Below are 144,179 nucleotides of genomic sequence, written 5' to 3' on the forward strand. Positions count from 1 at the left end.
TAATCATACTTAAACTCACCTCAATATATTTTTCCATGTTCAGCATTTTCACAGGTAGAAGTAACCTGAAGAGTAAGCACCTCTATTGCAAAAGCCCCCAGAATAACTCTCTCTCAGAGGCATTCAGGCAGACTTTACTCATTCTCTAGAATGAGGAGATGATACGGGCCAATCCAAGAGTATTATTTCAGAAAAGTTTACTAATGGCATACTGTTTAAAGTCAGCACTATGTGTGGGGATGCATTACTGCTTAGAAATGGATAAAGAAAGAAACCTACCTACTTGATACAAGTTTGCATGTACTTCATCCCTTCAAGGGATTAAATTCTGGAACTGTATCACCAGCACACCTGGCAATATGAGGTCATTGCTGTTAAATGATGATGACTGTTGTCAGCTGAAGCTTACAAGGTAAGAAGTTAAAAACAAATCAGCATCTTTCATGCTTATTTTCTAACCTGAGTATATTTAATCAAAAACTTTGAAATTTAGTGTAGTAATTGTTTATAATTGCCATTTTCTACTATAACTTTCAAAGCATATCTGCATATTAGGAATCTGATAACAGTAGCCATATCATGAAAGCTACACGAAAGCAATTCCACGCAAAAAAAAAAAAAAAAAAAAAAGAGAGAGAAAAAAGTTTTTCCACTTGTTTATAGCTTCTTCAGAAATACTTTTTTTTGAGTGGAACTTTCCATGTTTGGTCCATTCTGAAAATGATTTTCTTCTAAGTTGTTAGCAGTCTGTGGAAATTATTTAACATAAATACAAAATGCCTTAAATTACGAAAACTATATGTCTAATTAGTGAACAGAAAGCTTCTGCATTCATTTGATACACAGATGATTATTCATGATGAAAATGTTCAGTAGATTTGCCATTTACTGTGTTAATGTTAAAACAGAGCGGTTTTTGAAATGTAATGACTACATTAAAAATCAACTAGTTTTTAAAGGGCTCAAACACACGATTCTGTTTATTTTCAAAGAAAGTACTTTTAAAGAAGACAGGCAGATACAATGTGTATTCCAGTGCAAAATATGCTGAGAAATGACAAATCTCATATGAAAGACAATAATGTACAATAACCTTATTAGCTTCTGAGTTTTGTACGCAAACAAATATTTCTATTAACAAATTTCACATCACACACAAAAGGCAAGAGCTTCACAAAAAATAATCATAAAAGCAAAGCATTGGTACTGGTCTTTTGCTCCAAGCTTGCATGATTTTTACAGTTTTTGGAAAGGATGAGAACAGTTGTGAAAATAACAGTACAGAAATTGCCCGTGTACAAGAAATTCAGATGACTATGTACTCTTAAAAGATATTGAACACACAAAGTTTGATTCAGTTTCATGTTAAAGTTCTTTTGTACCTCTAGGACAAAGTGTAGAAGATTGTCTGCTTTAGAGCTTATTTTGGAGAAAAACAGTATGAAACAGCTTTAATGAGAATTCGCTTGGTTCTTTCCAAAGGCATGAACGTCTCCACCTTTTTATTATGGTATTAATGAAAATGTTCTGTACAAATATCAGTGAAATACATATCTGAAAATAGAGACAGTGTGATTTATCTTTATTTTTTAAAATAAAGTTGTACAATATTTACAACATTTTGGACTGGTTCAGAAATGAACATGTCCTGATTATATACCTCTACCTAAAACAATTCCCCATTATTGTAGAAAATGCATTTGCTGTACAAATATAAATATATAGATAAAAAATGTTTGCAGTCAAACACCTGTGGATTCATTAAAACGAAAAGCACGAGATATTCTTATTATCAACTAAGATTTAGCTATCGAATGTCCACATCTTAAACAGCGTAGAGCGTCATACTTCGGAGGGAAGCAGATTTTTGGTGTTGAGACTATTTTGTGCTCTGTTTCTGTGTTGCCATACCAGCACATGAACTTATCTGATTGTCCTTTCTGAAAATCTGCAGAAAAGCACCGAAATGGGATCAGTTTGACTCAGTGATCACTACTGACTGTACCATGTCAGACAGGGTTTCTGGATCTACTTCTTCTTTACCATTATCTGAATTTTCTGATGAGATGTAACAGCCAGAATCTCTTGGACAGTCATTTAATTGTGATTTGTCAAAGCTGTGGTGAGGGCTTAAGCTCCGGGACTCTTGACCACCCTCACTTTCATGCTGTTGATCAGCTATAAAGAACAAAAAAAGAAAAAAGTGTAAAAATGAGCACTCCGGGAAAGAGTTCGAGATAGCAACATAGTTGATCTTGAAGAACTGTAGGAACAAAGTTGGTAACATACACGTGACTAGATCATTAACTTTCCTCTATCAGAAACAGAAACCTCAGCATCAAAGAACTAAAAATATCATTATATGAGTGTAGCGACATCTAAGTTCCCGTTCAGGCTGGCTTTGATCCTGTGGTATATTGCTGAGAGATGGATGCCTAAGACTTTGGCCTCATCCAGTGAAGTTCTTTAGACAGGTGCAACAGTTTGCACAGTCACAATGCCCTGAAACAATAGATATAGGTAGCAGTCTTCCCCCTCCTATGTGCCTACCTATATCCCAAAGACTTGTAAGACACCCCCAATGCTCAATCAACATCATAATTCATGATGTAGCCTTCTGTGCCTTCTTTATCTTATATTAGAGATATTGTGTCTTTTGAATGTATCCCCCACTATTTTACCTAATTCCTGCACTGCATAGCAACATATAGTTGGTTGATTCTCAAAAGCGCTCAGCTGCAAAATGAAGTAATTATATTTCCTAAAGCACTTGACTTTTCAGTGGGAGTTGCTGGCTGAACGAAACTTCCTAAACAGCTTGGTATCCAAAAAGGAGATTTTCCAAAATGCAAAGGCCTCAGAGATCTAGACGCCGAACTCCTCCTATGCCTTTGAAAATCCCTCCACAATTAAGTAGAAGCAAATTCTCCAGCAAATAATTCGTCCTTGTTTAGCTGTTAACTAATCTGTTCAAACTCAAAAATCTGCAGCTCAGAAAGAGTATCAACAGACCTCTCAAAAACATTCAATAACCTGATGTCTTGCAGATAGGGCATACCATTGTATCATGAATCTGATATATCTTGTAGATAAAGTTCATGAATCTATTTTTTGGCCATGAAACACATGATGTTTACTCACAATAACTTTCTTCAGAAAAGAAGCTATAAACTAGAAAATCTTTCTCACTCATTTGTTTTTTTTTTTTTCATACTACCTTCTTGTAACTGTATTTTTACTTCAGACTTTGCCTTGCTTTCCAAAAAAAGCATGAGGAACAACTCTCACAGAAAACAGATGCTTTTACCCCAGATTTTAATCCTTCAGAAAAATGGTATCTTTCTTTTACAGTGAATGTTCCATTAATCCTCTTATATTGTTACTGCATTGTAAAATAGTGAGATTCATATCTTCACTGTTGACTTTGATTTATATTGTCCCAATTCAGGTAAGGCAGAATGGAAGTCCTAGTTCATGAAGGATTTTATGTAGAAATATAGGTTTGTTCCAGGTGGAACCCCAAAATCATTAAATCTCCACAAGGAAAGTTCCTACCAAAGTTTGGTTCAGCTGTTGGAAACTTTTAGCTTTGGTAACACGGGAAAGATTTTCAATTTGGATTTATTTCTACTAGCGCTACGTTATACAACTAAAAAGAATTTAGAAATGAAAAACTGAAATGTTTCACTGAAAATATTGAAATGGAAAAGTGTGATACTCAGGACTTTTTCATGTTATAAATGGGATTTCAATACACTTATTTCACAGAGTATCTTGATACATTTAGAAACATTTTTAGGTTCTCCTGGAAGTCTTACAGATTCGCTTGGATTGGTTAGTACTGTTTAGTATTGTCAAACTTTTAATTAAGTAATTAAGTTAATAAACTAATCTGATATTTGAAGAAAATGATCCAAAGTCGCAATTCAATGATTTCTGTATTAAGCCTGATGTTATAAGCATAACCTTATGTATTTAGAAGATGATCTAGGATTACTTTAAACATTTTACAAGGAAGACAAGAAGTCCACTTTGGTCCTAGACAAATTAATGGTTAATTGCACTTGCATGAAAAAGTACACCTTTCAGCAGATTTAATTGATTCCTATACCTGTTTGATCTCCTTCTCACTTCACAGAACAAAGTTTGCCATGTCAAATGTTATCTCTCTTTGCAGGGAAAATATTTGATCATGAAGGGTCAAACTGATTTCTGATTTAAGTCAGAAAGGAATTACTGAAGGAATTACACCAGTGGAGGTATTACTGCTGCTATTAGAAGCAGCAGAAGCAGTTTAGCACAAATAATAGCAGATGCCTAAGTAAAGCCTTGTCTAAACTGTCTCATCAGCTCATAGCACCCATCCCGGCAGCGCCAGGACGCCCAGCGTCTGCCCAGTCACTGTGCGCTGACCAAGCTCAGCCTGCGCCTGTACAAACTCCTCCTTCGCTGCGGTATGCAGGTCTCCCACTTCCTCCTCACTAATCCTCCGATCAGCCATAATACTGCTTGCTAGTACTTTTATCAGCTTCGGTACAATCATCTGCTGTCCTGTCAAGCAATGACCTAAAAAGTGCTAATCCTGTTTACATTTTCAAGGTCAAAGAGGAACCTCCATCCACTTTGTTTATTTTACAGTGGGAAAGAAGACCAAGCAACTAGTAGATTTAAAAAAAAAAAAAAACCCGATTTTGGTCAATATATTAGTGCCCTATAACGAGTTGTGATAATCCAAAGTAGTTCCTATGGGAAAAACAGAGCTTATATTCTTTCGTAGCATTGCCTTCTCCCGTGTGTTTCAGTGTCAGAGATGCAAACAAGCCGGGAGCTGATTTTTTTTTTTTAAATCTGAATTTAGCTTTCAAATAGATCAGCTATTTTTGAATAGCTGTATACCCTGATTTCAGCAGCTATAGGCAAAACTATCTGTAACCTTCTGGAAAGAGGGCATCTTTGTGCAGATCTTTGTAACAAGGCTACCATATATCTCTGCTAATTTAACTTGTAAGTGAGATAAAGCAAAGCTTTGAGCTCATGCAGCATGTGACTTCATATAGTAACAGAAATAGTTCAGATCCATTAGAAAAATTACAAATTTCTATAAAGAAAACAGATATAGAAATGTAAAACTTCTACCTCCTCCCACAACATTAGGAGAATTTTTTAAATGAAAATCTGAAAACCAAAAATATTTGAAATTTTGAGAAAATGAAAAATAGAAAATATGTTTTCACTGTGAACAGAATAATTTGAGGAGAAAACATATTTAAGAAGAAAAGATGGAAAACCTTTTTTTTTAAGGCAGCCCTAAGTATTATGCAGTAATTACTAAACCACTTGAACAGGATACTGAGTATTAAAAATATGTGTAGCATACAGCTTTGGCTGTTGCTTCACAGAAAAAGAAACTATGCATTTTTTTTAGCTTTCGGCTTTTACATTCAGTTGTTGTTAAGTCCTTCATCTAAAAAATGCATGTTCAAGTTCCATGTTAGTAAAGGTAAGTTTGCTGGCGTAATCTTTTGATTTAAGCAGAAGAAAGATACAATTCACAGGAAACAGGAATTGATAAAATTAAACTGCCGTTAGATGTTGCAGAATCATCACAAATCACTATCTTATCAACAAATGGAAGCCCAGTTTCCTATAAGATAAATAGCATTCAGTCACTGTTGTCTGTGATATGGCCAGAAGAGTCCAAGATATGCATCATTTTGACATGTACATTCTCATACTACTTTACACTGTAGGATTATATTCAGAGTACTGAAAAAAATGTTAGGCTTTTAGCCTTGGCAATTGCTGTGTGATGCATATGCATTTTCCTCGTTATTTAGCTCTTGGAAATGAACTGTTTTTGATTCAGTGGAATAGATGTGTTCTGGCACATGAGGGAAGGGATCTCTTTTTTCTTCTCCAGTTTTCTTCTTTAATCAGCTTAAAGTCCTGATGAGGAGAGCACTTTAAGCTTAGGTTTAAAGCAATTCTACTTGAGAACATACTGAGGTCACAGTGACACTGGTGCAGTGATGTCAATTTAGACCAGATGTGTGGTAGAAGGCTTAGCTATTGTCTTTAAAATAATACAAAAAAAATAAAAATTCACCCAGCAATGAGCCATACTTTTGAATGTGCCCTCTGAATTTTGCCAGACCCCAGAAGGCAAACGGGGCTGTGAGGTTATCTGTGACCTATCCTTTAGCTGAGCCACTTCTGTGCCTTCCTGAGAGGTGCTGTGGCGTCATACTGATAGAAGGACCAAATAGAACTAAATGCATCTTCACGGCAGAGTTCTTAAGTACAAATGCAAGCCACGTATCAACCTGCAGTGCTGGTACCAGTCAGACCATCCAACCATTAAAATGAAACAAAATCTCATAAAGGTCACATTAAAGCACTAAATGGTGACACCTCTTGAAAAGAAGCAGAAGTGGGTCTGTAGATACATGCAATACTTTAAGGAATCAAAGGAATAAGTCTTTTGTGCATATTTACAGACGTACAGTATAAAATAAAATAAAAAAATAAAAAAATTGCGCTCGCTGAAGACAGTGGCACAGCTTCTTATGATTTTGGTAGCAGAGGCTGCATTGACTTCATCTCGTCCCAATGGCAAAGGCTCTCCAGCACTCAGAGCAGATCCCAAATGGTGGGATACTGAACTGTTATAAGAGGAGCTCTACGGTGAAAACAGAGACGTGAGAGGCTCCTTTCTCTCTAAAACCAGGAAGCAAACAGATATGCCTGAAAAATGTGAAAAATACTAATGCTCAGGCAAGGAAGATTTGCTCATTAATAGCACTCTTTTCCACCAGATGCAGATCCCTCAGAAAAGTACCTTTTGGTGTAGGTTCCTGGGGAAACTGGAAAATATTACTTATAGATCAATGAATTGCAAATACAGGACAGGAAGGGAGACTATTCTGAGTGCTATTTAACTTTGACATAATGTCTGTGTAACTCCACTTATTTAAAGGCACTGAACAGTGTAAAGTGGTATGTTAATTTACATTCATTTGGTGCTAGGTCCTTACCTAAGAAACGCAACTAACACTTAAAGCCATGGCTTCAGCTGTCTACTACCCTGCTGTCCAAGTACAGTAAATAACAAACAGCTTTGTGTTACCAGCAGTGGGGATTTAGGATCTGGCTCTTACTGAGACATGAACATTTTGCTAAGGAAGGAATGGATTTAAGGAATATGGGTAGAATGATTATCTGAAAGATTACACATATGCACCTTTTTTTCTGTATAATCATCTATATGCACATAACCAGTAAAGTCTAATTCTTCTTTCACTATTTTTTTCCAGAATCTTCAAACTAATGTAACCCACTGGAATTCAGGAGTTAACCTCTTGACTTGCAGCGTGCAAGTGAGAAGAGAATCAAGCCTATTTTACACACATACACACTCACATGCATGTCTATACCAGGAAGTGGTCAAGAAAGAACTGAAAAACTTCTTGTATTACTGTATTCATTAACCACCCAGGAACAGCTTCACTTTAAAAATAGCATCCTACAAAAGCACAGACATCCATCTCCTGTCTAGAAGCCATCTGGGAGAAGAATGGAAGGCTATTAAGAAACACTTTATGAAAAAGAGCTTTTTTTTTTTTTTTTTTTTAAACCTCCCTAGCCATGAATTCATGGAACATACTCATTCTGTGCCAAATACGTAGGTCCGATCAACTTCTAGCAACTCTAAAACAAAACAGATTTGTGGGGAAGGTTGTAAGAAGTTTACAAGACCTTTCCATTCTAGGATAGTCTTGCAGCCTCGAGTACTTGAAGGTGGTGAATTTGGGCCTTCTCATTTCCCAAAGGTAAAAGCATAGTGCAGTCTTAGGAAGCAAAATTTGTTTAAAAAACACTTTGTGATAGCATTTTCTAAGTAAAACTTAGTTTTCCGTTCCTGGCATGAGATGGGTAAGACTTTTTTTTGTTTTCAAACTCATTCAGGTCTAAACCGTATGTAAAATGAAAAAAAATTCTCATTCCCAGAAATGCTGTAGTTTGGCCAGCTTTAAGGAACATACCATTTGGAGACAACGGCCACCAGTGTTTTGGTGAGAAAACTCAATAACAGTTCATTCTGCAGTATGAATTATTTAGTCTCAAGTATACAGCATAGAAAAATCACTCAGCATAAGATATAATAAATGTCAATGAAAATCCCAAAAAAGAGAAGAAAAGCCCACTAAAAACATCTGGACATTTCACAGTGGCAGATTTCAGATTAAAGAAATACTAAATCATGTTTTATTACATTTATAGTAGAATTAACTAAATGGGGGCCATGCTCCAGGATACTTGGCTATTGTGAATAATATTATAGTCACAAAAATTCAGAAGCTCCTGCTTTTCAGCTCTGGACAGTATCTTAGACTCCATCCATGAATCAAACATACGTTTCATGGAAATATGAATATAATGCAAAAACGTGGAACAGTTCCAAGTTCTATGAAAAATGTGGGCTTAGAACAAGAAATATGACCTATAACATTAGTATTTTTTTCCACAAAGCTTATAAAAAGAATGAACTTTTACCTGGAAGAACATTGACTTATATCTGAAATACTTCAGTGTATTCTTGGCCAGTAAACAGATTACCTTGTAGCTGTGGGTAATTATGCTGCTCCTTTCTAAGCAATGCAGAAAATCAATTTTAATTAAGAAATCATTTATGCTGGACTGAGTCATGCCCACTTAGGGGAGAAAAAAATATTGACCTAGGAAAGTTCAGTTCAGATGCAGAATTCACTTATACAGTGGCACCCAGCTCCTTCAACCCAATTTTCCAATTGGATTGACAGAAGCACATGGAGGTCAAATGACTGGGACAAGGTCAGGCAAATGCTAAGCTTATCCCTAAGATCATCTTGACTCCCCACCTTTCACTATAACTGCTTAACAGATGGCTTCTATCAGTTTTAGTCTTTGATAACTTCCTTTTCAGAGCAGGTTGTTAAATGCTGTTCTTACACTACCAGTCATATGACAAATATGAACCTTTGGCAACAAGATAAGGCAAGGTCTTGCTTCAGCTCTGAATCAAGAGAACATTCCAAACCAAGAAATTACTTCTGTGGCTTGCCTTAAAATATACATGAGTATTTTGAAACTCAATTACACTTAAATGACTGCGTATAGCTAGGACTGTATCTAAAGAGTTGTCTTAAATATTAGTCCCTGTGAGTATTCATAATTTCTAGGAACATTATTTTATTGAATTAAAATACTAGAAAAGTTGGCTATACCTTTCTAAAGTGGATGTGAAGCAAATATTTGTTTCATTTCTTGATCTAAAAATGCAATATGGCTGGTTTTGATGCACAGGCCACTTTATAAGATTTAACATTATTTTTCCAGAACTGTTACAAGAATTTAAACTGGTAAATTACGGTATAGATATAATAAGGAATACCATTCTGCCTGGGGAAAAGTGGCTTAATCCCATGTTGTCAGTCAGGAAAATCCTTGTTTGGATAATTAAGATAAATTTGTTCATGTTCAGTATACAGGACATGTATCCTTCTCAGGTTTGCTCCTTGCACAGGAATATGTAGAATATTAAGTGATTAAGACATCTTGAAAAAAATTCCTTGTGGTGTCATCTTAAACGTTTAACAATCTAAGGCTGCTTGCTGTGCTTTTTATGACCCAAGGAACATAAATAGTAAACCATAGCTATACTAGCTCAGAATAGTTTGACGCTTGCATGGCCTGCTAAAAAACACTATGTTTTGGTCTTGTTCTTCACATTGATGCAAAACTCTACAAAAACTACAATGTAGCATTTTCCATTCAAGTTTTTTCATGTTAAATATTGATATAGAAAAACAAATGCCATAAAACGTCCAGGAAGTACTGCAAGGCGAGTTACCAAGATGCAGATACACAGATGTGTATACTCAAGTCAAGGGCAAAGTAAGGAAGCAAATATATTTTCATGTGACTCACAGCTAGATCTCTGCAGTGTAATTCTCAGCGCATCTAACTCTTTCTTACCCAGATTCGCTCCTTCAGTCACTATCTTTGTATAAAGTCACTCAAGAGTCCTCTCCTAGCCCTTCGCCTCACAAAGCTATAGACCAAAAAGAAATAGTGATACTTTTAGGCAAAGAAAACCATTTACGTGCTTCTCCAACATGTTTGCAAGGACCTTACCTTCTTTCTAGTATCTATTGAAGAGAATAGGAAAGACTGCATGGATAAATGGGGTCCAGAAAGACCCAAACGTAAAGTCAAAAACAAGATCAGCAGAGACCAAAGAGGAAGATTTGAGAACATCTGCAGTGAAAGTTGAATGGATGAGGCAGCCAAAGACATGCTTAGAAACTCAGAGAAATTTATCTAATGAAAGCATATGTACATACATACACACATGCCTGCATGTACACGTGTTGGAATGAGGAGTGGAAATTCATCTGCGTATGGAGGAAAATAAAACTGGACAGCTGAAGATCAACTAATATTAACATATCCTAGGAAGGCATTGCTTTTCTAAGTCTCTTTTTATATTTCAGATGCTTCTCAATGGAGAGCGTACTTTTGATCAAGTGACTGCTCAGGCTAGGGATGACTGTGCATGAATATTAATGAAGAGAAAAATCTCTCCTTTTGTGGCTGAATATCTAGTTATACAGATGCTTAACTGAAGTTTCTAGAAACTTGACACAAATTGTTTCAAACTAGAAGCTAAGCCGGAAATATAATGAAAATACCATGAGAATAGCATGTGCTGTTCCATATTCTGGCACTCCCATTCTCAATGAAAGGAACAAGTGAAGAAAACATAATGGCAACCAGTACACATACATGTACACACACACAGAGTAAAATCAGTTTTCTGAAGCTCACAGGAAGCTTGAGTATGTTTTTTCTCTTTGTCTGTTTTTTTTTCCAAACCCTTCCTACAAGTGACACTGATTTGCTTAGGGATTTAAGTGTGGGATGATGCAAGAGGAGGAAAACTATTCTTCTGCAGACATAATTTCACAAAAATAAAGAAAAATCTTCACTGTACTTATTGGAAATGGCTCTATTTTGGTTCAGATACTAGCCCAGAGTTTGCAATGTTTGGTTTTCTGCTCTGCTGCAGACCTCGTGACTTTTGACAAGTTGCTCAACGTTTTTGGGTGTTGGTTCCCCAACCATAAATAGGAGGTCACAATGCTTAGTTGCTATCTGCCTACAGTTTAGGATGTATAAATGAGAAATTTTAAAGCATTCGGGTGTAACTAGCATAGTAATCATGTACAGAGCTAGAAGAGATGCACAGTTAGTTCTTTAAACAAATAAGAAAACCACCTAACTCCTCATTTTATGTTTAAGAACAAAGTCATTTAATAGATCAGTGTAGGAATCACTATTTCTTTAAACATGTTTCTTCAATTAAAATGTACTCGTAAAGCTTAAACACTTACTGTCATAGTCCTGTAGACTTTCAATTGCTGATAATAATCTTGCTCTGTCTTCTGGGCTTGAAATATTTAATTCAATCAAATGGCTCTCTTGTAGATCCTTTAAGTCCTCTAGAGTTTCATAGCCATTTAGCAAGAGGGTTGAGGCATATTCCTACAAAAAGAAACAAGTAAATTCTCTTATAAACGAGCACTACGCTTAGTAGAGGAATAAGCAGAATTTCTTTTTTTTTTTGTCACGTTAAAAAAAAAAGGGGGGGGTCAATTCACCAGTCTGATTGATCTGCCTTTGGCATAAGACCAGAGAGAGAGAGCATGAAAGGACAGAGGCAGAGATGCCCTGGAATCCATTTGGCCATCCCAGAGTCTATAGCTGAGTTTTCAACTCAGAGTCTGGCAGCAAACTGGATCAGGACAGAGCTCTACTGTAAATGATATAATCTGCCCAGCTTCTGGACTTTCCTGTGGTCACCCCAGAGACTACTTTCCGTGCTGGGTCCAAGAGGGCCTCTGAAACAAGGTCTGCTCAGCTTTTGCAAAGAAGGAGACCTTGGATATATGAGAGAGTGAGAAGCTGAGAGAGCCCTCAGCCGTGCTGCATTGCACACGGTCCTCCTTCAGCTGTGTATCAAAGCAGTATGAAACTCTGCATACTCCAGCAAAACGAGTGCTCACCTCAGCACAAAAGCAATAACCATTATTAGAAATGTTGCTTGTAAACCATGATTTAAGAAAGCTTTGAAGCCTAGTCAAGAACTAGGGTTCCAGAGAGGGAGAAAGGCACAACACAACTATAGTGCAGAAAGACTATTTCTCCTAAAGATGATAAAATTAGAAAATAAAGGATTCCAAGTGCTGGCAATGGAAGTCAGACCACAGTTCTGCCCCTGAGATTTCTATGCATTCACACACCTCCTACCCTTAGGCAGTCACGTTCGGGTTACTGTGACTTGACAAGTCACCACTCCTCAAGTGAGTGCCTCTTTGCATGAACTCTTTTAGCTCAACCAAATCATGCGGTTAAATGCAGTTATACAAACCACTTACATTAGAGAAAAGATAGAAATAAAGCTTCTTTACTTTCCTGACTTCAAAACTGCTGAAAACTGCTGTTCTAGTTCTGTCTGCAAATTACAGCCAAGCCCAAGTGCACTGAAATCAGATATTTCAAATATGACTGGAAAACATGTTTGCTGACCTGCAGATGGACACAGTCCAAGAGTTCTTGCAAAGTTTTAGGCTTGGTCCTTTTGCTTCCTCTGTGCGGCTTTATTTTTCTAGGTGCGGTTTCCTCTTCCAAAATAATATCCACATAAATGAACTTAAAGTTTCCTACTTTGTTGTTCAGCATGCCTGTCCAGATGCCCATGGGGGTTTTACAGATGATATCTATAATATCTCCTTTCTAGAACAATAAAAAAAGAACACCACTGCTTATACATCTGGTTTGCGATATGTGACTTTTCCTCTGTGGAGCAAAAATAGCACAGACAGCACAGAATCATAACTAGCCAGCGCAGAGTATCTTCTTAGAATAACCTAGATCTAGCTCCTCTGCTTTTTAAAATCCCAGCAAACAGAATTACAGATAATGGTGTTAGTTCTTATCTCCAAACTTTGCAAAGGAGACGTGAGCATGAACAGCACTTTCCACTGCTTGCATGCTGTGCTTGGTCCTTGAAAGGGGGTAGGGTTGCATCCGGTAAGCAACTATTGCCATGGATAGTGGGAATAGCTTTGGCAAAAAAGCAAGATGGCTCTGTATTTTCCAAATACGTGCCTTATACAGGTTCTCAGCTGGCTCCTTCACCCAAAACCATTTACACAATAATCTTATGATCCAGCATCCCGAGGGTCTCCAAAGACTGATGCTGAGCTATGTGAAAGGTAGAGTTTACCCATTTTACAGGAAGAAACACTGTTCTACATTTCTGAAAGGCACTAAAGGACATTTAACCCTCTTAATATCTTTTTGATAACCCCTTCCCAAAGGGCTGACAAATAATAATTAATAATAGTTATTAACCCAAATGACTGGGAAAATAGTGTCAGGCACCTCTGCAGAGGGAACTGAAAGCTATAGTTCCACACCTGTGCATGCACTCAAAGATGAGTGCCAAAAAGATTGAGAGCACAGCAACTTCAAGAAGGCTTTTCGGTAAAAATGTTCACAGCCAAGCTGTGGGAATCAAGGTCTTAGATGAGCACACCAGTCATTCTGAGTAATTCTGGTAGCAAAAAGACTCTTATAATCACATCCCCTTCACAATTTTTCCCATGACAGTAGACTATTCAGTCCTTTTTTCTGGGCAAGAACTACACATATAACCTACACCTAAATGTTATGATGAGGTTATGATGAAGTTATGATATCTTTTTTCGTTCCTAAAAGTAAGAATTTATAAAAAAAAGATAAAAGTTTTCTTTGAGTTCTATGACAAATTCTCACGTACACATTTCATTTGGCATTCATTTACAAACTTAAAATTCAGACTTAGTTTTGTTAAAATATCTGTTACCAACGCCAAGACTTTCAAATGTTTTCTGGTTAAGAAACTGCAAGTAAGTTAAGCTTTTGGTCTAGTGTGGTGCAAATCCAGGCATGAAAATCAGTGTTCAAATTACTTGATTTCTTTAGAATATGAAGGAGCTATGAAAATGTTTGAAATGGAAACTAAAATATTTTTTAAAGTTCTGTAAGCACACATATTATACACACTTATGGAGGGCTCAGGATACTTAGATCTGGATCCAGATCAGGATTAGGCAATGCCTCCAAGCCAAGTTACAGATGCAGCTTGAATTGAGATTTGGGGTACTGAAATTTTGTGAGATATTCTTAGGAGATCCCAATTGTAAGTATGTTATCTTATAATGTTAAAAGACACCACCTGAGTGACTTAAAAATGAAACCTATATGAGCCAGCAGAAATTTGCCATTTCAGGACTAATTAAACTTTTTTGAAAGAAATAATCCAGGTGTGTGTAGAAGTGGAGGGCAAGTGATAAAGACTGCAGGTACTGACAGAGCAGTAGCTGTAAGCCAGGCCAGAGAGAGGAAAGAGAGATCGCAGTGAGATGTGGATGAGAATTTTGATGAGAAAAGGCTATGAAGAAGAAAAGATGATGAAGTAGGTAATAATCTGGACAGGAATGTGTTTAAAAAAAGAGGGAAGAGAATGAAGTCCAGCTTACAGATGTGAATGATCTGAAGGACAGTGATATCACCAGTACCTACATATGGAGGGAGAAGAAAAAGCCTGGGCCTTTTTGGCACTATTTAATTGGGTCCACCTCAGGTGTTCCTTTTTCTCACTGACATAGACCAGACACCCCCGCCAGGATGTTAGGGCCGGGGAATAATTCAAAAGTATGCTTACAGAGAGGCTTAAAGGAAAGGCAAGCTTTTCTATTAAAGACAATGAATGCCATCGAGTTTCTGATATTCTGCAGCTGAGACTGAAAAACTAGGGAGGCAACTTCATGCTTCATGAGACCCATGTTATTCTCACTCCAGACCTCTTAGTGTGTAAGAAGCGACATGTGTTTTACTTGGAAGAAAGCTGCATGATACACCATGAAGAGATACCGTTGGGTTGGCGGCACTGTCTGAACTAAAACAGATTTGTGTTGTTGCTTTTAAAGTGCTGCACATCCTTAACGGTTTAAAATGCTGGAGTAAACATATTCTTCACATGTAAAAATACCCCTCTGATAAGCTTACTGGAAAAGAAGAAATCCTGATGGTTGCCTTACCTTAATTTTCAGAGAGTCGGTGTCATAGGGACTTGGTGTGAAGTCAGTGTGTACTTTGGCTCGGCCACAGAACGGCCCACTGTAAGGGACTTCATCATCAAACCTCAGGCTATCCCTGTTGCTGGTTCCGTCAGAGCAGCTGGTGATCCCACCTGACAGAGTTTCAAGTGAAAATTTAGATCTCCTGCACTAAATGCCCAACTATCCAATTCTGCACAACAGCAAAGAGAACATGTACAAAAGCATAGAATTAAGAGAGAGCGTACTCTATCTGGTTTTGATACATCCCAGGAAAAATACATTCCACAAAACACATACTACAAGAGACTGAACAAAATAGGCTGGTGATTTCATTAACATCTTCCCTGCAATTATCTTTTTCTGGTGATGATACTAATAGACTACATATTTTACTTACAGACTTTTTGAAATGTTACCTCTGCAGATTAATAATATGTACTCTAAAAGTGCAATTAGGGAATTAATTCTGCTGAACTTCCCCTATTTATTCAGAGAAATGAAAACAAGTACTGTAGAAACTGTTTTATTTCATTATAGAGCTAGCTAAAACATCAAAGGAACCTGCATTGCAGAGGGAAGTTTTAATCTTATCAACATTTCTGCCTGTCATTTTATCCAAGTTGAGCAATAAAATATCATCAGAGTACTTCAAGCAAATTTGAGCAAGCTCTGCAATATCCCATCCAAATATGTTTTTAGATAACAACAGCAGTGTGTTGGAAGTAAGCTCCCATATACAATTTTCACAAATCACATCACAGAAAATGATCATAAAATGGTTTTGTTTGAGGTGATTGCTTAAGTGCACAGCTCCGTCTGAGGGCCAGATTAACAGCTACCTGCAAATGGCCTGCACTGCAACTTGAGTCCCCGCTTATGGCTCACATGACACCTGCAGTGACAGCACAGCAATGTCATCATGGACAGCTGTGACCTGCTGCCACCTGCAACTGATAAATATGTGGTTACAAACTTCACTTCTCAGAAATTTGTCCGCCCTCCAATGGAGACCACCTTGTTGAGTGAGTTTTTTGGTGGGTTTACAGAGCTCCCCTGCTATCTAGCATTTCAGACAGGCCTCTCACATTGTCTATCTGCAGAGCAAAGAACAAGCTCACAGCCACCACTCTCAACTTGTGCAGCTGGACCCAGTAACCACAACTGCACAGGTGCCAGTGTCACAGCAGTGCTAACCACAAAAAACATATATGGCATATATACCAGCTACATTCCCCAAAGTCCTTGGTTTGGTTTTTTTTTTTGTTTTTTTTTGTTTTTTTTTAAAACTGCTCTTAATATCTCCACTCTTAAAAACACGCAGCTTATTTCTGGAAAGAGAGAAATCTAGTCTACCCATTTGATCAAATTATGCTTTTGTCTGCAAGACTGCAGATCTCTCTGCTATCTATCACATTTTGAGTCATCACCTCTGACATCTCAGACTCAAACAAAAATAATATTGAACCAGTGACTGAATAGAAGTATGGATATGTTATACTTACTAGATGTGCTTTGGCCACTGTTCAGACTGTAGAGACTGTCCATAGAGTCACTGTTTTTTAGGGAGACCTTCTCTGTGTGCATTCCACCACCAGGATCACCATCATCTTTTCCTTCTTCATTCTTTAAGGCAAAATTCAGATGTTAACCCGCATGAGATATATATTATGCAAAATGTGAGTTTTTTAAAATTGTCTTTGCCCTTGGAGTTTAAGTTGGGTTCCTTTATTAAGAACCACTTCAAGACAGAAAGCATTTTAGAAGTTGATGTATGGGATTAAGGATGCCCAACACCACCGTTAACACATTGTGATCTTGGAGAAATCACTTGTCTCCTCTCTGCCCCATTCATTTCATTCTAGTTCTGTTCAAGTAGCTAAATGGATTCAGCATTTTAAAAGACTGTAATGGTGAATATACCACAGCAGCAACAAAAGCTTATAATGAGACATTTAGAGGTAAGCAGATAAGATGTTTTTTCTGGTTATCTCTGAGGAGGAAAGTTTAATAAAGTTTAACTCTCAAAGCACGTGGTAAAGCACTAGCTGACACAGGTATGTTTTACATTGAACTTCTGAAATCGTGGGCACTTAGAGGCACACTGGATCCCACGTGAGGGCATTCCAGACACAGTGTGCACACGTGAACAGCAGCAATGCATTTCAGCACCATGCTCACTAAGTTGCCCAACCTACAGAACATTAGCTTCAAAACCCAGTGCATTTCAGAATTAACAGAAGCCTATCTCTCTCACAAAATCTAATGGTGTATCAAATTGATCCATTGAGGTTTTAACATTAAATCACACCTCAGAAATCAAAGGTTATAGACATAATGAATTCATAACAATAAGATCCATACTTCAGTCACAGCTAAGCTAGGGAGGATGTTACAGCTAAATGAATTACAATGAGCTTTCAAAGGAAGCAATTTCTTCAGCAGATTGCATCACTTTGTCAACGTGCGTGATATCCTGATGCAACTGAGACGTCATCTAGTGCTTAGGATGTTACATCATATTTGGAAAAACGTTGATCATTCATCAGTCGACTGATGAAGTCAAGCAAAGGTGACAGTGCATACATGAAGTCAAGACCCATACAGGTATATTTAAGGCATACCACCAGAATAAAAGATTACATTGGCTTTCAACAAGGGGAGTGCTAGTTACACCTATCAGGAGCATGACCCATTGATTGAGTGGACCAGTACTGATTGTCATCAGCTACTGCAGGAATGAAGATTGCACCATACGTGTGCCCAGCTAGATATTTCAATCAATTCCTGTCACGTGAACAGTTGCTGTAAGTGTGCAGAATGTAAATGCTGAACTTTTGATTTTTCTTTCTAAAAATCATGGATTGCTTCCTCCTAAATTTTAGCACAAAGTACAAACTAAGCTAATAACAGGGAAATAGGATATCCTGCAAAACACTGCATTATAGCTGCAAATTCTTATTCCTTTTTCCTAATTATTGATATTGACCCATGCATGAGATAGGATACAGGCCTAGACAGAGTTTTAGGCTAAGTCAGGATGACCAGTCCTTTTTCCTTATGTGTTTTAAAATTTGGAACTCATTGACCCAAGCTATTGGGAAAACAGGGTTTGCAGTGTGTAAAAAAGATTAGATGTTTTTATGTTTAATAAAGATATTATCTTGAAGATTACTTTGATTAGATAAGGTAAAAGCACTGGGTTCATCCAGGACTCCCCAGTGTTCACAAAAGGACATTTTTTCGGTAATGTTTATACAAACAACCTTTCGCTTATTAATGACAAAGCAAAATCTTCAATGATATAAAACTCTTATGTCTATCTTGGGCCTTTATGGTGTGATGCTGTAAGCGTATATGGGCATGTGCACGTACATTAATGCACGCAGGAAAGAAAGGGTACATGTTAAAAGATATTCTAAATCAGTATATGTAACCACGTTTTTACGGATTCTCATAACTCATAGCTGCTTGAAACAAGGAAAAAGCACATAACATTTTCACTTCACACGCATCATCATCAAATACAAGATTCCTCAGTTGTATTTACCATCTCTTCAGAGAGTGCCTTGATGTACTTTTTACCCATCTTTTTCTTCATGGTAAGGGAAATGGCTCTCATCTTCTTTCCCAAGCTCCCTCCATTACTTGCTGCTTTACTTTGTACTGCATCTCCAACATCACTTATAGTCTCCAACTCAGATATCTGGTTTGAAATAGAAAAGTAAGCAATAACTCACCAAGACAATAAAATCTGGTGTCCTGGAGTAAGAATTACAGAAAAATATTTAGGACATCAATGCAGTTAGGATGACTGAAGTCATAGCCATTTTCCTAGGGAATCATGTACCTAAACAGTTTTGCAACAAACCACCGTATGTGTGAAAGACAGAAAGAAAATATGTATTATACTAGAAAAAAATGTTTTCCTTTGTTTACGGTCCTTAACTCAAACAAGAGTTGAGGCAATTTATCTAGGGTACTTGAAAAGAAAAAAGAAACATCTCTGATTTGCGTAAATGTATAAGTCACTTTGGGAACACACCAGCTTGAAGTGTACTTTTGTCTTTTTGAGAAATTGTTTCTAATCTTCGCATCAAAGTAACAAAATTTACATGCAGTTCTCACGTTCATTTTCACAAGAACACAATTACTCAAATAAGAGCCAGGTACATCAGCGAAGTTCTCACCAGTGTAAAATTTACATACAGGTTCTCTGATGTTTTTGTGTAACTGTCATGGGAAAGAACTGAAGAAAGTAAAGTAGTGGTGGTAGGTACAGACCTCAGCTGAATCATCTGCCTTTGATATTGAGTGATGTCTGAAACGGTCAAAGCTTCCAAAACTGCTTGTGCGCTGTAAAGAAACAAAAGACAAAACTTAACTTAGTCACAGTGTTTTGTTATATTATTTAGACTTGAATACAACTGAAAGTCACCTGTTTCTGTTAAAAATTCCTTGCAGATTAGCGCACCATGAACTGCTACAGTTAACTAGAAACAAACTAGGAGGTGACTGGAGGGACAGATGATGCCTGTGCAGCTGGAAGCACAAAAATGAGTGAGAGAAATAACACTGCTTCATATACCAACTAGATAATGGCTGTAATGTGAGTTTTGCATCAGTTCCACATCAGTCATACAGTGACACCAGTGAGTTACTTCTAGGTTACATTGCTGTCTGCAAGATCAGGATAAAACTATCTGCATAAGCATCAAGTGAGCTAGAGAGTTGGCTATGGTGCTGCAAACTGTTGCAATTTAGTTTTACATGACAGGGGACAGCTGCTGGAGAGTGTTAAAGGTCTCTGTTGGCAGGAATTGGCTAGCACCTTTGAGAATTCTGAATATATTTTGCCTGAAATACATACTTTAGGGAAGGGAACTTTGGGTTATTATGTAAAACAAGCTATGTAACCGAATAATCCAGCAGGCCCTATGTTTTTTATCCAGTCCTCCAATTTGAAAATCTGACTCTTAAACATAAAGGGTACAATTTTTCCCCTGTGCCACAGCTGTGTATAACATAAGGAAGGCTGTACTACCTGAGCTGTGCATTATGACCACGAATGGATTGCTCTTATGTCCTTTTGATCTGGGCTCTTTCTGATGTGGATAATTGACACGGTAAGGATGGCACAGCACGTTCTTGCAATGGGGAGTGTTGTTCCTCATGCAGAACTACCTACTGGGCATCCCTGGGCAAAACCCCCTGGTACTGCTCTGCTGGATTGGCAAACTGCACAAAATTGGCATCAATGACAAGTCAGAAGTCCCTTTTGGGAGTGTGGAACTAATCACTGCCAAAATTCCGACGTTTATCAACAATACGGTATCTTTTAAGGGCTTGTTTTACCTTTTTCACTACTGTTCAATAATAAGTCAAGACCAAATCCTTCCTTTAATTTTCAGTCTTCCATAGTAAATGGAAGTCTTTTAATACAGTATCAGACTCCTCAGACAGGGTTTATTATCTTATTCTATGCAATATCATCTCAGTGTATATCTCAGCATCCAAAATCCTCTCTGGAGGAAACTAAACTAAATGGCAAACCACAAACTGAATACATTTTGAATGATTTAATAAGAAATGATTTGAAACTACCTAGTTACAGATTTCCCTGTATTGATTCTTTCGTTTACCTCACCCATGAGATTTCAGCCAAAGTGCTTCCTTGCTCCATTGCTCTCTTACCACTCAGCTGTATGAGCACTCTCCTCATCTGCCCCAGGTTTCTGCAGTGCCCAGCATGCCCCCTTCCCCTGGAAGCCCCAGCTAACTCCTTCAGCTTTCCACCTGGGAACTAACTGCGCAAGACTCCAAAGGGCCTGCTAGCTCTTTGGTCTGGTCAACCGTTTCAAGAAGCTTTCAAGTCTTCTCTAGTAGGTCAGAGCTTGAGCATCTGACAGTTTTCATGAGTTATTCTCAGAAGTAACCCAGGTAGATAATCCACTGGGTGACAGGTGAGGAGGAGGAAAAGACTGGTTTCATAGCTGGCGCATTGCCCACGTTCATGTCGTCAGACGCGTTTAATGCTGGCATGAACCTGCTTTCAGTGACACTAATGAGAATCGCTCTGTGATGCTAATTACATGAACACGGAGCGCTTCTGAAGACATCCCTTGCTACGTCCATCCTCAGTTCCCCATCCAGCAATGGGGCTGGTAACACTGTGAAGCTTCCACGCTCTGAAAAGCTGTAAAACCAAAGCCTATCTTGAGCGAAGACCTAACTAACAATTTCATCTTCTGGCAAGTTTCTAATCGCTGACAGAGTACCATATCTGCTCTGCCCACGGTTACCAAGCTGCTCTTTCTTTAGGCTCTCCTTTTCTGGCAACAATTAGTCCTCTGAGAGATTCATTAGTAAAACCGTGGTACTCCCAATGGCGCATACGGTGAGAAGTTGGCATCTGGGCTTAGCACTTGCAGTGTTAAGGAAGGAGCTCATCAGAGTGATCCCAACTATGCAGAGTACACTCACGCTTCCCTTGGGTATTTCCATCCCTGAAGGACCCCATCTTATTCTCTCTGCTCATAAATCACAGAGTTACTATCCATATTAACTCCTTTATCTCTTGCATACAGTCATCTTTAAATGAAAAAGAGTGGGCAGAGGGGGCAAAAAATAAGACAAAGAAAAGCTGTAGGAAACAATATGAAGATACTTAGTCTTAAAGTCTCCATATAAAAAGAAAAAAAATCAGCATGCCCTGGAACACAACTAAAAATAAAAGCTCCCTGCTGTTTCTTTTCTGTTTTCCCCACAACTGTTTACTAACTAGTCCTCCCTCCCCCCAAAATTAATGTGGATTCAGCAGTGGGAGAGGCCTGAGCCAGAAAGAGGAGGAAGGTGTACCCACATTTTGGGTCCTTGTTCTAACCATTGTAACTGAAGAGAAGATGAGATTACACTTTTTCCACTAACATTTCTGTGCATATCTAACCTGAAAAAACGCTTCCAGCCAAAGGTTATTTGGAGAAGCTGACCCAGATTTGTGAACATTTTTGGACAAGTAAAATGACATATACTATTCACTGGGGAGAAAAATAAAGAAAAAAAACAACATAGCTCTCCTCTTAATTGATTGTAATCTCTCAGAAAATCTCTGCTGGCTAAACACTGTGGTTTATTTGTTTGCTGTTTCGCTATGAAATTGAAAAAGGACAATTTAGCCTGTACACTTCAATTTTTATCTAAAATTCCCAGAAAGACCTTTGCTGTTATCTAGATGAACAATATCCTGTGATAGGGGGTTAGTTCCATAGTAAGATATAAAAACATAGCCCCAAGGATTATGGTTCTATTAGACAGGATTAACACCTTTCCCTGGCTTGTCAACCCAGCCAAATGTGCCCTGAAGCACGGAGTGGGAGGGACAGACAGAGGGAGGCTGAGCTGGGATTCAAATCAACATTGGGAAAGTATAAAATAGTTTCACGCGGTGATCTCTGAACATACACTGACCTTTCTGTTGCATTCAATCATTTCAAGATGTCTAGTAGGAATAACTGTATATTAAAGTGCAGATATGCTGCAAATACTTTAAACGGAATAAGAGAAAACACATTGCTTATTGTTGGTCTTGCTCATAAACAGTTTGAGCATGGGGAAATCAGCTATTCTTTTTTGACCCTTGAAACAACCTTATATTCTGCATGAGCAGAAGCCTTGGGCTATTTTGTAGTGTACCTCAATGTTGCTTCATACCTATTAAATATTAATAAGGGTTACAGGATGATTTCCGCTATTCTAGATAATGGTCTTGTTGCACTAGAGAGCACTAAATAGGGCTGCTTCAGCAATTCCTTATACTAACTTTTTCCATTAAGTAATCAATAGCTACCACCTTTTAAAAATGTATTCAACCTCATTATACTGATAACAAAAAGTAGATTTAGAAGCCATGGGCTACAAGGGAAACAGGACTATTACTTTCAGCAGTGTCAGTCACCGCATTAGTGTCAGGGAACACCTATTTTGTGAAGATAAGGCAGGCCTTATTTCCAGGTGAAGGGAAGCTTTCAAACTAAAAGCAAAACTACTAGGAGAAAATACAATATTGATTTTTGATATCAGTATTCTACAAAATTAAGTGATTTTGCTGGCTAAATTCATGCAAGACCTACTGACGAACACATTGAGCAAATACGAATTTGTTCAGTAAAATCTAATGCAAGCACGGGAAAAAAAAACAGTTATTTTTCCACAAAACAACTGATCAAATGATGCCTACAAATCAATGCAGTAACATTCATCCCTTCCCTTCTGGTATTCCAAATTAGCATAATGGAAAATATCAAAAGCATTTCAGTATTTTAAATCCTTCTTCCATCTTTTCCTGCATCTACAATTCTCTGAAATCCAGGAGCTCTAAATAATCATTTTAAGGAGGTAAATGGCATATAATTGTTGTTTATTTTAATTTACACATTCCAGAGTTTGTGATCTGGCTTGTCTGCAAATAGCCTACCATTTTCCCCAGAAAAAATGGCATAGTATATAAATAGAAAAGCAGCAGCAACAACAGGCTCTGCAATTCATGCCTTTTTGCTACAAAATATGCTTCCCTCCTAGAGCATATAATAGGCTAGTTCTTATGATAAACTACTCAGAGCTTCTCCACATCTAAAGACAACCTTTTAGCCAAAACTGACAGCAGTCATCCTGATAAACAATCATATTTGAATAATTTACACTACTCACAAATCTGTTTCCCTGCTGTAAGAAATTTAGGCCCTTTACGTTTTGCTTCAGTTCTATTCAAAATAGCACTTAAGTTGCATATGACACAATGGCTTCATACTGACCCTCTCTCACAAGTAAATCTCTTGAAATTCCTCCATACATTTTTCGTTTCAGCTTCCCTTCATCCCAGACCATGTAAGCTGCATAGGGGCAAATGCAGTCACTGACAGTAATAATAAGGGAGCTCAGCAGGTTGCCCAATTTCCTCACCTGCCGCAGATACTTCTATTCTTCCCTGCATAAAAGAAGCCACAGCAGGTCCCAAGAGGACACACTGTGCCCACTACTCTGATCTAGGGAGATAAGAGGAGGTAGAAAAGGCTCAGTATCTGATTCATTTAATCTATTCTCTGACGGTTCTAGCCCCTTCAAAATGAGGGGACCATTCTGAGAATTGAATTAAGGGTTACCAAAGTATGCATGAATATTACCACTGTGCTAGCTTATTTGACCTCGCATCAAGAAAATTATCTCCTACTTTCCCAGAAGGAAAGAGGGCAAATTTTAAGTTTTGGGATATTCTGTGGGGAGAAGTAAAAACCCCTCACTTCTGCATAGAGAATTGCTATTTGCATCCATGATTCAGTAACTCTCAAAAGTGTAATGAAGAAGTGGAAAAGAAAAAAAAAAAGACATCCTGACCTCCCTACCTTAGGGATTTTTCCTATTTACACATTTAGCTACACGTATAGAACATCTGACCACTAACCAAGTTATTAATATTACTTTATAGCCCACACGAAACGTGGCCTAAACCTTATACTTCGCCAGTCAAAAGCAATAAAAAAGATACAGCTTGTTCTTGCTAACTCAAATAGGGCAATCTACTGAAATGGCATTTTTAACTGGCTTAAAAATGACTCTATAAAAGACTCTGGTTGTTAACGTGGTCTGGTATTCAGTAACTGTATCGAGGTGGGAAGACAGAAGCAGGGAGGTCTTGGAACAAAACTGCAACCATGAGGCATCAGAGCAAACACCTTGATTTTAATGACGGAAAATGACTGGAAAATAAAAAGCTGTATAAAATAATGAGTTAATCATGGTTAACACTCCTCCAGGTCAACCAACACCATGTTTCGAAATAAACATTGAGCAGCTGTTTTATCAGACTCGCTAACTGTTACCAGCTGCAGCCTCCTCTCAAGTTGTAACCGAAGCTTGCATAAAACTCAGGGCTCCTGATAACTCACTCTGCATGTCAGCGTTTCCCCTAGAAACTCACTTTCTCCAGGGCTTTCAAAGCTATGGCCCTGGTCCTGAAGACGCTTTGTACAGGGACTGGTTCAGCTGAGAGCAAGAGAGAAGCTGGAGTATGTAAAGGCACACAAGGACATGAGGGCTTGCAGGAGCAGAGCCCATTTCCCCACGTCTCCCTTTGGAAGGCGCAAAGCCCATAGCAAGTCTGAGCAAAACCCGCAATTTCAGCTGGCAAAAAAAAATGTTTGTATTGGTTTAAGGAGGTGGTGAGGAACTAAATAAGGAGACAATTTAAGAAACACTGATCTTATAACCAAGAAGGGTTTTTACAACTGAGTTTTACAAAGTGTGGGAGGGGAGAGGGATCTGACTCCTCATTCGTTAAATGCAGGTTGACCCCAAATTTTAAACACCTGCCTGGCTACTGCAGAGCACTCACAGCTCCCTGTGAGAAAAGGCACTGCAAGTGCTCTTCTGGCAATCTGTCCAATTCTGGGAGTGTGCACACAGATATTTGCAATAATTATGTAATTAAGACTTTATTATTTATATGACATTTAATTAAACATGACTTTCAGTGGCACACAAAACCATGAAAAGAAAATGACTTTAAAAGAAGGTTAAGGATGTGTGACAAACTCCGAGGAGCTATGAAAGTGACAGTTAAGGACTTGGCATGATGTGCACTTCTACTGCACTGTTATCCTTTTTTACCCTTCATTTACACGTGGGCAGAAACAGCTAGGGACAAACCTTGAAATCCACCCTCTGCAAAACCATGACTGCAGTAAAGGGGAGTGTTCTCTGAGTAAAGACTCGTTAAACACTACATAAGAATTGCGGGGTTTTATCTTTAATCCCTTAAATACCAACATCTTTTCTCTCCTGAAATAGCCCCCTCCCTGAACCAGAGTAATTCACACACAAATTCCCATATTTTAAATGAATCACCTTGTTTTAATTAAAGTCCTTCCGCTACTTACTTATACAGCATGATTTTATTAACGCTGTGTGTTATCTAGGGCCTGATCTTGCAGAGTGCAATTGGATTTCTCATGTGAGAGAAATCGCTCACGTGCACATTTGCGGGATAGGCTTCATGAAAAGAAGAAAATGTGTATACCAAAAGATGACCAAGAAGATTGCACTCCCAAAGTACTGCAATTCAAAGGGAACCTAGTGCCTGTCCAGCACACAGGCAGTGGGACAGGGCTTATGGCCAAGGTACTCTCCTAACCAAGGTAGGAATTGCCTATACGTATTCCTACTCCCACAGTGGAATAGAAGCAGCAATAAGGAACCTACTACCTCATTATGATACAGACAGACCAAACATAGACTAGTTCAGGGAAACACAGCATGTCTGAGGGCTACACAGCATGTCTGAGGGCTTTGCTGTTCCCTTCTGCAAGGCTGAAAAGCAGCTGCAGCTGCCGATTGCGGCGTACTTGCCTGCCAATCCCAGCCAGGGATAGGCAGAAAATACTCTTGCCTGGTAGGACAGTATTTTGATGAGCGGCTCTGCGACTGTTGTACCATAGCCATACAAGACCCTTTACAGAGGTTATTTCGATGGCAGGGCAAGCCTCCTTGCATAGCTTACGCTTCATTCATGCACAACGTGGAAGCTGGTCCTGCTCCCAGGGAGGTCCCTGAGAGTGAAATGCAGCTTCTACGTTCCTTGGTAGGGAGAGGCACAGACACTCCTTTGAATGACCTTGCAAAGGGAACCAAGATTAAAAGGTAACCTCTATGTCACGGTTAAATCTGACCATCCTGAAAGCTCGTTTGGTTTTTGAAGAGTAAGCAAACTTTGGAAAACCCTTATACAAGTTTTACTGCAGTCCTACAGACTTATCCTTGACAACAGGTAATGACCAACAATAAGCTAATTCTAAGAAAGTTGAGGCGGGGGGGAGACAGAGAGTTAGTTTTTATTACTTTTAAATGAGTGTTTGATACATCATGTTGGTTCCCCTGATTAATGTTCACAGCAAACTCAGCCATTGGAGTTGAAATGTTTCTGCAAGCTTCCCTACAGCAAAGCTTAGCCATTAATTCAGTGGCATATGTCAGCTCAGCAGAGCAAGGTCACTCTTCTCTTTCAAGGGGAACCTTTTTAGAAATAATAAAACTGACAGAAAGTTCTTTTTTGCATGCTTTATGTCACCTGAGGTTGAGTGCTGCAGTTAATATCGCAGAGCTTATAAACATTCCCATCTTCAGCAGTCTCCAACCTCACTGAGCTTCTGGAACCTAAACTCCTTTTTTTTTTTTTTTTTTTGGGTAGAGGGTAGGGGGAATGTAATAACAGTTTTAGCTGGGACAGATATACAGTATGTAAACCTAAATGAGTGAAAATGAATAGAAAACAAATGAACAAATCTTTTCTTAGGTTCTTTAGAGGAGAAATTTTGGAAGCCATTAAGATACTGCTGATATTGCAGTTTGCATTTAGGACGACAGTGCATGTAGGATTAAGGACTTTGTCCCCATGGGTGCTTCCACCTTTGGCTAAAAGGTGGGAAAATTTACTTAAAAATATTACTGATTTTCATTTTATTGCCAATTGATACTGCAGGCTGGAAAGCTGTATAGGCACGTAATGTAAACAAGAACACAAAGTTAATTGATGTATTTATAGAATCATTTTAAAATGTAAATAAATAAAGATATGTTAGTCATCTATTATGACAGCTAATTGCAACTGGAACTTATTTATCGGGATACAAATATTGCAGAGCATGATAAACAAGAACTAACTGAAGAATAAGATCCAAACAATAGGCCAATTTTTCCCCCTCATTATCTTCCTTCAGACATCCTGACTACATTTGATTAATGAATCTGTAGCGAGATTAGCTGAAATTGCCTTAATGGAGATGCACTATACTGGAGAAGCAAAATTCAGAACGGTATCTACCATCAGTCACTGTGAATTTTAGTGTTTCATCAAATTTATATCGCCATTTATTTACGTTATTTTTATCTTGGAGAACAATAAAATCAAACAGAAGACTATTTCTATTACAGTGGGTTAATCCTTGACTCCTTTACAATGATGACCAATGTCACTGCCTTTTTTCCTTCACCTATGCTCCCTCATCAGAACTCTGACTTCCTGTGTTTGCTTATCGTTATCAATGGGCCAAAGCTGTCCTTACCATCCAGCTGAAGGTACTGGCACACTTGTCACTTCATTGCAGCCAACTGCATATGCATGCACCAAATATGCCTGGGAGTCTAAAATATGCCCACTGGGAATTTGAATTCATAAAATAAATTTGATAAGCTTCTGGTTTTGGGACCCTTAAGCTGAAAGAAGGCTTCCAGCTCAGACTTTCTTAGTGATTTAGCAATGCCTAAAATTACTTCTTAGCACAGGAGACATGACAAGTTAAATTCCATGTTTATTGCTTTCGTAACATAAGTTCCCTAGCTGCAATTCCAGGAAAAAAAAATCTACTCTTCCGAAGACAAGATAGCATCCTAATTCTGTTCAGGATATTTTTATACTAGAAGTGAATGAATACAAGCAACAGCTCCCTGAGGGTGCTGGATACAGCAAATGGTGTAAGTTTAGTACTGGCGCATCAGTTTCCCTCTCTCCATTCAATTATCTCTGTGGCAGTGGGGTTATTGTGATTGTAGCTCAATAGAAAACTACAATTTCATTTCATGGAAGACAAATGATCCAGACACTTGAACTGCATTTTCATCGTGATGCAGAACTAAACTGAAACTAAGCTTTTCTTCCCCTCCTGCTCCTCCAGCCTCCGTGAAAAACATCCATAATCGAGAGGTCCACACAAACGAGATGATTCTACCAAGGCACAGACACCAGTGAGGACTTTTAGCTGATATGTGAAGTCCAATTTCCAGGCCATATTCCAAATCCTACAGGGACTCATATCAGGTCTGTGACTGTGAAGGCAATTATGTCAGCTACGAGGTTTTAGGTTTTCATGAGCAGGTAGGAACCTTTCCGGTGTTCCCATACCCTCAGATGCTAACCAATATCCTAAACACATGGTTTTCATGTTTTACCCATGCAGACAGAAATATTCTCCTACACTACAGAAAAGACATTCATCAAGCAAATACAAAAGCCACTACAGAGAAGGGAAGAAAACCATGGAAATATCCCACCAGGCAGTATCAAAACAGCCTTGCTTCATGCTTATGGTTACAACTGACTGCCTGCTCCACTATCAACAGTCATTTTACACACCTACTTCACAGGCTCTGAGCTGTTCATCCATCACTGAACCATGTGCCCTCTCTGGCTCTGTAATGCCCTTTCTGGTCTCACATCAGACCTTAAAAAAGAGACAGACAGACAGAGTAATGAGAGAAAAACAGCTCAGCTGTGGAAAGTGAAAGCAATTCATGAGCGGTAAAGCTCAACATCTGCTTTGCACAGGTGCAGACAGCAGAGAATTGAGCTTTGTGAGTTCTTTTAGCTGCCTCGGCCACTTTGTCATCTTAGCTTCACACATCTGCTTTTGGCTGTGCTGTTGCTAAGCAAAGCCAATTCCTTTATCTCACTGCTGCAGGCTGTCTGTGACAAAGCTCCATCTCAGTCTCAAACATAATGAAGGAGGGAAAACAAGAAACTGCACCATCATTTTTCCTTGCTTTCTGGTTGAACAGCACTCCTGTGGTAATTCCTCTGCCTGAAGATGCCATAAGAAACCCTGCAGAAAAACCCTGAACCAAGTACTCAAGTATTTCATTAGCTCCAGATCTCACCTTTCAACATACTAGAAGAGCAATCCTACAACACCCTTTGAATGAAGTGTAGTAACCAAGTAGAGGAACTTACTACTTCCAACAGTTCTCAAGCAAGTAACCATTCAGCATCCAATGGAAATTAAGGACAGGAGAGTGAGATTATATCTTTTTTTCTTGTGAAGAGATGATAAAAGAGATGAAGGCATAAAAGGGTAGGAAAGGGACTAAGAATGCATAAAGAAGACATAATGGTGCAAAACATCAGTTGCATCTCTAGTTTTTTTTTTTTTTTTCCCAGAGAAGTTCTGTCCTGTCAGCCTCTGAATGCTGGATGATGGTGAAAGATGAAAAACTCTTTGCTATTGGCATTCACCTTACCAAAAGGATGCTGGTGCTTGTTAGGACTGGCAACGAAGCACCCTAAAGACTGTGTACAGCTGAAGGCGTTATCCATCTTTCTGTATATCCATAGAATAAACCAGGTAGAAAAATGGCTGTGAGGTGTGTATATGTATAGCCAAAGAAGCAGCTTGCTGAAGCAGTTCAAAATCTTCAGATTTTTTCCTCGGCTGGAATTTCAGCCTCAGATTTGGGAAGAAGGAAAAAAGTAAGAATACGCTCTTGGCCATACTGAAGGTTCAGGAAGATATAAAAACCTAGAAAGGTAAAAGTAGGTGGATATACATGAGAGATTTGACTTGGAAAAAGGTTGCTGATGATTCATCTTTCTTTAGAACACAAACACATATGGACACCGACTTCTTCATCTGATGTCTGAAACACAATTTTCCATTATGATTATTTAAAGGGCACATGACTTGCTAAATATTCAGAGTGTATCTAATCTGTAGCCTCGTGCCAAGCAGTAAAATGTCCAGAGCAAAAACACTGACGTTGCTAATTTGTGGAAAACAGTGCAGCTGTTCCTAATATCGAAAGTAACCCTGCTGCAAGCTTTCAGAAATAAAGGTCAAGGGATATTGTGAGAACAGACGCCCAGAATACTTTTCTTTTCTTTTCCTGGAATAGTTAATGCCTGTGATTCCAGCCCGTACATCAGGTGATGATTCTTCTGGCTAAAGTGTTTGTAGTCATCCACAAATTACTTATACCTGCTGGGCAATGATTGCTATATAATGACTTAAAGCTGGATTTACACCCTGATGTAGACTGCTAGAAGAATGTTTAAAACCTATGAAGAACTGTAGGACACATCCTCTACCTTTCCTGCCCCTACACAGCTACTGCTGTTTTTCAAGCAATGATGGGTCTCCTAGCTGATGTTTGATTTGGGGTCTTTTGGATTTCCTAGAAACATGGTATTGAAGCAAGTCCCATGCTCTACAAAGCTACTTAAAGAATTAGGACGTAAATAGGTTTCAGTGGATGTATGCTAATTTATTTCACCTTAGTATTTGTGTTGCAGTATTTGTCTGAGGGTGCAGTTATACACTGGTGTGGTTGACAGTTCAGTTTTCAAAAACGGCCCTAGAAGGGAGTTGAGGCATGCTCCTTGAAATACCAGAGAAACAAACAATAACCTTCATTGGGATTGTTACTGTAAGATTGTATTTCTATGACAACATTTCCTTCAGGAAATTTGCTTTCACTTGTTTTAAAATATTCAAATATCTAAGGACTTAAGCTTGGCTTGTGATGCAGAATCAAGGCAAGGAGTTTATTTTTCCACAAAGTTGGCCAACATTTAAAAGGTGCTGTAATCAAGGGAATTACCTGCCACAAAAGAGGCCAGGACTGGACCAGGCCACAGATGTTCCTTGCTTTTTCCTCCGACAGGTGAGGCAATCAATGGTTGTGTGGGTCCTCAATGTACCTACGTATCAATCTGAACACCAAAAAGGGAACTCTGGACATCCTCATCTGCCTACTGGCAAGGGGGGTTCTTTCCCCCCAAGACCACAAAAAATCTGGAATTTTGGAACCTGTTATAAGATATATGTTAACATATATGTTAAGATAAAAACAGTCTGAAAAAAACTTCCTGAGCCTCCTGTTGACAAAAAATCAAAAATGAATATATTTTGGCTGACAATCAGTAGTAAAGAACAAGATCCTAATACAACGGAAAAAGACATATAAGAGGAGCAGTAGTATGATTGTGAAGCCTTCTACTCACATGAGAAAAATAATCCAAGGTTAACTCTCACCTTGTTCTAGCTTTTTTATGAAGCCTGAGGGAGACAGGAAAGACTTTTTGAAAAGTCACCTGCAATCCCTTTTTTCCCCATCTACACATACATCGTTATTTCTAGTATCATTTTTTTCTTTCTCCAGACCTTTCTTGATAAAGGCCCACAGGTATTTCTACTGTAAACCAGATTCTTAAAACTACTTCCCAGATGTTGTCATCCATGTCTGGTTATTTAACAGAGTTCAAATGTATTTTGACAAACTATCTTTCTTCAAGAGGCAATGCAGTAAAGACCTTTAACGACACAACTATGTGTCATCTTTGCCTATGAGCATAAATTTGCACAGCGGGCAGTCCAGTGAAAACAGCTTATCATCAACTCATCACCTCTCATCATTGTTAGAATGAAATGCAAATGGAAACGAACATCACTTCAGTTATGGCTGTGAAAATTAGCATCTGCGACATTAACAGTGGCTCAATTATTATGCACTTAGAATTTCAGGGAGAAAGAAAAGAATGTAAAACTTGCTATTTTCAGTACTGTATCAGCCTATTCCTTTGAAATAAAATTAAAATCTCAGCTTTCCTCATGCAAGGATAAATCCTATTTAATATTCATTAACATTGAACAATCTCTTCAGTGCAGATCTTGTCCTGCAGAAGATCTAATTACGTCGTGAATTATTTTTGGTGTTTAGGTTTCCTGTACCTATTTTCTATTTTCTTGTCTTTAACACATATTCCCCATTAGAGAATGCTGCACAAGCCTCAGTCTGAGAAAAAAGCAGCACCAGAAAACTTACCTATAGCATCTGTCTGCACTACAGGCTCCAAACACTTAGGCAAGTGATAAACTTTACTCAGATGACAAATCCCATTGAAATCAGTGGGATCACAGCTAATTTATTCATTTAGGTGTCTTCAGGTTTAGGCCTTCTATGAAGAATATATACAAAGGGGAAATCTTTTCCTTATTAAATCTATGGCAAAAACATGCAATGATTTCTATGGGGGCAGGTTTATTTTAAAGCTTATAAAAAGTAAAATTATTGGTATAAAATAGTACTAGGGAACAAAGTTGCACAGTAAAATATTTTCTTGCATCAGATTTCCCCCTTTATTCTCATAGCCCTGAAAATAATTAATAGTCTATCACCTAAATAAACTAACATGGATATAATTAGAAGCTTGAACACATTTTTGCCTAAACAAAATGCACCGACCCTGACCTTGAATTGTTGTACACCAAAACTAAGCTGAATGTTAAGCACCAAGCATATTTGGAAGCAGAGTAAGAGAACTAAAATGTCTCAAACCTTTAGCATAAACATATATCACCTGTCATGTAAAATAATGACATAGGACTTTCTTCAATCAAACCAGAAAAAAAACAACGGCATAAAGTTGTATTTGCTTCAGCTTGAAGTAAAGCCAAGAATCATCATGCAGTTTTCAAGTTTACTCTACCTGTAGGAATTTCAGAGAGAGAAAGAAAGGAATAGGTCCTGCTCAGCATATTACATTGTGAGAAGTGGGCAAGACCAACGCAGTGAGGTTTTACAGATTACTTGCACCTTCCACTGTCATTTACACCTGGTCAAAGGCATAAAACAGTGTAAAGTGGAATGCAGAGTAGCTGCAAAATATTTTAACAAGAGGACTAATGTTTTTTGTTCCTGTGGTGCTAGGATAGGGTGCTGCCCAAAGGATACAAAAGAGGACCATATCCTGTATTATTTCTTAAAATGGTTTTCTTACCGCGTTTCTAAACCTGCTTCACACCACTCTTCAGGTACACTGAAATCTGTAATGTCACAGAGGTCAAAGGCTAAAATCCGTATGATTTCAGAGGACTCTGTTTCCTTCTCTAAATCAACTGCTCTTCTTCCCCACTCTCTAACAGGTGGTGGGACAGGCTGCACAAACTCGTAGTCGGAATACATCTAGTAAAAGCATCCATCCTCCCCACCTGCTATAATAATCTCCTACTTTGCAACTCTAACTCCACATTTACGCGAGCCACAGGCTATCTCTGCAGTGAGCTGCCAGGTCCAAGGCTGACTCAGGGAGCTCGGTGTGGCCATGAACCTGAGGGCTAGGTACAAGACCTAGTTTGTTTGATCTCTCTGGCCCACAAATAATACCACAGCTCAGAACTGCTACACCAAATAAACCAAGGCCTGTCCCAGCTGACTGCAAAGAAAGGAGGGGAGCAGGAGAGGACGGAAAGGAAGTGCTGAAAGAGAGCTGCCTCTTGCTGGATGCATTGATGGGAGGTGCTCAGCCTCCATCAGGATAGAAAAGTCATTTAAGGACCTGGAAGGAGACAGAGGTTAGATTAGAAAGAGGACAGGCTTGAAAGAGACAGCTGAAACCTACAGTTAAATTGAATTTCTTCAATAACCTGCACGGTATTTTTAAGCCTTAGGATTTTTCCTTTACATTTCAACTACCTGGGTCTCAGCTGATGTATAAGGTATAAATGTGTAATTCCTCAGCAGGAAATGCAGCTACAAAGTCAAACATTAGCAAAAGATCAGAATCCCTCCAGTACCTCTTTTGAAAACACATCTCTCACAACCTGGTAGTGAGTTTGACCAGATGGATTAAAAAATACAAAATTGTCACAACCCTCTCTCCCCAAAACCTACAGTTTTTATTTATATTTTATGAAACACAATATACTTTTGGGTTGACACCATGCGCAGAAAATTTTTCCTAAAAAAATTAATGTTTATTTATTTAGTTTATATATAGTTTTATAATATAGATCCCTGCAAATACATAAGCTGCCAGAAATGTAAAGCAGTTATAACTGCAGTACTATAGAAATCCTCTATAAGGAATAATTACTCTATAAGTAACAGCTACGAACACTGATATTTCATAGCAATGGACAAGTAGCAACCTTTTAACAGCAGAAGCTGAGAGTTGTAAGATGCTACTTTTTATCTGTCCAGCCTCTAACACATCTGCAGAAGTCCCTTAAGCATTACAGAAATAAACAAGGTAAGGTAAATGCATTTCACACTGAGAACTGGCACCTAGATACTGAAAATCTGTACTACTCCTGTGCTGCCCATTGCCTTGCCCACCACTACTAAAAGCTTTATACAGACAAGGATAGCAGATTGCCTAGACAGGAGTTTTAGCACTGGCCTTCCATGGTTTTCCTTCACCCCTATCAAAGGGCCTAACTGGCCACCAGATACTCTTCGTGGACATCAGGTACATACATGGGACATCTAAATTTCACATTAGAAAGTACTACAAAAATAAAGGCTTAAAAACACTTAAATTAATTCATTCACAGAAGTTCATACAATTATGGTAAAGACAACTGGTCACTCTGGGAAAGATTCAGCTGCCTAAAAAGATAGTTTTGGGGTCATCTTACAGGGCCTAAAGTAACAAATCTGACCTTCTTCCAACGCGCCAGACCATGGCTCTCCCACAGGTCTTGTGTCCTAGCTGCCAGCCTGACATGGATGTCTTGGATACAGTAGGGCGCCTAGGTTGGCCACCTAAAGGCAAGGTGAGATAGCCCAAAGTCCCTACTGTGGCAACAATGTCCTACCCTGGGAGTATAAGGAGAGACCTGATTTTGCCTACGTAAAGGCAGGGTAGCCAGGAAATTATCTAAGGAAGTCACTTGTGCAACTTTGTAACTTCTGCCATGAAGTAAAGACCTGCACCCCATGTTACCCAATTCTAGATTGAGCAAGCTAGTTATCTGCCTTGCTTAAATGGTGCACCTTTCGAAACATGCTACAATGAACCAAGAATTATATTTTGTGCAATGTGGGGGCTCTTTCCTCTCACATCCTTTTTGTGAATAGCACATTCAGCAAAACATTCTCGTTGTGGCAAGTTTACACAATCCTGTGCCAAAGTAGGCCAAGAGGAGATGAAGCGTTTCAATCCTGAGCCACTTCACCGAGACCTTTCATTTTTTGTAAACAATTGCAATAAGACAAAGTCAGCACAGCAAAGTCAGCAGGTCTGATAATCCAGCATTCTATTTAGACACGTTTTATCTCTGCTTTACACATATGGTGAATCACATCTGTGAACCTGATATATATATATTTTTTGAGAAGTCACAATGCCGGTATTTTAATAGCATGGCATGCATTCACAAATGACTAAGCAGTCACGGACAAAAAATCAGGCTGTTTTTTAAGGAAGGTATTATTCTGGAAGAGGAGAATGACCATATCTGGATTTTGCAAATATATAACAGAAAAGAAAATAAAGCCCATCCACAGAGTCTCTTGTGCTCCTTTCTTGCTTAACCTATAGTTTCACTGGCTAGTACTTATACTGCTTCCTTACCTATAAAACATAGTATGATAATTGAATAGAAGAAAATACATACGATATAAACAATTTAATTGTTAAAAAAACATACAACAGAATAATCTAGAGCTTTTTCAAGGCTATGGAAAAAACATTAATTTTAATCATTAATGAATCATAGTCTAAAACTGCAAGTGTGATACATAAAAGCCAATGCTAGGTAAAACCAGTAAACATTCCTGATGTCCAGTGTAGCACATTATCAATTTATTCAGAATATTTATTTCAGGATGAAAGTATAATCATTTCCAGAAAAGTGAAGATGACGAACACTGATTGCCAAGTGCCTTCTCCTCTTTTTGTTGTGATGATAAAAAAGTAAATTTATTAAAATAAAGTACAAACTTAATATTGTCTCTTATCCTTCACTAATTCTCACATGCTTTCTTGGGGCATCCTCAGTTTATCACAGGTGAAAAGAGAGATAGGGGTTTTCTATGAGCCTCGCTGTTAAAATACTGATGCAGAATATATCACAATGGGCAAAGACCACTACCAGGACTCATTAACACAACAGCAACAGCTTTATAAAAATGATTCCTTGTATTGGATCATTACATTTCTAAACTGAGTACATACAAATAGGTTCTTAAGATTATACCAGTGAAGCACTGTCTAGCACATCAGGAAATCCTAAAGTACTCATGGTCATACTTTCCAGCTCCACATTTCTGTAGAGGCTGTAAAATCTTCAGAGCTACTCCACTGCATGATGACCAGTCTTGGACCCTTTCAAACATCTTTTAAATACTCCTTCTAAAAATTGTTCCCTTTATTGCTCATTGTTAATATAACTCAGATGTTCCTACCTTTGGCTTTTGACTCCTCTCCTTATCAGAGACGTTGGATGGTTTTCTCTTCAACATGTTTAATGCAGCTTTATCCAACTGATGTGCAACTGCCTCTAGACTGTAACCCAACTGAGTACGACAACACGTAGTGCACAAGTGTACCTCAATTGCAGCAGTTCCTTATTCTGTCAGGATGTGGCTTCACCCAGCGTCTTTGCAGGAGTAAGCAAGTTGAAATACTTGTTCGGGGAGGGAGTTAGGAAGGAGGGGAGGAAGTGGCAAGGGAAAGAGAAAAGTGCACTAAGGAGATTCTTTGACAATGGCGACAGGCTTCAGAGTGAGAAATGCTTTAAAGGTATTCCTTTCTGTGTTACCAGCAGGCCTCACTAAGATTTTGCACAGTCTCAAGAAAACCCACTTCTCCTCTCTCATTTTTCTCCCTCAGCCTCGTGGCACTAACTGCACCCTTCATTTCAACTTGTGCTGGGACCCATATGTGAAGAAACTGTATTGCTCTTTGCTGAGCCTCAAGTAATCTTATTCCCCAGAAGATCTGCACTGCACTGTGCTACCTGGTCGAGCTGTTCACTGACTTCTCCCTTTCTCTCTCAGCTGTATAGCAATGCAGTTACTGCAAAGAGATTAAAGGACACTACTCGGGAAAGAAAGGATGCTTTCTAAACCCATGTCTTTTTTTTTTCCCCCCATGGTGACATAATTTTTGGCCTTTCATCACAAAATTTGGACACCGTGAAATAGCACTTTTCAGTCTTCCACTGTCATTGATTTGATGGCAAAGTAAGAAGGAGAAGCAGCAAGTCTTTCAGAACACTTACAACGAAGAGTCAGAGGAGAACAACAAACTTAAGTCCTTTATACTAATTTTAAACATACAGCCAAGAGGCTAAACGAAAAGCAGAGATATTAAGACTTAGCTTCGAATTCTTGCTTCATTTTGTTTGATATTGTTTGCCAAAGTCAAACAAATAAAAAAGTCTTGAATATCCTAAATATAACTTAATTGATTGTGAATCATAGCCCATGAAACCTGAAACCATCCAAAATTCCCTGCTTTTTGCTGAAAGAGGGAGGCAAATTCTCTATTTCAAACCCAAAACTTTTGAGTCACATACAGCTTCAATTAAATCTTAGTTTAACATTACTACAAATGGATGAAGAAAGCTATTTCAAAATAAGCTGTATAGAGAGCTACCGAAAAAAAAGGAAAATCTTCAGTGAAATTCCATTTTTTTCCAAAATTGTGGTAACTTTTTCCAAAATGAAAATGCATATTTTTTTCAATCAAATCTACTTTAAGCAACTTCTACTTTAAAATTTCACATAGGTAAAAACTCTTTAAAAAAAGTCACTGTGGAGGTCTCTTGCACCGAGCAAAAACTCATGAGCTCTTCTGAGTCCGAACACTCAGTGCACTTATCTTAGTAAAACTCATCTGCATGTCATCCTTTTAATATTGTATCTGGGTGAAATCAAACAACTTCAAGGGATGCTAAAACAAGAAACCATCTGAACTGAAAACCAGTAGTTGAAAGATGGTAAGAGATGCACAGCTCTTATTTCTTAAAGTTGCCTTTCTCAGTCCCATAAACACTTTTAACTTTTTGAAACATGAACGAAGGTGACAATACTACATAGACAGACAGTCCCTCTGCTGAAAAGCTCTCTTCCTCTGTCACATGAATACTCCAGGGAAAAGACAGTACTTAACAGATTCATTCTTATATCATTTGCTATTTGGACTACTATTTATATGACTAAGCAAAGTTTTGGAGGCCTTCTTGGATTCTGATGGATGGGCAACTGAACGGACTGAGGCTGACTGATGAAAAAATAATTACTATATGGTAATGGCAAAATGGGATTTTCCTTCCAGACCGTCTGAGAACTGGGTTCTTGGTAAGGTGAGGAGGAACTGGGGTTAAGGAACAGGATTGCCAAATATAATGCAAGATTATTCTTTGGGTTAGCTGTATTGTAATGGCGTGCACGTTGAACCTTAACCCTTTAACTGAGATGTTTCATTTTCCATTTTAATCAGAGCTACAGTTATTTACAATAAAGCTGATTTTATTTGATTATTATTAGCAGTAATAATGAACTCCGAGGGATGCATTTCTTTCATATATCTGATAACAACATTTGAAAAGTCCATTTAAATTTTTTACCATAAGGAGGTTATACTGTGGATATTTAATCAACCTCGGTAATTCAGTAGGGCCATATGTTGTTATAAAAGCTATCTGTATGTTTATAGTAATTAAATCTGATTATTTATCTATATAGATGTACAATGCAGTATATTGCTTTTCTTTATAATCTGATCCAAACATCAGGATTAAATCAGACTGTGCTGATCATTAGACTGTGATTTCCTGTCTCAGGCCGCTGTTAAAATCTTCATGATTAATAAAATGGGAACTCATCTGAAGAGTAATATATGAGCTTCCTTTCTGTAGAATATTTATTGTTAAACAGGAGGAAAGAGGCCATTTCAAGAGATATAGTACCCACCTATATCTATTTCCTTTCCTCATCCACATATTAGAAAAATTATAGCAGCTTGAAAGCTGACCTGATTATGTTCTTGCCCTTGGAAGGCTGACCCACACACTAGTTTTAAAAAGTAACAAAGTGAAGAAAAATCAAACATATAACACTAAGTTCACTTAATCTAGTAAATCAATACATTTCAAAGAGGGCTCTTCTGAATTAAAAATTAGTAATAAGCTTGGTGCTTATAGCCTCTGTATTTCAAGCTGATTTTCAAGCTGATTTTCGAAGAATGAATGTTTCTATAAAATTAAAATAACACTTCTCATACTCTGTTTTCTGTTGGACATGATTACAGGGAACTTACTCCTTTTCCTTGCTGCTCTTTGGGCCTGATCCAAACCCCAGTGAAATCAATATAAGTTTTTCAGCTGAATTTGATGGGGCTTGAATTCCATCCTAAAATATCCAGACAATGCTACTCTTCTGTCTGGAAAGTCCTATGGGGAAAAAGGTTTTCCACTTAAAAATAATTAAGAGGAAACCATGAGAATGATTCTCACTGTCAATACATTTGTAAAGGGCAAGAACACATTATAATTTACTATTATCCTGTATTCCGTTTTAAAAAAAGATGCATGATGGATGGCCCTGGATACTCAAGTGCTTTACGTGTCTCCCACATAAGATCAAATGCAACAACAGTGTCATATTGCCTCTGTGGCTCCATCCAGTTACTTTGCCTTGAATGGAGAGAACATTTCCAAGAATGAAAGTGTAAATTTTTCAACTTGTAAACTTATATATTTGAAAGGATATTCTGATAAAACTAAAAGCAGAATGCAAAGTAGAAGGAATGGTTTGGCATAGTCATCATCTGTCAAAAAGTAAATGAAATGAAACTCTTTTATCATATTAGCAACTCATTTTTTCATAGTCCATCATACAAATCTGGCCCACAGTTTAACCAGATACTCAGAGATACCTTTGGGCTGCGCATTGCTTTTCTTTATGCTAGGCAGTCCCTGATTATGCTGCCTTTTTTTTTTTTTTAGTTAAAATAAGAATTGCATTTTGTAGTGCAGAAGGCATCACTACTTCAGCCTCAGCTTTTACAGCCATGCGTCTCTCTGTGTGATCTAGCTTGCTTAGATATTGCAGAAGTCTCAGAATAGCAAGTACAGCTGAGTGAATAATTTGCAGTGAATAATTCACTCAACAAATTTAGCCCTTATTTCCTCAAGGAATGATCACGAGCAGAACACAATTTCCTCAAATGTATTAATTATGGGTCAGAACATAGCTAGATACTTCCCTCTCCTGGTCTAATCTGTGTACGGGTCAGCCATAGTTACAGTCACTGTTACTTGCCAGCACAGATTCTGTTCTCTCCATGAATGACCACAGCAAAGACACTGCAGAAACTAAAAGGAACAAGGGTGAAAAAGTAAAGTTAAGCCCTTCCTCCCCTGCAGCAGCCCATAAAAGAAGCCAGATGTTGCAGGCTGGGCTGCCTTTTTAACTATTTAAACTAAACATTGACTTTTTTCTTTTAACTCCAGAGACTGAGGCTGTGATTTTCCAAGAAGATTCTGGGGAACAGAGCTGGATGCTTAAGGTCCTATCTTTAAAACTCACAGCAAACTGTAACCATTCAGTACTTAGCACTGCAAATTGGTCTGTAATGCTTAGAGGCCTCTTTCATGCACCAAAGTGTGTAATTTCCTATTGAAAAGGCATCCATATGCTTTTTAACAGAAGAAAAAATGAAGAAGCTACAGAAACTCAGAATCTTTGAGAGACAAGACAGGACTAAAGAACATTTTAAGCCTACACCCTTGATCTAGCAGAGCTGAAAATCGTCTTTGTCGGGACCCTGTATCAAGAAGATGCCTTTCCTGCACCAAGTATAATTCTTACAGAGCTTGCAGAAACTGGCTATTCAGTAAAGCTAATAACTAAATATCTCAAGTTTGCATCAAAAACTTGACCTTCTGTAAATAATTTAAAATCATGCCATACGTTCACTAAAACAGCACCAGGGAACAACAGCAGAGAAGAGTGTAAGCTTGTTTAGGTCACAGTCAGGGCACAGAGTGGCAGGAACACCCTCATCATGCAGAGTCCCAAGAATTCTGGATTCAGTCTCTCAGAGACTCTCGGTCTTCCTGCTCTTCCTGAAAAAATAATTTTGTGTTCTTTCTTCTCTTATGCTAATCCTTTGCCACTAAGGTCGATAGAATCACAGTGAAATATAGCAGGGACAGGCTACAGAGCACCACTACCAAAGCTCCTACTGAATTTAAAGGCATGTCTAGTACACACAGCAGTTGCTACTGGGTGAGTAAGAAAAAGTGTCTCTTTGCCAGGCCCTCAGAATATGTCCTTGGCATACTTCCAACATCTCCTGGCCTAAAGGGGAAATGAAGTACCAAAAAGTTAGCTCAAACTTTGATCCCAACACATTCTCTTGTATTAACCTTAGATGAACAGATCAGTCATACCTACACTATGTCAGGTAAGCGCTAACACTAATAAAAATCTATACTACTGTGACAGAAGGATTCTCAAGGAGATTGGCTTTCACCTATTGAACAAAACCCTTTCTTATTACCTTGAAGAGTAAGAGCCAAAGTTGTATTTATATCTTCTAGGTATTCATGTTGGGAAAACTCAAAGTCAGCAAGGTTGGTGTCTTGTAAAACACAGCCACAGGCTTATCCAGCATCCGTGTAATAATTTCCAACAGATACGTGTGCGTCACTTGTGGTTTTCCTGTAGAATTTATTGTAAGCAGAACACATTTTACCGTCTGTGACAAATAACAGAAAGCAATTGGCAGAATGATTCTGCTGTGGGTTCAGATATGTATGTGAACAACACTTTCTCAAAGTGAATGTTAAACATAGTTTAAAGCTACATTGCAATGTTCATGCCTAGAACATCTCACTGGATTTGGTTAGTGAGCACTGGGATTACTGATCAACTACAAGAGCATTTTATTCATTTAATTTGCAGGTTTATACACCTGCAGCTCAGCCTCCCAGAAATGCATTTACAAATAAAGAATGATTGCTGCCTTGCACATCTATTCAGAAAGCCCAAATATGAGATTTTTGATAAAGGGAACCGATATAAAAACGCATTTAGGCTCTCTGTGTTAATCTTGCATGCAAGACATGACATACTTCATTCCACATTTTGAAGATTAGTTTAGTGCATAAGCACTGGCAACCCAGCAAAAGACTTTTTCTAGGCATGTATATGATGTCTGCCTGCCTATCTCTGATTAGAATCACGATCAACAAAAGTAAATTCTGATTAACTCTAATGCGCAGCCTGCTGGCAGGAAACTCTTTGTAGTTTGAGCCGTCTTTTACCAGTAAACATTTCCTGCTGAATTTCTTCACTGATGTCCGAATGTCAAGTTGCTACACCACCATAGCATTAGAATGGCTGTTTAAACACTGACTGGGAAAGGAATAAAAGGTAGTACACTCTGTACTCACTTGCAGTGCTCCAATTTCATTTTACTTCTAGTGGAAAAGGCTAGTCTTCCTTTCTCCTTCAGCACGGTTTCAAGTGGGTGAAACTCAAAATTTGGAAGTGATAGAGCAGGGACAAGATGGCTTTATTTGCAATTATTTATTTTCTTTCTACCCATCTAACTGACACGATAGTCAAGAGAAACCCCAAAAATTTCTTCGGCAAACATATTTGATTATTTTCAATCTTACATTTGATTTTATTTTTCTTAAAATGCTCTGTATAGAAGCTGTGGGCTCACCAGTTGCAACATGTGATTCAGATACTAACATAAATGGCAATATCTTCAAAATCAAGTGGTAATGATGTGGGTCAAACTAGCTCCATCAACAAACCTGCCAAATTGCACACACTGAGAACAGGACTCATGCAACTGGTTTGCATCTCATACTTGCACATTTTTAGGCCTGAATCTCACTGTATGAAGGTCTCTCTCCATGAGTCTGCTTGGCACATGCAGCTGGTTGGCCCGACCCATTGTCTCTTAACCACCCACCACTGAGGAACGGGGCTGCAGAGGATGCGTAGACTGCAGGCAGTACTGAGCTCCCTTGGGCAGAAGGGGAGGCATGTTTCCCACTGCAGCGCGGCACCCAGTCCTCCCCCAGCTCTGCTCCCTGTGTGTGAAGCACTGCGAGGGGGGATGACCACCCGACCTGCAGGAAGGCAACCGTGGAGGCAACCTTGGAGCCCTGCACCTGATGGATGGGTGCGGGTCTGGCTGCCTGGGCTAAGGGTGGTGCAGGTGTCTGGCCACAAGAGGGCACAGCAGCGTCCTGCCCCTCCTTTGCTTGGGAGCTGTTTTTAAGCTCAGGCTCTCACCTTAGGCCTTTGCATGAGCTACATGGCAGCTCTACCTGGTTTTGCACCTGGCTGGCCCTGGTCCTGGCTCTGGCCCTGGCCCTCTGACTTGACTTCTTTTAGCTTGACTGTGCACCAGCCTCGGCTGGTACGAGCTGGCCTAGCAGTCACTGCACCCATCACTGATTGCAGGTACTGCCCCTGGCCATGCCCTGCTCGGTGAGGATGCTGCCCTGCTGGCCTCGCAGTTCCTTTTGGCTCCCAGCTGGCCTCCCTTTTTGGGGCATCCTGCCTTCGCTGCTCCCTGACATAGAAACTAGCTGAGAGCTGCTCTTCGGTTCAGGGGATTTGGAAGAACCAAGACAGATCCAGGCCTGAAAAAAAAGGCCCTTAGAGTAAGCTATGCTCAAAGGAAGCAGTTACCTTGATGGTAACAGGCTCCTTGGGCTTTACTGGGGTGCTTCAGGCTCAGGCTGAATAATCAGAATTGAATAAATTGCCTCAAGTCAGCTGTGCCTCACTAACTGACTAGGAACATGCTCTTGGCCCATCACAAAGATGAAGTAAAACACTTTCACATAAAGTTATTTCATTAAGGCCTTAAGATAATGTATTTTATCGTAGGCTTACTGTGGGCTAAAAGCACTCACAGGGACAGGCATGGTACTGAACAGGTATAAGTTAATTATGTTTCAGTAACTTCTCTTGGGAGGCAGAGAGAGTGGAATGAGAAAGGCCTCCTCTATATCCCACATCTGCATTGGGTGGAAAGACAGATGCATACTTTGCCCCTTCACAAACACCCCACTTTTGTCCCGAATCCTCTCTGCCAATCCCGATTACTTTCAATGTATTATCCAACTCTTGTCCCTTTCTCTTCCCCAAAAAGTATATGAGCGTTTTGGCTCAATCCTTGCATACCATTTCTCTAGAAGGTTTTTTACTACCTTACTCTCACATATCTGATCCTTGTTACTTCCTCCACACACATTATCCTGTGTGTCTTCTATGTCCTTGCCTCACTGCTGCCAAGGAAAGCAGATGTAGATGAAAAAGCTAAAAAGCTTTTCCCTCCAACTGCTCCATGAACTTTTACTGAGCTACAGACTGGAAGAGCAAACTGGAGAACACAGTCTCACTCAAGGAGTAGCAAAACTCTGAAAGTTAGCTTTAGGTCTGTCAGTTTACAGCAAATAAAAATGTTTGTGTGCATAAAACCCGATAAAGTCTGGTAAAACTGTGATGTAGCTCCTCTAGTTTGGGAGGTTAAAGTTCACAAAAATCTCTGAATCATCTTTGGGATCAAATACCCCTGTAAACTGAAATGATAAAATAAAAGCAGTCTCAGGTAGCATACACATACAAACTCATTAGAATAAAAAAAAGTTTTAAAACCAAGGATCAAGGACCGAGGGAAGGCACAATTAATGTTATCTGTGCAACCTGAATCTAATCCCTTTGCGTGTATCTTTTATGACACAGTTTTAATTATGTGATTATTTAGTACATTTTCTCCACTGAATCTCTGCTTCATTCAGTGTGAAGGATGAGTCTGAATGGAGGCATCAGAGCCTGCAAACAAGCTGTTTGAACTCCTGCTCTCCTGTGGCACAAATGGGAATCTGAGTTCTTGTTCTTGCAACAACCATGTGATGTGCAAAAAAACACACTATCCCCATCTTGCAAATGGGGCCTGAGGCAGACAAGTGATTTGTCTAGTACCACACAGGAGGTCTACAAAAGTGTAGGGAATTGAATTTGCATTATCTATACCCTTAATCACTGGATCATGATTCACAGTGTCAATATAGCAGAGTGCTGCTACGGAGTATGGGAATAAGGATGTATTTCTTTATTATAGTCAATGCACTCTAAGAAAGTGTGTTAAAAGGTATCTGCTTTGCAGCTGACCACTGATTGTAGGTATTCTTCAGTTTTTGACCCCGTGGTTAGATGTGCAGAAAATCTGAGTGCATATAGCTGCAAGTAAAGTTTGGGAAGCTGGACTCTAAACATTTTCAAGGCTTTCAGACTAAAAAAGAACATCCTGGCTGTTTTAAAATGGTTGTCCAAAATGAATTGATTTTGATTTTTTCCACTTGTACATTTCCAGCTGTAGGACATAAGCTGTATGTATCTGGGGACAAGAACTGTCGCAGCTGGCACAGGAGCTAACACACTAGTCCCCTGTCATCACTGAGAGCACTTGTACTGCTGCATTGCTATGTTGATTAATTTTTAGGTGGGTCATGTGAAAGCAAGGATGATCTGTAAAAAAGGAAATCCATGCATTATTAAAACACCTACACAATCCAGAACTAAATACAGAGGACACAGAAATATCCGCAGTAAAGTCTATCTCATGATCTTAAGCTATCTGAACTCTCGATTTTCCCACTTCCCACACACTGTTTGTCGTCATTTCTTGTAGTATACTTTTAAATGTAAGTTGTAAGTGGAAGTGAACGAGAAGTTTCATGTCGTTTAACCTAATTAATTTGGTTCCTTCACGAAAAATATTCAGCCAGATTTCTTCAAATGGATTACAGTGTAAGCACTTCCAGCAAGAATTATGTTCAAGTTTCCAATTTGTTTTACTCATGTATTAGGGAAGGTGAACTTTTTTAATCAGTTAAATGTCTACAGAAAGTCAGTCCAGAAATTTCATTACCATAGGTGAATTCTTTTCAAAATAAAAGAGAATATCCAAGTACAAGTCATCGCCCAGTTCTTACTGAAAAGCCCTGGCGTCTGATTTCTAATGATTGGTTCATGCACTTGAAAATATTTAGCAAGCAGAATTAGAGGTGTGTGTCCATTGTTTCACTTACAACTTTATTTTTCAGGCACTATTCTTGTTCATTTTGCCCACAATTCTTTTTTCAAAGCTGGATGAAAACTCAATATTCAAATTAAATTTTCAATTTCTAAAAACAAGTTTGAAATTATACAAAATATGCCCACCCACCTCTAGCTGAAAAAATATATGTCCTGTTTTTGGAGAGTGTCACAACAGAAGTACTTCTTTTACTGGACTTTAAAACACATTCATTGTAATAATGATCCAGCACTGCAGTCTTAATGTCTTTCTGGCACTGAAAATCCTCACTCTTCCATTTGTGCCACTGATATGATAAGACTTTTCCTACATTCCTATGTGAGGGAGAGGAAAACAGCACTACTTTAATTTCTTCTGATTTATGAAAGTCTTATTTCACGAATAGGCTTTACAGGAACACTTCAAAGCATACAGAAATGACTTACCAGAGAGAATAGTTAGCCCAATCTACATTCACAAAACAAGCAAGCAAACACAGCCAGCTCCTGAGCCAATTCAGAAGCTCAAGACAACGAACGTTCCTTAAATGAAAGTAATTTAAACTACTTGGGGAAGACAAGCAATATAAGGCTTCAGTGTATGCCCTGTTACCTACCACCTACATATTTCTGTAAATTAAGAGGGCTGGCAAATAAGGATCCTTAAGTAATCTTAGGCTGTGGCTTCCTTAACCCTACATTCAGTTAAATCCTTACCGAATTAGTAATGTAGGTAGTACCTCAACTTCCGCTTCATCAGGGACGTTGGAGAAATCTGAAGCTGGGCTTAATTATTCCTGAATAAAGATGAGCATGCATAAAAGATATACTGAGCTAATGCAAGCCAAATTAAGATTAAACATTTTGACTGTAAATGGAAAGCTTGTTACCAACTCAACAAGCATAAGATGAGGCCAAAATTTAAGTTTCAAAAGTGAATCCGTGCTGAAGAAAAACTGCATTACTCCATGTACAGAGATAAATTGCAGTGAAAAAGTTGCAGTCTCAGAGAGGCAGATCCCAAGTCATTGATGATGGCTTTGTTGGTCAAAACCTTCCTGCCAGAAGGAGTTAATGTGCTAGCATCACATAGCATCAAAACACAGCTGTGTAAGAGCTCACCCATTTATCGGGATCACTGCCCAACCAACGTTGCAGATACTTCATGTTGCTTTGCATGCATGGTGTATGGGAAGAAACAATAACTCTTTATACATTTGTTAATATTAAAAACATAGAATAAAAATGTCAATTAAAATATACTGGACTGACAACAGATACAGGGTAATATTTTTCAAAGCATAGGCATTTAAAGTAGCAGATAGACAATACTTCTCTTCTGGTATGCAAAAGTGCATCATTTTGGCAATTCTAAAGGATGCTAACAGGAAGTTACCCTTTCGGTAGACAGTTTGTTATCAACAACTGCACTTAGTTCAATTACATTTTGACTCTTCATGAAGCAGGTAGATTCCTTTTTTTCTATTATAAATTCACATGCCATTTACAAAGGGTTAGTATATGAAATACACAGTTTTCTCTGTGCTTTCAAAAGTTGCATTCCTCTTCATACCACATTCACAACAGCAATACAAAATAACCTTTCCTTTCTCTTTCCAGCTGTAGCTCAGCAGCACCAAACCACTATGTCAGAAATGAAACCACAAAATCTTCTGAGAGGAATTGAAATGTCCTTCCACAGCTGTCTGAAATTATATTAATGACGCTGCCGTATTTTAAAATATCTTGTACTGTAAAATTCCCTTAAGTATTGTTCTTCCTTATAAATATTAGTAAATACTAGCAATCCAACTTTATAGAACAGTCCTGCAATGTTTGGAGGGAAAAGTTTGGAACTGTTAAGGTGTTTAGTAGAGTTATTTACCTGTGCCACTAAAACCAATGAAAAATATGATACCAGTCTCTAGACAGCTATAAAAATTCCAGTAAGGTGTTAAAATACACTTTAAGGCAAGAGTTAGCATACAGAAAAGTAGTAGCAACACACTTTCCATATTTTTTAAAACTTGCTTTGAGATTGCATGGTCAAAGCCACCACAGAGGAAGACACTAAATTTTTCAGGAGATATTTAAATCCAGTCCACAAGATGCCAGAAGGTAGCTAAAACTATTGCATGATGCAGAAGTGCAGTGGCAGGTATTCTGTATCAGCACAGTCCAGTGGTGCAATGATAGCAAGGTTGGAAGACTGAAGGTTGAATCAGATCCTCCTAAGCGCTTTTCTTCCAGGCATAAAGCTTGGGAGATGGAGCCTTGTGCTTTAAGAAGAGATTTTTACTCATGTCATATATTCAACTGCCAAACAACAGTCAGCAAATTTGTTCTATGATAGTTTCCTAAATAAAGGTCCCAGTGACAGGAGACAAAGTAAGACTCTACAGACACTGAAGCACCAGGAAAATGACAGCTCTGTAGCTTAAGGTCACTAGTTTCCATATGTGTCTGGCTGAGTTCATACCTTGCTTGGTATTTCAGAGAAAAGTTAATTCTGAACATTCAGTCATGGTTCCTGGCTTTTCACCCATTTGAGAATGAAAGCCATTCAAATTTCATCAGCATTTGCCTGCAACAGACAACACGTATGAACACAGCTCAATCCCCATCTCCTCACAGGGCTTAAAATTCTTAATAAGCTTTCACAAGTTCTAGGACAGGGTTTGAATTGGGAAATAGTGAGTGTCTTTGAATTTAACTTTATGTTAGATTTAACTACACCTCTCATCCTTCTTGCCTATCAGTCTGTGCAGCTTCACACTCTGTAGAGTGGGGAGCGCTCAGGGGCTTCTAGTGATGTCTTTGCACTCAGGAGAGGTGTTGAGTCCTCAGGGTGAAAGGCTGAGCTGGTGGACTCATGGGGATATCCAAATAGCAGGTGAACTTAGCTAGAATGTTATAAAAAGCAACAGGAAACCCGTTGAGGGGCTTGTAAATCAAGATATGATGAGATAAAGGGGCAGCTGGGGACGCTTTCATTTCTTGGAAAACAAATCCTGTTTTCGTGTCTCAGCCACAGCCTATCATCTGAATACCCATCATCATGGTCCTGACTACTTTGTTTACTGCGATTCCTTCAGCTGCTCTTCCCCTCACATTGGGGTTTTTTCAGACTTTTGCTTCTACGGACAAAGACTTTGGGCCTCAGCTTACGTACAGGTAAGCAGGGCTTCCTTAACACCAGTAGAACAAGAGATTTATATGAGGTGAGGTTCTAGCTCCCTGCCCTGCCACTGAAAGAGGAATAAGTAACAGCTACAGCTTTGAAAAGCACCACTTATTACTGAAACTCAGCTAGAGTGATTAGAGCACTTGAAAACTGGTGCCTCAGAAAAGCAATCTGGGGATTTCCAAACTTTCTTATTCATGCCATATTTGTGCCAAATAAGAAACCTACATATAATTGGCAAAGCTCTTTTAAGGCATGTGCATGGTTCTCTCAACAGAAAGACATAGGCTGAGGAAAGAAAAAAAAATGCAGAGAACAGTCAAACAGTTTAAGAAAACTGGGTAGCCAGAGAGCCCATTAAATTCCACAGTGTATTCTAGCGGCCACGAACAACTGTCATCTGAAATGACGAAGAAATCTTCCCTTAACCAATCTCTGGGCTGAGCAAAAAGCAGAAGTGGCCAAATGCAGCTTTCAGTTTAGCAATACATTTTGCTGAAGAGCAGCACTCTCTGTCCTGTTTGTTGGTTACATGCTTCCCTCCCCACTCTGCTAACCTAGAGAATGGTGATCGATCACTGCAGTCACAAGAGCTCCAATAACCCATGCAAACCTCTAGGCGATACATAGCACTTAAATTGAGAACCAAGATGATCAGGAACAGCAAGTGGCAGTATAGAGCACAGGATATAAGCACTCATAGCAAGCAAACAAGGCTGTAGTAGGGCAGCTGAGAAGCAGAACTTATTATATAGAATATGTCCAGAAAAGCTGGGACAAGAAAATATCCACAAAAAGAGCTGAGGGGAAGAGCAGTTTGACAAGGAACCAAGTGTCAAATTATGCATGTCTACTAAGCAGTCAAAAGCAGATGCTGAGAGATGGCTTATCTAGCAAGAAAGCAAGTCAGACCAGGAGGAGAACAAAATGCTGCGTGGTCACTGAAACTGTACAGAACCATGGCCATAATAACAGGGCTCGTGTAACCATCAGAAGACACCTTCTTTATAGGAACATACAGCGAATGAACGCAGGCTTTGGCATAGACAGTCATTTGCAATTTTCCCAACTTATTGTCCATTCCACTACTATGTAATTCATCCATATAGGAGTCAGATCAATCTTTTGAAGCTTTCTGCTCTCCCCTTACCTGCAAATGGGAGAAAAAAGGTATCTTGATCTGCAGCACCCTAAGACCTTTCTTTCTCCTCATCAAAATCCTAAATCTGCTTTAATTCTGGGATATGACACTCAGCTTTTCATTCTCACAGAACACCAAACACAGGCTACAACAGATAAACATTCTTACAGTATTAATGACTAAATCCTTCTTCTGTTACACCTAACCATGCTTCCAAGATACTGTGAGAAGAGAGGAACCCACTTCCCGTAGATCTCTGCCTCTCTGTCTCCAATAGGAAATTATTTCCCAAGTCCTCTCTTCCCTCCTCCCTCTAAAGGATAATTCTGGCATCCTACAATCACAACGCCCATATTATGCAGTTACAGGAAGAGTGGATGGGTCAGCTAGCGAAGCAACATGTTCCTAAATGTTTAAAATATCAAGGGAGGGGAGAAAGGGCTAATTAGCTTTGTCTCAAGGTTGTCCAAGATAGTCTGGGAATCCTTTCTTTGAAGAGGACCCTTCAGTCGGGATCCCCACTGTGTGCTGCACTGTGTGCCTCTTTCAGGGCCAGTCAAGACCAGTCAAGCTCCTGTACTTTCCAAGTGTCCATCCCTAGATTTCAGTGCCTTACACGAGGATGCAAAAGTCTTATTCAATTGTACAGACTGAGAGAAAGCAACAGAAGGCTAAAATGACTTGTGTAAAAGTCAAATGGATGTAGCATTTCTAAGTACACTACTTTGTTAGAGTAGTGAGGCTCTTAGCATACAACTAACAAAAGAGCAGCGTCTACAGCTGACCTATTTTCTGCAGGGCATAGCTTGAGGAATAAAAGAAGTAGAAAAACCAATAACCTTTCACATTAAGGTCAAGTGCTTGTTAGAGTGGTGTCTGGACAGTTTTCTTGCATCCCCTGCCTGACTTTCAGCTGCCTCATAACATTACAAACACCTGGATCACTCATTTCTCTCCCCAGTGTTCTTTGTGGTAATAGGCAGCTATATGCAACATGGTAGTTTCTTTATCCAGGAGCAATTGTTTCTTTTTTTTGACTAAAATAGTTAGTATTTCCTTACACATGTTATTCTGTTTTCTAAGGAAGAACTACTTACAAATTGCATCTCCTTAGGAAGAATATCAGTAACAATAATTTCACATGGCAATCTTGATGGGAAAAAAAAGCAATGCTTTGTGTCGCCCCTAGCAATGTTTTAGCCAATCACTAATTTCATTGTAAACAGCTGAACAAGGCAGAAAAGTATGACCTATGTCTAAGTTAACTTTGCACAGAGCTGCTAACAGTGGCACTGTGGCTATAAAATGGTAACACAGCACATTCAGTTCTGTATTTAATTTACAATACAGAAATACAGAATTGTAAAATATTTCCTAATACAAGAAGGGGGACAGGATGGGTAAGAGTCTAATGTCTCTAATGTCCCTTTCCCAGAGTCAGTCCAAATAACACAGACGCCTGACATGTACTTAACTGGGGCGGGAGGGTGGAGTAAGGTTAGCCGGAGGAGTTTGGTCAGTCTATTGCAGCTGAAGACGAATGTTTTTTGCCATCTAGTCTTACAGTTCTTATTTAGGTGACCAGCTTGAATCCTCTCTGCCAGGCTTTTCATTCATTTAGGTATGATAAACAATGTAAATATGAAATGCCGTAAGGGAAGCCGTGTAAAGTGCTGAGGAAGAAGAAAGCAAGAAGGGAAACAAGGCAGAGGAAGAAGTTGGGAGAAAGGAATTAGGATCAATCATTTTTCTCTCTCTAAATAGTAAGCTATGACAAAGAGATTCAGGTCTTTTTCCTTGTGATGAATGGGAGAGCACTACTTAATTAACTATCTGCAATTGAAGCTTTAATTAAGGCTAGGGTCAGCTTTGCATATGTTACTGAGATGAGTCTAAATAATATGCATCCAAACTAGGGACTTCTCTGTCCCCCAAGCCAGATCAGCTCCAGCTTGTTTGTTGATGGAACAGGAAAGTCTTGGGCCTTAGTCTTACATATACCAGTTTTGCCTGTTTGCCTCGGTTCATGAGACAACTACTAACATTCCAGTACTACATGTACTTCAGGCTATCTCCACATGATGTTGCAGCAAAGAACAGAGTAGTAGCCAAGCCAAGATCAGCCAAGAAAATGAAATGATCTTTTAGTGATAGAATCAGAAAGCGTATTACGGAATAGACTGGTTTTACTCTAATAAGTAAATCAGCATCAGAATGAACATCTGCATCATCCTCTACGTCTGAGCACCCCACAGCAAAACCAGCAGTGCTGGCTTTTGTTGATTCTTAAAAAGCAAAACTGAAAATCCAGTCTTTGTAATCTTCAATTGAGCCATTTGGTAGAATGCAAATACAAAGAATGAGATGCCTTGCCATTGCCTATAATCTACATCTAAAGAGACTAAGCCCACAGAGATAAATTAAAGTCAGGGAGCAAACTGCCCGTCAGGAAAGCAGATGGCAAAATAAACAACAATGAAGAATAACAGCACTAAAGCTCTTACTGGCACTTAATACTAACATGGGTAGGACAAATCTCACCAGGGTAGAGAACGTTAATAGACTGTTTGTGACAAAATGAAATAAAATTATTTGAATTGACACTTATGTTCTCATAAATCTGACCCGCATATCCATATTATTACTATTTTGCCCTGGGGCTTAAGCCTTTGTTTGGGATGCTGGAAGTTGCTTTCATTAGGAGCAGGCTTATGACAGAGCTCAGTTGTTCCCAACACAGGCCTGTTTCTATAGAGAATCCTATCTACTGGCAGACAGGAGGATTCAGCCAACAGAGTACAGTCTCTTTGTTCACAGCTCCCAACTGCTTTCTGCCAACACTTTGCCCCAAAGGACTCTCTCCAAGGACTTCTTGTCAGAGTCTGCACTGCTGTGGCTGTCCAGGGTTTTGCTGTTGCATCCTTCTCAAGTTTTCTTAAAGGTAGTTTACTTTTTCTCTTTCCTCAATACAGTTCAACCAGTCAATGCTTTAGCCTTTCTGTTTTCTATACCCGTCCCCAAGAAAATCTGTTGGGCTATATTCAGCTAGCCAAATCCCACATTTCAGGTATTGCCGTCTGTTACCCTAGCTACCTAGTAATTTAATAAAGCTGAATGAATACCGCCGTGTATTCAAAAACATAGTTGCTGTATTGGCAGTCCTCATCGCAACAATGCTCCGGGTGTGTGTACCTTTCCTAATGAAAGCATATACTAGAGAAAATGTAAAAAATGTGCCCTGTTTTCAGCACGTACCAAACCAGGGCAGGAGGATCTTTGATCTAAGGTTCCAGTTACCCAGATGTCCTTTTGAACACTCAGCTGGCAGATGTCTTCAGATTTCTCTCCTCCTGTGATTTATATTCAGTTTTCTGGGACCTGGGCTTTTTGTTCAGTGAGAACCAGCTCTGTCCCTATGGGAACAGGCAAAAAGGGAAAAGAGGCTAATATTTACCTCTTTCCTGGTATTCTTCAGTCAACCAGTCACTCTCCATGTGGATATCTCTATGTGGAGAGCCAGAAGACCTGGTGTGTCCAGTGAGGAGATGGAGATAAGTCTCATTGCAGTGTCCACTCTTTGTGCATTTCTCCAGCTAAAGCTTTTCTTATTTTTGTTTTTCTAGTTTTAATTAGCCCTTTAAAAAACCCCATCAATTAAAATAGAAAAGCCTTCTCCAGATAGCTGTCCTGAAAAACAACTTCAGATCGAGATTGAACTCTGCCCCTTTGCCTCTGGCCCCGAGAACTTCCTGCTGCCACAAAGATAGTTGCAAAAATAGGCTCTACCAGCTGAGCTGATTCAAGAAGGCAGAAAGATCAATACCTCTTCAACCTCTGACATTTCTCTAAATAACTCTAGTGTCCTTTACTAGCATTGCAGTGACCTCTAGGGGCCTGTTGCAAAGTCCACTGGCTTCATTGACCCTTACTGACTTCACCTTGCCCTAGACTTCCAAAAAGTTTTCTAAGCCTGGAAGGTTTAACGAGTATTTAATAAGTATTTAATGTACAGACTAAAAAATCCAGTGCAACTGATGAGGAACAGAGTGGTGTAAAGCCTTCCAACTCCATGCTGCCAGCATCTACATAGTTGAAAATGAACTGTCTAGGACTATATGAAAACCCTTGTGTTAGCCTGTACAACAGTTACATCCATTCACCTGGAAACTAAATTTGGAATATTGCATTTCATAACCACTTGGAAAATGACAGCATCTCTTTAATGCTAAATCAGAGCAAAAAGTTTCCGCTTTTTAGTCATTTGAGCACAAAAGAAACCACTTACCCAGGAGTACTGTAGATCCATATCAGTTAAGGAGTATGTAAGATGCGGGTGATGAGAAGAACAAGTACAGTTTTCCCATTCTTCTATTTTTGAAATCAAGAAATCACAAGGACAGAGCTGGTTATCAGGAAATGGCTTCCAGTCACTCCACAAGTGAAATTCAGTTTCTGAATGGATCGAAATCGTTCCTAAATTGTTCAGTCTGGAAGTGTAAGATCGGCCTAGAGAAGCAGAAATAAAATCTGACCTAGTCTCAGTCTCCTCTCTTCTCCTCACGTTGTCTTTCCAGATTTTCTTTTCCTGAGGCTTTGTCAGTTTCATGCAAGAAGTTAGTGCTTCCTCATCCTCTTCAGAGAGATAAGCATCTTCCAATGTATCTTAAAAAATGCAAATACTTCTGTTATATTATGGTGCAATTCCTACAAAAAAAGCTGATTTTTTGTTCTTAAATGTAGTCTATTGCATTCTAAATAACGAAATGGCCAAGGACTTCATGAAAAACAAACAATAATCATAATTAGGGAGATGGAAAGAACCTTGTTTTGGGTCAGATACCTGAGCCGAAAGCCAGATTTATTCTCCCTCTGGTAAATTTGTGTTATTCCTTCAAAAGCCTGGAAGACTGCATTGGTTCTGCAATGAACATAAAATTTTGCTGCGTAAATGTCATGCTCCTGCAATATTTGCAGAGAGATTGAGTTTGGTTTAAATACTGGAAAAGTTTAGGAAGTTTTTCTGAATAATTCCTCCCTCTTCCCAGTCTCTATGTGGAAGTTTTAAAGTAGTTACTGAACTCTGAGTTTCCTCATGTTTCAACTCCAACAATGATTTGGCTGGAGTAGCAGTTCATTAGGCAATCTAAACTCATTTTGTGGGTATTAGTTTAAAAATAATCATATACAGAAATACATTGTACATCAAACGCATGCACTGCTGAATTAATGTTGGCAAAATGAGTTCAGATGAAGAACCGCTGCACGGTCAGATCAGTGATCTACCGGAGATTCATGAAAATAACCTGAGTTCAGCATCAGTTAAAAATACCTGTGTCTTATCACCTGAGGCAATCAGGTATGATGAAAGGCTGACTTGCTTATCATACCATAGACCTTCTTGCACTCCCAGCTGCTGCTGATGCAAGGATTAATACTGAATGTTATCTTTGCATTTGTGAGTTTTGCCTTCCTCATATGCAACGTGATAAAAAACTGGGAATCACTCTAAAAACAAATTGTCTCCAGAAAGTAGGCCCCACTGTTATACAATTCGATTTAGCTAAATTTCCCACTTGCAAGATATACTGTTACAAAATTCAAGCTAGCGTGACAGGAAACAGCTTTTCACACTATGAGGAGGCCAGCACTAAAGTAGTAAGTATCACAATAACATCTCCGTTGGGGTTTGGAGCTTGGAGGTGGTGAATGACAGACCAGGACAGGATTGTTTATAGTTATGTTCAATACAGTGCCGTTTGCCAAATGTTAGAAAGAATGCTAATATGGTGCTTTACTTACTGAGGGGGATCAAAACATGTTTGACATCCTCCAGACTATGTGTACTGGTTTTTTTGGTTCGAACCAGTTTCTGCAATCGTTTTAATGTTCCCGTGGACTCTGCCTTATCATCTGGTTCTGTACCCTGGCGAAAAACAAAGATATGAAAAGTAAGTATTAAAAACGCACATATAAAAAACAAGGGTAACATGCTGCTTATTTTGAGTAGCAGAAAAGCTCAGCATCAAAGACAAGCAGTTTGGATTAGTGATTGAGAGATGATGAGAATCAATCATCTCTATAATTCTTTAAAAGTTAGGGACTTGCTTGTTTGTGACCAAGAGATATGAAAAAGGAAAAAGGCAAGTCATAAGAAGCATCAGATTTAGATCAGTGTTTGCCTTGTGGCTTGCAGATTACTTTTCTTTAATACCTCAATATTACTTACTTATTACTTAATGCCAGACTTAATCCCCGCCCAAACCAGTTAAATACATGCATCCATCACATTAATCAGGAGCATTTTAAGTATGCACATAAGTCCCAGATGCAGTGAGCTATATGGGGCTATGTTCTGAAACAGTGATGCTTTCCTTAAATCAAGGCTGGATTTTCTTTCCTAGATTGAATGATGGTAAGGTGAATGATAATTCAAACTTGTTACTATACATTCCAGCAATATCCTAATAGAGAAACTCAAGGCATGAGTTTTGTCTCCTAGAGCTAAGAACTTCATGAATATGCAGCCATCTCACACACATTGAATTACATCAAACCAGTGGTTATATTGCAAACGAGTCCAAGAATTCTTGAGTTCTCTTCCAATCTGACTCTGAGTTTTCCTGTGAACATCAGAGAAATATTTCACACTTCAACAGCAAAGATGCTATCTCCACAGTCATGTGCTGTTTTTTATAGAGGATAACTGATTTTCATTGAAAAACAACAAAAGCAAATATCTGAAATGAGTAATACTGTCATTCACTCTGTTCGATGATGGCTGCTTTTTGCCACAGTACTGTGTGGCTTCTACGGATGTTTACCTGTTTACACTAATAAAGAATTTGGCCTATTGTGGTAATGCATCCCAGGTAATACCAAAAGCGATTAAGTGATAGTGAGGGTAGAAGTGCAGAGACCTTCATTGCACTTTCCCCAACAATTAGCTCACACATCACAGATCTTCCCTGCTTCCTGAAATGCATAATCCTAGAAGACAAAGTCATCAGGGAGCTTTGCCAGCACAGCCCAGCGTACGCTGAGTAGGTTACTTAGGGCTTGATCTGAAGAGATTCTGAACTCCTCAGCTTTCAGATAGGTTAAAGGCTTTTCACAAAGTCTTAGCGTAAAACACTTCTGAAGCCCTCGCATTCATGTACGACAAGTTACATTCATCCCAGTAGCAATGATAAGGGAGAGGGGGTATGCTAAAGGTTCAGATATTTTTCTATAAAGATATCTGTAAGCAGTTCTGTAAGCAGAAATAGAGGTCCAAGAGAAAGGCAAAGGGCATTTTTATGTGTATTTAGTTAGCTTTATGTTGCTAGACAACTTGCAGTAGTTGTTGAAACTGTAATAAGTGAAGCAGAGTTATAGTGAAAGCTAAGGAAGAACAGGTGAGATGTCTCCCTGCATAATCAGATGTTTGATTTCAAACCTTGTAAGGATTTGTAACAAGGTGTTTGCACAACCAAAACCTCTTGGTCCAGCTATAAATCAGTCTGCAGAGCTAACAGCCTATAGAATTTGGTGTGCCTTCCTCATGTAAGAGCAACGGACCGTTTATACTCAGTTAAATTTTGGACTTTTTGGTAACAGACGATTGTCTGCATCCTTAAACGTAGCTCTTGCATAACAAACCCACATGGAGTATATAGGTAATGGGCAGGGTAAAAGAGTGAAAAGAAGATAGCAGAATAAAGATTACAAGCTAGAAAGGATCCTGAGGTGTAAGAGAATATGACAAATTGTGTTGAACCAGGCATGACCTAGTGAAATAAACATATACATATATATCCATATCTGTATAATTACATACAAAAAAAAATGAAGTTATCTTTCAGGCTCAGTTCTGATGAAATGTTCTTAGCTTTGCAAAATCTTGTTTTGATCCATGTATCTCTAGATACACCATTACTGGCCTCCTTCCTGGCTGATATAAATTAGCTTTATTCCATTGATTTTGATGGAGTTATTCTGGATTCCTTCCTTAGCTAAAGATAGACCTTAGAAATCCTCATGATAAATTCAGTGAGTGATCCAGAAGCTCACAGAGTGTGTAGCGCTTGAGTTTACACTCTCCTGTTTTCAGTGGCATGTTACGTTCCTTTAAGAAGAGCAGATGGGCTATAACCCCTCAAGGGGGGCTGCTGAGCCTGCTCTCCTTAGGTGCTGCGGGCACTAAAAGCAGACAACAGAGTCTCAGAAGACAGCTGGCAGCCTGCAACTCAGCAGAGGGACAGTGACTGCAGTAAGGAGCAGTGAGCACCAGCAGTGCTAGGAGAGAAGACTTTACCAGGGGTCAGAAAAGACAGTCCGCAGACTCTCCTGCAAACAAGGACTCTCCTACAGTGAAGCAGCGGGAAGTGGGAGAATTGTATGTAAATACCTTTATATGTCTCCGCTGTCCTTCATAACTTACAGTAATGTTAGTATTTCAGTTTCTATCAGGAGCGTGTATTTGAAGTAAATCTCACGGTCATCCCCATACAGTGCAACTTGGTTCCAAAATGCCACAAACTGGATTCCTTTCAGAAGAAATTAAGATGAAGGATGCTCTCCAGAAGTCAACTGATGATCAACTGATGAGCTCCAGCTGCTAACATGTGGTCAGTACAGAGGACCTGAACACAGGTAGACCTCCCATAATGCACCAAGCATTCTGCTGTGCAGATCCTCACATATTATTCTGCACTAGTTACTAGTGCAGACAAAAATAGGTGCTTTCAGTTTTTGTCATTTGAAGAGTTAGTTGTTTTGATTTATAGACCAATGAGACCTAGCTTTTTTGAGTTTAAAACCCTTTCATTCTTCTTGAGAGCTTACCGCAGGCTAAGGTCTAAGCAGATCCACCTTAAAGCTCTGGTCAGCTTAGGGTCCTTTCACAGCTTGTAGCTGACTGCTCAACATCAACGGTGGGCCAAATCCAAACATCTGTAAATTAGGCATGTTCTGATTGAGATTTCAAAGCCCCTTCTCCCTGCCTCTAAACTGAGGACAGTATGAGTGCAGTTTTGGCTTATACGAAAGACAGAAACCGAGGTGTAATTTTTTTCAGTCTCCCATAGTGATATATCATTGCAAAACGAATCACAGTGGTTGAGAAATGCTAACCTTGCTCTGTTAGATGAGAACTCTTGTAGCAATAATCATTTGTTCACTTATAAGTAACTACAAAAAGGCAACATGAGGATTTTGAGTTATGATCTGCACTTCCATCATGGAGATATCAAGATGAAACAGAAGATAATCTATTCAGATAATTTTATTAATGGTAAACTCTAATCCTCTTTGCTTTAAAAGCACTCATTGGGGAGAATCTATTGTTAGTTAGATATCATATGTGCCTAAATAATAAATACAGTAACTATCTTTTATGGAGGAAAAAGCACAGGTAATGTCAATTAGTGATGGGACAGCTTTTAAATTTACAGCATTTTATTTTGGTTTACCTAGTATTCAAATCCAGAAGTTTAGCTGCATATCCAGACAAAGAGAAAACTTTCTTTGGTGTAGAAATCAGATAGAATATCAGGAGAACTGACCATTCTGGTCTCACAGTATTGTTGTTTTGTCCTTGCAACCCTCAGCCATAACTACTGAAAGCATGCATAAAAGTGAGAAGAACTGTTAGATGTTATGCTCTAGTTTCAGGCAATTTTCTGCTTGCTGCTTCTGTTACCTGTAAGCTAATACTTCTAGTTGCCACTGTCCAGAACACGACAGAAGGAAGTGCAGTACACTTGTGTATGAGGTACACATAGAAGGTGCATAGTGCTACTGTTTTGAATAGCAATGCACACTAATTTGGAGTATGCTACTGTACAGAACCTTTCCTCTCTGTGGAACAGGAATGATACTGAACAAGGAGCACTGTAGAAATACTGAAAACCAGTGCACAGAGAAGTATGTCTCCAGTCATACAATCGTTAATTTTAAGCACGTTTAAAGACTTTTCTACCTCCATGTTCCAGGGAATGAGCATTTGCTCACTTGAACATTGCAGGTATACTTCTGTTTCACAGAGCTATCAATGACCAAAGAATTCCTTCACAAACAGGAGTATTCTTTGTTTCCCTGCTTAAGAGGTTATAGTCATGCAAAACGGTGACACACAACAAATAAAAAAGATCTGTGTAAGAAAATAAATCACAGGCTGTCCATTAGTTGCAAATAATTTGCATGAAGAGTTTGAATACTTATGGGCAAAAAGATATGCATTTAAGAAAAGCGCTTACAAAAATGTATGAACAGAAAAAAGAGAGTTAAATCATGTCTGATGAACTGTTTCCAGTTTATCCCAAGATAGTCCAAATACCTTAGAAGTCTTTGCTCACTGAGATAGTGTGAAGATTAATCTGGTGACAGAAAGCTAAAAATTTGAAAACTATGTAAAACTCTGTTGGCCAGATTCCAGCAATCTCACTCTTGTCGCGCACTCCCTTTCCTGGGTGTAGCTGCATTAATTTCAATAGAAGTACTTGCACAGCATGCCACTTCTCAGCATGAAGAATTTACTCATGGTAGGGTCTAATCTCTGTGATTTTCCCTGAACAGGTTTGCCTGTCCCAAAGAACTGCAATGATTTTATCATGATCAGCTATGGAGTTAAGTTCAGAGTACCATATACATTGAGAAGACAAAAATGACTGTACGCTTACTGTGTCTATAGTGCTATTACAATTGTGCCATAGAAATACTTAGAAAGTTTCAGTAATATTCCTGTACACTGTGAATATATTAAAATAGTATAGGATAGAGAACTTTCTGCTCTGTTTATACAGAGAATTAGTTCTGGAAAAAATGCACCAAATTTGGATAAATCTTATGTTAAAAATGTCACTAAAAGCACAGTCAACCAGTATGTAGACAAGTATACACTTTTGGGAAAGTAACATATAGTAAAGGAAATACTATTAAAACAGTGTGTTCTTCCAGGCTGCTAGCCACTGATGAAAAAAATGAAATTGGCAACTTACCATTTCACCACTACCAGCCACACTTGGATTTTGAACTCGTGGTGGAATCCACTGCTCATAATTTATCACCTAGATGTCACGAAAAGTAAGCAAAACCCAGTATAAACATGATGAATAAATATAATTAGTATTACATCATTGAATACAGTTTGAGAGCTCAACAATCTTTCAGCACAGAACTATGTGCATACAAAAGCAATGGCTGACATATACTAGCTGACACCCATTGATATATCAGAAATCAGTTTCATGTCAAGCTGGGTACGTTTCTTCGGTTGTATGGGACTCAGTCACACCCTGAAGGCATCACAGCATATATGGTGCAGTGACAGAATCATATATTACATTGTGGGATGCTTGGGTCTCATCCTAGATCTCGAAAGACAGAGGTTTACCTCTCTCTGCAAGTAGGAAAGCCACAGAAGTCTCTCCTTAGCAGTGACTGCCCAGCTGAGGAGCAAGAGTCACTAATGGATTGCTAAAGAGGCTCTTGTTCAGTTTGCCTCCTTTTGCTTGGGCTGTTGAGCTCCTAGGGTGTAACTTTGAACTGGATTGACAACGTAGAGAAAATGGGAGGATCCTGAGAACTAAGCAAAGACAAGACTATGTACTCTTTCATCATTTGCCCATAATCCGTTTCTTGATCACAATGTCCTCTTGGTAGGAACACCAGGAGAATACACTTTCCCTGGGGCACTGATGCAGTCCCTGGTGGGCAAGCCTGACGGTGCTTATAGCTTATCAGTGAAAGTAATGAACATCAGCCTTTTTTCTTCATGAATATGAATGACACATTGAAGGCTGAATGCAACCTAAGAATTTACGTGAGAAATGAGGCATGAAACATTTTTGAAAATGTATTAGCCCAAAGACTGTATTACTTCATATTTTATGTCCTTCCCAATATGCTACAAAAGGTTTGAGCAATCAAGTGAGCCCTGCTAGAGATGAACAAACAAGAACAAGGATATGAAAATAAGTGCAGAAGGCAAAGCTATTTTTTATGATAGCATATAATCATTACAGTTTGCTTATGCTGTGTCCCTCAAACAATACTTCCGTTCCAGTGCCATACTTCCAGTCCATGCCCCTGTTTTCAAGTACTTATATGCTGAATTGAATTAAATGAGCATCTGGTTAGGAAATGGAGGGTATTAAAGTTTTCTTGAAGCTTCAGAGAAGCTTATTTGCTTATTTCTATTTTGAGAGAGAAAAGAACTAAAATTTTCATTTATTCTATTGACTTTTTCATAGAGATTTGGCTCTTCCATGTCTCAGAAGCACAGAACAGTTGAGGTTGAAAAGCACCTCTGGAGGTCGTCTAGTCCAACCCCCCTACTCAGAGCATGGCCAGCTCAGGGTTTTGAGCATCACCAAGGATGGAGACTCCATAACCTCTCTGGGCAACCTGTTCCAGACTTTGACCACCATCACAGTGTGTTTCATATGTGACCATTGCCTCTCAGCCTGTCACTGGGCACCACTCAGAAGAGTCTGGCTCTGTCTCCTTCACCCTCCCCATCAAGTATTTGCATACACTGAAAAGATCCTCCTGAGCCTTCTGTGCTTGAGGCTGAGCGGTCTCAGCTCTCTCAGCCTCTCTTCATATCAGAGATGCTCCAGTCTCTTAATCACCTTCAAGGTCCTTTGTGGACTCACTCCAGTATGTCCAGGTCTCTCTTGTACTGGGGACCTCACAACTAGACCTGCGCTCCAGATCTGGCCTCACCAGGGCTGAGGAGAATCTTCAATCTTCTTCAATCTGCTGTCAATGCAGCACAGGACACTGTTGGCCTCTTTAGCTGCAAGGTGCATTGCTTGCTCATAGTCAGCGTGTTGTCCACCAGGACTGCCAGAGCCTTTTCTGAAAACCTGCTTTCTAGCTGCTTGGCCCCCCGCCGCCGGTACTGGTTCATAGGGTTATTCCTCCCCGGGTGCAGGACTTAGTACTTCCCTTTGTTGAACTTCATGAGGTTCCTTTTGGCCCATTTCTCCACCCTGTCAAGGTCCCTCTGAGTGGCAGCAGTGGCATCTAGTCTGTCAACCACTCCTCCCTGTTACTCAGAGTGAACTCTGACCCATCATCCATCTCGTTAAGGTTAAATAGTATTGACCTTTGGATTGAGCCCCGGGGTGAACCACTGGTGACTGGACTCCAGCTGGACTTCGTACTGCTGATCACAACCTTCTGGGCCCCAACACCTCAACCAGTTTTCTATCCACCTCTCTATCCACTATCTCAGCTGTACATCACCAATTTGATTACGAGGATGTTATGGGAGACTGTGTCAAAAGCCTTGCTAAAGGCAAAATAATCAATATCCACTCTTCTCCTCTGCTCCACTAAGCTAGTCATTTCATTGTAGAAGGCTATGAGGTTGGTTAGGCAAGATTTTGCCTTCATAAATCCATCCTGACTACTTCCAATCACATTCTTGTCCTTCATATATTTGGAAATAGTTTCCAGGAGGGTTTACTCCATCACCTACCCAGGGGTAAAGATGAAGCTGGCCAACCTGTTGTTCCCATGGCCCTTCTTGAAGATAGGGATGACATTTGCTTTATTCCAGTCCTCAAGAACCTCCCTGATTGCCGTGATCTTTCAAAGATAATTAACAGTGGCCTCACAAAAACATCATCCAACTCTCTCAGCACTCATGCGTGCATCCCATCAGGTCCCATGGACTTGTATATGCCCAGGTTGTTTAAATATCCTCTAACCTGATCCTCCTCCACCAAGGATAAGCCTTCCTTGCTCCAGACTTTCCAACAGGTTTCAGGAGCCTGGGACTCCTGAGGGCAAATCTCACCAGTAAAGACTAAGGTAAAGAAGACATTGAGCACCTTGGCCTTTTCCATGTCCTTTGTCACTAGGTCCCCTGCCCCATTCAGCCACGGGTCCACATTTTCCCTAGCTTTCCTTTTGCTGCTGATGTACTTGTGGAAGTCCTTCTTGTTGCCCCTCACGTCCCTCACCAGGTTCAATGCCAGGTGAGTTTTGGCTTTCCTAAACCCATCCTTGTGCTCTCAGACAATGTCTCTATATTCCTTCTGGCCCAGCGGTCCCTGCTTTCACCTCTTGTATGCTTTTTTTAATGTTTGAATTCCATCAGGAACTCCTTGTTTATCCATGTGGGACTCCTGCCACCTTTGCTTGATTTCTTGCATGTAGGGATGGACTGAATTCTGGAGTTCAGTGATCTTTGAAAAATTAACCACCTCTCCTGCACCCCCTTCTCTCCAGGGCTGTATCCCATGGGATCCTTCCAAGCAGATCCCCAAACAGGTCAAAGTCTGCTCTTCTGAAGTCCAGGGCTGTGATCCTGTTTTTTATCTTGTTCTCTTCTCTCAGGCTCCTGACTGCCACCATCTCATGGTCACTACAGCGTAGGCTGCCCCTGACATTAACATCCCTCAACAGTCCTTCCTTATCTGTAAGCATCAGGCCCAGTGAAGCATCTCCCCTCACTGGCTCCTTGTTCATCTGTGTCAGGAAGTTGTCATTAATGCACTCCCAAAACCTCTCGGGTTGCTTGTGCTCTGCTGTGTTGTCCATCCAGCAGGTGGTTTCGTATAGGGACCAGGTCCTGCAAATGTGAGGCTTCTTCCAATTGTCTGAAGAAGGCCTCATCTACCACTTCTTCCTGAACAAGTGGTCTGTAGCAGACACCCACCACAATCTCCCATGTTGGTCTGCTCACCATTCCTGACCCAGGACCTCTCAGATGGCTCATCATCTGTCCCCAGGCAGAGCTCCATGCATTCCCACTGCTATCTTACATGAGGAGCAACTTCCTCCCTTGCCTTCCCGGCCTGTCCTTCCTAAAGAGCCTGTATTCAACCATGGCTACACTCCAGTCATGTGAGCTATACCACCATGTCCCTGTGATCCCCATGAGATTGTAGCTCTGCAGTGGAGACCTCTATTTCCTCCTCTTTGTTCCCCATGTTGTGTGCATTAGTGTACAAGTGGTTTACAGGGGCATCCAGTCATGCTGATTTCGCAGAAAAGGTATGAAAGCTTCCTCCATCATGCTGACCTATAGGCACTTCCTTATCTCTGTGCATAATGCAGTAAAGCAAGTGAAAATAATCAGAATATTTTATAAGCTTAAAAATCCATTTTATCAGTGTTACCTTGATGATGATGAAAGCCAGAGACAATAATTGCCAAAACCCAAAATAATGTCATAAAAAGATGGCTGTCTAAAAAGAAAGCTGTAAGAATTAGGCTCAATTGGTCCTAAATCGATACCAAAGCTCAGAGGTATCAAAGTCTCTACAGATTCTTAGTGATGTGGCCCAAAAAGTGTCTTTGAAAAATTAGAAAAGTCAAAAATAGAACTTTGCTTTTAAAGTTGGGCCAACAGTTATTGGCAAAATGCTTTAAGAGGTTTTAAAGAAAGCCCTTCACTACCCTTCAATAGTGAGACTTTAGTAAGTATTCCTTACTATATATATACTATATACTATACACTATACTATATACTATACTATACTACATACTATACTATATACTATAATATGGTAAGTATTCCTTACTATAACTGCTTCCTTTTCCCCCCCTTGTTCTGTCCTGCCTAGGAAGGGCCACCAGAACCTTGACCAAGAGTCATCCCAAAGGCTGCTGTGGCAAAATGGGGCAGACTGAGAGATCACTTAAATTAAGGGAAGTACAAGGAACGGGGGAAAATCATGGAACACAGGCAAATTCCTCCTTCACTGCTGTGGGAAATCAGGGAAAAATGTGACTTCTTGATACTTAGCAGGAAAGGAAGAGAAGAGAGAAAGAGAATGAGAGGCAGAAGAGGAAAGGGGCCTTTCCAAGCTACTTATTGGGGGCAGAGAAAGGAAGCAATAATGGGAATAAATTAAAAAAATGAAGATTAATAAAACCCTGAAGGAAAGCAGGAGAAGCCAGCAACATACCAGTTTTGCAGCCACCAGTTTCCCGTATTGTTGTCTGTTCCTAAAGCACAGATGCTTTGACATGTCTGCTCTTTAATGCCAGATTGCATTTGTGGCCAACACTGGAGCTGAGCACAGCCTAAAGCCTAAAGCCTGGACCTACACAGCTCTGTCTCATCTCAGATGCCTTCAGTGTGGTGTGTACAATTTTTCTTGCTTTTAACCTTGACATCCAAAAGGCTTTCTGATATTGTACAGAAAGAGTGTAGGAAGCTCAGCTTAGATCCTTTTATAAAGTTTAATATTCACCTTGAATATAACATACTTCTATAAAGCCATATTTATCAGACTTATGGCTTTTAAATAATTTATTCTATTAATTACTCATTTAGGCACCCCCTCACACACACACATAGGTGCAGGTTATGCACATTTAGTCACACTCCTAAACTGGCTAAATTGCTGTATCTTGTCACCAAATCAGTAGAGCTAAGCTGATTTGCAGCAGATAAGAGTTGGCCCTTTAAGTAACATATTACCAGGGCAAATGCTGGACTGAAAGTGAAAAGAAAAGAAAATGCCAAACACTCGAGTTCATGAGCTACAACTCTCTCCTCTGCCTCTCTGTCTCCCTCAGCTCACCAGCTGATGGGATCTTAAATACTTTGATATTATTATTGTTATGCAAACACAAGGGTCAGAATTCCTTAATTGCTCATACTAGTGGGCTAATTAATGTAGTCTTATGAAAAGGAGTATCAAGAGTCACAGTATATGTTTATATATATTCAGAGAGCATTAGGAACCACAGGCCAACATGGATCATGCAAGACTGATCTAAACACAGATCTCACTAGATAAAATTCCAGCATATTAATTGTATTTGCTCAAGAAAATAAAAAGGTTTCTGATCCACATGGTTTGCATAATGAAAATGGGGTACACCGAGGTAGTCACCAGAGTCTTCTTTTAAACTTAGCTTCTCGAATACATAGGCATGCTGAGCGTGAAGTCAAGCCTTGGCAAATTCACACTGAATGGAAACAAGAACTATGCTATCTATTTGAATGGCATTTTAGATTATGAAGAGAAGAGTAGTTCTTTCACCTGGCATGTGGTTTCTTCTATCTTTTTTCCTCGCACCAAATGTATCTCATCTCCAGTAATATTATCTTCCGTGAATTCTGACAAAAAGAAAAAAGAAAATATGCTTTAAAATGTCCCATTTTAAGTTTTTCTGGGGAGTATCATTTGAATTTCACTCCATGCTTTGACGTGGCTTTTTGACTCTGAAGTTAATTTTACATCATTTAAACATGCATTTATCTCAAACTGCTTTGAACAAAGACTGCAAAGCAAATTGGAAAACTGGCTTGTATAAATAAAACACTCATTTTTACTTCTTCGTCTGCACTTGGTCCTCAATTTACTGTTCCAGAATCCCCGCTAAGCACTTCCTCTTGCTCTGCTATTTTACAGTGGAAGAATGTGGAATGTTTACACAAAGAAGGTGGCCCTGAGCAAAAATTTTCCTTGTGATTGATATCTGCTTAACTTCAGAATATAAACTGTTTTCAGAGGATGACCTTCCTCCTACTTCTTCCAAAAAATTAATGTTTTGAATGGGAAGAATATTAGCCTTCTTTAGAACAATGAAGAATAATAGGTTAAGTGACTCTTTGAAAAGTCTACTTTTTAGCAGGTCTACTTTGAAAGATCTACTCTTACACCAATGTTTCAGTCAAGACAAACCTTCCACCACCACACTACTGAAGAAAGGCTCTAGAGATTAGATTCCATCAACACAGATATCAGAGGCATTCAGTTATCGGACAGAAAAAAAGAAAAATGATCTGGTAATCACAGCAAGAAGTGCCACCCTGTTTTCTCACAGTTGATAGGACCTAGTAGGATTTTTTTTTTCTCATGAATCCTAATTTGGAATTCTTATTGCTGCTGAGGAATACTTTGCAACATCAGTAATTCTCCTGTTTTCAAAAGGAGAACAAACGTAATGTATGCATTCACAAAAGTTAACTGTAGTCAGGTGAGACTGGTTGCACTATTTTCTCTACAATCAACAGAAAAAGAAAGATACATTCAGTTAATTTAGTCAATTTAGTCAAAGTGTGACTAACAGAGATTCCTGAAGCTGTCACATTAAGACAAGTGTTTGAATGTGACCATGAAAATTTGTTCAAAGAGCTAAATAGAGCCCACTCCCAGAAATGTCTACGTTCATATTGGAATTAAATGAGACCGCAATGTGTGTAAAGCTATTTCAAAAAACACCCCATACTCACAGCAGTGAAACAGGTAAAGGGCCACTGTACAGGCAAGCTAGCACCTATGTTTTTTAAATGCTATTTTTAAAGCAAATTCTGAATCAAGAGACATTCTCAGGATTGTTATTTTTCTTAAAATCTTTTGCAAAAAAAATTGTAACACCATAACAAATAATATTCCCTGTAATTTTGCAAGGCCTATTGTAATGCTAGGTGAAAAGTCACGAGTTAAAATGTGATCATCAGACACACAAAGGAGCAACACTTGCTTCACATTCTAGTTCTGCCTTTAAAATTTAGGCTGTGTAGAAAGCATCATCAAACAGTTTCCTTTAATTGCCACGTGCGTCAACAGGAAGAAGAAAAATGGGTCACAGAAAATGTTATCTCACAAGTTTGCCATTAGAGACTTCTGCAAGAGCTTATACATGTCTATAGGACAGTGTCTTTCTCCTACAGACCTGATAGTTATAGTAACATGAACAGCTTTTCCAAATAGCACGTTAGATTCCAAAATCTAACACAAGTGACCAGATTTTAGGATGTTGCAAGCATCACAAATCTCCTCAAAGTCCTTGAGGGCTATGCATCTGATAATCCTGCTGTTAGACTAAATACAGAGCTAGATGGACTTCTAAAAGTGATATAACTGAAGCTGAGCAGTACTTACGCATTGCCAGATTAATGTAACTGGACTGTTTTGGATCCTGAAGCTAACTTGCTTCAATCTCCTGCAGGCGTCTCCGCACACTGCAGCACTGTGCTCTGTAGCCTTACTCTAAAAGTTAAGTCTTGCAGTGTTCAGTGCTGTGGCTCACAAGTCCTCTTATGATCTAGGCCAAAATGCTATTATTTGGTATCTGCTCACAGTTGAATCATAAAGAACCATGGGGCAAAATATAATGACCTTAGCCCAAAAGAGCTGATACGGTGACACTGCTTTTAATATAATTTTGTACAAAAACAAATAAGCAGCTGCAAGCTGATAAAAATAAACCTTAGTGGCCAGTGCACCTCCCCCACCCCAGGCACCCAAGATCTCTTTTGCTACCCCTGACATACATTAGCAGTACTCTCAGATCTTGCTTGTGCACCCTGGCTGAGCTCTCCAATCCATGGATACGATCAATAGGGTATTTGGGCAAAACAACATCCAGAAGATATGAGTGTGAGCTGTAAATTTCTTTTCTTCCTGGTTTAGAAATGGGTTGCACTCACTTTACTGTGGAGTAAAGATGGAGAAAAGGAAAATTATGCTTCCTAACTCCGAGAGATGCCAGTTCTCTGTTTGTCTCATTAATAGTCTTTCACGGAAGCCCAATGACTGTGACTTGCACGGTTAACTTTTTCAACAATGTTACTTTTAGAAGTTGCTGGTAAATCTGGTACTGAAGATTCGTTTTGGGACTGTGAGCCGAGACTGGTATCCCCACTGTTCTGTCTGTGGTATATATGTGTTTTTGCTGCCTTGTCAGTCTGAAAAGCTGATTTTTGTAGAGGTTATACAAACAGCTGCATTAGGACCTAATCCAAAGCCTGCTGAAGTCAGTGGATATCTTTTCATTGACTTCAGCAAGATTTGGATCAGGTCTGTGAATACAGATCTGAAGTAAGCAGAGGAGCCTGTGCCGGCCACCATGCATGGCTGATTACTTCCAATAGGAATTCATATTATGTAATAGACTTGCAGACCTTGAAGGATTATCGCTGTTAGGAGAAAGGTTTGATCAATAGTGACAAATTATCTTGATCAATAGTGATACACTGTAAATCTCCTTGTAATGGTTTTCACCACTGTGTGAAGGGGACTTCCCTTGAAATAATTTTACTGCAGTGGGGGAAAGAGATTTTTATTTAGCTGCCAGCCTTGCTTCCTATTCCCTCTGGGCCCCTGCCCTTCAATTACAACACTTGTCAGCTTTTAAAATGTGCACTACTTCTTTTGCATGCTTTGGATATTTAAAAGGGTAAAAAAAAAAGTCTCCCGTAGAAAAGACACTGGAGGAAGGTCAAAAAGTTCTGTTCTCTGATTCAGCCTTTTTCCACGTCCAAACTGACAAGCTTTGAAGTAGTTTGAAGAATCATTCTGAAATGCTTTTCGGCTTGTTAAAAATACGACTTGTCTGGAGATAAATGACTAATTTTTTTTCACCTATCATTACAACCTTTTTCTTTGCAAGCCAATGAGACCCACTGAAGGCCCTTTTTTCCCTCATCAGTTTATTGCAGGAGTAGAGTTCCTCTAAATTTTCCTCTAACCTCTTCTTTCTGATTCAGGTTCCTAAAAGCCCAATTCGCCCATACATTGGAGGACTATCAAAAGCTGGGTTGGCTGCATGCACACATTATCATATACTCTAGTGTAAAACCTTGAGGTCAAATCACAAGACTGCTGCAGCCAATAAAGACTTCTCCCTCCCCCACTGATCTCAGGGCACTCTGGATATGACCACTTTCAGAGCTGTTTTCCAGTCATGTAAGAGTTTATCTTCAAGTAATGAAGCAAATGAAATCTAGAGGAAAACCTGATGCTCTGTCCTCTGCTTACTTTGGTAAAACCAGGTGACAATTGAATCTCCAAACAGTGAATGATTTCTAGACCACTTGTACAGGAGATATTAAAAGTAAAGGCAGTGGTCATCTTCCTTCTGTCTAATACTCTGTTGACTTAAGGAGAGAACAAAGGCGCAGCCACTCTAATCTCACATCTCTTTGTTTCTGTTTCTGCTGATACATGCGCTGAACTTTGGCTGCTTTGGTCTGACAAGGTAATTATAATGTATCTACCTTGACCTTTAAAAATATAAATACAAACTTCATTCCTGGGAGCAATGTTAAGTAGATTTTCAAAGCGTTTTGATTTTCAAAAGTCCAATTTATGTTTAAACATTTAGGTTGATTGCTCACTTCTTATTTCTCATAGATATTTTGATGAATTTGTACAGGTCAGCCCTTAAACAGTGCCAGTGGCAACTGCCCATATACTAGCTGCAAAGGTTGTTTCAATATGGTTGGTCAAAATGGGCTTTAGAAAGAAAATTGGAAAAAATAGTTGCAGGAAAAATCTTGCCAAATCTCTTTTGCACCTACCATAATATCTTCTACTTTGAAACAAGATTTTTTGTTCCAGGAAAAGGTACATTTAGTTCCCTGTTAGATACATAGGTTAGGATTCCTTCTACATGCTGATATTACAGTTGGCAAAGCCCTATACAACACCACTGCGACAACTCACTGTAGTAGAAGTCTTCTTTGGCCCATGGACTGCATAGTGAATTGTTCCCAGACTGTGTCTTTAGCTTCCCAGTTTTAAGGAAAGCATTATTTAAACTACTTTTTTCTTCCCCTTGAGAAAAAGGTAAATCACGAAAGGACTTGACAAATTATTTAGCTAGATTATTGGTGAAAAATGAGAAATTTTCCTAGGTGCCCTTTAAAATACTTTGTGGAAAATGCAAAATCAGCTGAAATACATTTTGCAATTACCTTCAAGCTGACAGTGCTTTCTGATGTACGAATCATTCTCTGGCCCCCTGGAACCCTGCCAAAGTGTGCCATTCACATTTTTCCTGTCTAAAATAAAAGCACAGAGAGCAGTCACCTGAATTCATAGCATACCTGTGAAATAACAGGAAAGTCTATAAAAGTAGCATCAAAATGCAAATCAAACAGGCCAATAGAACACTGTAGCATCTTCTCAAATACAGAAATGAATAGATGATTTTGCCATATAGGAAATCTGATGGATGGATGGGATTTATTGTGGGCAGACTTCGACTTCTGTCATCTTTCTCTGCCATCTAATACCTCATTTAACACTGTTAAAACACGCTCAGAATGATTGTTATCTTATCCCTGGTTTCAAGACATAGAGCTCACAGAACATCAGTGCCTTTATTTTGCTTCTAGGAATTATATAATTAGCATTTAATTTTACAACACAGCTAGTCAGCTAGTGTGTTAGCATGAGTAAGACACAGTATTAAAGATCCCCAGATCAATATCACACACACTCCATGGCTGATACTGTCTCAGCATGAACAGGACAACCTAGGTAATCTTTGAGAATAAGATAACCTTTCTGCTCTTCCCTCTATGAACTTCAAAGTAGTCATGCTTCGCAGCATATTGATAACTATAAAGTTCCTATGCTTTTTTTTTTAATTGTTCAGTCTTACTCTAACAATGTCAGAAATTTTTTTTAATGACGGCACTTGTTGACTCTGTCAAGTGCTGGGAATTCACTACAGACTGGGTGCTATAGTCCGATGATACTGTTTTGCATGTAAGTTCTTCCCAGTGCAGAGCTGCAGAATTAAGTCTTAACTTAAGGAAACTTTCAGATATCTGAGACACTTCATTATGGTACATATCTGCATAGATGCAGGCAGATATAATAACCCCTTTACTCAGTAAGAACTAGATACAACTGAAACAACCCCTCCAAAGAATAAACAATAGAATGTTAAAACAAAAGTCTCACTGAAAAAAAATAGTATTTTTAAAATTTTAAGAAATTGATGATCATTTTCTACAGAGGGTTTACAAAATAGAGCCCACTTAATATCGCAAATGTCGAAGATAATATATTGTGTTAGGATGGGTTGATAAAAACCCTGAAGTTCTTCCTCTGCAAAGTTGGTTGCAAAAGCTGAAGCAAACCAGTTTAACACAGGAAATGGCAGGGGACTTGATTTGATTAGGTCAGAGGGATTTCAATTTTTTATTGTAATGATTAAAAGAAATTCTAGACAGTCTGAATATCTCTCTCCTTTTGTCTTATAATAGGCTCATTAAACCTCAGTTTGGTTTCTAGATTTAACTAGATTGGTTTATATCTAACAACAAATATATGTGTAGGATGGGGGGGATATACGGTAGCTTAACTGTAGAGCTAGGGACTAATATTTTCCATTTTCTTTGCATTTGCTCCAACAGCTCTAAAGTAAATCAGATCCTTAATTAAAGTTGACTCTGAGATTAGCAAGTACATAGTAAATGATTTAAACAGTAACTAACCAAATGCTTCATTTTCAGACATGGACTTCTGGACGGATCTAAAAGAAATTAAAAGAATTTACCATTAGCTGAAAGTCAGAATGAAAAAGGAAAGTGCATTTAATCAAATACTTTCAACCTAATTCTTCAAAGCAGGGCACAGAGATTTAGCTGTGCAATTCTCACTGGCTTTAACTGGAGTTACTTGGGTTTTCTTATTCACCAAATCACCCCCTCCCACATGTCATACAAAGCTCTGAAAGCTTCTGTTTTCATTCTATACAACTAGTTATTCAAGTTTCTTTTTGGAACAAAGAATTCATGAGCACAGAGGGGAGCCCATCAGAAAGAACAAGAAGTGACACCTTTTTTCAGATGTGATCTGTAGTGTCCTACAACTGTTATAAATTTGTCTGAAATTTGGTGACGAAATAATGAATTAAAATAAAGAGGTACAGGTGAACACACAATCTCCGCAACCTAGAGGTACATTTTATTGCTCAAATACACCTTGAGCTCTTTGCATGTTAACACAGAGAAACAGCGTTAACTCATGCTTCCATCTGTGGTCAAAGGCTTATAAATCATGAGTTCAAAAGTACACTAAGTTAAACTTCAGAAGAAAAAAAAAAATCTCTGAATGAACAACGACTTAGCCTGTGAATTAATTTGTTTCCTTTTATCCATAAAAAACACAAATTGTAGTAGTAATTTATGAGTTACAGGATGTGGCCAGAAGATTATACTAGATGAGACCAGAGACTCCATAGTCTGTGACAATGATCAGCAGAAGGGAAAGAGCACAAAAATTGAGACCTGTCTCTCAGCTTCAGTCAATTAGGTGCTGGAGGATTTCCTCGGCTGGAGGCTACCAGTGAACCATTATTTCTAATGGAACCGGTTCCATTAAAACTAGCTCCTTTTTGAAAATACTGTTATTTTTTGGCTTCCAGAGCAATCAGTTTCACAATTTAATTTTTACTGTCAAAAAAAGAAATACTTCTGTTTATTTTATTTCTGTTACGCTATTTCATTGGGTACTTCCTTGTTGCTCTGTTGTAAGAAAAAGAGAACGATTGTTCCCTATTCACTTTCTCCATATCTATGGAAAAGGCCAATAAAGTGATTATAATTTCAATATCATCAATGGAGATAGCATGTCAGGGTAGCAATGGCAGGGAATTCACTATGAAATAATATTAATTATAAAATCTTTTCAAGTTGAATGAAATTATTTTCCTCCAACTTTATTCAGTCTTTATAGTTACTAGCCAAATGATCTAGATGACTTTTCTAAATTCTGGTTAGTAACTTGGAATTTTCACAGTTTTATTTGCATTGTAAGGTTTGACATTGGAGCTATAGATTACTATTTCTACCCCTAGGGCAGACTCAGCTCTGATCTAAACAGAACACCCTTAGAGACAGGGTCTGCATCCAGATGATTGCATCATATTTGGTAGAGCTATTTCAAATGAAGCCCTTGGGTAAACCCATGCCAGCCTACGCAATGGTTTGGATTCCTAAAAAGTATTAAAAAATGATGAGAAAAGCCAGAATAATACAGTGACTCTGGCTAGTGAAAAACAACTAAGATCTCACGCTCTGAGTGCATAGACCTCTGTGTTTCCAGTTGATAAATTACTAGTGTTTTTATCATTTGATCAGAAATAGATTAAAACTGTTTATTAAGACAAAGGGGCTCTTGATTTTCTTTGAACTCATTGTTATCTGTTCTGAAATTTCTCAGCAATAGACACTGATCACATTGACGTTTTGAATTCAGTGGGGCCCACCCAAAAATGAAAAAGATAATATGATTCCCAGAGATTTTCATGTCTGGCACAGCCAGCCAGACAGTATCTCTGTCTGTCGTTCCATTAGGCAGGATCTCATTTGAAGGGGACAACTTCTGTAATGCAATAATCTCCAATCTCCAGCCAAAAAAAATTTTCAGAATAATTTCTTCTACTTACTAATATATATTGAGCATTAGCCCAAACCATACTGCTGTCACAAATATACTTGAACAAATACAGTCTGTCCTGCTTAACCTGAATCATTTTGCAAACTGATTTTTATTTGGATTAAAAACACAAACAAAAAACTCTTCAGAAGATTACCAGGTCAATGGCACAAACATGCTATAAAATAGGTTATCACTTCAATCTTTCAGAAAAGTGGACATATGGTTAAACCTAGCTCAGATTAACTGCATTTGATTTTAGCTGTCCTGGTTCCATTATTTTTGAAGAAAGCTTTATGCATATGAAAAATAATGGCAAAAGAGCTTTAGCAATGCATTACAAGCTTGTTACTTGCTTTCCAACTGCAATGTTAATACACCTACTCTGAGAGAATTAATACAACATTGGCAAACACATTAATAAAACAACAAGGGTGAAAGGTACAGACAAACATAGGGACACTGTGTAGACCTTGGACTGGTCTCAACTTACTTTCTTTTTTTGGTCATAGTGTTCTCAAAGTCAGGAAATTCCTTTTGGAAAGATAGAGAAAAAAAGTTTATGAGAATCAAAAATGTTTAATCCAACTATAATATTCTCCCATTGGAAAGACATGGAAAGATGCTTCCATATACTTTTGGTCTGTGTAACACCACTAACATTTCCATTTTTTTCCAACAGCTGAAGCTGTGGGGGGAAACAGTGCAGCAGAGAATATATGTAGTTAGGTATCCTGATTTTAAAAGGTTTCAATATCAATGGTTTCCAAGAGTTTGACACTGACATCTGTAACACCCCTGAAAAATCAGAGCACAATATCCTCACCAAAAACTAATATCATATTACTTCTGTAATATGATTCTTTAAAATATTGCCTCTGAAATACAAAATGTTATGAAGATAAAATACCCACAAGTTACGATGGAATGTGGCTTTATACAGGACACGGAAGGATGCAAAGTTTATAACCCCATGCAGAGGAAGTCTACATGGGGAAGAGAACAGGAAACTGCAGGTAAAACTGAAAGCTGTTTAAGTCAGGCTGACAAAGCTCTGAGAGGCAAAATCAAGCACTGGGTTGGAGGCAAGATCACAACCTCTGGGTCCCAAACTATACTGCCGGATTATATGTCTACACTCGCCTGTGCACTGCAGTTGGACTGTGCTTGCTTAATCCTTCTTTCACCACCTGCTTCCTGTGTGTTCTCCATACCACTGGGAAATCCCTTGGACCCAGTTATCTGGATCATGAAGTACCTTCTTGTTCTTTTTCAGATGTTAAGCATTATGGGCTGAAGAGCACAGAGTTTGGGACCTTCTTTGAATGAAGTCCATAGAGAGAGGAAAGAGGTGCCAAGATGTAGGAAGGAAGAAAGGGGTTAAGCATGTGTTGAAAGACTGAACAAAAGGGTGCCTCATTCTGCTGTTGGTCCCGCAACATCTCATAGCATCTTTGCTGTCACAGTCACCCTGGGGCTTGAAGTTAATTTTAACTTTAAGAAAAGCTGAGGACGTCAAGCTAGGACAGAAGAGAGCTCTGGTCCCAACACTATTTTGATACCTTCTTAGACAGAATGTCAAAGCACTGTATATCACTTTCATCATCTATTGCTTCCAGCCTTGGAAGCAGAAACTGGGGTAAAAATGTCCACGACGAATGCCTTTTTAGTTTGGTGTTCAACAAGACAGAGTTAAAAAAATTGTAACTATTCATTATTTTGTAAATATGAAAACTTCAGTGTATAGACCTATTTCTCATATTCTTAATTTATTTTCCTCATGTAATATCATCTACGTCTATGTGGTTCTGACCACAGTAAGTTAAAAATATCATCCAGGTTGCATGATGAAAAGCCAAAACATGTAATATATAAAACAATGTAAGTACATAATTGAGCATTTTTTCCCCTCTCTCAGTAAAACCCATCACAGGTTTTTGGGTTTTTTTAAGCTTCTTCAGAAGAGTGCATTAGAAGGGCTGTTTTACTATACTGAGATTATTTTGCTTGAAGATAGGAGGTCCTGCTAGCACTGGACATTTGTGAGTGCTAATAATTGTATGTAGTTGCCATAGAATTTTTTTGCATGTATAGATTTGTTCACAGATGCACTGTACAGATAAAAAGAGTAAATAGTATTTACACTTTGCTTTGAAATTCTGCAAGCTATTTAAGATTAATTTCTTCTTGATAAGAAGCCCAGTGTTTTAGTCTTGGGACAAATCTTTTCAATATCTCTAAAGAAATGGCTAGATGAGGCATTTGAGGTTAAAATCTCAACACACACAAATCCACATCACTAAAAATAGATTTCAATAATATAATTTCAGGTAGGATAGTAACAGAATTTAGTCCATAAAGAAAATTATTTTTGTAACATTTCAAACTTGTCTCATCATATTTTCCATCAGGAAACCGCATTGCATGAGAACCTAGAAAGTTGTTGATGTTAATTGCAAGGCTTTTATGGAATGGTTTCTGATAAAAGCTTCAGACACAAGTCTTGGAAGGATCTGAGTTTCCTTTCATCAGTTTCCAGAGTGCACACAGAGAAGTTGAAAAATGTTCAAAAAGTGATTTTAAGGCTCTTCAGGAAAGGCAGTGTCAACACCTCATTTGAAGAATATCAACATTTTGATTTCAGAAAGGGTCATTAAAACAAATGTTGTGCCAAGAGGTCAAACACCAAGGAATATTACAAGTCAGAAGTTGTATATGATCCAGGGTAAAATTTGAGACATGATCCTCTCTGAATCTCAGTGTGGTCATATATCTGGAAAGACTATTAATTCACAACTTTGCATGCCAAACACCTGGTGTGGGACATGAAACATGAAATTGTAGGTTTAACTTTTTGTTCCATGTTTTGAGACCAATGCCTCAGCGCTAGTTTCTTGAAATCTACCAAAAGATGCATGTATGTCATTATGTGATATTGAGGTGAGCTCACTACATATCATGAGATACAGTGTCATAGTGAAATATGACAGTGGATTTAAATAGCCTTTTAAAAATGGCATCTTTTATTCAACACACCTGTTCCTGCCATATCTGAATCAGTTGGCTAACTTGGAGTACGAGGATAAATAACTCTTGTTTGCACTTCTTTCTTTTTCTCTTTTCAGTACTTGATTACTTTAAATCCTTTGTAACATTAACCCGACACTGGGAAGCAACTATTTTTACAAATATGTTTTCACTTAGAATGTACATTAAATATTATGTAGAATCTACTGTCTGCATTCTCTCAAGTGAAGAATTACCTTGATTGTGAGAATAATTCATCCCTTCCCTACACCAAATACGAATTACCTGTTTTTTTTTCGTGTATCCTAAAAAACAAACTGTGTATATGGAACCTCAGTATTATGAAATTATTAATTAAGCCCCTTCCCCCCTGCTTTTACTGAATAATTCTGAATTAAAAAACTGAATGCATCCCTCAGTGTTTACAAGCTGGCTGAATTAGATAGAGCCCATGTGCCTGTTAGACTTGAAAACCAGGATGTGATCATTTCAGATAGATAACCTGCATTCTTCTTTCCCTCACTGGAATCAAATGCCAATTATAACATTGCAGATGAAATCATGACTGATTGCGATTTTCTGGTAATAACTCAGAAAGACTGATAAACTGTTTGAAACTTTTCTGATATACTGGGTAGTCAACCATATCACAGTCAGCAGTTGAAAAATATGTGGATCTCATGACATTTGACGATTGCAATCTAACAGGAAATATATGAAAATAGTTTCGGTATTGGACGCTTTCTTCTTGAGAAGTTTAAGACAGCTCATGAGGTAGAAGATTGGAATACCAAGCCGCAAGACGTAGCAAGATGAAGGAATTCAGCTCCTCAGTTAGTAAAATAGCTATAGACAATAAACACCCATATGATTATTACGTACTCTCGGCTACCAACTGTTTCTGAGGAAGATCCAATTCATCTTTACTATTCATAAGACTCAAGACCAACTCTGTACATCTATTTTTTTTCTCATTGCCTGCAAATACAACTGAAGCTGAGCAGCAGGCAAATTAACCAAACAGTTAACAGGCCAATTCCCTGAGAGGATTATAATCAAAGGCTAGTGTGCAAAACACAGGCACAATACAATAGCACAGGAACCCAGAGTGAGAACATCCCATGCAGAACATTTCATATACTAAGCGGGTCTTCTGAGTTATGTGAAGGAGAAACACAGTGTACACGAAAGAGAGATTATTCTTCATCCAGGATGTGTCATTTGGGCAGATTTTTGACCAGGAACATAAATAATCACAGTTCAAAAGGATGTTCTAAGAGTGCGTTCACTGAAATATGTCCTGCACAGCTTCAGTTACCAAAGGACTCCATATTTTCTTTGGTGAAATGTCACAGCCCAGGCACAATTAGGACAAATTACAACAGATAAGGTAACTGCAAGAAAACACTTTGCTGCAGTATAAGCAAAATATTCCTCTACCACTAGCCTCTCTCCTTCAAGCTGTGGGGTATGGACCTTGCATACTTGCCCTGCGGATTTCTGAAGTTGTACAGAAAATAGACGGGGGACAAAGTCTCATATGAGGGAATTGTACACTTCCAGGCTGCTCTGCCCTAAGGGGATTTAACAGTTATGCGGAATCTGCATGGCCATGGTTCAGCAAAGCATTTGAACACATTCTCAAGCCCATACTTACTTAGCAATGCGCTTAAGTATGTACATTACTGAATAATGATAGATGACTGAATCAGGGCCTGAGGGAGCCAATAATGTTCAGAATTTATCATGCTGCAGGGACTGCCTCGCAGTGTGGAATCAAGTGACGGAATTAAAAATGGGAAAGAAGTACAAATGGGCTCAGTTAATAAGCTTAACGGCTTCATCTAAGGTGTATGTCTAATAACTCACATGCTAGAAATAGCAGATAAGATTACACATAGCGCTTTGGCCTTAGCAGCATTTTTCCATAGGTCTTACTGCTGACACGTCATCACTAATCTTGTTTTCCATTTCTAGAGAGTATTTTATAAATAACCATGTTGATTCTACAGCCAGCACAGTGACACAGCATCCAGATGTTATTTTTAGTTAAGTGCTGAGCTGAACATTCTCTCAAAACAGAACAAAATAAAGTTAAAAAAGTAAAAGCTTCTTGTTAGTATGTAGTGAACCAACAGTTTGCTTACCGATTTACCCTTTTACTGATGATGAATTTTAAATTTAGTGATGAAAATATGCAGCATCACTAAAATCTCTCTTTTAGGAAAACCGAAAAGTATGATAAGAGTTAGCAGAAACCAAAGTGCTGGGTTCTTCTATTCACTGCTGTATATGTATCTCCATGGACTGTGCATTCTGCCGTCTGACAGAAACAGCACTAAACAATGTCAGAAATGTTTGGATGCAATTTTTTCAGATTAACATTCTGGATTTTCTAATGTACATTGGCAGCAAATCTGCCTCTCTAGGCTGGCTCAGTGAAAATAAACAGTTTATATTAGAAAGGTTGATTAGTTTTCTTTAGCCAAAAAATTGCTGAAGCCTAACTCTATATTAAAATCATAAAGAGCTTGAAGTAAGCCAGCTGAATAAGAAAACTGAACAAAACAAGAAAAGCAAGAAATAAAAAGCCCAAGGTAAACTATCATTCCACCACGGTTAGCCTTACACATTGTAACATCCTGGTGCAGAGCACAGTGTTATGCATTTGTCTCTACCACAGCTTCACTAGGTAAAGGACAATTTCTAGTAGCTATCCACTACAAAGTGTCACTTATATTAGGAGGTCATATACCACATGCTACAATAGTGTAGCTGGGCACCAACCAATAAACTCACCTGCTTTTAATTTTCCATTTACTTGTCTAAAGCCAATTCCTACTGGATAAGCATCTACCTGACAAACAAATAGGAGCGCAGTTGTCATCAATCAGTAACCTGGTTAGCAGTTATAGCAAAGGAGAAAAAGACTGAATGGACATAGAAGCTGAACCAAAATACCCCACCTTCATTAGAAGAATAGCAGGTTTCAATATGGTTGTGTAACACAGCCATAGCTGAGCAGCTAGGGCTTCTCACAACTGAAATACTGCAAGCATCCTAGGATGAGGCTGTAGCCATATTTCCTCATGCAGCTAATTTTATAGTAAGAAGGTCACAACCTGGAAATAGGGAGAAACCCTGTCATGTAGGAGAGCATCTCCCACCTACTGAGGTAAAATTATAATCCGGGCACGCCTATAACCAATCTGTGCTAATGCTATGAGGAATCATCTTGATTTCTCTTCACTTTTACACTCTCAAAACCGGGACAAAGCTTCCAGGTGATTATCTGGAAGATAGAGACATGCAAGGAGTGAGATGGCTGCAGCACCAAGGACTGAGAAGAACAAATTATTTCCATTCCTTTACGTATTCCAAAAGTGCACGCCACAACTCCCCAGCCATTCTGCTATTCCTCCACCTCCAACACTTTCCCCATACAAGTGCTGTTTGCAAACCTGCTTTGTGACATTGCAACATCATAGGTCCAGTAGATATACACGTACATGGTACCCAAGCCAGAGTGCACATGGGTAAAACCTGGCATAATTTCTGAAAGGAAGACAGTCTTTCTTCCTTGTATAATGAATATCCTGGTTTCTTTTTATTCCTTCACCAGACTACATCGTATGTCACTATTTTACAAAGATAGAGATAGTAACTATAAATGAAGGTGCATTGTTAAGCAGAGGAAAGAGATTATGAAATGAAATAAAATAGATTATGAAATTTAATATACTGTATTAAAGTATTTGTCAAAGCCTCAATGAAATATCACGCGAATAACATACCAGTAGTAAAGGATTAAGTAGGGTAACATTATTTACGAGGAAAAAAAAACCCAAAAGACAACTCTCTTCACATATTTACCTAATGAGGACTTGCAAAATGTAAAGGCAATTCCACATAGACATCAGTTACAAAATCAATGTAATTCACTCTTTAGAAAGGCATCTTTTGTTAATAGAAACAAAAAACAAAGGCGCTGATAGTATATTTTGTGGAGACAAACTCTACTAATAGATGTACCCGGCATTTTCGTATGCTGCATAGGTGCAAAGAGAAATTCCCTTGTACAGTGAAGTTGTGCTAATCTCAGTTTGCTGCTAGCTGTACAGAAACTCATGACTTGCTTGTGAAGTGTGCTTGTTAAGGCTGGACAGAATTCAGTTCCTTGGCTACAGAAGTGAGATTAGATTTGTGGCTCTAAAACCCTTAAAAATTTCAAACTAGCAATTAAATCAGTTGAGCACACATACATCTACATAGACATGTGCAGCATACAGAGTAACAGTTTTGTGTAGAAGAGATTGCATACTTTACAATGAGTTTTACTTACCAAAGACATAGACCTATCGGGTTGTCCACAGTTGACATATGTGCTTGCTGGAGTACTAGCCCGGCTGCTGATACTGACTGCATCCTTAGGTTCTTGATGTTCTGGGACAGGTTCATACAAGCTGTCCATGGAACCTTCCTAAAACAGATTTAAATGTTATTAGAGGTGCACTTGTAAACACATTAAAAAAAAAAAAGGCCAGATTTTTCTTTAATTTAGAGTAGAGAATTACAATTAGAGGAATTTTTCTCCCCTATCTTTTGAAGCTCTTTTTCCCTCCTCTCCTTGTAAAGTAGCATATAGTAATTGCTAATAAGAAGTGCCAGAATGCTAGAGTTTGCAGTATCACAGCATAGATTCCACAGATTGGCAGGAGCAAAGCTGAAGGTACAGTAAAAACAAACAATACCTGCTTAAAAAGAGTAAAATCAGGTATATATGTCTTCCCATATATTATGTGAAAATTTCAGGATACATCTGTAGTTTATACTACTTCTTGATGGGAAAAAGTTAAGCTGATGCAAACAGGTTAGCTCTATCTCTTAGAAGCAGAGAAAAGGAGTGCTGCCAGTTCCCAGAATCTAATAGTCATGATTTAGATCCCCCAAATCATGAGACTGGCCGAAAATGTATTTGAAATATTCCATTTGCATTCAAATTTTTGAACTCTGTGTTATATGATATATAAGCTCTTTTTCTCCAACCACCAAGAATATAAGTATTTTAACAGAAACTGAGATTCTCACATTTAATCCTATGTCTCCAAGAGCCAAAGATTTCAGATACACATCACCATCCCAAAGTTCAAGAGTTAAATGAGAGCACATGGTAAAACCAAAGACACGAAGTAATTTTTCTAGATTCTAGATGTTGCCACTTGACTTACATTGAATAGTCATTTTCCCAGTGAATTTTGATCATTGATTTTAACTGCCTTAATTAAGGAATAAATCACAATTATAGCAGTACCACTTATAGCAGAACAGCACCAGTGAAATTAATAGGGCATTTATTATAAAATAGCATTTATCCTTCTAGTACAGGAGATAAACACACACATATATTTGAAGCGATACAGTTAATATGTTAAAGCTTTACCGGCTAGAAAGCATGCTGAGATTGGATAAAGTCTGCCTGGGATTAGAGCAGTAATACTATTGGCTGCTGAAACAGTAGTTCAAAGACATGACTAATTTCTTTAACCACACTGTTTAGCTACTGAACTTTGCTTGCTTCAGTCTACTACAGTCTCTGATAAGCCCAGATAAACACTGTGGGAGAAACGTCGTAAGTTGAAGCTCTTGAAAACACTTGGATTATATACCAGAATTTATGCTAAGACCTGAGCTAATACTTCCTGGGAAAGTAGAACCTGGCTTATAAAGCCCACCATGCACTGCTGATGCTCCTAACAGCCAGCTAAGCCTGGGGTCTGACCATGCACCTGCATTTATTTCCGCTTGGCCCTACCTGAATATTAGGAGGGTTTTGTCTGTCCCACACCTGCATTTTCTAAAAATGAGCGCCCACTAGAAAGAACTATTTGCAAAGAAAGTTCACTGGTTAGGTAGTTCTTTTAAAAGTCCACATTAGAAGGAAAGTTGAACCTTTGGGTTATGGAAATGTGATTCTGGCATATACAGCAGTCAGTCATACTCAGCCTGCATTCAGATCAAAAACCTTTAAGAGCTTCCTGCATCTAAGAGAGACGTTTTTCCTCTGTACACGAGCCATGCAGTAGAGCCTGCATAGTTCAGGCTAAAGTGGCTGGTATGCTACCTGACACACAGACTTTCTAGGACTAGGTTGCAGGAAATGTTGTGTGTCTCAATACGCAACAATTTTTCTTCTTTCATTCCTGCTAAAAAGAATTTACAGAGTACCTATTATAATGATGCCTGTATATCTTTTTTTAATCTTTAGCAAGAGGCCAGGTAGGAAAGTTGCAGAGAAGCTTTCAAAAAATACTTTCTTCCTTACTATAACTGTCTGGCCATGTAGAAATGGCAGTTTAGGTTTGAAGCTGTGGAGTAAGCATTTCTGCACTTAACTGATGAGTTGAAGACCTTGTTACCCAGTCAGTCCCAGGTTTCTGCAAAGTAAAATGTAAGCAAATACTTCTGCTTGCCCAGGGAAGAATTCAGGAGCTTGGTGAAGAGAGTTTTCAATTGTGAGACTGAACTACAAAAGAGAGAAACAGTGAAAGAAAGAGAGCAAGCAAAAGAATGAAAGAGTGAGAAAGGAGAGTCTTCAGTTTGCAGAACAAAAGATTTGTTTGCTAGCTGGTGTTTTACTTTTCTTTGAGGGGGAGAGAAACATTGAAAGAAATTCTTTCAGGGCAATCCAAAGTATTTCACTTAACTTAAAATTTTCTTGCTTCTTCTTCTTCTTTTAACTGACATCTATTTTTGTCCCCCCAAATCTAATGTCAATAAATATTTTCATTTCACATTGAAAAGACTAAAAGTCTTGTTTAAAAACTATTAGTAAAAAAATCTCCAAAAACACTACCCTTTTTTAGTCATAACTCATTATTTGAGAGCAGCATTACCCTATTAACTCCCTAAAACCTAGTTTTTCTCTGCTGTTTCACCCTAAGTCACACACCAATCAAAAGTGCTTGGGGATATTGAGAACTCTTTGGCTACACAGACACAAGTTTCTTTATCTGGCAAAATAAGGCAAATATCTATTTATGCTGAATTAGGAAGCATATTGGTGAGCAAAGGATATAAGCTAGTCTGTCAGGGGTTTTCTAGGGGCATAAAGCTCATCCACAATCCATCTTCCGACCCCCCTCCCAAATATCAAATAATGAAAGAAAATACTGTACAGACCTGAGCTGGTGTAGATTTAGCCTTTAATCTTAATTCCTTTCATTGTCCTGAGTACACTAAATAGCACAGAGTAATTTAAGAGATAGTAGAAGAAAACATTTAACTTAATTCTGGAAGAGTTAGTACTTTTCCTTTTTGTCCCACATGGGATGCGAAAGCCTTTTTAAGCCCTTTGTATTAGAAGTTTTACGGCAGAAAAAATCCTGGTTCAGAGGTAGAAGAAAATAATTGTCTATAGTTCTCTTTGTGAAGCATCATTATCCTGGTGTGCAGAGACTACCTTGATTGGGGTAGGGGAAGGGACATTTGGTAAGGCAGTCTGGTCATTCTCCAACTCATAGAGTAAATATGAATTTCTGTGTATGGTGGGGTGACCGCAGTTCAGCTAAGAAGAACACAGAGTGTACGAAGATGATTACATGGAAAGTACCACAGCTCGAGCACTCAGAACTCTTCCACTCACAGTTCACCTCAGAGGACGTTGCTCACACGTTCAAGTGATCCTCCTTAGCTAAAACACATATTTCCAAGTCAAATACATTTCTAAATAACATCACATCCCACTAGCCATAAGAGCATTAGGATCTTTCTGTTTGCTCTAAGATTCCTTTAACATATGGAGGCTTTGTCTAAGTAATAACATATCAATTATACCACTCTTATTAGTAATTACTTTCTCTGTCTTTCATAGTAAAAGCCTTAGTTTATTGCCAAGACTATTTCAGTCTATAATATTAGACGTAATATGGTTTACACTGTGCTGTCAGCAATACACATCTTTAAGCCAACTATCAAGTTAAAAGAAATAACTAGTTCTACGCTACTGAAAATTGCTAAGAGGAATAGACTTCCCCTCAGTACTTAACTTCATGTTTTACTAGCAAAACTGGTAGTTAGAAAGCTACTGTATGGAAGAGAAATGGAAAAATGAAAGGGATCTTGTTTAGCTTAAACTCAAAACAGTGCTCAACTTGAATAACTGATCTGAGCACTCCTGTGATTAGGCACATTGTCTCCTTTCCATACTGCCCTTCTCTCACTGATTTTTGACATATAGGATGTTGGCAGCTCTTAAGCATCTGAAATTCTTCCCTGTCTTCCTCAACTCCATTGCTAACACCACTGCCCATTGGGAAAGATGGTAGCATCTAGCCTTATCTAAGGAGGTTTTTCATGCCCCTCACATCCACTTTCTTATGGAAACTTTACTTGAACTCAGTTTTTCTTTGAAACAGAAATACATCTGGCTGCAGCTCCCTTAGTAAATTAAACGATGGACAAGAATGATCCAGGCTGCTGTAACATGATCATCTGTACTGCTAGCCTGCCAAAACAGTCCCTGGCCCACACTTGTCTCATGCCAACTGTTATGGCTTCCAAACAACCCTTTAGCACCGTCAGTTGTTAAAACCAACCTCTACAGGTGGGTTGCATGCAGCCATCCTGTTTTGGAGAGCGACACAGTTTACTACAGCAGATACAGGTTCTTCTGTGCCAGTGGTACTCAACGCCTGGAAACTTTCCTGGACATACTTTGTCAATAGAATTGTAGCCCCTGTGGTCCTTGTGCCTCCAAAAGTAGAGAAATATCTAAAAAGCCTGTCTAAAAGTTTACACCATTGTTCAAAGACAGACCCATCATAGGAGACCTTTCTGCTACTTCTGGGGTAATGTTGCAATATTAATAAAAGCATATCCTCTCAGAAGAAGAAGAACCCAGAGTAGGAGTAGTAGTGCTGCAGGTGAACAGGTGCTTACCCCAATGAATATATCCTGGATATTGGACATGATCCAGGAAAATAATGTAGGAAATATTTCTACCTTGATTAAAGGACCAGACAATTTAATAGTATCTTTTATGTCTTAGATTTGTAGGATTCTGCTGTTTATTAGGCAGGCTATCAAATAGGTGTTCTGGAGACAAAATTTCTGCAGCTAATATAGAAGTGGTGTTTGATTTGGGCACCTCTCTGTATATTGCCCATAATGCAATGATTCATATTTAATCCTCTGACATGTTAAGCACCATAAGATGGGTAAGGCATTGCAAGTTTGGGAACTAAGATTAACATTTCATCATGAGATGCTTGTGCATTAGACCCTTTTATAAATGAAACAGGGACACCAGGTTTTGAAGAAGCAACCAATTTGTTCGGAAATCTCTTCAGACCAAGGCAATGAGTCTAATGCAAAATTAATCTCGACTGAGAAGTTAAATCATTCTGAAGTTAACTCAGGACACAAAGTGCTGCTGGGGAACCACCCCATGCTGGACTGCTCTTACTAGGAGATCACAGGGCTCACAGGCTGCACAAGGCTGGAGTAATTTCCACCTGCCTCCCTCGGAAGGACAGAGTCCAGTCCAGGCTACCAGAATGTTTGCAACCATCTTCTGACTCTTGGGTGTCTTCAGCCTCCTTCTCATCACTTGCTGGACCAGCCCATAATACTGCATCTGCCATGCTGAAAATTGGTCTTAGGCTTATGGACAGGTACAACATCAAACCTACAGAAAGTCAAATCTCCTACCACAAACTAATGCCATTCCTTTAATAACCACAGGATTCCACCACTTTATATTAACCAAAAGTCTGGTCCTGCCCTGTTTTTAAATAGCATATTCTTGGCATTCCCTCAAATTACAGCTTACTTCACCCAGCATACTCAGAAAGGTAAAAAATTATTGTCTAACATTTAAAACAAAATATTTTAAAAATATATGCATATGTGCACACACACACACACACACACACACACTCTTGTTACAGTATGAAGTCCTATCAGTCAATCACTATGTGGCGAAAATACTTCCATGCAAATACTGTTTTTTTGGAGAGCTTTTTTTTCCTATGTTTGCTGATAGTCTAAGGTTCTCTTCTGAGGTTCCAGGTTCAGTATTTTCTGCAGATGTTCACTTGGTATAAATCAGCAATGATTTCAATTGATCAATGACCATTTACATCTACTAAGGAATTGTTTCCTAAAGTGCCTCTAAAAGATGTTTTTGAAGTCTATTTTGCTGCTGTGCATAATTTTTGATGTGCCTTTCTTGAAGAGAAAAATATCTTCATAGCTCTTTTGATATTTTAACCACTTTGTTGCCAGACTTTTCATGATCAATTGACTGATGGAGTAAAAGTGGCTAGTGTACATACTGGGACCAGCTCACTTCCAGGCTAGACAATCTAATTACAGAAAACAACTGCACTGTGTCACATGCATAGGAATGAGTGCATGCACAGAGCTCTGAGTTTTATGAAATATAGACCTGCACTAATGATTTACCACTTACCTTAAGATAATTTATGATAACATGTGAGATGTTTTGCCAGGTGCTCAAAAGATTACTACAGTGATCAGAGTGGCTCACACAGAAAGCTTGTGAAGAATGGAGGTTATCTTCTTAGCATCAATCTTTAAACGGAACTAATTATTTCATTACAGAAACTATCATGGCACTAGCTTTCACTTGTCTGAACCATCCATTGTTACTGCAGTCATTATATCTTTCACAAAACCTCCAGTTGTTGCACATCCAGTTTAAGAGAAAAATCTGTATCTTGACCCACTCTCACGTACACAATCTATCCCTCATTTTGCTTAAAAGCTGATTCCTCAACTGAATGCTCAACAACGTCTTAAAAACTGAAGCATGCAGAAAACAAGGAGGTGCCCCAATGGAACAATAAAACACTGATTGAGCCGGTCTGTCCTACAGAACTGCAGAAATCAATATTTTCATACAGCTGTAGTGGGCACCACACAACCACTGTTAACTTTGATCTAATTCACAGGTATTAATATTAAACTGAGATCAAAAGTATCATTGAATTCCCAGATAATCACTTTTTATAAGGGGGCTTGTGAAATAAAATCCTAAAATACTATCGTATTTTACACTAAGTCCCCTAAAACAGCTTTTAATCTCTACTGTCTAGAAAGCACCGACACTGTGCTAAGAGAGCATTAGTAATCAGGAATAACAGTTTGCACAAAGCAGTTCCCCCAATACTGGAATTTTTATCAGTGCAGTTTGAATATTAATTTTTATTTTTCTTTCTAAACATCTGGGGAAGATAGTCTAAACATCTGGGCAAATATGAAAAATGGGAAAAACAGATCTACTGTGCTATGTAAATACAGCAAATATACTCCCAAATATACTAATTAGTAGTGACTAACAATCACTGCTAATACTGAGCATTGTAATAGTACTTAGCAGGTGGTTAAGCTTTGAAAACAGAAACCATTTCTGTAGATTTCCTACTCCTGATTTTACTTGTTCATTCTGACCAGTTGTCTTGGGGTAAGAAAAGAGGAAAAAAGAAAAACAGTAAACTAAAGAGATCAACTCCTCTGTCCTTGAGTGAGAATAGCCATATGACTGGATTCGCTCAGATGACTGCATATGCATTCTTGGCTAATAGAAAACTAATGCTAGAAAAGTTTTAGTAGTTCTCCCAAACTACTTAGCCAAAAAAAATGGAGCTACTACTATCTCAAACAAAACAACTTAAAGCAAATTATAGAACACACATATTTAGTCATTTTGACACCCAAGAGTCAGAAGATGGTTGCAAACATTCAAAAGCCACTTGTTAAAATCTACACATTTTTGCAGTTGTCACCGATAGCACACAGCACATTTTCAAACTTATAGATGTCTTTTTTTTACTTTATTTTATGATGTGGTTTGCTTCATTTTATTTTTACTGAATTGTATTTTTGTCTGTATAAAGTCTCATACTTAAATTCTTTCCTATATGCTAGAGAGACTCACTGCCATTACACAACCCTTGATACAACACCTTGATTTTTTTTCCTTCTAAACACACCCACTATTTCAGTTCATCAACTCAGCAATCCGGCAAAAGAAAACACGCGCACATAGACTTACCAGAGAAAAACAGAAAAGATTCATATCGTTATTGAGATCCACTCCAGCACCCCAAAATTCTGCTCCAAAGAATTTCCCCTGCACACTGCAGCTCCTCCTTGCCCTCCCAGCTGTTTGCACATTTCTCCTGGGAGATTACTGCAAGATAAAATCCCTGCAATAATCCACTGGATTCAGAGCCCATTATCAAATGAGGCAGGCTGGCCAATGCCAGTACAAACTGTTTTCTGAATTAAAGAACAATGTTTACCAACAAAATAAAAGCATGGTCTGAATAATTATGATGGACTCAGGAAATAGTTTCTTACAGATTGTTCCTGTTTTGTTCATCATCTAACAGACATAAAGCTATTCCTGCCTAAAATGACTGGAACATGTAGCTAACTCCAAGGCAAAACTGCTTGACTTTTTCATATTTTCCAAAAATAAACAAAAATTCTTGGGAAATGCTAAATTTCTAAACAGAGGAATTAAATTATAAAATACAGTAACTATTGCTGACTGCATTTTGAACTGATATCTTACATAGGGACCTACAAACACAGATGTCTACATGCCAACATAAAATTAAAAAGAAAAAAAAAACACTCACTGTTTGGAGTTGTACACCAATATTACCAAACCAGTAAATGACATGCTGACTGCTTGATATTGCAGATTGGGACCAAATTAAGTTTGCTATTAGAAAATATGGAAAAATCCGGAAATTAAAAAATTGAGTGTAATCAAAGATGAGCCATAGGTTACAATGAAAGGTATTATACTGTATACAGGCAGACAGATGAAGGATAATCAATTGTTAAGAAAATCAGTAGCCTATGTCACTAACTGGTATAAATCAGCAAAACTCCATCAGCCTAAGGAATTTACATTTATTCTCCTGTAATGGAGTAGAAGTACAGTCTGAGGAAGTAATAATGACATTAGTACTGTGAGATTTAAATTGTGTCAGATTAAGAAACACCTAAAACCAGACTGATTTTGGAATAACATTCCCTTCCAACCCATCAATTAATTTCCCACACCTCTTAAGTGAATACTGTGATATTTGGAATATGAATAAGCAGCAGATGGTACCAAAGAGACAAGCTGAAATTTACTATAAATGAAGAGGTGCTCTCATTTTCTGACTGAGATCTTGATTTCCTTTCTCTGGGCCCAGAGCTTCACATTTGTAAATGTCAAGCATTTCTTTATTGCTCACACTTCTGACAACTTCAGTTTCTTCAAGTCATTTTGCAGTCTGATCCTGCACCCTAGCGATTTTCAAACTTCCAGTTTTTGCCAAGATGAACACTTTTTACTACTACTTAGTTTCTACCTGGAATAGAACCCCAAAAATACATATACAAAGGCACTCAGACACGCACACGCACAAACAAACAAAAGACAGATACCATTGAAGATTCTTAAAAAAATATATCTGTCCTATGTGCTTTATTTATTTACTGCGATGTATCTAGAAGTCTTCCCAGGCCCCCTTTTCAGTTGTTATTTCAGGTTGGTTTCACATATTGAAAAAGTAGGACTTGGCTACGAAGACCTTCATGAAAACTGTTATACATAACAAGTCAATTACAGGGGAGGCTTCTCATTTACTCCTCCTAGAAGCCCAAGGAACACTAACACATTTTGTCAACTACCACGTAGTGAGACTTTACTAACATGATTATACAAAAATAGACATATAAGAGACCTAGTTTACAGCAGATGGGCTTGCATTTGCTTTGTGGCTTGCTCACTAGTTTCCTTTTGAGGGGGCACATTCTTATCCTTCCTGGGCCTCAGGTTCTCCAGCTGGAAATACTTAAATAACGGCACAAACCTCATTTGCAAAATACTGTGAAAGTGCACCCTATCCCAGCTAGGGAGAATTCCTTTTCTTTTCTTTTTTTTTTTTTCCTCCTAATGCATGTTAATATTAATAGCTATCTGGAAAATTCTAGGAGGACTGGAGAACTAGTAAGATGGCAAGACATATTAAGGAATCAAAACCTAAGTAACTCAGGAGAATGTGTTGTTCTTTCAGACTGTTTTAATCTCTGGATTGCAAGGTTGTGGTTTGTGTTGGTTTTTCATTTGTTTTTTTACTTTGCATATTTATTTGAAAGCCTTAGCAGGAAGCTTCTTTTATGACACAGCTCTGAAGATAAGAGTAGTTGAGAAAGCACAGCTTTTATACTGAGCTATTCAATTCTCATTTTGCTTATATTTGCCGACAAAAGAACAAGGCTAATTTAAAAAGCAAGCAAATTAAGAGGTAAAAACACACACATGCACACACACACAAACCCTCAACTGCATTCATACTTTCAGATTCATGTATATGACAAGCAGCCACGTAGCAAAGCAAAAATGCAGATTTGTACATGGGAACTTTTTGTGAAGAGGGATGCTCATCTGGAAACTTTCTAGGGCATTTAACTAACTCTTACTTCAGTTGTTCTTGCTTCACCTTTTGGACAGGAATAGTTTAGCACACCAGCTTTGAAATCTAGTGAGCTAGAGCACTATCCTACTAAAGTCAAATGTAAAAAATAGGGGCAGGCATTTCTCAACTGGAGAGCTGGAGACTAAAACTGGGAATTATACTAGCTTTAGACTCTGCCAAAGCGCCTCCTGAGTGCATGCTCTAGACGGCTTGTTTGGTTCCTTCATTCCCAGAAGCGTGGACCTCCAGAGTTCAACTGCTCTCATTTCATATCCTGGGGCAATAGTCCTTTTGTTTCAAGATGCATCAGCTCTCTGGATACGCAGAAGGAATAACTCTGACAGGGCTGGGTGAAAGTTATTCAAGTCAGCTTTAAAATATTCGGTTCAAATATCCTGAGAAGCACAGAAAGTTAAACCACTCTAATTTCCATTCTGCTTCCAAGTTCAACAAAGCCTTCAAGATGGATCCCAAAGCAATGTTACAGATATTCTAGATGCAAGTCATTAAGGTCCTATGACTAAAGACCTCAAATTTGTTATTACAGGTTTTTGAATACTTAAAATAGTAAGACTCCTCCTATGAAGAGGTAACATTTGAGACCCCTGCTAATTCACTGATATAAACATCTGTAAGGGCCAAATCTGTTTATAGGTCTAAACTACAGGTAAGACAAACCAGAGGGTTCCTGTCCTAAACTAATGGAAAAATTGTCAACTGTGAAGAACCACCTACTGTAATAATTAAAACAAATGCAACAGCTAATGACTGTTTTTTCAGGATGAATAACATAAGTGAAATATTCAACAGGAGTTCTTAATGCCACTTGATATCACAGCTATCTGTGGAAAGAATTTGAGTTAAAAAAAAATAACTGAATAGAACAAATTTGAAGGCAAAGTCAGTGTTGTGACATCTATGTACATTTTATCTGTCATAAATAGAGCAATTGCAGCAGCAGCGTACCAGAACAGCAACACCACACCATAAAAGGGTTAGACAAACCAGTTTTATCAAAAAGCAAACAGTTGAACCTTCACTTCCTACCTCCAAAACTTATCTTACTGCTGGCATTTAATTATCTTTGTCCATTGCTACACAATTTCTATATGCTTGGGCTCTACATACATGCAAGGAGTTCAAACACCTTGAAAAAAGAAAAAATGCCCACAAATCCAGGCTTTCATATATTTGGGTTTCTATTCCTACACAATGAAAAGACTGCATAGACAAGATCTCTAGGTATCCTTGGCCTTTTCAAGAGGCCGGATTTCAGCTGCGTATTCACTGTATGTACAAAATACAATCTAGCCTGGCATACAAGCAATCAAGGTCAAGCCATGATTCAGGTATTCAAAATTCAATCTTGGCTTCAGACTCCCAATTCTGTGCAGCCATTGGTGCAGCTTCCAGCTGTCATAGCAGAGCCATGTGACTTACAAACGTCTTCGGTTGGCTGGACAAACAAGAAATAGTATATTCAGTAGTATTTAACCTAACACATTTCAGTCAACCTGGAAGTAATACCTACCCCTCTTTTCTTCCACCTCCCTTTTCTCCCCACAGCGCATCAACCCTCAATGAAAAAGTGCATCTACTTCTCCTCTGACCATCATCTATTTATCATCTGAGTAGCTTCATACAAATTCAAAAGTAAGAGGGACAATGCTACTGTCTCGTAAATTATTAGTGTTTAATATATAACCAAATTGCTATATAATAAGTGACATTCCTCTATTTGCTGCACATAAAAAACTGAATTATTTCTTTAGCATGAGCTCACGGTAAATGTAGTGCATTGCTACTACGCTCCATGGGCTATCGTGGTACAAACTGGGAGATCCAGAAATTATAAGTCAGTAACGGGCTTCTTTTGGCTCTCCCATTTCTTCAGAGAGAGAATGGGTATCTGCTTTCAGCAGGTGTGTACCCAGTACACTACATAGTCCCTAGCATATGAGGGCAACCATGTGGGTTGCACATTGGATAAAGCCCCTGCCTCATTTCACATCCTGTTTATTTATAAAAAGCAGATGACAAAGCAGTTCTGTGCAGAACACTTTCCTTATTGACCCACTACCCATGACCAGTGCTGTATGATAAGCCACTATTTGATCCTTGGGAACTGCAGTCAGAAAACAAGTTTAACACTTTCTATCACAAACATCTACTGAAGACACCCAGAATGTTAGAAAGTTCCATTTCAGACCACATATGCAATAGTAACTTTAAGGCAGGAGTGTAATATTCCAGAATGAAATGTTCCAATCACTGACTCTAAATTACATCTACTTAATGGTTTGGAAAGGACCCATGAAGTACTAACTAAAAATCTGATTCTTTAAACGTTATTGATTTTTTTCTTTTAGAACCCCGTTCAATTTAGAAACAGCTTCTTCATTTCCTCCTTTCACATTCAGCAGCTAATTAAAAATTGGTAGGGAAAGAGCTTCACAGCTCCCTCCACCAAACCGCAATATTCCCCTCTTCCTTTGTAAAGACAATTTTACAGATGCAACAGTCCATCCAGTATGGCAGATTTTACACCTTTGCAACAAAGATCTGCAATAGTGTTTAGTTAAATGGTGAAAAATTATTTTAGGCTCACTCAGCACAAATAACCTTAACATTTACTGTGGCCCAGAAAACCAAGCAAATAAACACATGATGCTATAGCTCAGAATCAAACGGATGAGTAAAATGCTTTCATAATTCCCAGAATTCTAGTGGAGGCCCTATTAAAAATCAGTGGCACAATTCCCATCAGATTCCGTGGAATCAGAATGTCATGCACCTTCTCTGACCAACTGGTCATATTTAATCGCAACATCACAAAGGCACATGTTGTTTTCCATGCAATTCATTGTCACCTCCAGCCATGTCCTGAAGCTAACATTCCTTTTAGGAACAATAATCACATTTTTCTTTCCCCCATTCCAGAACATTTACATTCTTTTACAGAAGTTATATTTTAATCAAAGGAAAAACTATCTCTGCTTCCCGTTCTAGAGTGGAAATGTGTATTTCCTGAGTGGGAGGGCCAAATCCTCTGCTGTATAATTTTACTGAAACTCAGAGAATCTGGCCCACACATTCTCTATTGCTATCCAGCACTAGTTTGCAATACAGAGTGAAAACTGCTAACTTTTATCGTCATGCCAATTTATATATTACCAGACAAAACTGATGTCTACAGTGAATTATCGGTATAGGAGTCATTATCTTCCAGGAGCACCTTGAAAATGAGATGTCTAATCTCAATAATGTAAGTTTCCTGGTTAAATAAATCCCCTGTGCTTAGAAATCCTGCGCATTTATAGAAGAGATGTCAACCCCCCACCTCCTTAGACCTTAAAAAACATTTTAAAGCCTCAAGGGGATTTGAATTCTCACTAAACAGAATTGATTTCTGTACTTACTACTTAGTGTTCTTAATCACACAGTTCATGCATTTTTCTTATGTAATGGATTGCGAAATTCAAAGAACCAGCCTCTTTTGCAAATATTTGGTTTCTCATCACCCCACTCTCCTTTTACTTTTGATGTCATTTTTTTTAATAGTGAGATGACAGTCTTATTAAGTACTCGCCATTTGAAACAGGCCCAGAGAGTTAGCATTGCCCTATAAGTCTGCAGCCACCCAGGCCTGTACACGAGTTTAAGAGCAGAACTTCAGAAGGCCAGCAGAGGTTTTCCAATCCAATCTGCAAGAAAGATTGCCTCTCTACTTTTACCTATGAGGATTTAGGTTAAGGACCTCAGGCGTCTATTTCTTTATTGAGAGCCTGAGCCAAAACGAATCCATCTACTGATTCGAGTGCTTTTGGCAAGTTAAGCCAGGATTCTTCTAGCAATTATTAGGACGTTCTTCAGTTGGATGCAATCTGAGGATAGTTATTCTAACACAGCTTGCACCTATTCCTTGCGGCCATAGCCCCAGTCCCACGCACCTGCCTACCTCTGGGAGACTAAGTACCCACAGATGGCTGCTGACAGCCCCAAGCTCCAAGTGAAACAGGGAAAAGCCGGCTGGCTCATTACAGCCAGACAACTGTGGAAACAGAAAGCCGACCTAGATGAAGAACCTCTGAGCAGAACGTACTATTTCTTCCATACCACCGCCCTATCTGCAGTCTTCTGGGCAGGAGCTGGCGCATAGCCAGCCAACTCAAAACTTTAATCTGCCTCTATTTGTAGACAAAGTCCCAGATTAAAAGTCCCCTTCTGTACTTCAGGAGTCTATGTTGAGACTCTTAGGTTCTGTCTCTGCTCTCACCGTTGTACAAATCAGGACTAATTAATTCACTGGAAGCCAGGGAAGCCACACTAGCATATGCAAGAGAAAAACTAAAGCCTAGCAATTTCATTGTAAGCCTCTAGCTTATGTTTTAAGTTTCTCATCAAGTTTGTGTGAGTCTCACCTTTTTGCCAATCAAAATTAGGGACTCAGAAATTCCTCATCAGGTTTTTTCAAATATCTTATGGATCCTTAGCTGATTTAGAAATGTGCCCGCTACCAGTAGCCTGTTATTTTATGAATTATTCTAGATAAATTCTGCTGTACAAGCATGACATTTCGATCACTCTAAGTTATACTCAATAGCTCCTTAAAACCATTCTCCTGATAAAAAAAAGTAAGTCTTCTTTTATACAATCAAGGAAGATGAGGAATCCATCCCAGCTGTACATTACTGGCTATACAGTTGTTATTGTGTCAAATAAAGCTTTCCTCTAATACTCTGTAACTTAAATTTCAATCCCTGCTTAGTAAAATGTAGTCAAATAGACTAATGTTCTAGACTAGTTCTGCAGCATTCGTATAAATGCATCTGGAAAGGAAAAATTTGCTTAAATCTTTAGGACTGTAAATACACCTATGATCTGGAAATGACTAGCAGGGAATACATGCTGCTACACAGAGCCCTCTTCAATGCCCTTTTCTCCCACCTTATTCTTTTTACACAGCCTAACAGCTCAATGCTGTTTGGACAGACCCATTATATTCTTTGGAAGTTACTCTGGATAGACCCTTAGTTGCTAGATATTAGCAGAGCTACATATTTTTCATCTGAGTTATGCCGATTCATCCAATGCCACCAAAGAGTTGCAACTGTGCAGCTAATTTTTACAACTGCTGTTTTTTAGAGGCAAGGATAAATCAACTGACGCAGTCGTAATTTGAGCTGTTTACATCCATGCGCATGTGATTCTCAGAGCCTCCAGCTTGGAGTGTCCTCGTTTTTGACTAGCCATGACCCTGCTATGCTGTCTTATTGCCTCTCCCTGTGTTATAGCACCTTCTTTCACTTTTACGAACATACTCTGCCACGTGAAAGTCAAGCTGTATTTGGCTCTCAGAGTCCCTTTAAAAAAAAGGGGCAGCCCCCACTCGCTTTGGTGACCCACAACCATGTACCTGCAAAATTTGCCCCTTTTGTACACACAGTTGGAAAAAATGCTGGCTTTTACTAAGATATTTGAATATGCAGAAGAGACTGATGTTAAGGGGAAGAAATCTCTGCATTGCTGTCAGGATGTATTGCAGGAACAACACACAGAATACCAGTGTGTTCTAAAATGTCTTGGGAAAACAAAAATTTAAATTTGACTACCACATACCAGCAAAAAATTGCATCAGCTACTCACTGTCTGCACCACTCACAGTAAACCCAGGCTTATACAGTGGGAACTGTTGATGCCATCTGCAGCCCTAGAATAACCTTGGCAGTATACCAGCACATATTCATTTCTATGGAGAACAGCCTTCATAGCTGTAGCTCAGTTCTCATGGTACATCTGACTGCCAAATTGTCTCAGAGCTAGTAACAGGATATTATCTCTCATTTCAAATCCATCCTAGTTAAACAAGGTACTTGGAGTTGGCAGTTCCTGAAATTTTATTATAGGTGCCTCTCTTTTCATCTCCTCCAAATGTAGCAGAACACCAGGCAAGTTACCAAAAGTCTATGGTGGATAACTTGAAAACTGGAACATAAAAGAAAGAAATATTATAGAAAAAAAACTATTGATGAAATTTTAGTGTTGTTCTGCTTTAGATAGAGCAGGGTCTTTCTGCTGGAGAATTACTATTGTAATAGTAATACTATTGAATTATAGATGGATTGAGAGGAGAGAGAGGAGAAATTGTACAAAGCAATTTCTAAGTTTGCCTGGGAACTTGTACCTGAGCAGCTTAACTTTTTATACCTTAGGAGAGAAAGTCAGATAGCTCCTGAAGAAAACTGGCATCCAGAGATCCAAAAAGTCTATAGATAGCAGAGACAGTTACAGATCACAGACTTATACAGCAAAGAGTGACCCGGCCCTCTGTGACTCCCTCGCTCTTATATCATTCAAAGTCTTCAGAGTAGGATTCGGTGGAATAGATGACATTTTTATCCCAGATAACCACAGAACTGCCAAGATTTTCTGTAACTGTGTTGAATCTAGATGTGGTCCAACAACCTGTTACTCTAATAATGCCCAAATGAAAGCACTGCTGCATGCAGAAAGTAACGCCCGAGAATAAGTTCCAAATGTCCACCAGGAATAGATTAGTGACTCATATGCTACAGAAGCAGTTTTACTCAATATACTCATACTGTATAACTAGGACATCAAAGATGGCTCTGTTTGTTAGATGTACAACCTACCTTCATCTTCAGTAGTTACACGGCACCATTATTATCACATCTAACGCTCACAATCTTTAGCATATCCTTTGAACATCCCCGTGACAGGAAAAGTGGTACTATTATTAATAGTTGAGCCTATTGCCTGTATTACTGAAAGACATAGTCGTGCACATGCTATCTAAGTGTCATTGACAATGGAATGCTTGAACCCAAAACTCTGATTTTCAAATCTGCAGGTAAGATCCTTCTTTACTCCGCAGGTGCATGAAGATAAACATAACGTTTAAACATAAAGTCTGCCCGTGAAGGGATCTAGACACTGTAGAAATCTGGACACAGTTGGGCAGTTAGACAACCTCACATTTAAGTCAAATAAGAACGCATAATTTATGCATTTGTATTCGTGTGTTACTTCAGTAATTTATCTGATTGCTTTCCTCAGGACAAACTTACCCAAATGAGCTTGGTACAGAATAAGGATGGAGAAGTAGATGGGAGTTCCCCCTCCTGCTGCCTCTTACTCAGTAGCCCACTGATTGCAGCATCCATTCAGTATGGGGATTAGGGTTCAAGTTATTCTCTTCCTAGTTTCTGTTCTTCTCTTCTGTGCGATTTCTCTAACCACCATGTGAGACACCTGTCTGGCCTGTGTTTCTCCTACTCCAGAATCTTAAAACTAGCTGTTCTACTTTATACAGACTAATTACATACCTGTTGAGCAACAGGTTGCTTGTGTGTGTCTGTGTGTGTGTGTGTGTCTGTGTGTGTGTGTGTGTGTGTGTGTGTGTGTGTGTGTGCGTGTGCATATGTTTGCACAGTATGCTCTGGCCTGGTTGCTACAGCAGTCACTTGACAGAGAATACAACTGGATTATCTAAGCCCTGCTCCCATAAACATTAAATATTTATTTAGTTCAGTGGAGAAGAAAATTGTTGCAGTAAGTAAAAGATTTTGGAGAACTGGCTGTAGGTGCTCAGGTGTGGAGTCTGCACAAGACCAGAAACCCGAACCAGACTCTCCAGAACTGTAGATTGTATCCTACGCACTCAGGCAAGATCTTTACTTTTCCACAGAATGAAGTACTATGCAGTATATGTAGTACAATTATTGTCCTCTGATTTGTTATCTTTTCTGTATAACCTCTGCAGGGACAAATGAGTGCATGCATCTTCTTCCTCCCTCAGCTCCTCTGCTGGATGCCTACCTCCTTTCTCCAACCTCTGGGAACTTGCAGGCAGGAAATTGTCAGAGTAAGGAAGGTGCTACCTCATAAAGAAAATGGAAAAGCCAAATGCAATGATCTGATTGTAGTAGCTTGCTGCTACAAGTAGAGCATCAACCACTGGCATACCAGGCAGTTTTGCCAATAGCACCTCGCTGTAAAAACCTAGTTAGATTGGGTGGGTGTGGGGAATCTCATTTAAAAGAAAACGATGATGCTATGTGAAAAATGGATAGGAGAGAATAAACATGTATGCATATGTCCTAGCCCAGAGCTGGGAACTGGTAACACATTATTAAGGGATTAGATAGTAAAAAAGAAATAACAATATGAGGGCTGGAAATGTTTTTCCAAATATGACTAATGACAATTCTGGCCATTGTTGGAGACAGAATACTCATCTGTTCTTGTCTGAACATCTCAGGATACTCTGCCAGCATGGTTGCTCATGTGGTCTTAATTTGTAAAGATATGTTCGCCCATATTCAGAGGATACCCTACACTCACATATTACCTGTTGATTTTGTACTAATCCTAGTAGAGGAAGACAGGCTAGAATACAGCCTACCAAAATCCAGCAGGAGCAAAGAGCAATAAGAGAAAAAACAGGGGATGAGAAACAGATCTGGTACTGAGTGTTTGCGATGGGCTGAGGCAAAAAATAGTATTAGTGAGAATCTGTAGGTGTCTACCAGATTTCATGCAGAAGTCCTACTGAATTTGACAGAGGAGTCTTATGGAAGATTTTAAAGTAAACCTATAACTTTCAGAATGAAGTGTATCTTCTTGAAGCAGAGAAGGATATGTATTCTAACTATTGAATTTCATAAGCAGGTTTAAAGTAACGTGTAGAAAACACTGCAAGTATAGAAGTGTTGGTGTCTCTCTCTTATTAAAATACATGTTATATTAATGGATTTATTTACCAACTGAACAAGAATTCTGTGATGTGATGAGTTTTATAGAAAAACATGGTACACTTAATACTTGGGCATTATAATTTTGGATTTGTAGAAACTCAAATAATTGAAAAACTACTGCAGTTATAAAGCTCTGCTAAATCTAAATGCATAGTTTAAATAAAAGTTTCTAGAAAAAATATCAAAGCATACAAGTGAAAACAAACATGAAGGGGATATAACTACAAGGGATAATTAGACTTTGGCTATAATCTCTTGCCCGTATTGGTACTATCAACTGAATTTTTTGATGGGCCTGATCCAAAGTCTGTTAAATGTTAATGAAGGTCTTTCTTTTGATTATAATAGTTTCTGAACTGCATTATTTGTTTGAAGATGAAGTTCATTGCGTCATGTTTTCATGATGTGAAGCAAGGTGTATAGACACAAACCTAGGATGACAGGAAGTATCATAGATAGTGCCTCATTATTCTTTATTTGTAATGCAGCAAAAGTATCCTTTCTAGAAATAAAGATTTGGGAATATAAATTTTTAGCAATGTATTTCTTGGGTATTTCTTGCATTTAGATTTTGTATTTCTTGTATTTCTTGCATTTAGATTTTGGATCAAATGTACTATGGCCAATATTTCCAGGTGAATATTTCCTCTGTGTGGCATCTGAATAAAGCTACTTCTGTGCAAATTTGACTTCCATTTTAGTTGCAGTCTGTTATTACTAATGAAAAAAAAAAAACCTTTCTAGGTCTTCTAATGTATGAGCTAGATAAATTGCTAACACTTAAGAACTCCCCAGGCAGTAATGAATGACACAGTTTTCTGTGTTATCCCTGATAAAGTTTAGGATATGGAAAGCAGTGTAATCCTCTTTCTGTACTCTCCCATCTGTGCTTTAGAACTATCATAGTGAATTACTACATACTAAGGTACTGCTTCGGATGCAATTTCATATTTTCAAAGCTGAGATAATTTTACCCCACAGTGTATTTTTTAATCTCTATGAAAAGAGTGAAATATTTAAGGAAGTCAGGTCAAATAAAGCTGTTGAATTTAAGAGATGGATGGTATCTTTCAGTAAAGTAGAGCTTACATAAAGGTTACTTGGAATACAGAACTAAGCCAAACTAATCACTTTGTTTACAGAAAATCTGCAATGCAAAGTGTTAAGATTTAACTCAATTGTAATCTTTCATTAATTATAAACCACTTTTTATGCAGGAATAGATGCTGACAAATATGGCTTGAGGCACTCTTTTAATTGTACTTTAAATGTGCTATTGCCTATGCCTAATGTCTTTGATTCAGCTTGAATATTGCAGATTGAATGTACTTGCCGCATTTTTGCCATTAACCTGCTCAGTCACAGTTAGGGCTCATTTCTTTCTCTGTGAGAGAAGCTTAGGTTTTGTGTTGGAGTCCTCTGCATTTTATTAGATGTGCATTTTGCCTGTTATCTAATCATTACGGATAAAGGGACTGATACACTATCTATTTGAGTGAATTGACTGGACTCAGTTCAGAGTGTGAGCATAAGCAGCTGCTCCAAGTGTAGAAGTGAACACAGAGAAAGAGACTAATTTAATAAACTAGTCTTTATACTGGCATTTTTCTGCATCCATATAAAAGCCTACTACATAACATTCAGTAACACCACCCACAGAAATCCAGCCAGTCCAATGTCTTGCTCCAGTCACCATAGGATTGTGGAACAGCTGGTTAATATTAAACCTTAGCAAAATTGAGATTATATTTACAGGAAGCAGAAGATACTCTGAAGACTCTGCAGCCACAGTGCAGCATCTACACATCTAAGATAGCCATAAATCATCAAAACATTCTGCCAGAAAAAGAGAGTTCCTTGGTAACTCTTCATTATTTTAAGTTCCCAAACTACAGCTTACTACCTCTCTTATGCCCTGGGACTAGCCTGTAGAATATAGCCCATCCTATCTGATGACCCAGTTAAACATGTCTGCCACCTCACAACAGATTACAGCAACCCAACACTTTCTCTGAGACTTAATACTTGCTTCTAAGACCACTGAGTTGTCAAACATAAAATTAGACCTCATGAAATGAGGGCAGAGTTAAAGCTTTGGCCATGCATCCTCTTTAAGTTACCTGTGGGAACCCAAGGGTACCTGTGGCCGGAGCCGGCCTGCTGGCTGTGCCTGGAATAGGGCCGCATGTGTGGATAAGCATGATTACTGGGAGCCAAAGCAGCTGCGGAGGTACAATAGCTCTGCAAAACTGTGCATCCTCTCAGCCCCTGCAATTCAGTCTAGTTGCCATAGAAATGCAGGCTGCTGGAAGGTACTGAGCTCTGCTGCACAGAGAAATAGCACTTTCATGCCTCAGAGCAGCATGCACGGCCAATAGGGAGCAGAGAAAGAAACTCCATAAGGGAGTCTGTGGATTTTCCTGTGGGAACAGATAACCCAGCTCTGCAGAGGATAGTCTGCTGACAAGAAAACAGAGCTCCTCCAGGCTGCGTATGCCAGTAAGAAACTTTTCCTGCTCTTTTGATTTTCTCTAGGTCAAACACATACCTGTCGCTGGGATTGCTAAGGAACACGCTCCTGTCTTCACCACTCTACCCACATGCACCTGCTCCTCCAGTACTGTGTGGGCTGCATGGTGAGCAAAGACAACCCCAGAGGGAAAAGAAGGATTTGCCCTCACTGGCAGGAAGAGTGACATGTGGAGCTGAAGACAGCCTGGTAGCAGTGGAAAACTCGCCAGTTTGGCTAAACTGTAATTGCATACTGTTGAAAGAACACTGAAGTTGCAAAGTTACGCTCTTGATGAAAGTGTTGGAAAGCTCTTGGAAGGATAGAAATGCCTGAAAAGTTGTCCAAGTGGCCTTAATTTTGCCACCTTAGGTAACACATGTGACATCACATGTGTTGACAGTGATCGAAGAGATAACTTAAGAGATCCAGGGAAGATCAAAACATGCCTCTAGGAGAAAAGGAAAGCTCACTTTGAAGCTGATGTCTTCAGAGATGAGAGAATGAGTTACCATAAGCTTGAAATGGTCCAAGAACAGGGAGAATTGTTTGCAATAGCCTATTCCTCTCCTCACTTCCCTCCTCCAGAAATCTGATTATAGCCTGCAGCGCTCTCCTTCCCCCAGTAAAGACCCAGCTCTCCAGAGACTACTGTTAAGCTCCGTGGGCATCCCAGGGCGCCTCTGAAGAACAGAATGGGGGAAGTAAAAAAGGAAGAGAAGGAGGGCCCAGCTACTCTTCTACAGTTTAACCTGAATGTAGTTTCTTAAAATTAAACAACAGATGGTCTTCAAGTTCATGACACGTTCTAGAGGTCTGCTTGAATTAGGGTAAGCTAGGGTAAGCTTTCCAAAACAGGTTGTCAGACCTTCTGATAATGGAAAATGAAGCAATCCAAAAATATATTTTACCAGTTACTCCTATAATCAGGTACAGGTAGATCATAGCATGTTTTGTAAACACTAAAGCAAGTTGTCCTAACGTGATTAGTGCTTTATTTAAGACACTGATAGCCCAAGAACTATTTACGAATATTCAGAAGGCTACCCGGACAAACAAAACATGTAAGTAGATTGATACAAACACTCTTAATAACTGTCAACCAGACCCAAACAAAGATAATTCATGGTTGACAGTTCTGACCTTTTGACTTTGCGGCTATAATACTACTTGACTATTTGTAGTTTATGCTACTGCTTTGAGCAATGATGACATAGAAGTATACAAATAGAAACCAAGTAGGCTTTCAGAAAGCCCAGTCAAAGCTAACTTTTTTATAACTTGTTGATTAAAGAATAGCTATAGCAGAAATTAAACTTGGGTCAATACCGAGTTTTCTTAATGGAACAATAAAGGGAGTTAGCCTTTTAGTGAATTCCTGTGTTAGGCTTGAAATCTTTGCAAACAGGATAACTGAGACATTTTTGGATTTAGTATTCTCATAAGCTACTCATGAGGTAAAGCTGGGCTTTCAGAGAAAAGTTACTCTTTGAATAACATTATGACTGTGCTGGCATCATGATATAGGACGGATGTAAATAAAATGCTAAGTACATTGTAGAACACCAAGCCAATGGCTGGAGCACAAGTAAACCAGGTGATTTAAGCATAAAAGCATCAGGGTGTACAGTTACAGTAGGAGTTGTTTCTATAGGACAACATCTCTGACACGTCTTTTGAAGGCAGAGTAGTCCTAACTGGGGTTCAGAGGGTTACTTAATAGTAAGGAATGTTAGTAATAAATAGTGTTTAACTTACATGTTGCTATGTCTACCATGCAAGTGTACCCTATTTCCTATACATTTCATTAATAACATTCATGGAACTGTTTAGAAGGAAGAGTTGCATTCAACAGCCATCAGAGATATTTAACTGGCCTACCATTATTGAACAATCAACATCTCTTCACTGAAGCTTGGGATACAGACAACCAGAGACCCACCACGAAGCCATAACGTATAGTATGAACGGCTGGAATAACGTTTAACAAAAGAGTAAAATGATAGGTAAAAAGCTTTTGATAAAACTATGAAAAAAATCTTTTTAAAAGGAAAACTTGTGCTTCCTCTCAAAACGCTTTCCAGGAAATACTTATTTGCTAATCAGCTCTAACCATAAGTTATTGGGGCACTAGTCTATTTTTCTCTCTCTTACAAGAAAAAAAAAGCAATTAAATGGCACAGATGTCACTTGTTCTCATGAGTGTGTCCAACTGTGCCAAAACAGTATTACCCATAAAAGACAGTAAGCAGCATTTGAAAACATTAGTGTAACCAGTCAGAGTCAGATTACAGCTGGGCTCACAAAGAACAAGAGCAACAATAAGGGAGGGAGAAGAGGCAGGAGCAAAGAAGGATAAAGGACAGCTTCATTCATTCCCTGCCTTGAGTTCAGTTGCAGACACTAGGCACAATCTATTTTCTTGCAGCTTTGTAGAAATGTCAAGAGTGTTGAAAACAGTATCCATCATTTCACCAAAGGGGACAGAAATTTGACCCTACCCACTCATGCATTGGCCCACAGAACTGGTTGTATATGTAGGCTGCATATGTATATGTACTCTATTACAAAGACTGTGTCAAAGGCTATTAGAGGGATTTCAGGAGAACTGTGTAATGGTCTCTGAGTGACTCCTCTGTTCTTTGGAGATGAGGTGTCAAAGGAGTAGTTAGCCCCAGATAGACCAAACTAGCCTTGAACCCTGAATGGCCTCATGTTGATTAATGCTGTGCTTTCTACATAGCGTGTACAGCCAAGCTATACACTAAGTTAAATAAATTGTGGTTAATCAGTAGCAGTCTTAATTAAACTGTTGCCAACCAAATTCAGTTAATCGTTCAAAACACATTTGTGAGATTCTGCAAAATGAGCAGCTTACTCTCCACCTTTGTGAAATTACTGTTAATCATTCACTAATGTCTGCATCATCCTATTTAAACCTTCCCCCTGTGGTTTTAGACTTCTTTCTCCTTGCTAATCCACCATAGGGGAGTGATATGTAAACATGCAAATATCTTTTTATAGCCTTTTCTTATTTGTGATTGTAGGTTCTATCAAGCCATTTTTATAGCCTCACCAAGAATTATTTATAATTCATTCACCTCACATTCAATTGAATTAATTTAAAGGTATAATTCAATTTAACAAACATGCAGCTCAGTGTACTGAACAGTAAGACATACTGCAGCTGTTTCAGGTATCCTGCACTTCACCCCATCTTCCCCTTTTCTGCCAGCCTTCCAACTCAGTAGTATTCTTATATATCAAAACAAGTATCAGGCTGGAACAACAATTGGCCATAACAAGACAACAACAGCTTTTAAACCTCCAAGCTGTGTAACTATTATCTAGCTATCCAAAATTTCCCTGAATTCCCCTGCTCCATGAAGACTATGTATGTCCTCTGCTGGGCAGCTCTCTATTATAAAATTTTGTTGATATGAACTACTGCACTCTTGCTCCTAACTCTGCTGAAGTCCATTACAGACATCCCTTTCCTGTGATTTACGCCTCATTATAAAAATCAAATTTCTTGGTTGTCAAAAGTAAATTGACTGCAGCAAGCTGAAGGAACTAGCTCCCTGACCTAAAGTCATCACATCAGCCTAAGGGTGTAACTTTGAATGTGATGGAAGGATATCCTATAAATACAAAGCCCTCATGGAAAAGAAAAAGAAAAACTGATCATCCAGTTGAAAACAGACAGTGCAAAATATCTTTCCTAAACCTAACCACCAGCATAGGTTAAGCCTTACCCCACACCCACAAGCCATCACCCAGATGAAAATGTTGTCAGGGAAGAAACCCTTTGCAGATTACTGCTCCTCTTGTTAGTGTTTCACCAGCCCCACTACAGCTGGAGATCTGGGCACCGTCTCTCTCCTAACACTAACCCTAGTTTTAACTGCACCTCTAACTATTACCCTAAAACCATTGGCTGATCTACAGTCCAGGACCTCAGACCATGGCTGAGATGAAAAAGTTAGCAGGAGAGAAAACTTTTTGCAGCCTACCCCTTCCCTTGGCAGCCCCAAAGCAACCACACTCCACTGAGAGCTCTAGGATTTGTCTCTCTCCTAACCCTACACCTAGTCATAATGCTAATCATAATGCTTGATATGGACTCAGCTTCAGCCAAGGATGCACAGCCAATGTCCAAGAAGAAGAAGTTTTCTGAGAAGAAATATTTTGGCAGCCTACCCCTTCCCTTTGCAATCTGTTTGTAGCCCAAGCCCAATGGGAGATCTAGGCTTTATCTCTTTCTCTCTCCTAAACCTGGCCCTAATTCTAAAGCAAAGGGTGAGCTAAGCCTTAACCCAGGATGCCAGCCATGGCCCAGATGAAAACGGTGTCAGGAGAGAAATATTTAGCAGCCTAATACTTCCCTCTGCAGACACACGCCAACACAAGCTCTATGCTTTGTCACTCTCCTAAACCTAACCCAAAAGTTAATCATCATTGTAGGCTCACAGGGGCTTTACAAAGGACACACCAGCCATAGCCTAGATGAAAAGCTTGCCATGGGAGTAATAGTTTTTGAAACCCACTGCTTCCTTTGGCAGTCCCTTTGCAGAACCACTCCAAATGAAGAGCCAACAGAACCACTCCAACAGAATCTATAGTCTTTGTCTCTCTCCTAACCCCAACATTAGGGATGGACTCAGGTTTGGTCCATGATTCCCAGCAGTGGCCCAAGTGAAAAATTCTTCTGGGAAAACAAAATCTCGTTGCACCTTATTCTTTTCCTTGGCAGCCCCTTTACAGAACCACTCCAAATGAAGAGCTAGGCTTTCTCTCCCTACTAACCCTAACCCTAAGGGGTGGGCTGATGCTAGAAGGATCCCAGCCATGGCCAAGATGAAAAAGGTGTCAAGGGAATAATATTTTTTTGGCCTACCACTTCTCTCGGTAGCCCCTTTTCAGCCTTGCTCCAAAGAGAGCTCTAGGCTATATCTCTCGCCTAACCATAACCCTAATCACAACCCTACAGCTAAGTGTGTTAGAGGGTTCAACCTTACCCCAGGATCTTTGGGCATGGACAAAACAAAAGAGTGCTCTAGGGAGTAATCTTTTTGTAGCCCCTTTCCAGCCCTCCTCCAACAGGAGCTCCACACTTTACAGTCTCTCTCATAGCCCTAACCCTGTCTCAGAGGGTTCAGCCTTACCCCAGACTCCCAGGCATGGCCCAAAAGAAAAAGTTATCAGGGTGATAATCCTTTATAGCCCACCACTTCCACTGGAAGTTCTCTTGCAGATCCACTCCAACAGGAAATCTAGTCTTTCTCTCTTTCCTAACCCTAAAACTAACCAGAGTCCTAAGGGTGGTCTGAGCCTTACCCCATTATACCCAGAAATACCCCAAAGTAAAAAAAAAAATTCAGAGAAGAAATCTTTCTGCAGCCCACCACTTCCCTTCGGCACACCCTCACCAGTCCCTCTCCTGCTGGAGCTCTAGCCTTTTTCTCCCTCCTAACCCTAATCCTGTTCCTAACTCTATGTCTTGATCTTAGCTGGGCCTTGGGAAACGGGCGATGTCCTAGATGAAAAGGTTGTTGGAGAAGTAATCTTTTTGTAGCCTGATACATCTCTAGCAGCTCTTTTGCAGCCCCTCTCTGAAAGGAGCCTTTCTCTCTCTCCTAACACCAATGCTCACCATCATAGAGGACTCCCAGGCATGATCCATATGAAAATGTAGTCAAGGGAGAAGTCTTTCTGCAGTCCACCACTTACCTTAGAACCCCTTTTGCCACCCCACTCCAATTGGAGCTCTGGGCTTTCTCTTTCTCCTAACCTTTACCCTAAACCTAGGTTTGGGCTGAGCCCTACCCCAAGACCCCTGCTTTCTACCTTTTCTTCTACATGATACCATCTGAAATGTCACTGTGAAAAAACAAATGAAATTATGGGCAGCTATTCCAATTTCAGAGTAAGACTGCACTTTTGTTTTACATGTAAATCATTGATTTTTACAGTAAATTATTTGCTGAATTAAAATAAGAAGCACAGCATACATTCAACAGACTCTTCGTTACATCTTTCTTCCTTGATCTAATCCAATATTCCTCATCAGCATTGAATCCTGACATATTCCAACTCTCTTTTCAACCACTGGCAATTATAGCAAGAGAAGAGTTTAGAAACAGAGAGGAATACTGTATGGGTCATACATTTAAAACAGAAGGTCCAAGTTTACTTTCTCTCTTAAAAACAACAGAGATGTAATCATAAATTCATTTTATTGGACATTTTCCATTGAAATTAGTGACACTATTTGATTACATAAAGATACACAGTATTTCTTATGCACATGCGTAAGTATTACAGGATCTAGCCCTAAGCATATTTCCTCAGATTTACATTTTTCCTCACCTATTTCACAATCGTTTTGGCTTATTTTCTGTGTTTTATCAATTTTCAGAAATGATTTTCTTTGAGGACATGCAAGTTAACCATTTGAATGCGCTGCTACTGTTAGAGGTCCACGGGCTGTCCATACATCCCCGACCCTTTTGTTTAGAGTGGCTGAGTTGCTCCAGTTTCTGCAGCTAAAAGCACTGGAGGATATTATATAACCAGCTGTATTTCTGACTGCCTTTGACTTCTCCAATGCACCTGACGAATAAGCTATTAAAAGCAGAGTTAGCAATAGGCAGCTTTGGGCTGAATCTGGAACAAGGTAGGAACTCACACCTCCAGCTCAGTAGTGAAACACCTTAGCTATCTTGTCAAAAGGTCATATTTAAATTAACTTTCCTTATTATTTAAAAATATCCTAATGCTGCATATATTAAAGGGTAGTAGATCATATGTAGAAATTTAGAAATGATCTTTTTCCTACTTTCTATTTCTAGGAAGGCCTATGATATTTACATTATCCATCTCATGTTCCTTTTTCCCATACCTCCTTTCTCTCTATTCTTTCACAGGTACATAAAATCCCTTCAGTTTTAGCTTTATTCTTCTCCGTTCCTCTTACTCATTAGCAACCTACCATAAAACTTGAGAAGAGTACGTATTACAGTTACCATTCTGTGCACCCTATACCAACAGACCAACCTACATCATCAAAGCAACGAAACTAAATAAAAAGCTGTCAAATGCAAAACATGAACAAACTGAAGGAGGAAAGACAGAATAATGCATTTTTTCCTACATCTTTCTATTTTAATACTTCTAGGCTTATTTATCACAATAGAAGTGACAATATCTGTGGCCTGACAGGTGTTTCTTGAGTTGACATGCCCCTTTAAATTTTACTTTAAAGGCAGTCATCCTCTAAGCACAGATTCTGACTTCGGTAAGACCTGAAATTAGCAACTGCACTAGGCTTTGGACAAAACCAGTTTATCAGTGCTCCATCCCCCTCTCCCCTCTCCATCATATCTGAAGAATGTCATGACCCTACAATTGCACACTTTTTGAACCCTTTCCAATTTCAGATATTTCCTATCTCTTTTAATATCTCATTGCTTTTGCATCAATTACAGCCTGACCTAAAGCCACGCTAGCAGTGAATGTGATATATAGTGGAATCCATTTAAATGAATTTCTGATGAAAGAATAAAACTGTTAAAAGAATAAATTTACTGCACACAGATTTATACAAATCCTGTATATGCAGTGAAATCCTCTTAAAGGAAAAACTGATGGAAGATTAAAATGTTAAATGAATTAAAACCCTGCGTCGTAGTGAAACATAATGATTATTTGACCTATTAAAAGAATAGCTGCAATGACCATATAATGGTAAGTATTCAAAAATATGTCAATTTTAAATATGTAGTGAAGAAATGTAAAGCAAACAACGATTAGTGGGTATATCTATTAAAATGGTAAACTTATAGAAAAGCAGTGAAGTGTTCTTGAAAGGTCTTTGTAGAAGGCCTGAAGTTTGCAAGTCCTTCACTTCTGTTGAGGAAGAAAGACCTTTAATGATTACTAGAAGTTATTAATTGCATGGTGTAAATGTAATTTTTCCTTTGCTCAGTTTCAACATATTCAGCTTTGTCAAGATGAAGGTTCGAGAAAGCCACTTTCAGCTGGACTCTCCACCCGTGGCAAATTTTCAGAGATCTCTTTTATAAAAAGAGATATTGACCACCATCTGCTCTTAGGGTTGGCTGTTTCTCATGTTACGAAAAATACCCTTTTTTGTGTGCTAAAGAACTGAAATTTGCCATCACCAATGAAACAAACAAAAACATCAAAGTTGTGAGCACTATAACATTTGTTTAGCTTTTGTAATTTTAATTTCAATTAAATAGTATACACATACATTTCTGATAAATATTGCGTTAGTGTATTTCAATGCTAAAATAAAAATTAATCATTTTGCCCCTCCCCATCAAAAGGGTTATTTTAAACAACAAAGTCCTGTGAAGTGATTCCATTTTGAAAAAATATATACTTTATCTGTAGAACTCTGTTTTGCCCAGCTCTGCAAGTAACTGGTTTCAGGTTTAAATCCCAGATTAAACCACTGAAAACATGCATTGTAAAACCCTTGGCAATGGGTTTAGAATGATCTTATACAGCAGCTTCCTACCTAGGATGATATGAGTTCATGTTCAGTTTAGGTCATAGGTGAAATGAGTTTGTCAGTCACAATCCAGTCTATAATGAATTTATATCTTGATCACCAAATTATTCTACTACCCAATTAAATATTGCCTGAAGCCACTGGTCTTTAGAGATGGAGATCCAGCAAAAGGTATTAGGGACTGAAGAGCATTCGCAGTGTAAGGAGATCTGTACAATCCCTTTATCATCCATACTCAAGTCTAAACAGTACTGCCTTGGTACCAAGATGCTACGCTTGGAAATGGCATACTTCCTTCAGTCAAGTCATCATATCTGCACTACATCAGCTAGCTGAAGTGTTTATTTGACCTTCATTACTGTTGAAACCAAATGCCGAACATTTACGTGCCAAGAAACATTAAAAATCTTAGGTCACAGCCCTCTTTGCAAAAAATACTTTGTAGAAATTCAAGAATTTTTTAGTGACTACTTATGCAAAGACTTTTTCTATCAACCAAAAATGCACCTGTGATTAGCCATATGTCATTTAGCCCAAAGCCTATATTTTTGAAAATGGGATGTACAGTTAAGGTGAAGTCTTTATTGCAGGGTTCTGCTGGCAGTGAAGCAGGCCAAAAGGCAGAACTTCCCCGTACTGGAGGAATAAAGCACATGAGTGAACTGCAGTCCCCAGAAGAATGCATACATAGGGTGCAAATGTATCAGTTCTTTCCTTTGAGAGAAAGTGTCTGCTGCCTATCCCCCTCCTGAAAGCAAAGGCAGCTAGACATGAAAGCCCAGAAGGTGTAATTAAGCCTCTTTAGTGGGGTTAATTTTGAGTTGTATGAGTTTTCCTATGAGTGTCAGGAAAATCTGGGGAAGGGAAAGTTTGGTCTGCTGCTTGGACTGACAAAATCCAAGGAAAATGTGTCTGAGGAGATTTGATAGTGGAAACCTTTCAAGGTACGATTTCTCCTGGAATTTTCCTTCTTACATGGGCTATATCCTCCCTTGTGTTCCATTCACAGTAAGATCTGAGACTACAGACAGTATTTAAATTTACAAGAACTAGTCCAGTCACTGTTATGTTCTAATAATCAATACGCAACAATAATCATAAACAAGAAAGCTGGAAATAATCATGTAAATACTCTACTCATTCCTAAAATTGCATACTACTTTACCTTAGAGAGCAAAAAATGGTAACTTCGGAAATAGAAGCGCACCAAAAATACAAATAGATGATAACAGAGTGAAACAGAAGATTAACTCCACAGAAGACAGACACATTAGGTAAGGGTTTTGCATATCAGAAGTTGATGAAGGAGTGATTGCACTTGGACTTTGATCCTCATGTTAAAATAGTCTGTGAGACTATCTTCTTGAAAAATGCAAACTGCTTGGGAGTTTGGAGCAGATCATTCCTGTTGACAAGCTGCTGGAGATGTCAAGCTGCTGAAAAAAACAGGAGCTGGATGGGCAAGAAGCAGAAGGTACCCAAAATTAATTAGGAGTTAAAGGCGCTCAGGTGAGAGGCTGCATGAGAAATAAAGTTACAGAACCCCAGTTCTGGTATTGTGTTCAGTGTGCCAGACAGAATAAGCTATTTTTCTTAACAATTTAGTGACAAACTACATGAAGTGTGGGACACATTTCAAGAAGCCATTCAACACAAGGATCAAAAAGGTGCCGCGCATATATATACAGGTCTTGAAAACCCTTTGGGAGATATACAAGTGTTACTGGCTTTATGAGACAGCAGAAAAGTGTTAATATAATGTAGGTCTTGACTGTTCAGCTATTACACATAAATAACAGGCTTCATAATCCAATATTCAGAGTAAAATCTTTGGCCACGTTCCAGAGAAAACTGCATTTCCATCCTTGTCTCTCAGGAGTCCTCTTCTGAAAGATTCCTCCTTTTTAATAGTTCAGCCCACATCCCTTTCCATTAGTATAAAGAGGAGAATCAGCTCACCACAGCTGACTATCCTTCTGTTGTTTGAACACTCAGAGCAGGTAGCTGCAACTTGTCCTCTAAACTCTTCTTTGTCAAACCCTCTTAACTCCTTGCTTGTCACAGTGATTAAAAAGATTGAATTGACAGAAGAAGGGTTTAGATATCTTTTGGCTACAGGAAAAGAAATAACTGAATGAGGATATGAAGCTATAAATGGTGCTTAGTGGTTAATCTGATCTAAGACAAGAAAATCAGACTCACAGAATCACAGAATGGTTTAGGTTGGAAGGGACCTCTGGAGATCATCTAGTCCAACCGCCCTGCTCAGGCAGGGTCCTCTAGAGCATATTGCCCAGGATCACATCCAGACGGGTTTTGAAGATCTCCAGAGAAGGAGACTCCACTACCTCTCTGGGCAGCCTGTTCCAATGCTCTGTCACCCTCACAGGAAAGAAGCTTTTCTTCATGTTCAGATGGAACTTCCTGTGCTTCAGTTTGTGCCCGTTGCCTCTTGTCCTGTCACTGGGCACCACAGAGAAGAGTCTGGCCTCATCCTCTCGACACCCTCCCTTCAGATACTTGTACGCATTGATGAGATCCTCCCTCAGTCTTCTCTTCTCCGGGCTAAACAGGCCCAGCTCTCTCAGCCTTTCTTCAGAGGAGAGATGCTCCAGTGCCCTCATCATCTTGGTAGCCCTCCGCTGGACTCTCTCCAGGAGTGCCATATCTCTCTTGTCCTGGGGAGCCCAGAACTGGACACAATACTCCAGGTGAGGCCTCACCAGGGCTGAGGAGAGGGGCAGGATCACCCCCCTTGACCTGCTGGCAACACTCTCCCTCATGCACCCCAGGATACCCTTGGCCTTCTTGGCCACAAGGGCACACTGCTGGCTCATGCTTAACTTCTTGTCCACCAGGACTCCCAGGTCCTTCACCACAGAGTTGCTTTCCAGCACGTTAACCTCCAGTCGGTACTGGTGCATGGGTTCCTGAGCGTGCCTATGAGGATGTGAAGGGAGACAGTGTCCAAAGCCTTGCTCAAGTCCAGGGAGACAACATCCACTGCTCTCCCCTCATCTACCCAGCCAGTCATCCCATCAGAGAAGGCAATCAGCTTGGTCAAGCATGATTTCCCTTGGGCGAATCCATGCTGACTGCTCCTGATCACCTTCTTGTCCTCCACATGCTTAGTGAGGACCTCCAGGAGGAGCTGTTCCATCACCTTTCCAGGGATGGAGGGGAGGCTGACAGGCCTGTAGTTCCCTGGCTCCTCCTTCTTGCCCTTTGTGAAGACTGGGGTGGCACTGGCTTTCTTCCAGTCCTCGGGCACCTCTCCTGATCTCCAGGCCCTTTCCAAGATGATGGAGAGTGGCCTAGCGATAACATCCGCCAGCTCCCTCAGCACTCGTGGGTGCATCCCGTCGGGGCCCATGGATTTATGGATGTCACGTTTGGACAAAAGATCTCTAACCTGATCCTCCTCAACCAAGGGAGAGTCTTCCTTTCTCCAGCCTTCCTCTCTTGTCCCCAGGGTCTGGAATTCCCGAGGACTGGCCTTAGCAGTAAAGACGGAGGCAAAGGCAGCATTCAGCAACTCTGCCTTCTCTGTATCCTTCATCAGCAGGGCACCCACCCCATTCAGCAGTGGGCCCACATTTTCCCTAGTCTTCCTTTTGTTAATGATGTATTTGAAGAAGCCCTTCTTGTTGTCCTTGATATCCCTTGCCAGATTTAATTCCAAATGGGCCTTAGCCTTCCTCGTCGCTTCCCTGCACACTGTGACAGCGTCCCTGTATTCCTCCCAAGTGGCCTGTCCCCTTTTCCACATTCTGTAGACTTCCTTCTTCTGTTGGAGCTTTGCCAGGAGTTCCTTGCTCATCCATGCAGGTCTCCTGCCTACTTTGCTGGACTTCCTACTCAGAGGGATGCACCACCTATCTTGAGCCTGGAGGAGGTGATACCTGAATATTAACCATCTTTCTTGGACTCCTCTTCCTTCTAGGGCCCTACCCCATGAGATTCCCCTAAGTAGGTCCCTGAAGAGGCCCAAGTTAGCTCTCCTGAAGTCCAGCGTTGCAATCCTACTCATTGCCCTGCTCACTCCTCGTAGGATCCTGAACTCCACCATCTCAAGTCCATGCTCATTAAGATGACTACTATTTTTTTTTAAATAAACTAAAAAACATCCAACTTCCCCACTAATAATTTCTCTGCATTATTTATAAGGATATCGGAAGGTGCTGATTACAGTGCTGAATGTCAACAGGATTCTACCTACTATTAATGTTATTACTATCACTATAGTTCTTAGAAGCTTTAATTATAGTTGTTAGTGAGTTTGGTGGGAGAGGTCCGACGAAGCAAAAGAGTGAGAAAAGTGAGAATATAATTGGAAAAGTAGACTTTCAGATTTATAAATAGAGGGTTCAAGAGAGAGTTGTTCATTTAAACAAGAGATGAAAGGGAGAAAGGAAATGGAGAAGGTACCTGTAAAGGCTCATGACACTAAGGGTGTATATGCAATTAGGATTAAGAGTAGAAACAGAGTATAGTAAGAGGAAGGATGGAGAAAGGAAGAGAATAAAAACACATAGAAGGGAGAGAATGAAAACAGATACGAGACTGAGGACAAAATAGGATGGAACTGAGGCAACCAGAGGTGATGAAAGAAGGAGCACTGCTGAAGAACTTGCATCTGAGCCAGGCAAGAAGACAACACTTGTAGAAATAGCAGGAAGCATGGATGGCAAGCTGAGGGGAGGACAAATGGTCACTTCATTGGAGAAAGGCACATACTCTGCAATATTCTCTGGAATAAACTGCTGTAAAAATGTGCAGAGAAGTTAGGAGTAAGAGTGTAAAAGATTTCAGAAAGAGATCAACTATAGGAAAAATGTGACTGAGGCTTTAGGCTTTAGGCATAGAGAAAAAAGTTGGTTAGTTAAGGAGACCGCAGAATTGACAAGAAAAAGGAAAGAGTTTCGTAGTGGGGGAGATAGGCTTGGAGCAGTAGCTTTCACTGACATACTTCAACATACATATAGAAGTGGAGGAAGTAAGTACTGGAAGAGAATCAGAGTTGCAGAGTGGAAAACATCATCAATTGGAGAAAGAACTAATGGTAAAAGAGAATGAAGTAGGAACAACCTAGCAATCTACAAAGAAAAATTAAAGGCTAAGAGCAGACATGAAGTTATCTGCTATTGGCAGTCAGAAATTCTGGGAAAAAGATCAAGCAAGAAGACCTGTAGGTGACACTGAATTTTGGTAATAAATAGTTTTGATAATAAATAAATTCTAACAAGACATTCTGCAGGGTGGAGAAATACCACACTTCAGTTCAATTCTATTAATGAAGAACAGGAGTGCATAAAGATTAAATGATTTGTGTGAGGTCACACAGAAATTAGAGCCAGACATTGACCCCAAGACTCCTGAATCCCAGGTCAGACAGTTCATGAGGTAATTACTGTCTATTGGCTGGTAAGAACAGAAGTCTGACATCCCTCTACTCCTGCAGAGCCCCTCTTCCTTTTCCCAGTACAGGCCTGTTAATGAAAGGGTGTGTTAATTAAGATGCTACTCAAGCTAAACAGGAACAGTAGTCTATGTCTCAAAATATTTTGCCTTCCTGGGTTTTCTGTATTCCTTATGAACTTTGAAATAGCAAGAACAAGAGCACTCTCAGAAATGGCTCATTTTTAATCTACTGATAGGTAGGTGGAGAGGAAAGCAACTCTGCCCCATCACATCAAAGAGTTTAATGCTTCCCATAGCATCTAACTATGCAGACAGTTAATTTAGGTCCAATATACATGCTATGCAGAGAGAATAAATTCTTATGACACATCAGGTCTGGAATCCGGGGCAGCCTGGTAGTGATATTGAAGAAACACACTGTTTGCATACTGATTTTTATGGTACTGCTCTTTGTTTTGAAAAACATCTTTATGCATTTTCATGGGTAGCATAAGCGTTATATCCAAATAAATCAGGAAATCCAGCCACAAAGACCAGTTTGTTAACAGCTCATTCTTTAACTGGAAAATACACTTTCTAGGGTTTTGGGGGTTTGGTTTTATTTTTTAAAATAAAAGTTACAGCAACCCTTTTTTTCCCCCTCCTTTCAAATTGTGGAGATTTAAAATATCTCATCTACTTTTACAGATTCTGACTATGTACCATGTGAAGTCATTTTAGGCATAATTTTGATCAGCTGATAGCTCTCTGAACATTTACGAACTTAATATAATTTACTAGCTGCTTATTTTTTATTTGAAGGATCTTAGAGACTCTGTCTGCTTTTTAGTTAAGTACTTCTGTAGCCCCTTGTGTTCAATATTTTGAAAGTTGCTTTTAATAGATCTGATCTTGCATGCACTTCACCTGCAGAACTCCTCCTCAAGAAATCACATTGCATTACAGTGCAATAAACAAATAATAGAACTTCACCTTAGTGTGTCTCCTCAGTGTTTTTGCATGACTTTTACTTCACCTCTTGAACCTCTTCAACACACTGTCAAACTGACTGTACTCTCTGCTTATCTGAGATTACTTTCTCTCCACTGAAATGCAGTTCATTACTTTCTTCAATGGAATTTTAAATCTGTTCTCTAATAGATTTCTAATCCTTAGCAAGCCCATGCATTACGAAGCAACCACTGTGCTTGCCATATGGTTAACCTGATTTTCAGTGACCCTGCCACATAATTTTCATTAAGAGCATGTGATTAGGAAAATACTTCACCAACAGGAATATGAGTCCCCTTTCCAGCTTTCCCTTATCATTCTCAGTAGATTCTGATTGTCACAGACTCTCCAGTCTCTATGGAGAACTACCAGTGCTTCCCCTCGGAAACCTCCTGTTCTCACTTTGAGCATTTTCAAGAGCAATGTAACACATCATTACTTCTCAAGCTCTGGGTGATGGATACACTCTCCCCAGGACATTCGAAGTTCACCTGCCCATAGAAGAAAAGAGATAATCAGACTTTCTATCTATTCCAATAAGGATGGCCCTATAATATGAAGCTTCTTTCCATGCTAGCCCACTGTTAAAATAAAATGTCATCTGTTATTTTCATCCTATTTTGACCACTTGCAATCGTTAATAATCCTGTGCTACTTTTCACAGCAATAGAGGATTTCATCAAAATTTCCTTGGAGAATTCCAGCTCATATAACTGTATATCACCTAACTAGATCCTTATTTCACCAACTATGGTGAAATAGTTTCACTCTCATGTCCTGTTGCAGGCAATCATGTGGTTATACTGTATATTGTTCAATAGCAGCAGTTGTTAACTTCCAACATACAAGAATTTCTGTTGGGAGGAATAAAAAATAAAAATACATACACATACCAAGTGAAAGCAGTGCGTTTTCATGTTTTTAATCTTTCTGTTGTTGTTGTTTGATTAGTGTGGTGGAGGGTTTTTTTTAAGTCATTACTTAAATATTCATTTTAGAGATACTTCCCAACAACAGGCTACACCCGGTATCTTGGGAATGAGTTCTGCTGAAGAAAGACTTTTAGAAGGTAATTATTAGATACTCAGGTACGTGAACATATTGTTCTTTTCACACTGAAAAGATACAGAATGTCCTGTTTTCAATTAGTATTCTGTCACCTTGATAGAACAGCTCCCCCTTATCGTATATATATGTTGGAGTCAAGACTAATAGCACCAGGGTAATGGGAGCTAGAATCAGTCATGGTGAGTGAGCAGGCAGCTGAGAAGGCAGAAACATGACAACAGTTCCAAAGCATAGATATAAACATGTGATGATGCAGTGCTTGAATAAACATATCTCTCAGCATTTTGTGCATCAGCAGCTATTTGTTTCAATATTCTGTATGTCATCAGTACTTTGGCAGACAGCCCATTTTTTCATTTTTAATACTTCTTTTGTATAAACAGCATATATAAAAGCTCAGTTTTAGAATAGTACATTAATCTTCACTTGTTAAGGGCTAGCTTGTCAAAATGCACTTGGTAGCTGCATCATTCGTGTTATGACATCATCCCAACTTGTGAAGATAAATGCTTTAGAAAATTCAAATAAAGATGTTATAAATCTTATGTTTGACCCATAATTTTGCAGTGGAAAAATGACTGGGCTATCACCTTCTAGAGGAACAATGTCTGCTTTTCTACAACATCCAAACATGTTCCACTGCCTACTCGCATGGTGTTTTCCCTGCCGCTGTGACTAGCTAGACAGGCTAGAACTTTAATATTATCATAGACAGAGTGATTTCCTTGTGGGAGTAGGGCTGATAAGCATATACTACAAGCTTTAGACAATTTTAAAATAGCCTCTTTTCACTCAAACAGGTCTCCAGGGCTTCTATTACACCTGCCTTGATTCAGCTGTTTTAGTTGAAAGGGCAGGTTCTGCCCTGCTTATGGCAGAGGCTTCAGTGCTGTAAATAAGCTGCATATACGTTTCTGAAGATGCCCCCAGTTTGCGAATGTGTACCAAATGTCATCTACTTGGTTTACCTGTCACTTTTATGGGTGAAAATTAGTCTCAGAGTATTTTAAGTGGCTCAGCTCCATATGTTTAAGTGAGATGGAAGACTAGCAACTACACAATTTTTTCTGTGCCTTTGAATTGACTAATGACCTCAGCGGATAGCACTGATTGTAGTAAAGCGAGGTTCAGGCACTAAAAGCTATTTACTGAGAATCACCTCCCCTACAGATAGAAGAACCTTCTTCTGTGGCCCCCTCCCCGCCCCCGCACCGGTTGCTTCATTAACACTTCACTGAGCTCAGCTCAGACAGGAGCTTCGAGAGCCTGCTACCCTTACAAGTAGTTCTGCCTGTCACAGAATCACAGAATGGTTTAGGTCGGAAGGGACCTCTGGAGATCATCTAGTCCAACCGCCCTGCTCAGGCAGGGTCCTCTAGAGCATATTGCCCAGGATCACATCCAAACGGGTTTTGAAGATCTCCAGAGAAGGAGACTCCACTACCTCTCTGGGCAACCTGTTCCAGTGCTCTGTCACCCTCACAGTGAAGAATTTTTTTCTCAGGTTCAGATGGAACTTCCTGTGCTTCAGTTTCTGCCCATTGCCTCTTGTCCTGTTGCTGGGCACCACGGAGAAGAGGCTGGCCTCATCCTCTTGACACTCCCCCTTCAGATACTTGTACACATTTATGAGATTGCCTCTCAATCTTCTCTTCTCCAGGCTGAACAGGCCCAGCTCTTGCAGTCTTTCTTCATAGGAGAGATGCTCCAGCCCTCTAATCATCTTGGTAGCCCTCCGCTGGACTCTCTCCAGGAGTACCATATCTCTCTTGTACTGGGGAGCCCAGAACTGACATTTTCCATTTGGAACTGTGTCTGTTTCTAGGAGGACAGGAAGGTGGGTGTAGCTCGCTATTAAATACTAATTATTTGACATGCATCCTTCATCTCATGCTGATGACCTAACCCCAGTGAAGTCAACATGAAGGAAGGAGAGAAGACAATTCATGGCCCCTAGAAGACCCACTCACCCATTTAAAAGCCTTATCCAATATGCTGCTTGCAGATGAGTTACAGAGTGTGAACTATTTAGAGGAACGATATGGCAAATCATTTAAACTAAGGGACACAGCTGAGAAAACTGTGACCTCGTCCAGACAATTCATGAAGAAATGAACAGAAAGAGAAACATTCATCATCTACATTATTCATGAATAATTTACTCTTCCAGCTCTCCTCTTTGTCCATCAATTGCCAGTGAGGAGCATACCATAACCACAACCACAACCACATGCCTTTCTCTTGTTTAATAGTTTTATCTCCTGTGTTCTTCAGAAAGCTTCTCAGACTTGCAGCTAGTGCAGATAGGTATCTCTCACCGACTTTAGCTGAGATATGTGATTTACATCAAGGACCTAGCTCAAGCTCCACTTCTTTCCCTTTTCCTCTACTTGAGTGAAGTATTTACTAAATCACATACACTGGTGAATAATTCAGTGGGATTGTGTGAGCAAAGGTTACGTGATTGGGCTCTCAGAATCAGACCACTGATGTGACCACTTGAACAGCAAACATTCTTACTTCTTTCCAAAATAGTGTACAGACAAGGAGAGGCACAATGCAGGAGAATATTCTAAATAGCCATGGGCAGTTGTTGTTCCTTCTCCCCCCTTGCTCTGCTTTTTATCCAGCTCTCCTGAGTGATGGTAGCTGTGCTACCACCAGTCATTGTGGATTCACCTTGAACCTAGGTGAAAATAAATCCTTTGAGTCTTAAATATTTAATTCCAGGCTTTGAGCTCTGTGGATATCTCAATATTGCCAAGTTGTGGTACATTCTGGAAATCATGATTCACCTCACTGTCTTTCTGTATCTCTGAACACCTGGTAAACACATGCAAGTCACTCACACTTCTTGCAGGACTTCACTTCCATGGCGCACACAACATTTGTAAAATGGGCTCCACTTGACATCATGCCTATGGGCACCATATCTGCCAGCAGGTATCATTCTAGACCATAGCACTGGTTGCCATTTGACTCCTGAACAACATATAGAAGCCTGAGTTCAAAAATGTAAAATATTGCACCTGCAGTCAGTCGAGATCTGAGGTATATTTCATCTGCAATATTTGATTCCCTTCCCCTTATTTAAGATCCATAAAGTTTTCTAATAGGTGTCACTATAAGAGGCCGGACTTGTACCTCACTCTCTTAACAGAATTATCGATCCCTTTGGAGTCTCTGAACTCAGCCTGTCCTATGAACCTGTAGGCTCGAAGACACCACAGGTACTGGAGGATTACCTATTCATGTTCACAAATGATGAGGCCAGAATGAACCATTATGCTAATGAGGCAATCTACTATTTAGCTCAGACAACTTCATTCAGCTGTCCATGGACTGAGCACACTAACACATTTGCATAACTGCCAGAAAGGCACCAAAACATCAAGAGATGGTAAGCTCACTCTGCATTGTTCTTTCAGTAGTTACTGAAATCCACTTTTCAGAGCCATGCTTTTTTTTTTTTTCCTTTTTTTACCCTCCCCCGATCAAGTATTACCTTTGGTGACATCGTTAAGAGAAGAGGATCGCTGGATTAATGGGTTATACAACCAGAAACTGCTTGGAGAAAGTGATGTACAAGCTCAGCTCCAGGCTCTGACTTGCAGGTGAAGCCTCCTCATTGACTTGGGGCAGCTTCAAGATCTCTTGAAGCTATGCTGAGCTGTGTCATGTCAGTGCAGCTCAGAGCCATTTTAAATTTAAGTCTGCCAAAAGCTCCAAAGGGTCATTATGACAGTTAGAGCTTACCACTGAATAAAGATGTCTGGTATGTCCCCTTCTTAATACTTGCTGCAGGGTTGTGTGATGAAAATTAAGGACACTAATGCTTTAGAGCTTCCTAAAGCTCTTCTATGTTTTCTGACTTTTCAGATAATCTTTCTCTGCTTCACATCCCTTTATCATTTTATCTAGTTTCCTCTGGCTCCTTCCATTGGCCTCACCTCTAGTTTGTTCTGTAATCTGTGTCCTTCCCTGCCGATCCTGCCCTCAGCAGCTCCTGTTGCCACAAAAAGCCCTTTTCAGAGCTAGCTTTCAGCCTTGCCAGGTATGCTTTAGGCCACTGTCAGCTTGCCTCACACTCAAGGCTCATCTTTCTCCCTGCTCCCCAAGTCTTCCCTCCCACCCCATCAACTACCATGGGCTGCTACAAATTAATCCCATGCATTTTCTTCCTTCCTGAGTTTCTTCAGCATATGAACTGCAGTTTTTTCAGTTTATCCCTATCTCTGCCTAACCCAGACTGGGTATTCAGATAAATATTTGCCTCTGAAGATCCTTATACAAAACAGGAGTTTCATCAAAACAATCTTTCCTCACCTCCTCCCAGTAACGACCTCACCTACTTCTTCAAATAAATATGCCCTCTAAAAAGCTGAGATGGAGATAAGATTTCAACTGCTTGATATCTTCTTCTAAGACCTAGTGGGGTGCCTGGGAGTCCTTTTTTTTCCCTCGCATTGACCTTTTAAAGTTGAACAGACTATCCACTTCTCTTTTGGGATAGATTGCCCAAAATCTGACTTTACTAGTAAGCTCTAGGGTTGTCTCTTTCAAATGGCAAAGTGCTTGTTTATTAAGGTCTCCTTGCTTATTAAGGTCTCCTTTGCTTTATCTTCTTTTAATAGAAATTGCTCAATATAAGAACGCTCAAAGAGAAACTATTCAGTATCATTCAATAAAGGATTGGAGTGCTAAACCTTTCCCAAGTGAAAATCAATTTGATTTGTAAGGGAAGAGGCCAGCTATTTTTCCTGATGCTGAAATATGTGCAAAAATTTCTAGTGGAAACTCATTTGCTGAAGTTTTAATAAATAAAAGTATGTTAGAGGCATAGGAAGTGGAGTTCTTATTAATCTTAAGGAAAATACAGTAAACATAGCATTTAGAAATTTAGCTATTAAAGTGGCATCTTATTTCTGCCTAATTTCTAATGTATCTTCCACATTTGTCTTTTAAGCCAGAGCAGATACACTCAGTGAGAAAACTGTGGGGAAATTTTGTTCTGCTAGTGAAATCACTAAAACCTCAGAATATCACTTTACTAAGGAAAAAAAAATCTATAAAATTGGTATTCGATAAAATTGGTTGTTATAATAAAAAGCAGATTTCCAATTTGAAAATGCTCTTTGGGGTGAAAAAAATAGTATGAACTATGCAAAACCAGAAATAGAAAATATCTCAAAGATACTTGGACTAATGGCTTAGCGATGAAGCAACTCATTAGTAGATCAGGGTGCCGTTTGCACTTTTCCCCTCCTTGTTCTTGCCAAGAGATGAAAGCAAACAACCTGGAGGAAGGGAGACCCCTGTACTGCCTGTAGGATGGGAGATAACATGGAGAGAAAAAGTCTAAAATTCTGGAAGGAGGAGATTCCTCCAAGGAACAAAATCTTTCCTGGACTTTCTGCACAGGACATGCTGTTTCCCAAAGTACAAGTCACAGAGCTGGTCACTTGAGTTGGGATGTTGACTTGTGCCCAGAGCAGAGGAACTTTACATTCAGAACGCCTTTTTTCAAGAGGAAAAACAGGGCAAAAATATAATGTTCCTTAAAAGACTCCTCTGAGGCTGCCTCCTAGAGGAAGCTACTAATAAATTAATGGCTGTTGCCTCCAGCACGCTGCCCCCAGCTCAGCTGGAACTTCGTACCGCAAACTAATGATTCCTGTAGCCATCACACTTTCAGTTAAGCTGAAGCTTGAATAACAGTATCAAAAAAAGATGTTAGAGGACAGCAAGTTCATGCCAGAAGCTCCACACGGCAAGGCAACAAATAAGTGAACAGCAGGTGGTTATTCTGAGCAGGTGGAGGGGGGTTGGTTTGTTTTTTTGTTTTTCAAAAGAGGTCTTTCCTGCTAAGCTTATAAGGCCTATGAGTCCAAGCCTTCCCATGGCTTTGGCCTGTCTTTGGGCATGTAAATCTGATTTGTTACAGGCAAATTTTTAAGCCCACGGAAATTTGAGGAAAGCCCAAATTTCTGAACCTGTTCACTAATTTGGGACCCTTCCTGCTATGGGTATGAGGGTTCTGAGGGCGTCCCTCGCCGAGCTTTGGCTCCCCGCAGCCCCAGCGGGACAGGACAGCGCTCGGCTCTGCTGGCTACGGGCCCCATGGCCAAACCCTGGCAGGGGGATGGGCTCTGGGCTCTGGGCTCTGGGCCTGTCATCAAATGGAAACGCCATACTGAAAATACAATATGAAAGGGCAAGGTTGCTTATGCAATGGTTTTTTTATCAGACTGAAAAAAAAAAGATTTCTGAGGGACTCCCAGGCAACTGCTACGGAGGCAGCCATTTTTTTCTGTCTAACAGTCTGAGTTTTAAAGTGTTGGTAGCACAAAAGCCAGGGGCAGCTCTTACCTTGGGGGCAGCAGGGTCCCTCCCCATCACAACTTCACAGTCCTCAGTAAAACCTTTCCAAGCCTGATTCCCCTCCAGCACCAAGGCGGGCAGCACAGACACTGGCACCGCGGCCCAGCACTGCGGCACATTGCTCCCGCGGAGGGCATGCCTACCTGCTCCAATCATTACAGCTGCTGCCACCAAAGACAGCTTCAGAAAGACAATTTTAAATTTTGGACCACCGATAACCCTGCTGCAGTCTTTTTCTCACCAGTCACTTGCCTAGAAGTTTATAAAAAGGCGCTTTGCTTAAAACTTGTAGGAGCTGTTAAGCTTTCAAAGATTTTTGCTTTTTACCTTTTTATATCTCCCCCCCCACCCCAGCCGAAACGAAGCGAACCAAGTTCTGCAGGGTGATTCAGACAAGGCCTGCTGACAAACCAGGCGCTTACTCGCCTCAGCCCTGCTGGGTGCAGCGCTGCCACCAACAAGGTGCCGAGTTCCAGGCCGTCCGCACTGGCAGCAGGCAGGCGAGTTAAAACAACAGCTTGGGTTTCAGATGAGACATTACCGACCCTGCTCTGGCTTAACTGACAAGCAGGGGGTAGCAGCTGCCTTGCCACAGATACGTGGGCTGGCACGGAGCAATAAGGCTTCAACGCGACCCCGATCAAAGCGGCTCCCCAGCCGAGGCGAGCGCGAGAGGGGAGAGGCTGGATGGCCGGAGAGCAGTGGTGACCCAGATGCGCTCTCTGATCCGTTTCTGGGGCAGTCCTGGTATAATCTAGCCCTTAATATGCAAGCTGCTGGTGGAGAATACTATAAATATGGAACATCAAAATGTCATTTGTGCAGTCACTTTAAACAGCTATGTCCTACCACTCTCTTCCTTCTGTGCAGGAAAGATAATAATCTGTTAAACTTTCTCCTGGAACCATATTTTAGCATTTTAATTAGAGGCCCAACACATGCACTAAACACACTGGCAATGAAGGGCATGCCTTAATAAAGTCAGTACGGCATGCTTCTGTAACCCGCCAAGGTCACTACCTGTGAGGAAATACCAACATGACAACTGGCTCCCAGCCAGGGCGGCTGGCAAAGTTGCGAGGGCCGCTTTCGGGAGGGCCCTGCCCTGCGCTACCAGTTATTTACACCACGCCATCGCTCACCCACAGTGGAGCAAATTAATTTAATTGTAGTTTTTATTTCTTTCTAATGGAGGGCTGCTACTGGTCTGAACATTATTCCCGGGGTGATTACTGGCAACGATCGGGATGAGGAGGAATCCTCACCCTTTCTTCCTCCTTTGAGCACTATCTCCCTCTGCTGTCCTGCTGCAGCTCTGCACTTTGACTCCAAAAGATGACCACTACAGCATAACCAAAACTTGGACATAATCGTTGCAAAATTTATGCTTAAAAGAACTTTGTTTTGTCAGAAGCACTGCCAGAAGTTTTGTCAGAAGCAGTTCAAAACACTAGAGGCTTGCCGGTGGGGGAAAAAACATCTAGGGAATGCATTTTCTCCATGCATAGACATCCAGTCAGGTTGCCATAATGGGTAAGAAGTTATGTGCAGAAACTGCTTCTTCTCTCGGAGTGAAGTAACAGGACAAATAAATAAACATGGAAAATGTTCTCAGCCTTTTCTCTTTGACAGAAAGAGTACACAGGACAAAGGTCATGCAGTTCTTGCATGCCCTTGAATCAGTATGCAACATATCACGACTCAGAGGACCAATCCCATCTCTGTGATGAGAGTGGGCAAATGCCTGTGAGAAACCTAAGATAAGGGTGCTATTCTTTCAGAGTTGTTATTAGTTTGGATGCTTACGTTCCCTGTGAGTTTGTTGGTCTTCATCACTATTTCAGATAGTATGTTATCCATCTCTCTAAGAGGCTTTAGGTGCCTCATTGTTTATATATTGGCAGCACTCCCAAGTCAGTCTCAGTACTGAAAGGTAAAGTGCAAAATATTCTTGGGATTTTGCTTGGGATTCTTGGCATTTTCCAACTTCTGAATGAAAAAATCCAAGAGTTAATTTTTCTCCACAAGCCCACAATGAATATAATATTCTTGAAGCAGTAAAGTGAGCTCACATGAGGTTTGCAGTGTCAAAAGCTGTTTTTATGTTCTCCATACCAAGTTGGGTGAACCATGACAACAAGGTCCTGAGTGATAAAATGCTTATTAAATCATGGATCGCAGGCATGAAGGTACAGTCTTGTTCGTCTGCTATTCCAAATCCAAGTAAGACAGCAATTTGCTGATTGCACCAGGCTGAATTCTTGCAGGCATTATCTCAAGTTCTGCTGTGATTTAGCAAGGGCCATTTTCACTAGCAGGGGTGAGATGCTGAAAATTTCATTATTCCAGTTTATAAAACTGTCAAAAAAGGAGTGTCATGTCTCTTAGTCAACATCATTTTTTTCCTACAACTTCTAAGTAGAAATACTGGGAGAATCTAACTCCATACAAATTAGGAGAGAGCCTGGAGGAGAGGTTTAGTATCATTCAATAGCTCTATGCAAGCCCCCCATGCACCCTACAACTAATTAGGGATACCTAAAAAAAACGTTTGTATATATATATGTGTATATATATATATATATATATATATACACATGTATACACATACATACACATACACACACACACACACACACACACACACACGTATTTTCCCTTCTTTGTAAAACCCTCCCAATCTGTGACTGACCAGAGTGTTCAAATAGCAGTGGCCCTCTCCTGTTAGAGTCATAATGTATAGTAATAAATCTGCAGTGGCAGATTAGGGAGAAACCTGACCCAGGGAAATAATCTCTCTCAGTGAGGATCCAGAAGAACAAGGGGCTTTCAGAATCCTCTGCCTTGCTATGGCTCTCAATAGCTCATTCACAGAAGTCTAAACCCATCACGAGCCATGTCATGATAGCTTCCTCAAGCTTTTAGTGCCTAGACAACCTAATAACACTGTGCTCTTCCTGACAGTATAAAAAGTCTTCCCTAAAAATTATACAGCCTTTTAATTCAGGTATTGATGGACTGGTTTATCATACCTGCTTTTACCCAAGCTTGCACATAATTCCAGAAAAAACATAAAATCAAGCACCAGAAGCAAAACAATTTTGCAATGGTTCTCTGATATATGCAGATTCAACATTCACATGCTTCTGAATTAGTACACTAATGATGTTACTGCTTTAATTTACCATGCTACTGTGCCTGTACTGGACTCTTTCCTGAGAACTGTTCAGGTTGCTGCATAAGACAAGGACACTGATTTTCTTTTAATTTTTTTTTTCCTTTATCGACAGGGCTGCCAAGTTCACAGAAGAATCAATAACCAAGGATATTCACACAGGATAAAATTTACAATGCATGTTTTACAGACAGTAACAACTGAGACCTCGGAGCACTTACTGAAACCAACAAAATGACAACTGATATGTCCCCCAGTGAATCCATGTTAAGACGTTCTGTCTGTCGTAATTAAAAACTAGGTAATCTCACCTGTGCAAAAAGCCCACCATAAAATCAGCTCCAGTTAGTAGTGCAACTTGACATGTTGACTTTTTAAATCAGCAGCTACATCCTTAAAGCCAGACTCTGGCCCCATTGTGCTATGCAGCCTCTCCCTTAATAAAGAACTCATTCAAATCAAGCAGAGTAATGTGCTATTCAGGGTATATGGGTATCTGAATCCACATACTTAAGTGCACTCATTTCAAGTGCTGCTTTTTTCTTTTCTTATTATTTCTTTCCTTCAGCACTATGTAAGTGACGAACTGGAAAACCACTAATCGCACCTGAACAAAATATTTTTCATGCAGTTCATTTTGTCTTCTACGTAATTTTGTAGTGATTGTATTTCTCTTTCAATTATTTACATTTATTTAAGCAAATGTACCTGCTGTCAGCAAAATATACAAGCTTTCTGTTGTGTACTAATAGCTATGCAAGACTTAGATATCACTGAACACAAGGACTCCCTGGACATTGACAGTGTACAGTATTAAATTAAGTTGATTCTATTACTTCTTGTACTCCAAAAACCACTTAAACTTATGCCAAAAATAGAAGAAACACACTGAAACAGGGAATCCTTCCCATACTTATTTGATATACATATTTGTTCTAACTTCATGCAGCAACTTTTACACAAAGACATAATGAAAAAAAAAAGAACTAATCTTATCATAGGTTATTGCATGTAGGAAGCATTATAAATATTATTAATTGCTTGGCTCTCTTCCTTCTCTGTCATATTTCCCTCAGGTCTCTGTTCCATGCTCAAGGCCATTATTTGATGGGGGAGGTATAAAGTCATAACAGGCTGATGTAAATTTCCTTTGAGATGTCTTATATATCAGAGAGACCACGAGGGAGATGAAACAGCGATTTTGTAGTAGGATGTAAGTAGGATAGAAGTAAGGATGGAAGAAATGCTTCATCTGAAGAGAAACAAACTGATGCCCATTCTCTAATTGGGGCTAGGATAGTATATTATTCTTCAGGTATATTATTCTTTGATAACGCTTATTGCCTTTTTCAAGACCCTTTCTGGAATGCAGGGCCTATAATTTTGGGGAGGAAATGAATAACTCCAGAACTGAAGGAGACAGAAGAAGATATCTGTATCAAAATTCTTAGATATGCTCTATCACCATGCTGAATTTTGTTTCTGATAAATTAAAATAAAAAATTCAGTACAGAAATTAAAACAAAAAAGTGGCTCAGACAGTCGGTTTTTTAAGATCACCCTCTGCACCACACAGCACTAATGCAAGATACCTGGGTTATGAGTACTAAGAGGCATAAAATTCTGACAGGGGTACTTTGGGCATCTTGGCTTTCCTCAGCATGCCAAGAGAAAGACCTATTAATCTTAAAAGGTCTAGTTAGGAATTCACCCGGACAAATTTACAAAAGATGATAAAACCTAGGAGGAACATTCATTTCACAAATATTACAATGGTCCATTCAGGGAGGTAAAACAACACTGTGGATCAGCACATTCGACACCATGAATCGGTCCGTGTCCAATATCCATTTCATCTCCACCTACTGCCCTGAGAAAGCACCCATTATTGGATCTTCTTATGTCAGAAGGCCTCTTAACGAAATATCAGTGAACTGGCATTGAGGAATGATTACAACTTACCACAGTCTTCAGCAGCACGTTTTGACCAGCAGCACTGTTGTGACATTCAACTGGTAACCTGATTTTTATTCCCAAAGAATTCTACCACCCATATTAGCAGTAAAGCAGATCCTGTGCAGACCTAGTCTACTAGTCTACTGCCAACAGCGGAAATACTATGCTTCTTTACACCATGTGAGGATCTATTCCAGAAACAATTTAGACTTTGATCCATTTGTAACTGTCATAGTTATGCTTTCAGATCAGCAAATTCATTTGAATAAACCGAGAAAGGGGGAAAGGACACTGTTTGTCCTACAGCTGTCATCAAAACTGCGTGATAAAGGCCAACTTTGCTACCATTCTCCCCTGTTAAAATGGCATAGTGCAGCTCAAGAGGAAAAGAATTTGCTGAAACCATTTTTTTTTCCAAATGTGGATCGAACTGGAAGCTGCTTTTGCACTTTGATATCTTTGCATTTTGTCTCCCTCTGATTTTTGTACACAGATAGAATCTTTGTCCAGTCTCCTCCAGAATTCGTACATTGTCCAAACTCCCTGATCATAGGGGCTATCTTTGCTGTGTTGCCCCACAAAAACTAAAGCAAAAAGTTCTTAAACAATACTGTGCTTACAACAATCCCTCCCTGATCTTTGCACAAACTCTAGTAGCCAAGGCAACATTTTAAAATTCTCTGTGTGTTGGTCTTTCCCTGCACACCTCTCTGGCAGACTTCTCTGGCCTCATTTCCAACCTCCTACCTGAAATAAGAAGGCTTATTTCTCCACATTGGAGCTATGGGGTGCAACAGATCCTGTCACCAAAGCAGTTCTCCAGAAAGAAAACAAAACAAAACAAAACAAAACAAAACAAAAGAAAAGAAAAGAAAAGAAAAGAAAAGAAAAGAAAAGAAAAGAAAAGAAAAGAAAAGAAAAGAAAAGAGAAGAGAAGAAAAGAAAACAAAAACAAAGCAAAACAAAGCAACACAAAGCAAAACAAAATCGTACACAATCCAATGGCCCCAAATCCTCTCAAAATAGAAGCAAAGCTTCATGAAAGAAATAACAGTAGGTAAAATAACATACAAATTGGTAGTTTACACCAGATTCCCTACTCTTATTTAGTCCTTATTCTGGGAAGACTATAGCGGTTTGCTTCTATTGCATCACTGAGATTAGAGCCAGGACAAGCTATTGGGTACGGGTAGAGAAGAAGACAGGAGGTGCTAAGCATGTGCAAATCCTGCTGTGGACACAAATACGCCAGACTTCCAGGACGAAAAATTCCCTTTCAGATCTAGAAAGAAACGAAGCTAGGTTTTGCTCATTATTTGTTTCAGATTATCCACAGTGTAAGGTACTGATACCATTGTCTGGCATTACAAACTACTATTGTGTGCTTGGCACTACTGAAAGCCAGGCTCGCAGTGGAGTAAAGAAACATTACAGCTGTGCAGAAGGACAGAACCACTGCTCTGAAGAGTTCACACTGAAGGCAAAAAAGACAAAGAGAGCAAATGCAATAGATGCGTATGTTAGAAGAGGAAACAGTTTCTTCCAATCAAACAGGTCACAAGAGCAAAAAGAGAGACACTGAAAATGAAGTAGGAAATGATCTGAAATGAATGAGACTTTCAAAAGCAGGCATCAATAACCAGAGAAGGCTCCTAGTGTAGGAGTGGCATGGAAAAGATAGAGGGTCATAAGCAGGTGGAAAGATGAAAGGACCATCAAGACCAGACAAGGAACACAGTATGCATAATAAAGACAGGACCAAAATAGCTGCGCTCACAGCAGCTTGAACGGTGAAGTAGAAATATGCTTGTTCAACTAACTAGTATCTTACCCTTGATGGGAAGGATTGTTATCTGCTCAGCGTACATGGAGAAAATCACAGTATTTTGCCATTGAAATCAATGGCAGCACTTTATGAGCAGAGTAAAACTGAGGATTAGAATGAGTATCAAAATCTAAGTGGATAATATTGGCTGAGAGAAGGCAGGAGGGGAACCAGGCAGTCTTTTAAAACAGAGCATCAGGAATTGATGAGAAATGAGGCAGGGAGCCAGGAAAGTGTCTCAATAGCAGAGGCTGGCATAGCTGATTATTGAGCTACATAGTCAAGAAGATAAAATGTATGTGCATGTTTCCTGGAGAAAGGGTTTCCCAGAATTTCGTGTGCTATTGATTTTTTTTTTCCTCACTTAAGTGACATATTTGGTTTTCTAAACTGCTCTCACTGAGGCTCTGTAGTGGCAAAACCAGAACTGGCCGTAAAAGCTGTTGATGCTTTCAGGTATGACAGCAAAATGGACCACATAAAGGCTTGAACAGACAGAACCTGGCACTGTTGCAGATATTCTTAAAATTTCAAGGGTCAGGCTCCACTACCACATTTAATCCTATTAATTTTAGTGGAAGTCTTCGCTGATTAATATCTTAATCAGTAAAGGTATGGAGAGCAGCAACCAACCTCTAAAAGGGAATATCACTGTAAGAATTCTGGGTCTATTACAGGGCCATTATAACAGTTCTAATACTTATCTTTATTGGTATATTACATTTTTAAAATCACTTTACCTTATATTATCCATGTCTTAACCCTATATATTTGGAATCTCAAGATTTATCTTTTGTGCTAAAATTTTTCACTGTCTGTAGAGGACTATCTTATCTCTGTCTTCAAGACATACTTTCAAAATGCTGGTAATACTATATGATAAGACTGTCATATATAATTACCAGGCTAGCAGTTATGAGGACAGTGGTATCTGATTCCCTTAGGTCTACAAATACATGACCATAATGTTGCAAACAGCTGTCTATCAACAGCTCTCCTTATCAACATCTATGCGGAAGGGTTTAATTATCTTCTCTCAATGCTCACAAGCTAATATTCTCTGCTGCCTTTTCTGTGCCCCACAGGGCCAGCCTAACTACCAATCCATGCTCTAATCCCAGTGAGACTAGAGAATAAAAAACTTACTGCGCTGTATTTAGAAAGATAGTGAAGGTCAGACTACTCAATCTAAAGTAAAGATGATGCTACATGAAAATGCTCACTCACTTCATCCGAATCCATATTCATCCCTCTTCTACCAGAACGCTGATCTCCTGCTTCCCCTTTCACAGAACAAAGTCTCAGTATCATTTCTAGGAAAGTGCTTGCATCTTTTCTATAATCAGCTGCTGAAATACCATCCTAGTTTATCTGGTGCCTGTACCAATCTATCCCATTCCATACAAAATATCACATTCCCTGCAGTGTGATATAGCATCATCTATTTCAGTCACATTGCTAACAACATTTCCTCCACTTTTTGTAAGCCAAGCATAAAGTCATGCAGGAATCTAATTCTATCTGTGTATATCTGTGTATAGAATTCGGGCAGCCCCGAATTTCTCAGGTTTTCAGTGATGTGGTTACTCAGAATAGTAAGAGGATCAGTTCCTTTAGAAATACATTATTTATTTATTTAGTTAACATATTTTTACAGCTGACTCCTCAACTGGTGTGCATTAGCAAAGATCTGTTGACTTTGTGCTAATTCATCCCTCACTGGCCTTAATGGAGTAATGTTACCTGGGGATCTGGCCTCAACCAGCTGATCTTCTGGAGGCTGCAGACCTCAGGATCTACCTGTGAAGGCTCAGAGAAGAGTCCTAGTAATTTTTCGGTCACATAAGTCTTTTCTAACCACATTTCAAATGACTTATTTTTAGGCTGATTCCCTAAAGAAATAAGGTTTATGCTGTCATGAAAAGCATGCATATGTCTCACTGGCACTCAGAACCACTGCTTAATGACGAACCCCCTGAAGAGGGGCAGCGCTCTCAAAGGCATTAAGTTCTAAGAACTTTCATCAGCGTAGATAGCTGGGTGGGAGAGGACTGCCGCAGTGGGAAGACTGTAACACAATTTAACCGTTAGGCTACAACACAGAATTCATGTGGGAAACACTACAAACATTTCATCCCAGAGCAAGGCTTTCATTAAAGACCTTCTTAGATCCAAGTGAACCCAACCACCAGGCACAAAGCCATTGGAAACTAGGCTTCATTAGTTTTACCACACGTGGATCTGCTTCTTATGTTAGCTTTTCATTACTTATTTTGACCAGTAAAGTTTAATTTATATTAGCTAACATGAAATATAACCTTCTATTCAGGTTCTTCCTTACTGCTCATTGAAACACTGTCCCTTGTGGGGATTTAACACATCTTCCATCCCTGCTATAACCATTTACAAAGTTCTTTTCTGTTTTCAGCATTTTTAGTGGGTTTTGCAACCTATTTCTATAATAGCATTGAAGTCCTGGCTTGGCAATTTATGAAGAACTTCCTTAAAATTCAGATAAATTATGAACTGTCAATGTCAATCTTGAGTGCAACCTTATCAAAAAACTTGAGGTTAATTAGGAAGGATCTCATCCTTCCAAATCCATATAAGCTTAACATAATGACTGAGAATTGAGATCAATTCCTCATGGTATGTCAAGGGTATGAACTTCTATGGTAATGATCAAGTTCTCAGCCTGAATGCTCGAAAGTCAAGGTCAGAAATCGTGTCAGGCACACATTTAAAGCTCCTTGAAGTCACAAGTTGGGGAGAGGGGGAAAGGAGGTGAAAGTTTTATGTACAGGACTAACAGCTAAGGTGCATACTGATCTGAACCTTCAAGGCCAAGTTCAAATGACATTGTAATAGTAAATACAGAAAGAAGCTGGGGATTAGTGAGTCTGAAAGTGGGATCAGCTGCAGTTTAGAAGCATTTTCATGAAGTAATTGAGAAGTCCCATTTCACAAAAAAGAAATTTATCTAGTTTTTGCAGTGGGTTAAAAGCTTTACACCGAGGTAAAAGTAAGATCCTCTGTCCTATGCATTGCAAGAAACAGTCACTGTGCCACAGACTTCATAACACTGATCCTCCATTCCAAGCACAACCTCCATCACTTTCCCCAGCCCTTGGAAAATACACTGCCACTCTTACTTCAATCGTATCAAAACAAGGGAAAAAGGGGAGACAGTCTCCTAACACAGTCCTCCTCACTCTGGGAGCTAATATATCTGGAAAAAGAATAATCTTATTTATCTTTTATTTATCTTTTTTGTTGTTATTTTTCATTTTTTGCTGTTTTTCACTGTTGGGGGGGAGGTTTAACAGAATCACAGAGTGGTTGAGGTTGGAAAGGACCTCTGGAGATCATCTAGTCCAACCGCCCTGCTCAGGCAGGGTCCTCTAGAGCATATTGCCCAGGGTCACATCCAGATGGGTTTTGAAGACCTCCAGCGAAGGAGACTCCACTACCTCTCTGGGCAACCTGTTCCAGTGCTCTGTCACCCTCACAGTGAAGAATTTTTTTCTCAGGTTCAGATGGAACTTCCTGTGCTTCAGTTTCTGCCTGTTGCTGTTCATCTTATTGCTAGGCACCACAGAGAAGAGTCTGGTCCCATCCTCTCGACACCCTCCCTTCAGATACTTGTATGCATTGTTCAGATTCCCCCTCAGGCTTCTCTTTTCCAGACCAAACAGGCCCAGCTCTCTCAGCCTTTCCTCATAGCAGAGATGCTCCAGGCCCTCCATCATCTTTGTAGCACTTTGCTGGACTTGCTCCAGTAGCGTCATGTCTCTCTTGTACTGGGGAGCCCAGAACTGGACACAGTACTCCAGGTGAGGCCTCCCCAGGGCTGAGGAGAGGGGCAGGATCACCTCCCTCCACCTGCTGGCAACACTCTGCCTCATGCACCCCAGGATACCAATGGCCTTCTTGGCCACAAGGGCACACTGCTGGCTCATGCTTAACTTGTTGTCCACCAGCACTCCCAGGTCCTTCTCTGCAGGGCTGCTTTCCAGCAGGTCAACCCCCAGCCTGTCCTGGTGCATGAGGTTATTCCACCCCAGGTGCAGGACCCTGCACTTGCCTGTGTTGAACTTCAGGAGTTTCCTCTCCGCCCACCTCTCCAGCCTGTCCAGGTCCCTCTGAATGGCAGCACAGCCTTCTGGTGTGTCAGCCACTCCCCCCAGTTCAGTATCATCAGCAAACTTGCTGAGGGTGCACTCTGTCCCTTCCTCCAGGTCACTGATGAATACGTTGAACAAGACTGGACCCAGGACTGACCCCTGGGGGACACCAGATAAAGGCCTCCAACTAGACTCTGCGCCACTGACCACAACCCTCTGAACTCGGCCATCCAGCCAGTTCTCAAGCCACCTCTCTGTCCACTCATCCAACCCACGCTTCCTGAGCTTACCTAGGAGGATGTGATGGGAGACAGTGTCCAAAGCCTTGCTCAAGTCCAGGGAGACAACATCCACTGCTCTCCCCTCCTCTACCCAGCCAGTCATCCCATCAGAGAAGGCAATCAGGTTGGTCAAGCATGATTTCCCTTGGGCGAATCCATGCTGACTACATTTCTGTTTGTTAGCTTTGCTTCTGACACAATCTGTAAAACATATTGTCATCAGTACGCTGTTTGCCAGCTAAACCAATGAAACAAAAAGTGGACTGGATGTGTATGAGTCTGCCGCTTTCTTGTTGTCCTAGAAGACAGGAACAAAATCTTCAAGGTGGGGGTGCAAATTTATAAAAAAATATTATTATAGCCTCAGATATGGCATTACACCACAACTGGGATTATCACTGTCTAAAGCAGGCTCTGTAGCCTTACTCTAGAGTCAGAGGAGATAAAGACTTCCAGAGGGGAATTCATCCCAAACCTCTCAGAGACCACGGCATTGATAGTCTTTCCCTATCCTAAATAGGATGATCTCACAGGGAGTCTGCGAAACTAAGCACGTTGTAAGGACATATCCACTGATACAATACAGTGTACTGCAAGAAATTAAAATCAGAACTGCATGAAGTAGCTCAGGTACCAGGAGCAATAAAAACTTGTTAATGCAGGGTTCCATGAGGCTAATTTTCTCCGTAAGCAAGTTCCTGTCCAGCAGAGCACTGCCTAGACAGGGCTGTATAGTTCCAGTGCCCGGCCTAGCCCAGTGAAGCGTACTGCCACTCCAAGGTAGCCTGAGACTCTCTAATGGCAGCACAGTGTTGACATAACCTTTAAGGAGTGACGTGCTTCAGCTCTGCAGCATATGGTGACCATATGGCAAGGCGGGTATGTGCAAGACTTGTGGAACGGCTCAGACATGTGGCAGTCGCATGCTAACCTTTGCACACACAGCCTTGGGGTGAGCACTCCCTGGAAGCCAGCACAGCTCCCCCAGAGTGCACACAAAACTCATGCCACCTGAGGCCACCGCCTTGGTGAGCATTAAGGCTACAGGCTGTTTAGTGGCTCCATTATTATGTGTAGGAAACCATGGCTAGAGCCTTTTAGTTAGCTAATTTTCATGTTACACACTTTGAATATAGGCTACCATGCAGGAACCTGGGATTCCAGATTTGTGACAAAGTTACCACATGCCAGCTGTGCCAATGCAGCTCTTGGTTTACATGGCCCTGCCAAGATGACAGAGGTTTGCCTTCCCATTGGCAGTGAGCTAAGATGCACACAGCAATGGCACAGCTGATACCAAGTAATCGGTCAAGCCATAGTAACTTCATCATGTGTTCGTCCTGTAGAATGAAGTAAATATGCAGTGGAAAGAAGGTGGCATGAGTGTGAGAACAGGTAATCAAGGAGAAGAGAGGAAAGGGAAGAAAAGGAGAATACTGCGTCAGGAAAGAGAAGGGAGGGAAGTGATGAAAATAAGAAAGGGCAGAAAAGCAAGGTTTTTCCTCTCATTCCTTTTTCCCAACTGCAAAATCTCCTGGTTACTGCATGTGGATCCACTCTGAAGCAATATCTGAGGAGCTGTCCAATCTCAGAGGTAAATTTTCTGTTTTCTTTTGCCCCTGCAAACCTAGTCATTGCATAAAATTCATGTCTTTCCATTTCCAGACTTACTACTTCAAACTATATAGAAGCTTAAATATTTACAGCAACACAAAGTCAGACAAGGCAAAGCTCTGGAAAACCTTTTTGGATATTCAGACAATAGATGTATTAGACTGCTGTGTGAAAGCCTCTCTGAGAGTCTCTATTCTGCTGGTATCATTGCAAATCCTCAGGGTATAGCTTGGCTTGCTGAAGACCTCAAGCAGGTCTTCATTAATATACTTTCCAGAGAGCCAGCTTATTCTGTAGAGTAACCGCATTTTCTTAACAGTGCCAGCTATTCCATACAACATAGTCATGCATATCATTTGCAATTAGGCTGAATCTCTGCAGTGATCAGCTGTAGATCAGGAGTCTTTGTCAGTTCCTTGAAGTCAGAAGATTTATTTTTGTCATCTACTATCCCTCCAGTTGCCACCCCACGGCATTTCTTATTTAAGGCCTGCAAAAGAGGTTTTTGAATGCTGCCCCATGCTAATGCTTAAGGACTACAGTTGTCATGGCTACTCAGCACCTGTGCGAGGACTGCGTTGGACAGCTATAGTGGTAATTCCTTGGTATTTTCCCTAAATATTACTATCCCTGACCTAAAGACTTCTCTTACAGTTTCTGAGACACTAGACACAGAGACAATCTTGTCATCTAATGGCGAAAGCACTGCAATATCAATCTGAAGCTGGCCACTGTGCAGACTTGTACAAACATGAGGCTCCTTCGAGCAAGACACTGTGCTAAATGGTAGCAACACAATGCAAAGTCTCTGTGCCTCTCTGAGGGACAATACACCATCATCAGCTAATCCGATCAGCCCTACCTACTGTGTTTAGCATGCAGAATAGCAGAAATGGAGAGAGGCCGTGGCATTTCTCTGCAAATGTGCCAGACAAACACTGGCACATAGCTGTAGTGCAAGTGAAAGGGTCAGTTTAGGAGTCTATGAAGTGAGGCTTGCCCCATCAAGGTACAGACCTTTCTATTTCTTTTAATGAAGTAAGGTATGATATGGTCACAGCCTTTCTACATGTTCCTCCCCCAGCACCCATTTCAAACGCTCTTCAGAAACCAAGCCCTGTAACTCTCTCTACAACCCTATTCCGGCTTCCAGAGGTGGATTGCAATACCGGTGACCTAGAACCTTAGGTTCAAGATGAATATTTGGGTGCTAGTAACAGCAGAATGCTGCTTCATTTCATTGCTTCTAGACAGAGTTCTGACATTAGCTTGACTCACAAATCAAAGACTGTCTTTGAGAAAACTTTCTGCTGGGGCTGACAGACAGCTAGCACACTCTAAGGCATTTTCTTCTACAGTACTTGGCAGGAAGCCTGAGACAGTTTGAACAACACTGTGCACAACATGCCTAGCTCAGCCAAAACTCATTAAGGGTCTTGTCTTCTCTTGTGTGTTTTGTGAAGCACATTACTGCACCCCTGATGGGCAGCAGTTATGCTAAGACTAAAGATCATCAAATACCTTTAATGTACCAGTCAAGTTGCATTTCTCAGCTGTGTATACATTGGTAAACGTTCTGTTGCTTTACCAGATGAAGATATAATGGCTGTTCTCCAGCTACTGAGATCAGTTAAAGAACTGCTCTGAAACAGGATGATAATTTCAGCAAAGTGTGAGACAGTTTCTGAAAGATGCTCAAGTTCATGACTACATTAACTCTGGTTGTTCACCAGGGAAGAATCTTGCAACAGCAAAGTGAGACATATGTCTTTGATCACTTTGAAATATATTTTTTAAGAGTTGCTCTGGATTTTGCCCTCAGTCCCACTAACTTGCAAGACAATCACTTTAGTTAAAACTCCATTCACAGTTACCTCAGGAGAACTGTCGATTTGCAGCACTGCAGAGAGCAGAAATAAGACTGTGCATCCTCCCTTCAAATGAAACGTGGTATTACAAATACCCTCTTTCCTTCTTCATGTACTTTGTTTTCCCTTTTCAAGCAGGGGGAATGTTCAGCTAGTCTAGTATTTGCAAAAAAAAAAAAAACTGCTTTATGTTTTTAATATTGCCAAACAACTACCACCACCATCCTATTTTACAGATGTTTATAGAAGTAGACTTCCCTGTCTGTGTCAGACAGTTTATGACAAGGGGGCCTTCAGCAAAAACAGCTTTCTTCATAAGGGCTAGTTACCAGATCTTGGCATGATCATTTTTTTTAAATGCAAGAAATAAAGGGAAAAAAACCTTCTAAAACTGGTACTTTGTGATACCTTCCTATATTGGTGTTATTTGCATCTGCAGCTCACAGCATCTGAACTACAAGGACTTGTGTCTGATGAGTATTTGGGAAAAAGAAACAATTTAAACAATGATAAGAGGAATGACAAAGCCTGCTTAAAGCTGGTGGACAGCAGATTTAGGAAAGGATGGTAGGTCACAGTATGGGCTTAAGAATAAGATAGATTTCAGCAACAGAAGTAGACGAATTGGCCTTATGTAAACTCTGCCTGCTAATATACAGGACAAAACAACAGATGAAGTGGAGGAGTGAAGAGGAGGGAATATATTCTGCCACAGGGATTTGCTCTACCATTCTTACTTTTACTATATTCACTACTGCAATTTCCCTCTCCCTCTGTTCTCCCATCTACAGATCAGCTAGGGTGAGAAGCAACTATAGGAACCATTGCTTTTTTTGCTAGGAAAGAAATATGAGCCTGGTCCTTCACTCAGTGAGTCTATACTGATTAACATTGGCTGAGGCAACCCCTTCAGCATCATACACACACAAACAATGCTACTACTGGTAAATAAGGAGAGTAATTCAATGAGTGCTCAAATGCTAAAAAATGACAGATCAAAGCAGCCTCTGCTTGAGGTATCAGAGGAAATGTTTTTGCCCTGACTGGCTAAATCATGGAATAGAGACATGAAAAACAGCTACAAGACATCTAAAGCAAAACTTGCCAAGAAATGGACAAGATTCAAGAACAGACAAGTCAAGGGGGTATACAATACGAAAAGGATTTCAGCCAAATACGGGTAGCTCAGGAAGAGCCAGAAAACATGATGGAGATTTCTAAGAACAGATTTGACAAGGAGCTTCAGTGTGCACTGCCTTTGTCAGTAGCTGATAAGAGTCTTGTCAAAGCCAAGTAGTGACAGACTTTCTTCACCATGCAACCCAGAGGCACCTCACTCCCAGCATCAGCAGGCTGAGACAAAGTGCCCGTAGAGCTTATCAGGTTAATCAACCAGTTCCAAAATGGTTTGAGTCAGGTTTGAAGGAAAATCATCCAGGGGAAGATGGTGCTCCTAAAATTGTTCTAAAGTAATCAAACTGTGACAGGAAGAGAGGAAGGGATAGCATCATTATTTTAATGATAAAAGCCTTTTTTTTGTTGTTGTTTTTAAACTAAGAAGAGTTTCCTTCTGTTAAGAGTAATCAATTAACAGCAAAAGGTAAAAAAGAATTATTTGGGATTAGTAGCTACACTCACCAGTCACCTTGGAGCTGTAAATGAAAGCAACAATCAGGATGCAGTTTAAAAATTGTACACAAGATGGCATGAGGATGCTCCACCAGATTTAGCTTAGTATTTGGTGCACCAGCCCCTATGCCCTTATATGACTCTTCTGTTGGAAACACATGAGGA

The 144,179-nt window shown here is 39.5% G+C and overlaps 2 protein-coding genes across 2 annotated transcripts; both read right to left on the reverse strand.

Annotated features, from left to right (window-relative positions):
* Window positions 1-938: 938 nt before the first annotated feature.
* LOC104139643 (SAM domain-containing protein SAMSN-1) lies at window positions 939-37,346 on the reverse strand. The gene is made up of 8 exons (XM_009667895.2): window positions 37,209-37,346; window positions 19,488-19,559; window positions 18,754-18,909; window positions 16,709-16,829; window positions 15,186-15,337; window positions 12,628-12,834; window positions 11,433-11,583; window positions 939-2,178 (listed from the first exon to the last, which is right to left on the reverse strand). The coding sequence occupies exons 1-8, from the start codon at window positions 37,263-37,265 to the stop codon at window positions 1,973-1,975; spliced, it is 1,122 nt and encodes a 373-aa protein (XP_009666190.1). The 5' UTR covers window positions 37,266-37,346; the 3' UTR covers window positions 939-1,972.
* Window positions 37,347-47,151: 9,805 nt separating this feature from the next.
* On the reverse strand, window positions 47,152-91,517 carry LOC104139656 (uncharacterized). Its single transcript, XM_009667925.2, has 11 exons — window positions 91,427-91,517; window positions 83,693-83,830; window positions 76,817-76,857; window positions 74,379-74,416; window positions 72,846-72,932; window positions 68,182-68,258; window positions 62,167-62,235; window positions 56,990-57,113; window positions 55,476-55,852; window positions 47,583-47,662; window positions 47,152-47,201 (listed from the first exon to the last, which is right to left on the reverse strand). Exons 1-10 carry the CDS (start codon window positions 91,448-91,450, stop codon window positions 47,657-47,659), a joined length of 981 nt encoding a protein of 326 aa, XP_009666220.2. The 5' UTR covers window positions 91,451-91,517; the 3' UTR covers window positions 47,152-47,201; window positions 47,583-47,656.
* Window positions 91,518-144,179: the final 52,662 nt, after the last annotated feature.

The sequence above is a fragment of the Struthio camelus genome, chromosome 1, assembly GCF_040807025.1.
Source record: "Struthio camelus isolate bStrCam1 chromosome 1, bStrCam1.hap1, whole genome shotgun sequence".
Lineage (NCBI taxonomy): Eukaryota > Metazoa > Chordata > Aves > Struthioniformes > Struthionidae > Struthio > Struthio camelus.

What these genes read in the sequence shown, in the direction of transcription:
- LOC104139643 (XM_009667895.2), bottom strand. Translation starts at nt 37,265, where the DNA reads ATGTTGAAGAGAAAACCATCCAACGTCTCTGATAAGGAGAGGAGTCAA. An exon ending in AGGCAGATGATTCAGCTGAG is followed by an intron (nt 18,910 to 19,487) that starts GTCTGTACCTAC and finishes ATTTCAAACCAG; the next exon opens with ATATCTGAGTTGGAGACTAT. An exon ending in TGGACTGTGTCCATCTGCAG is followed by an intron (nt 11,584 to 12,627) that starts GTCAGCAAACAT and finishes TTCTTTTTGTAG; the next exon opens with GAATATGCCTCAACCCTCTT.
- LOC104139656 (XM_009667925.2), bottom strand. Translation starts at nt 91,450, where the DNA reads ATGAATCTTTTCTGTTTTTCTCTG. An exon ending in AAAGCACTGTCAGCTTGAAG is followed by an intron (nt 68,259 to 72,845) that starts GTAATTGCAAAA and finishes TCTTTTTGTCAG; the next exon opens with AATTCACGGAAGATAATATT. An exon ending in TAGAAGAAACCACATGCCAG is followed by an intron (nt 62,236 to 68,181) that starts GTGAAAGAACTA and finishes CGTGACATCTAG; the next exon opens with GTGATAAATTATGAGCAGTG.